This window comes from Mchenga conophoros, linkage group LG7 (genome assembly GCF_057382185.1).
Source record: "Mchenga conophoros isolate Kocher_MC1m ecotype Shallow Benthic linkage group LG7, M_conophoros_male_GT1.1, whole genome shotgun sequence".
Taxonomy (NCBI): domain Eukaryota; kingdom Metazoa; phylum Chordata; class Actinopteri; order Cichliformes; family Cichlidae; genus Mchenga; species Mchenga conophoros.
The window spans coordinates 40,676,696-40,793,268 of record NC_140532.1 but is presented as its reverse complement, the minus strand read 5'-3'; the positions used below and the strand labels follow the sequence as shown (position 1 = coordinate 40,793,268).

The 116,573-nt window shown below is 39.7% G+C and overlaps 3 protein-coding genes and 1 pseudogene across 8 annotated transcripts; all 4 read right to left on the bottom strand.

The window, feature by feature from the left end:
* Nucleotides 1-1,137: 1,137 nt before the first annotated feature.
* rabgap1 (RAB GTPase activating protein 1) lies at nt 1,138-77,787 on the bottom strand. 3 transcript variants are annotated; one of them, XM_085279257.1, is made up of 27 exons: nt 77,646-77,782; nt 63,132-63,367; nt 60,842-60,871; nt 59,538-59,799; nt 59,013-59,226; nt 58,713-58,887; nt 55,907-56,067; nt 54,855-54,965; nt 53,970-54,036; nt 53,781-53,883; nt 53,287-53,456; nt 52,777-52,945; nt 50,641-50,734; nt 49,030-49,180; nt 27,352-27,465; nt 24,225-24,299; nt 23,289-23,414; nt 22,858-23,001; nt 21,329-21,370; nt 20,343-20,471; nt 17,571-17,663; nt 15,408-15,518; nt 15,051-15,155; nt 12,762-12,845; nt 7,374-7,445; nt 4,462-4,662; nt 1,138-3,844 (listed from the first exon to the last, which is right to left on the bottom strand). In XM_085279257.1, exons 2-27 carry the CDS (start codon nt 63,282-63,284, stop codon nt 3,722-3,724), a joined length of 3,279 nt encoding a protein of 1,092 aa, XP_085135383.1. In that variant the 5' UTR covers nt 63,285-63,367; nt 77,646-77,782; the 3' UTR covers nt 1,138-3,721. The 3 variants fall into 3 exon arrangements, with proteins under 3 accessions (XP_085135383.1, XP_085135384.1, XP_085135385.1); XM_085279258.1 differs by lacking the exon at nt 60,842-60,871; XM_085279259.1 differs by lacking the exons at nt 60,842-60,871; nt 63,132-63,367 and having other exon boundaries at nt 77,646-77,787.
* Nucleotides 32,172-39,516, bottom strand: LOC146570675 (putative G protein-coupled receptor 21). The gene has a single exon (XM_085279260.1). The coding sequence runs from the start codon at nt 38,646-38,648 to the stop codon at nt 37,446-37,448; it is 1,203 nt and encodes a 400-aa protein (XP_085135386.1). The 5' UTR covers nt 38,649-39,516; the 3' UTR covers nt 32,172-37,445.
* A 2,434-nt stretch (nt 77,788-80,221) lies between the features above and the next one.
* rc3h2 (ring finger and CCCH-type domains 2) lies at nt 80,222-105,949 on the bottom strand. 4 transcript variants are annotated; one of them, XM_085279253.1, is made up of 20 exons: nt 105,520-105,949; nt 99,113-99,440; nt 98,875-98,992; nt 98,117-98,389; nt 97,205-97,380; nt 95,631-95,831; nt 94,061-94,193; nt 92,197-92,315; nt 91,763-91,875; nt 91,360-91,656; nt 90,931-91,133; nt 90,523-90,821; nt 90,294-90,440; nt 88,487-88,624; nt 86,770-86,934; nt 86,405-86,654; nt 86,105-86,189; nt 84,823-85,030; nt 84,486-84,640; nt 80,222-84,361 (listed from the first exon to the last, which is right to left on the bottom strand). In XM_085279253.1, exons 2-20 carry the CDS (start codon nt 99,341-99,343, stop codon nt 84,220-84,222), a joined length of 3,453 nt encoding a protein of 1,150 aa, XP_085135379.1. In that variant the 5' UTR covers nt 99,344-99,440; nt 105,520-105,949; the 3' UTR covers nt 80,222-84,219. The 4 variants fall into 4 exon arrangements, with proteins under 4 accessions (XP_085135379.1, XP_085135378.1, XP_085135381.1 ...); XM_085279252.1 differs by having other exon boundaries at nt 91,348-91,656; nt 105,520-105,948; XM_085279255.1 differs by having other exon boundaries at nt 91,348-91,656; nt 98,117-98,350; nt 105,520-105,948.
* Nucleotides 105,950-111,543: 5,594 nt separating this feature from the next.
* LOC146570672 (zinc finger and BTB domain-containing protein 26-like) lies at nt 111,544-113,769 on the bottom strand (annotated as a pseudogene).
* Nucleotides 113,770-116,573: the final 2,804 nt, after the last annotated feature.

The following is a 116,573-nucleotide window of genomic DNA, read 5'->3' as shown; positions in this document are numbered from 1 at the left end:
ATCAGCTAGATCTAAGTTATAAATACTCCAAAATGATATATGTGAGACCTCCAGTTCAACTAGTGCACATTGCACATATCATACACTGAGGCGAAGGCAGAAAATAGCTCATCCCTGACACAGATAACAATGCACCCATCATTTTGAGGCACGTTCTCTGAGGGAGAAGATGAGTGATAGAACCGGCGCCAAAGTGCGTACAAGCTACGAAGAGCTTTCCATGCATCTCGAGGGAAAAGGCTTGTTTAAGTGTCTGACAGATAGCCTGTTTTCACAAGACATAATTAGCTAGCAGAAACAGGTTTATTTTCATCTTTAAAACTCTCAGAACCTCCCAAGAGGACACAAAGAGAAGTCTCATTATATCACCATCATGGGCCTCTTTTATCTCTTTCTCAATTCCAACTCGAGACACTGAAGAGGATATTGACATGTAAGGCTTTTTTTGTGTTATTTTATAGATACTGCCTTCAAACTCAAGCGATATAAGAGTTAAAGGAGCAAAATACTAATAAGTTTTAGGTTTTAAGCTTTAATTCATTTTGTGGCTTCTCAATACTTTAATAGCTTTAAAAGTAACAGTGATTCCTTTCTCGTTGAAATTGGTGGAAAGAAGATATTGATGGGAGTGAGCAAGGTCACACACACTCAGAGGGTAAGGTGATGCTTTTACCTATCAAAGTTCACAGTTACCTAAAACAGAGAAGCAGCAGTTTCTCTCACTGGACTTCAAGTTGAGCAACAACACTTTTGCTTAACGATTATAATGGCTTACTTTAATGACTATCTTCTATCATCTTACTGTTTTGACTCCTCTTACTGTGCAAACATAATTAATCTGTAGCATCGTCATGATCACAGGGCGGTCTGCTCCCTTCTGTTTTTCTTTCCATCCCCGTTTCATCTTATTCCTCCATAATCATAAAAGGTCCCAGTATGCAAAATACTGAATGTGACAACCAGGATAAAGTTTTTTCACATCATAAACAGTTGGCATTTCAAACCACAATATCATATTGAGACTTTATCACTTTAGCCCTGTGCTCCTGTAAAGTTCCTTTTAACCTTTATTCGATTTTATATTGTTTGTCTTTTTTTTAATAAATAAAGATGCAAAATAACGGAAAGACACGCAGATATTCTTCTGTTGATATCTTTATATTGAAATTCATGAAGTATACACAGTGCATTCTACACTATTACAATTTGCACACGTTGATAATGTTTTTGTCGTTGGATGATAAAGCTACGTTTTGGCATTTAATTAACCAAACAGCAGTCTGACTGAAAAGCTTAGAGCCAAAAAAAAGAGCCCCAAATAAACAAACGAACATTAAAACATTGTTGTGAATCAAACTGTAGCACGGCAGCAGGTGGGTGGGTACAAGTAGGCATCATTAGTTATAGTTACAGAGTAGAAAATCATAAACAAAAACTCAATATTTAGGTTTTTTGTTTTTTTTTAATGTTTCTTATTTACAACCCAGTGCCTTTAGAGGGATGGCCCTTCATTTCTTTCAACTTCATGCGGACTCCTCCTCTGACATCACTAGAATACAAGCCAATCAGATTACACCTTTCATATCAGAATTTATACAATTTACAGTAAGTTTGAAAAATTGCGCTTTTTCTCATTTTTTTTTCAGTCTTGCAGTAAATTATGAATAGAAACTAGAATATTGATGAGCTCCCTTTTGAGTTGGCTAAATATGAAAACACACAAGCACTTTTTTTACATCAACCCCCACAGACGGATTATCCTGATCCACACTCCTGAGCTGCTCACAGGTGTCTTCACATGTGTGGCCTTTCTGTCCCTGCGTTCGCAGGAGTGTCGGTCGCCACCTTAATGTTTAAGTCTCCTCAGCACTGTGATCTGATTGAGCACGTCGAATGCTCCGAGGCACGGATTCATCGATCTGTTGGGGGGTGGGGTTAGCGGGGCTTTTGCTCTGCGTTGGAAGCCAGTAAAGCAATCTAATCCCTCGATGCTACCTCTGACTGGATACTGGACTTAATAGCATAGAGACACACAACAACGCAAACTTTAACTTGTTGCATCATCAAACACCCAGGTCTTGTGATGTCATGCGTTATCTGGTTATTCCCCGCTCTCGTCTGTGTCCTTCATGCTGGTGTTTTGGACTGACCTCTCGTTGACAGAGCACGGTTTTGCTGCTAACTGCATATCTTCTTTCAGATCTCATGTTATTATAACCTTCTGTGCAGGTGGACATGAGGGACTACTTTTAACTAGCTTTTTTTTAAAATATATATATTTACACACACATGTGTGTCTGCATTTTAGTTCAGTGTTTTTTAACAACCAAAAGTGTGACTGAAATGTGCCTGGCGTGCTGCACAACCAAGGATTAAATGGGACCTTGGTCAAAAGGTCAAAGATTGCAGTGCAGCTGGAGGCGTGGGTAGAGGGAGGCGGGGCTTAAAGGTGGGCTTCAGTGCAGTAGGAAATCAAACTTTCTGTCTGTGTGTGTTTTCCGATTCAGACTTCCTCTAAGCAGTGCATAAGCTTTCTGGCAAACGATGCATCGCTGTGTGTTTCAGCTATCCTCACACTCTCACAGTACGCTTGTGCAGCACACACAGAGGTTTGCGTGGTTTTGAGCTTTTCTTTGCGCCAAGTGACCCAAACCAAACAAACCCTGCGTGTGAAATTTGACACGAGGAAAGGTTAAGCTGTCGGTTAACATTACAGCAGCTTTTATCATAAATTACATAATTATACCAACCACTTTTTACCAACCTTCAGATCAAGGCTTTGTCATCAAACCTCTTGTTAGCATCGTTCATATACACGCTTGAACATTGAAGCAGACTAGACAAACAGCTTGCATGCAGGCGTACACTCACAACCTTAGTGCTTTTTCTTTCCCTAGGGCTTACGCACACTTTCCAGCTCTTTCTTTTGAACACACACAGTTTTGCACATTATTTTAGTCAAATATTTATCCACTCAAACATCACCTCACAGTCGAAAACAAAGCAAATTAACATGCGCTCTTACATTCACACATACGTTTCCCCTTTACGCAAGCATATTTGACAAGGTACAAGAAAAAAGCAAAACAAAACAGACAACAACAAAAGGTATTGTTCAACGTAAATTAGAAAATGCTCCGTTTCAAAAAGGCATCTATTAGCTCTCGTACCTAAAACAAAACATTTACAGGGACTGGTAGTTTTGTGCCAGTAGTTTAGAAGGGAAGTGCACACAGAGTGGCAAGGAAGGACGGAGTGTTTTCTTCTCTATCCCGTAAGGACAAAGACATTTCAGGTGTCCTTACCTTCCTTCTGTGGGTCTTTAATATCAGCAGTACAAAGACAGAAATAATTATGCTGTTTTTTTGTTATTTTCATTTTTAAACACTTGTCTTTATGTGACTGCTGGAAGCACACTGTCTCAGAGAGTGGTACTGCTGTAATTCATTCATCTCATGTTTGCAACCCCTTCTCATCAGTTGGCTGCAGTCATTTGGGATTTGTGCTGGGCAGATTAGATCAGGAATGAGGGAAACACGACGATATTGTTGTTAGGAGGAACACAGCCTGTAGCAAAGTGATCCTGGGATTTAACGGCTAATGTTCATGTCAAAGTTATGGCCCGGTGGGTTACGTTAGAGGTCCGGAGGTTTCGGCGTGATGAGTTGCGCCGATCTCCAGACATAATCCGGTCGAAACTGGGTGGATAGGGAATGTTAGGTTAGGTGGTCTCCTTGCCCTGGGTCCCAGTGACGGTTTTGATGGAGCTGAGTGTGCGGTTGAACCAGGTCTTCTTGGCGGCCTGCACCTCATTGAGAGCCAGACCCAGGTGGTGCTCCAGATCCTGGATGAAAGAGAGCAAGAAATTACAGCCCAAACAGGCAATATATCTTATTTACTGCTTTTACTTTGCAGCTTTGAGTCCAACACAAAATCCTCAACTTTCCTCATCATCACTCCAAGTAATCTCCACACAGAGCGCTTTGTTGCAGTCACTTTAATGCATTTTTCCCCCTTAAGCCTCTATTTAGAAACTAGACCTCAATTTTTTCACTCTGCTCACACGGGTTTTTAAAAAAAACACTTAACACAGCAATGTTTAAAAGCTCCCCGCTATAATAACAATGCTTCTTTTCTGATTCCATTACATGCTAACGTTGATTCAGAGCCTGTGATCACAGCAGTGTCCTCAATTAGTAAATTAAATCGAGCTGTCGCATAAAGCTGCAGGTTTCTTCAACTCTATCTTCTTAAAAGAAAATGTTCTGCTTTCATTTGTTGGGCCTGTGCTGCAGGTTACTGCTGCTGTGCCTGTTCGGGGGTGATAAAGTAATTAGAGCAGAAATGTGGCCTCCTTTTTTTCTCCTTTCAACACGAATGACACAATGTTTTACTTTCAACTTTAAGAAACATCCCATGTCAGAATAATGAATGACTCACACTCTGACCTCTGGACCCTACCTGGATTTTGCACTCGGCCTCCACCAGCTGCAGTTTGGTCTGAGCTAGTTCCAGCTCCATCTCCCTCAGCTGGTTTTTCAGAGCCTCCTTCTCTTCATCGGTCTCCTCGGCTCCCCCGGCAGATGCTGTGGTCACAGCGGCCCGTACCCGTCCCTCCTTGTTGAAAAGACTGCTGCATTTCTCGCAGCCTTCAACTTTCGCCTACATATGAGGGGGAGGAAGAAACAAACAGAAGAGGTAAGAGGACACTTTAAGCCTGAGCAAGGTTAGAGAAGAAAGAGACGGAGTGAGAAAAGGAAAACTTAAAATGGAACAGGAGAATGCCCCAAATGTTTTTCCTCTCACCAAACAACTGTTGTCTCAATTGAATGCAGATATTTATAGCTACCCAGCTGTCTTCTCGCTGTAAAGTTTTCATAATGATCACCACTTAGGCTGCGTCCAAAAACCCCATAGACTCATGTGTTAAAACAGATTTATAGCCTGGTGCTAAAAACAAAACAAAAAGAAAGATTTCTCTCTCACTCTTCTCATTTCTAAATAACTCATCAGGCCTGGAAGTCTGCTTCACCTTAAAGTCTGCTTCACCTCAGTGAATGGAACATCTCACCTGTGTAAAGTGTTGATGTCTACTGTAATTATCTGAGAAAATACATGCTGTGCTGTGTCACTGATTGTGATGTTCAGCCAGTCAAAAAGTGTGTATTAGTTTGTTACTTAGGATCGAATTGTTAGCCTAGGTTGACAGTGCGAGCTGATAACTCCACCTTCTCCTAAATCCAAAAAAAACAAACAAAAAAAGATGCTGACAGGTATGAAATTAAAGTCACCGCAAGAATCATAGTGTCAAAGTTCGAAGGGTTTTTGTCCGTTTTTGACCCATAAATCATGAAAGTGACCTTGAAGACTTTGTTGAATATGATCCTAATTTTAATGGATTGTTAACATGACCTCGCTCTACACCCCTACAGAGTTTTATCAGAATTCATTCAAAACTTTTTGAGCTATTTGTTAAATTCCATGTTTTTGCAGAAGGCATATGAAGTCTGTTTGAGCAGATGAGGTAAGTAAAAGTATTATTTACTTTCAGTTGCTCTTTCTAAGTTTGGCTCAGGATAACCAGACTAGTAGGGCGACTCCTCTGAGATTATTCTAGACAGATCAGTGCCTGAGTTGGCACCAACATGTAGGACTGTCGACAGGACTTTACATTCAGGGTTGCTTGCCACAGTAACAACAGCCGACTGAGGCAGCCGGTGGAGACGCTTCCTAAAAATGAATATTTTATGAGAATATTTAATTTGGATTAAATGTGGCCAGTTTTAAGCTGAATAGTAATTATATGTAAAGTTTCCAGTCTCATTGTTGCAGAAGTGGCCTTAATGAAGCAGCAGAGTACTTGAGCTGCAATTGGTGCTCTTGTCACTTCAAATTCAGTTTTAGTGAGTCGCTGTCAGTGTGTTTATTTAAATATCTAAAAAAAAAAAATGCATCTGTGAGCAGCTACAGCAGCTGCTGACAGTTAGGAGAATTTCTGCACCATTAGTAGTATAGAAAAAAACTGCACAGATTTACCTCCACACAGGCAGAGAGGACATGCTGCAACCTTTACATGACTTGACCTTGGTGCACTAAACATTTTGTGAGCTTCCTGCCAAAACTGCCCTTTTCTTACATCGCCTACTGTTTGAACTAATACTTCACGGGCCACAGGTAAAACTGCCATGGCCTCCTCGGTCATGCTCCTCACTCTTCCCCCCAAAAGATCTGATTTTAAACATTACATTTAACTACAGGTTTTACTTTAACCTGTAGGTTCAGTCAAACTTTCTTGTTCATGTAATCTTTGACTCAAAGCTTTCCAGACAGAGCTAAGAACCACTCTCTAGACAGCCAGTTATCTCTAGACTAAGTAGGCCCTCTGTGCTGGGATGCCAGAGTAACAAGAGTTGATGCTCATTTTTAATATAATTGGTCAAAAAGGCTCATTGGCTTCTTTTGCATGTATTGGGGGATGGGGGTTCATGTCATAGATTTTACAGTAAATGATCCGTCCATCGGCCTCTCAATGCGGTGAAGTCGTCCCGTATCCTTAGCAGAAAACAGCTCTTCAGCATGTTTCCACCTCCATGCTTGACTATGCAGGGGGTGTTCTTTGGGTCTGAGTCAGCATTTCTTGGCCTGTACATGTGTCTTCCTGAGCACGGGGACCTTGTGGGTGCTGAAAAACTTCACACCATTACTGCATGGTGTGCTACCAGTGGAGGTGCCTCTTGGCGACTGTGCTCCTAACTGCCTTCAGATCATTAACAAGCTCCTTCCATGTACTTTTGGGCTGCTCCAAGACTTTTCTCATGATCTTCCTCCTCCCATGAGCCAAAATCTTGCATTGACCTCTACATCTATAACAACTGGTTATTTTATATTTCACAACACCAACTTCTTGGTGATGGTCTTGAAGTCCATTCAGCCAATCTTGCCCCTGATGTCTTTTGATAGCTCTTTGGTCTTGCACATGGAGGTGGAGAGGTTGCAATGGAAGAAACTGATTCTATCGACAGGTATATGCTTAAGAACATAAGTTCAGATCAGGAGTATCCCACAGATTACAATTGATTGATAATCTGTGGGATCTAGAATTGTGGCTGGGTTGTAGGGGATCAAATACTTATTTCACTCACTGACAAGCAAATCAATGTATATGAGGCTGTGTCTCAGATGTTAAAACAGGTTATCTGTTCATCAGAAGTGTCTTTAAGCAATGAATTGAATCCTGCTGACAGAGGAGCACATTACATGGCAGCTCATGGAGTAATGAGAGGTAAAAATTGTAATACACTTTGTAAACTCATAAAGTGACAAAGTTAATCCTGGCGTCATGGTTACGTCATTTGGGTTGGTGTAAAACTCACCCTGATTTTCTCGAGTTCTCCTCGCGTAGCCGTCTGTTGTTTCTCTAGTCGTTCGCTCAGCTGGGAGCAGATCTGCAGAAAACAAAAACAGCTTGGTTTGTTCACCCACTTTTAGACAGAGCTCGTCAATTAAACCAGAGGAACGCTTTTCAATTAAAATGAATACTCAATACCAATAATCTGTACTTCAAGTCAAACTTTTTCCAGTCTCTGGTGCTTCAACACAGCTCCAACAAGCCACAAAAGCTTGCTTAGTTTTCGGCCAACAACAATCAAAGATTCAAATCATTAATTTACCTAAGCACCCAGCCACTGGGCTGTTTTAAAACAAAAAACCTAATAGTAAAACAAAGTATACACAGGAAAACAGGAGGGAAAAAACTCCCTTTCAGAAAAAGTTTGATGAATATTTATGAATGAAAACTGTTCATCCCCATAATATGGTAAAAACACAATACAGACAGAGTAATAAGAATAACATCAGCACTCAGAGAGCACCACTCCCCCCGTAGGGCAAGGGCTATACTGAAACTGCGATGTTTTATAATGTTTTTATTATAACATGCGCATGTTTTATTATCCTAGGATGACGTCAGTCAGTTATGGCATCATTGTGACCTTGTAAGGTGTTGAATTGAGGTGGTGTACAACTCTCTCCATCGCTTTTCGTATGACATATTTTTTGATATGGTTTCTTCTTCTGACCTTTTTATCGCTAACAATGAAGGTCAAGGTCAAGTGCTCATGCCCCCCCAAGGTCTAGGATATTGTTGAGAAGTTTGAAGATGAAAACAAATTGTGGGTAATATACAATTTTTACTGGTTTTCACAACTGGTGTGTCTTAAATCACCTCAAGGTGTTGTTGGCATCTACTGTCAATCAAAATTTGAAAATGATATATTGAAAACTGCTAACAAATAGACAGACAGTTGTGTTTCCCCTACTGTGTTTATAGGTTAATAAGTCTGTATGGACTTTATCCTCTTAGCTTTAAGTGCATTAGTGGCGTCATAGGCCTTATGTATATTCAAATCTCCTTTTCCCCTTCTCCTTCAAACAGCTACAAGCATCCTGAGAGTCAAACAAACACCCACAAACTTTTCCTGTAGCTTGCAGACGGACAGAGAAATCAGAGTGCAACGAGTTATCCTATAAGAGACATCAGGCCGTCTAGAGACAGTCCATCTATCTCGACATCTACTTTTGCTCTTATTCTCTGTGTTACATACATTATATTGGTGACCCTCATCTCTCTTTTTTTTACTATACTTATCATGCAGCTATCTTTCCATCCTGTCACATTCTCCCTCATATTGGCCGTTACTATACCCAGCTCCGTCACTACTGACCTCTTATCTCTTCTTTTTTGATCTTTTGTCTGTAGTCCTGCAGTTTTAATCTCCCTGCGTCCTTTTTAACTAGTGGAGCATCTGTTTCTTTTTTGCTTTTTTCTTACCCGAGCTGCTGAGCCTTAAGCCATTCAAGTCTTCAGTCAGTTTTTGTCCCCATTTCGGCAGCAGGGATTTTACTCTCCTTCAGTTTTTTTCTATAATTAGAAGGATGACTCTAACAGGGACATAGTGAGGAGGACAATATGTTCTGATGGGATTTCAAGCCTGTGAAAGATGGGGGTACTTGTCCATCCTAGGGCAAGGAATCGTTATCGCTGCACCATCTGCAAGCAAGCTGTAAATGATTATTTTGCTCATTTAAATTCAGGATGACCACGGTAGTCATTTTCTCCATCCTTGTTATGAGTTTCTTTTCTATACCACTGTTTCACAGTAATAATGGATTTTGCACTCGTTGCTGAAGGCTCAAGACCCAGAGGGCATTTAAAAAAAAAGTTTTTTATATTCAATTTATTCCTACAAAACAATCTCAGCCTTATTTATTTTAAATATTTTCATTTAATAATTTATCCGGCCCCACGGTAACTTCACTGCCTGAGGCACTTTTTGCTTTCTTTCTATTGAATGCAAACAGTATACTTATACTTACAATGCAGGAACTACAAGAACATGCAGTCTTAATTACTTCATCATATTTCCACAAGGAGCAGATAATTGTGCTGATGCACCCAAATTAACAAAAATATGTTGTCCAGAATGAAAATATCTTATTAAAACCATTAAAAGTAAATCAGATCAAATTTATTTATTTAGTCAAAACTGACCGAAAACACCGACAAGGAAAACAATCAGAATTAGAAAAGAGAAAACAACGCAATGCTAACAGAACCCAAGAGACACGAGCGCTGGCACGTGCTGCTTCACCTGGCTAGCACCCAGCTAGCCTGCATCTATCTACAAAAGCTCCAGTCCTAGAACGGGGATTGCAATGCACCACTTGACACCGTTTTTAGCTCCACCGTTAACAGACTTGTCTTTGTCCTCATGAGCTCGAGGAGCAATTAGCACACAAAGCTTTTTTGGGCTATATTTCCACAGGAAAATAAATAAATAAATAAAACCCCCAAAGAAACTCTTGGCATTCACACACATTGAAAGAGCAAATTGCTACGTGAATAATCATTCGCATTATCTATGTTGTAAACAACCCAGGCTATTTTAGGGAATCCCTCAATTTGTCAATCCCAGCGGATTGAATGCTCCCCCCTCCCCCTCCACACACTTTGTTCATTTTCCCCCGCTCTCCATCAATCACCCTCTTCCTTCCTGTCACACTTCAGTCTGCTCAACACAGCTCTCAACCGCAAGCTAGCAACCCATGATACACACAAAAACCATCAAATCCGGTCTCCTCTCATCGGTGGGACATTCGATAACCGGTTTTCACACTTGCCATCAAAGCCAGTCGACGGTTATTATTTTTAGACTCAGGTGAAGTTGAGGTCTGTTCCTAAATTAGTCTTCTTTCTATTTCTGTTTCCCTCCACAGAGAGGAATAGGAGGTGGATTGTTGCATAATGTCCCCGCGCTGATGGTAATAGCACTTGATCTGGGTGAGTTTATATTTAAGCACGAAGTGACAGGATGAGATCTGAGAGGAATTCAGACAGACGGAACTTTAAATATGCTTGCAGGCTAAGCCATCAAAAGCTCCGGGTTCAGTTAAGGAACAGCTCTGCTTCAGAAAATAGATAAATGAAGGAAAACAGAGCGCTCATAAAGAGTATATTATTTTTAAATATTTATGAGTGGTCCTGCCACGGTAATGGCTCGATCGAAGCTTAGATATGAAAAGACGGGCTAAGTAAGGAAAGATAAGTGGTGTAAAGCGTCTCAAAAGCTCACTTTCAAGGGAATCAGAGCTCCACATAATCTAATTCACAATTCAGTCACACACACAAAAACATAACTATAATCCAAAAACAAAAATACCATGATGGTGTTTCTGGTGAAGCTACTTGAGCTGAGTAAAAAGCAGAACTTATCAACAATGACAGCCAAGCGTACGAAAAAAGTCAACAAGAAACGAGTGGATTTAATTAGCATTATGCTTCGAGATATAAATGAACTAAAAAGTGACAAACATGCAAGCACTGGCTCAAAGTTATGTGAAGACTGCCAACTGCTGGCAGCTTATGCTCTCTGAATTTTTATCCCAACCTTCTGAATTATTCTTTCTGGGTCACTGTGAGACTTCAGTGGATTTCAGCCCGAAACCATTTCAGCAATAAATGCTTTGGTCAATTTTCTGACACTTTTCCATTCCTTGGTTTTTGATAAGATTAGACAATATTGCATATTGATAGATATATACTGTAGTCATTTTGGTTGGAATTATAGAAACGAAGAAACAGAAGCTGGCGACACCACCTCTGCTGGATTGTGTGTAAAAGGTGAATTTGCATTTTTAAAATTCAGCGTACTATGAACAATGAAACAACTCTGGATGACTTGAATTCAATGTGAAAAGTCTGTCCCTGCCAGAGTAACATACATACAACATGCTCCCACTATATGTGATTATGATGCTCCCATTTTTATCCTATTCTAAACTCTCACATTATTTCATTAATTAAATGTCCTATTACCTCATTCATTGCTTATTTTTGTATTTCCCTTCAGGTACACAGTCACCAGCCACTTTTTTGGTATACCTGGTATACTGCTTTTAAAAATAATGTAATCAGCCAATCACATGGCAATAACTCCGTGCATTTAGACATGGTCAAGACAATCTGCTGAAGTTCAAACCGAGGACTGGAATGAGAAAGAAATGTGATTTAAGTGACTCTGAATGATACATGGTTGTTGGTGCCACACAGGTTGGTCTGAGCATATCAGAAACTTCTGATCTACTGGAATTTTCCCAGACAACCATCTCTAGGTTTTTCAGAGAATGGTCTAAAAAAGAGAAATTACCCAGTGAGCAGCAGTTTTCTAGACCAATTTGCCTTGCTGATGTCAGAACAGCCAGACTACTTTCAGCTGATAGGAATGCAACAGTAACTCAGATAACCACTTGTTACAACCAAGGTATGCACATAACATCTCTGAATGCACATCACATTGTACCTTTAGGCTAATGGACTAAAGCAACAGCAGACCACACCAGGTGGCACCCCTGTCAGCTAAGAACAGGAAACTGAGGCATTTGCTAAGGCTCACCAAAACTGGACAACACATTAGAAGAAAAACATTGCCCAGTCTGATGAGTCTCCATTTCTGCTGCAACATTCGGATTCACAGTTTGGCATAAACAACTTAAGAAGAGGGATCCATTCTTCCTTGAATCAACAGTTCAGGCTGGTGCTGGTGGTGTAATGGTAAAGAGGATATTTTCTTGGCACCCATTAGTGCCAAATGATGCTGATTTGGGCCACCACAGCCTATCAGAGAATTCCATCAAATAACACACCATATCTGTTATTTTGGACATGACATATACTCAAATGGCCTACACAGCCACCAGATTTCAATCCAATAATGTACCTTTGGGATGTGGTGTAAGGGGTGATTCATATTATGGACATGCAGCTGAGAAATCTGCAGCAACTCTGTAATGTTATCGTGCCAATATGGATCAAAATCTCTGAGGACTGTTTCCAGCAACTATACAATGACGAATTACATTAGCTCGGAAGAGAAATGAGGGTCTAAGAGGAACTAGTAATATGTACCTATAATAATAAATAAAGGCCGGTGAGTGTATATGCACTATGATCCACCTGTCTGTGAGGGTGGGGAGTAAAGATGTGGTTTTGAAGCTTGAACTAAATGGAAAACACAAACTAAAATAAGTTTGTTTTTCCAAAATAAGCTTCAAGAGAACTGTGATAAAAACTGTTGTGTGACAGTTTCCACTTTTTAACTTACATCACATATATGAAAGTTATTAGACCTGCTAATGTAACTATTCAGTTGCACACAGTAAACTGAAAAGTGAAAGTAGGCATATAGTAGGCAGACAATACATACCTGCTTATATTCTCCAATAATGGACCCGTTCTTCTTAATTTCTGATTCTGACTTATCGAGCTCTCGTCTGCACATCTCCTTCAGCTGTAGATAAAACACAGAGACACAGTTAGGCTGTTACACGGCAGAGGCCAAGGACAGAAGTGGTGCCCCAGAGACTGTGTGACTGCCATGAAATGTAAAGGAGACATGGAAAGGTATTGGCAGACACTAAGTTCAGGGCAATGTCATGGCCTCTATGCAACCTCTGCTCGAGCACATGAATCAGTCACAGTTACACAAACTCAACAACACCACAGACACTTGGAGGACCACGTGAAACATGCACAGGATCAGAGGGCAGCAGGGTCTGTGCTCTCCATCAAAGAGAATCTTTACTTGAACTTGAAAAAATAACCATCAAAGACTGACAACCTTTGATATCTGAGGGTTGACTATACAGGAATGCGGTTTTAAAGTAAATGAGATTCTGTATCTTTTTCTCTCTCACTGGAACAATTATTGCATTTCTGTAGCAACAGTATATAACTTGAAGTAATAATTTTCTGTATGACTTTATCAGTCTTTGATATTGTTGTGGAGAAATACACTCTTCTTTATAATGGTCCTTTAGTTCATTGAGGTTTGTGGGCATTCATTCGGCTCTCTTTAAAATGTTAAAATAGACTTTGACTGGGCCATTGCAACAAACTTGACTATTTTCTTTTCCATTCTGATGCAGATTTGCTGTTGTGCTTGGGATCATTATCCTGTTGTATGATCCAATCCAGCCAAACTGTAGTCTCACATTTGACTCTAAAATACTTTGGTATACAGACGACTTCATAGTCGACTTAACGAGTGCAAGGTACGCAGGTCCTGTAAATGTCAAAACAAACCCAAATCATCACGCCTCTGCCACTGTGCTTGACAGCTGGTATGAGGTGCTTGTGCGGATATGTTTGTATACAGCGTTTGATTTTGCCAAAGTGCCACTGTGCATTATAGCCAACTAGCTCCACTGTGCTCTCATCTGTCCAAAGGGTACTGGTCTAGAAATCTTGCGGTTTGTTCAGAGGCAACTTTGTAAATCTAATCGAACCTAAAGTCTAAGATGTACTTCTTGGGTTTCTGTAGTGTATTGGATCATTAAACAGTCTAACCTTGCTGGGACTTCCACTAATGGGAAATTGTCAAAACCTCAGCTTTTTTTTACAGAGATGGCTAGATTTGTAGATCATCAGTTAATCAAGTGCATTTGATTAGCAACACCTGGTTGCTAATTACTCTCTTAATTCCTATGGAATAGTATATTTTGTTTTTTACTGTATGTAGGTCATCAACATATTAATGTAGGTATCATTAATAATCGAATTGCTTGTAACACCTTCAGAATGTAGCAATAGCAAGCACCCATCCGTTTTCTTTCTTCCACTTACTGTATCTAACTTTGGGTTGTGACTGGGCTGGAGTCTATCCCAGCTGCCATACGCCGAAAGGCAAGGTACACCCTGAACAGGTCGCCTGTCTCTGACAGGACTAACAGAGAGACAGACAACCATACAAACTCACATCCACACCTCTGGCCAATTTAGAATCACCAATTAACGTAACCCTGTTCATGTTTTTGGAATGTAGGAGGAAGTCAGCATATCCGGAGAGAACCCACACAAACACAGGGAGAACATTAAACTCCACACATGAAGTCTCAAGCGAGCCAGTGGTTTTATTTTTCTTAAAATATTTCTGTAATTGAAAGTATGTGGAAATGTGTCTCATGCAGAGAAACTGGCTGAGAGGCAAATATACAGCCAGAAGAACATGTACAAAAAGATGGCTGTGCTTAACATTTCCCAAGTCTGATGTAAGGCTTCAGGTATGACAGGGGTATATTCATCACATAACGGCTGTTTTGTAAAGACTTGAAGGTCAGAAAAAAATCTGGTCTCATGCTCACTATGAGCTGTGCTTCTAGCTCAGGAAAGTATAAAATGCGGTCTTGTTTCAAAGACAAGCAGTTCCACACAGGCTGTCATACCCTGCAAACGACAGAGACAAACAGAACTTCACTGATTGAGAGTAAATCAGCCGATGCAATATTTCTTGTGAATCCTGGACCTGTCCACAATAAAAACTGCTCAGTCATAGCAGGTCACCTTAATATTTCGACTTCTGTTTCAGCAGTTGCTTCCTGTAACCCTGTGTTTCTTATGACATTTTGAGGAAAAACAAACACATTAGGCATCAGCAGGAAACTTTTTTCCCCTGGCTCCGTTTCACTCTAGATGAGAGCGCGTTACATGCTCTAACCTGTGCAGACTCTTCCTCCAGCCGCCTCTTCTCATCCTCCGACTCAATCAGCTTCTGTTTGGTCAGCAGCAACTCTTTATTTAGGGCGTCCGCTTTCTCCTCGGCCTGACACACACATGCACAGACACACAAAAGACACCATAACCCAGTGCTCAGTAGGTCAATGAAAGTCAGAGTCGCCCTACTTTCTTCTTAGTTTTCTCTCTCTTTTCAAGGAATTGGGGAAAAAAAGTTTCTGTTCAAAAACACTTGCGCTTTCATCTTTGCTATAACCTTTTTTAGATGTTCTACCAGAAGTGACAAATGACAGTTTAACAGCCCCACCCAATCATACACAAATATTCTTCTTTGGCTTACATTGTCAAGGTCTTTGCGCAGGGCTATCTTGCTGCTAACTAGTTCATGTGCCAAGTCATCATTTTCTTGCTCCAGACGCATGTTGGCCTCTTGCAAACGCCGATTCTCCCGCTAGATGGTGAATGTAAGAGGAAAAAAAAAGCAGTGTTTAGAAAGAAGAAAAGAGAAAAACAACCACAAATCAACACAAAAATGTTAAGAATGAAATAATCAAAACGTTTAAGACAGACGACACTGAACACGGAGAAGTGACGATCCACCAAAGAGGAAGGAAAGCGCTGAGATAGCTGAGCAAGGAAATGGAGTTAAGTTTGATTGTGCAAACATGTCTTACTGGTTCAGCAGTTTCCAGAGCGATGCGACAACACACATATGAAACCGAGAGTATAAAAGTTCACTCTGATCAGCTGAAAACGTAGCCGCAAAGTAAGAGATGTCTGTAATGTTTAACAAGACATAACCGGTTTGTACATCATTAACAGCAATCTACAGCTGTAGTGGGAATAAAGTCGGAGCACTTAGCACAAATTCTAACACCTCTCCTTCTATTTCTAGGTCAACGTTTCCATCTTTGTTAAAACATTTCATGTCTGTGTCACTTTTCTTCTTTTTAAGCCGTCTGATCCTGATCCATTTGCACATGGATTTACATATCCTTGTATTAAAGTGTGGACTACACAACTCCAGCTTTTATTATCACTACTATGACTCAAACTGGCGTGAACATTTGACTTTAGCGTAGAGCGGATGAATCCCTCTTACATGGCAAAAATAGAAACACCCCAAGATCAAAACACTTCTTTGGACACGAACAAAAAAAAAGAAGTGATGGATGATCTTGTAGTGCACAAAACCATCTTGTTACCCTTGAAATGACATAATGTATAGTTAAAGGCTTTTCTATGGCCTTGTAGTTTTTATTTGCTGAACAAGGACTGTCAAGGTCCACAAGAAATATAGATTTACTTTGTTCAGCTATGAATGTCAGAATATAGTCGCTGCTTTACCACTATATGGTAATCGTGGGGATGACACATAATTCATGAATACTGAAATGGTTAAACCAACCAACCACTAAAATAATAATGTTACTATGTAAAAAGACAGAAAACAATATAAAGAAAAGTTAAGCGAGATCTGTATCATCCTAATTCTAATAATATACGTTTTCTGAAGAACTCTAATCTGAACAGATATAATTTTTAAAAAATATTTTTACTGCTGAAAAGTTTTGTAAATTGTAAGTCATTTAGTAACCCACCACAAAGGCATGTTTAAATATCAACAAAAACATGACATTATGAGCTATAAAAGCATGGAACAATATTTCATAATGTATTTTTAAATAATATGCACCTACAGCACTATATGAGAGCATGCCATCTTTTTAATTTCACAGCAATAACATCTAATTTATATCTATAAAAGTTGAATTATATAGACCTAGTAACTAGCCAGCAATGAGCTGAGACTGCCATATAAGCAACATCTAACACCCCTACACTTTTAAAACTTTTCTCAGTGTTAAGCATATCATTTTGCCAACAGAACAAACAAGCCAAACAATACTGAAGCATGGGTATGTATAGGTACTTTATGCCACACCCCTTTTCCCCAGGGGGTCGCCATGGCAGATTTGTCCAGGCCAGTCTATTAAACACTACACCACAGAGCAAGCAATGAATGCACAGAGCCAAAAGAAATAACGGTTCTGTGTATTTGGTAGTGGAGAAAGATCAAAACATTCTGGGGAAAGATTAGAGTGACACGTGAGAAGAACCAACATTAACAAAAATGATACAACATTTTTTGTTTTGTTTTTTTAAATGCCCTGCCCAGCAGATAAACAACAGACATAAGAGGAGGAGGAAGAGGAAGTCCAACAGAATAACGGTTTGTTATGAACCATGCAGTTTTTGTTCTGCCGTATTTTTATTGTTATTTTAAGTGATGCGCTGTGCCAGACATTTTGTTCCTGGAAAAGGAAGGATGAGACTGCTTTATGCTAAATAGGAGGAGCATATCATTCTTGTTTTGGCTGGTTTCTTTTTCCTTTTGCCATTATTTTTTTAAAGAAAAATATACTCATCATTTAACCTTCCTGTATTGAACATATCGAGACAAGAAAGGGGACTGAAATATTTTGTTAGAAAAACCACGTACCTCATATCTCTCGATGGGGGCCTCCTGTTGCTCTTGCTGCTCCCGTATGGTGTGGTACTCCTTTTCATATTTCTTCAGTTTCTTCTGGCTGATCTGTTGAGCAGAAAGAGTAAAACAACAAATGATGAAGAAAGGAAATACAACTAGCTTACTAAGTTTGGTTTAATGTGACGGCCAGTGGAGAGGTTTTCAAGTCTTTTGCAAACAAAGACAGAAGACTTTTAATCTTTGCTCGACTGCAGCTTTATTTATTCATGCATTTGAATAACATGTAACAACACACGGGGTGGTATTATTGGCCAATTTGCTACTGTTTGTAACATCTAATCTTACCAGTACCAATTTATAATGAGATGTGTGGATTTTCAATGCCCTTAGTTAAGGGTTCACAATCAATGCACTACAGTGTTTGCATACTTTGACTATATACTTTTCCCCATGTTGAAATCTCAACATTCATTACCTAATGATGTAGCATGACCTTCATGCTGTTCCGATTCATGTGTCTTTATGCATTCTCTCAGTGTGTTTGGTTGCACGTTCTCCTCCACAAAGTACAGAAGGTCATTCAGGGCAGCAGGTCTCTAATGCATCCATCCTTTTATTGTCTTTTTTCTCACATCTACGGCAAAACTTTGGTTCTCCAACAGCTCATAATTAAATTGCCAATGAAGTACAGAGAGTATCCACAAACCTCCCGAGTCCAAAGTTTTTTATAAACAGAGAATATTTTTCCACTTTGAAAGGTTTCAATCAACTGCAACTACTAATACTGTATGTAGGTGCACAAACATATCTGCACACGCATGCTCATGTGTAGTAGCTCAAAAACAGAACTATAAGGTATGAACACAAGCTAAAACTTTGACGCGCCAAACTTTTTTTTAAAAGTGTCCAAGAAAGAAATTCAAACTTTTATGGTTTTATTTAAATTTCTGGGGTAATTTGCATATATTAGCATTAGAAGTCATAAGGCTGGCAGATGAGAAGAGGAGGTTGGTGCAACAAAAGCACACTGAGACAACATAAATGACCTGGTTTGACCCTGAGATTATGTCTTGAATACAGTTTGTGAGCTGAATGCACAACACAAGTACTTCTCTCATACTGACTTTAAAAATCTAATAATGATAATGACCTCTCACTGCAGTTAAGTAAATAGTTTGCAGACTCCCAACCTGGAAAGATACTCAGCACTGCTTTAACACTGCTGTGAATATGATGTAAAGTTGATAAGATATATATCAGATAATATAATTTAGATGATACAAATGGCCTTGTTTAGGTTTTGTATCTCTTATAGTTCAATGACTTAGGAAGCAGGATGTTGAATTTTTATATATATGTTCATTTTCCAATAATGTTGGTTATTTTAAAAATATGAATTAGGGTACATTAAGAAACTAAAAAAGGGGAAGGGAATAAATTTGACATTCAACGAAGAAAGTTATGAAAGTTGAACTATGAGAATAAATTTGGAGACATTTTTTATAATTAATTTCAAGATTCCGTTTAAAAAAAAAAAAAGAAATACCAAAGTCACAGATGACCTCAGCCTGGGCTCAGATTTAAAGGAAGAAACAAAGCTGGGAAAACTTTGGACTTCCAAGGTTAAAGTCATACATTAAAAGAATAACTCTGAGTTTATGAGAAACACCTCAGAATAAAAGCCTGCTGTAAAAAAAAAAAAAAAAAATAAAAACTTTCAAGATTCCGGTCACCTTGAAGGAAGCGACCTAATTGTTGCTACTTTGACTTCCCGAAATGAAATTAATACATTTAAAAAAAAAGGGGTGTACCTGGAAAAAGATCACATAAAGTCAAATCTGAGATAAAGCTTCCAACACAGCTGCAACCCAGAACAATTTGTAGTCCAGTCAGCCAGTATCTTCAGTCGTTTCAGGTTAGTTACTGATACAGCCAGTCATCACCCCACATTGCTATCCAAGCTTCAAATTACTCTGCCTTGACTGAGATTTAATTCCCAGTGAAGTCATTACAGTAGTCAGTGACCTCAAATGAATTCTTGGAATTATTTTCTCTTGCCAGATAACATACTTGCTACGGGGAATCCCTAAAGAAAAAAAGCAGCACAGATAAGTGTAATACTCAAAGACAGCATATAGAAGAAGTCAAATAAGCCAAAAGGAGTATAAGCTAGAAAATCTGTGTTTTTCTGGTGGTTATGATTTAAATTCAAAAGCGATACCTCTGATTTATTTCCAGCAGATATTTCTTTGCTGAAGATCATTACATGATCTGCCTGCTGCCCAGCTGTCTAACTGCGAACCAAAAACTTCAAATCTCTCGGTCTCGGTCTGTGCAAATAAATATCTCTGCCCAAAGCTACCTTCAAAGTCAGGTCCCTTAAACTAGGCCAGACAGTTCAAAACGGGTCAGGATACAGGTGCGAGTGCGCCTGTTTGAGATACTGAAAAAGACACGTGTGTTTGATTTATCTGTTAAGGTTGGTGTAAAGCACGGCAGTGACCCCTAGTGGTATTTGAGAAATACTGCTTGAAAAAATCTTTTACTTTTGTGCATAATGATCTGCGAATGATCAACTAATGATCATATATCACATATTTGGTACCATATATTTTGTTTAATAATTTACTGTTCAGTTGGGTTTGAGGCTTTCTGAATATTTTAAGAAAATCATCTGTTTATTCTTATTTATACAAAATATGACAATAAGACACAAGTCTACTATCTTTAAGAAAAAGCCAGGTTGAGCAGGTATAAGTACTACATGCTCTGCTTTAAACTAACCTTCATGCTACAGGCCAGCTCCATCAGTTTCTTTGCGTTTTCCTCGGAGCGGTACCTCTTCGGAACAGGGACGCGAAAGAATTTGAGAGCACCCTCGAAGTCTGTTTGGATTAGATCATCTTTCGATGTCTGGGGAAAAGCAGATAAAAGGTAAATTAGACATAAATTTACATTACTCAAGCCTAAACAGCCTGTCAAGGAAAGACTCATTTCCTTTTTTGTTAAATGAAGAAACAATTCTTAAGGCAACATCCTGGGTTTGGTTAGGAACACGTGAGCACTAAGATAAAGACTGTGTTTGTGGCCAAGTCTATAAATCTATGGTAAAATAAAAGTTGTTCCACAGATTTATTTTATGTTGCCTGTTTATTTTATGGATGGAACTGTGTTCTTCAAGCACAACGTCCCCTTAAAAAAAAGCACGTGCACTGCTTTTAGCACAGAACAGAGGGGTGAGGCTGCACATGTCTCACATGCATAAACCTTTTAGAATTTGAGGTTCTGTTGGCACAACCTCTCCATTTCTGTTTCCACTCAAATCTTCTGGCCATCTTTGAATGCTCATTGGTTTGATGCTACAGTCACACTAAAGAAGACGGCGGTTGGAGCAGCACGACCAAATTTATTGCAATAAACTTGTGATCTCATTGACTTTTCAATGGTCACGTCGAAGACGGGGACCAGGTCAGTAAACCACTTGCAGTCAGCTGCTATGCTGAAAGCAACTTTTGTGTTTTAAAAATTAGACTGAACTTATTTGCAAACCTTCACCAATCTGCTTGAGTGACTGCAGTCTCAGGCTGCCTCCTGCCAGTCGACCTGCATAAATACCTTACCCAGATGTTAAGGGTGTTGCCAACAACACAATTGCAATCTACACACAATCATCAACCAATTTCCCCTCATCACAAGGAGGTTGCTGTCCCATTTTCACTTTGGTGTGGCTGAACAATAAAATAATTCGTTTTTTGTCTGGGCTTTCTTACCTTTAAAAGTGCCAAGGCCACATTGAAGATTACACTAATGCCCTGAGGGGAGAAAAAAACAAAATGAATTGATTAATTACTGTTGCTTAAAGTTTTAATGAAAAAAGCGACTGACAAAAATCACACATAAACGTTGTCATATGCTTATTCTTGAAAAAATAAAACATCTAAAGTGCTTTCATAATAAAACTCCATATTTAAGTGGTGTGCTTGTTTCTAGGGATATACTTTTACTAAGTATGTGGATAAGCACAGCGGCTGCTCCTTTTCTTCCCAGATGATTTGTTAAAGCGGTCTGACTTAATGGGGTAACTTCATATCTCTCCACAGGATCTGAAGACAGCTGCTCAGCTTGGACCGCTACACCGGAAGGTCAGACTTTACCCTGGTCTGAGTTATTGTGTGATCTGAAACAAGTCTCCCTGGGTCTGGTCATAAATTCCTAAATCTTGAACCACATCCCAAGTCCTGCTGCTTTCTTCCACCATCACTGGACTGACATCATTCAGCAGATTAATGAGACGAGGGTTTTCCTATATTCAGAGTTTCAATTCCCAGGGTAAAAAAAAAAAGATATCTATGGTACCTACGGTGCTGTGAAAAAGTTGTTGCGCCCTTCCTGATTTACTACAGTTTTTTATATTTGTCACACTTACATGTTTCAGAGCATTAAACAAAGTTTAATATCACACAAAGATAACCCAAATAAATTGTGTTTTTAAACAATGATTTCACTGATTAAGGAAGAAAACTTATCCAAACTTATCCAAACTTACCTGGTTCTGTGTGAAAAGCAATTGCCCATCTTGTTAAATCATGACTTAACTGTGATTAACCTAATTTTTGGAAAGCTGAGTTCAGCTTAAGTAAACAATATATTTGCATAATGACTGAAACTAGCAGATCATTCTTCACATGAATGATCAAGAAGCTGACCTCAGCTGAAAGTGAAGAAGTCACTTGGATGAGTGACGAAACATTTCTTCCACTAAAAACGCTACATCCAGATGAATCGAATCAACTTTTTGGGATTTCCTTACCTGGATGATTGAGCATCCATCAAGACATCTTTGTCTAATATCTGAATTTGATGATCTGAAACATTTTAGTGTGACAAGAGAAGAAAAATAAGGAAATCGGGAAGGGGAAAACCCTTTTTCACACCACTGTATAAAATTTATTTCAGAATCCAAGGCGATTTCCTTCTTGAGTTATCAATTCAAACAATTTTCAGAAGACTGGACCTCTGACCTTGAGCTGAAGGTTTAGGTCACAGAGATTCAAACTCCTTCAATATTTTTTGTAGACACACCTATGGTATGAATTTAAAACTCCTATGTCGCTTCATTCTCGAGTTACCCCACTCACAAACTTGGATCTCCATGTCACATCATGTCACCTGCCGGATTGGCAGGGTAACCACAACACCCCATCAGCCTTTAACAGCTGAGGGCATTTCTATGCCATGAGTTAATAAGTCATTACCTCTGTCGATTGAAGTCACTGAGGTTTGTGTTTAGATTACGAACCTCGCACAGCAGCAGGTCGATTATATGGAAGACCATGTAGAGGGGGAACTTGGCTGTGAAGAGAGTGAGGAACCACTGTGAGGCGTACATGTGAGCCTCCAGGCCCACATTCAGGAAATGGTTGTACAGGTCTGGTATATATTCCTGGAACAGACACGTTGAAAGCAAGAAAAGCAATAAAGACACAAAAGGACATGGGGTTAGAGAAGCAGATTGAAGAATGTGGAGGAGGAGAAAAGGAAGATGTAATAAAAAAAAAGATAGCAAATGGGGGGGAAAGGAAGGAGAGCAGCTAGAAATCACTTCAATTCTACTTAAATACTAAGTAATACACCTTGCTGGTCTTATGTATTACATTATATAATATAATAGTATATATCAGTGTACAGGTGCGCAGAGCATTCAGTTATACAAGTTTATATCATACAAACCTGCATAAGTCTCTCAAGCTGAAAGAACTTGCAATGAAGATCTTCAAAGTTTTGCTTGAAAAGATCCCTGAGCCCATAATCAAACATGATCTTCACCAGGACACTGAATGCTTGCTCCTCTGGCATCTAAAGAAAACCAAGAGATTTACTTATTAGTGCCTTAAGTCAGTTCAGTCATGCTGAAAACAAGGGTTTCACATGAAGTTAACTGCAAAGTGCCCCAAGAAATTCTAAAATGTCACTTTAAAAAATCCTCTGGTCGGATGCTTTATAAAAATGGCCATTGTTTCTACACTAGGTGGCACTGTTGGCATTTCTCCGGACCACAGAGGAGTTTTAAAACAAGCTACAGGTTTCAGATGATCACTGTGACCATATTGTACACACAAAAAAAATAAAAAATAAACCCCAACATTAAAGCCTTATGACTATGCAGAGTTCTGCGGTTAAAACCTTTGCTAGAGACACATGCGTGGGGGTTACTGCAACATATACTCCTGAACACAACAACAAGATTAGGAAGTTGGTCTGGACTCCAAACACCTTAGATCCCAATGAGCAATTGTAGGATATGCTTGGTCCCAGTCAACACAGCCCATCCCAAGAGGGGACCTGTTTATTCCCCAGAGAGTCTGAGCTGTTTTGGCAGTGCAAAGGGAGAACTACTCAATATTAGGCAGGTGGTTTAATGTTGCCGTCTACATTACATAAACAAATAAAACCTCTAAAATTTCCTTTTATAGGTACTTATTGACCAAGTTCTGAGAGACATTAAACATAGGATGGAGGATGTAATAAATTAAGCCAATCCTCCAGTGTTTCTGAAAGCTGGAAGGGTATCGATGTCAAGGGAAATAAAACAGCCCCGCTCAGCTATGACACTATATTTGAAATACTTTTTTTTTTTTCCCTGGACATGCTGGTATGTAAACTCACGTGCAACAGCAGCACTGCAGCCAAGAAGGACTGTCCCTGGCAGTACCCGATCTCCTCATCGTAAACAGAATAAGCCTAAAAAAAAGAATGCAGACAGAAAGAAAGGTAACAAACTAGTGTCACGATAAATAATAATAATAAAAAAAAAGAAATAAAGAAATTAATGTATTTGTATAGTATAGCATACATTTTTTTCTAAAGATTTGGGAAGTTACACCAAGGCTGCAAAGCAATGTGTAAATACTGATCTTGTGCTGCATTTAATTGATGGTGAGAACGTAATTAGTATACCATATATCTACATTTACAAGAAACATTAAACAAAACACATCAACAGAACAGGCAGTGACCGCCCACAATTACAGTAAGCCAAACAAAATGAAACAAATACCTTATTTTTTCACCCTCAGCACGCTGGTTTGGCTACAGAGAACTTAAATTATAATGAGTATGAGCTGTGTGGCAGTATAATAATGAAGAAAGACTGAATAGGACCTAAAGAAATCAAGTCTAACTGGATAGATTCAGAAACAAACAGAAAAGCAAGAAAAAAGGGGTCTGAAGGAAATGTTGGTACAAATGTTATGTATTAAATTGCTTTGGGAGCTAGGGAGAGAATCAGGCGAAAGGGCTGTAGTGGCCTACTGAGCTACAAACACAAATTATGAGCATGAATCAAACGGACAAAGTGTGGATCAATCCATACATGCAGGAGAGGGAGGGCCCGCTGAATTATTTAAACACACCTGAGGAGGTGGTTGTCTGGGAAGAGATGGATGTCCTCACCTGAGTTATACATAATAAATGACATGAAACTAAAAACTGAACGCACTGCAGTCGGGACATTCGTGACGAATTATGGAGGTATAGCTTCAGATGTATGTATGCATATTATTGACGCACGTGCTCGTTTTCATGAGAAAGAGAGCACAGATGCTCGATGATCAAAACGCCAACGTTTTGAATCAAACGCGCACACCAAACTACGCGTTCGATTTAAAAAAAACTTGTTTTGCTTTTCACTCTTATGAACTCACTGAACCACCCAGTAACCCGGTGAGAAAGTAAATTAATGAGCGGTTGATTTTAGCGTTGGCACCTTCAACTACTGCTCTACAGACCTACTGTGGAGCCAGTCATTTACATAGTAATTATATCGTATTCCAGAGAAATGTGATTCAATTTCACATGGAGATTATTTTTATTTCTGACAGGTTTCATCAAGAACGACGGCTGCAAGCTAACCAACTGCTTGTTTTTCACCTGTAATTACATGCAGTTTTATAAAAAAACAACTTCATGAGTGGGTGTGAGTTTACAAATCTATGTCAGGACACAAGCTGTCTATTACAGCTATTTATACTTCTTAATATTCAAAAGATTTATTAAATATTATGTGAATTTCAGTTTTGATTCAATTCCATTTAGTATGAAATTGAAATAGTGAGCCAAACCACAACAACAGGTGTGTCAAGGTGATTTATACCTTAGGTAAAGAACCTACAGTGTTAGAAAGACTACCCCAAAAATCAGACAATCCACAAAGAGCAGCACTAGGACTAGAAAAAAATCCATTTTAACAGGAAGAAACCTCCAGACGAGCATGGAGGGTCAGCTATCTGCTTCGAGTGGTTGCAGGTGAGGGGAAAGAGGAAAGAAGGAAGAGTTTATAGGGAGACGGGACAAAACAATCTATGGGAGGGAGAAAACAAAATTTAATGACCTGCAGTAGTGGTGCATAAACATCTGGCAGTGAAGTGAGTTGAGTGGGAAAGGAAAAAACTTCATGCATGCAAAGACCACAAAATGCTGCCTTTTATAAGCAGAAAAGTAAACTAGCAGTGCACATTAAAGGTACACTGTGAAAAATATCACTGCTAGACATCAGTAGATTGCAGATTGGCCGCCATTCATGAAGTAAGTACAGAATGTCAGTCCTCCAGTTATCTCAGCTGGAGTCCACGTCTATTCACACTGTAGGAGGCTGTAAAACTTTGTGAAAGGAGTCTGATAGGAGTCGACGAGTCAGTGAAACTCACTTCTGTCTCATACTGAGGTGAGTTGTCGGTAAGTGTTGCTGTTTTGGTCACCGTTAGCCGGCGTTATTGAAACTGTCTTTGAAGCGGATCTGACATTCTGACACTCACGATGTGAGACTGTAATAAACAGGGACGGTCGCATGTCTAATCTGCTGACAATATCAGGAAAAAAACAAGCATGTTTATGCACATTTTCATGTGTTCAGAGCATGAGGCTTGAGGTGAGGAGGAAGAGGATGAGCTGGAAATGAGGGAGCAGAGAGAGAAGAAATGGATGAGGCAGACATAATAAGAATGGGATAATTAAAATATCCATGTATAAATAAAGTTTAAAATACCTATTTGTGATCTTTAAATTAAAAGTAATTTATGAGGCGTACTACATATGCCGCCGGCCTCTAGCTTGAAACATAAAAAATAATTAGGCGGAACAGCGACGCCCATCTCAGCTCAGATGGTGGCGCAACATGGCAAACATGGCAGCCCCTGCTCCTATGTAGTTTAAATGGATTAATTCCCAATTTATGACAATGCACTGATTATTGGAAGATATAATTATACACTAATCAATGTCTATTTATGAGTACGATGTTCTTTTTTCTATTGAATAAACTAAAAAAAATGACTCATTGTAATCTTTAAATGCAAACATATCAGATTATCCTGGAGTGCCTCTTGAAAACCTTTAAACTGCTCACTAATAGTAAAGCTTAACATTTATAATAAGTGGGAGCGTCATTTTAATCATCTCTGCTTAAGCCACTGGCCCAATATCCTTGAAGAGCACTGCGAAGTATTACTACTATTGTTCTTGACCCAGTTTATTGCTCCCTGTTATTTCTTCATTATGTGTATTTTAAGCTGTAAATTTACACGCAGCAGAAGTTAATGTGGGGGAGAGTGGGGAAAAGAGTGCTGCTGACTTGTTTCTGCAGTTCTGCTACCAAATGGTTTACACCTCATTTGGCATACAGCTGTTGCAGTAGCTTTGTGCACTGTGTGAATCCATTTTAATGACTGCCTGGATAATGCCCTCTGCTGACTTCAGAGGAAAAATTAACCTCCTCCTTGTGTGTTAAGTGTCTCACCTTGCAGATCTTATAGAGGGAGTCTTGTCCATCTCCTCCAGTGTCTTTGAAGTAGTCGTGAGCTGGAAATGTCCGGTTAATGTCCCTGGTGATGGCGCTGTCCTGAGGGGACTCCTAAAAGTGAAAAGAGAAGAGAGAGAGAGAGGTTAAAGTGGATTGAAAGGAGGTGAAGAGGCAGAGGCAGGGTGAAATTCAGTAACTAAAACATTCAAAGCCATTTTTTATTATTCGGTCTCTGCAAAAAGAGAAAAATCAATCCGCAGAGACCCAGCAGTGGTCAGTGCTGTAGAGTATTTGCTGGCCTCACACATTGCTGAGATTTACAGTATGGGGCAGGAATAAAAAGTGGTAGGACAGAGTGTTCCCTTCCACCGTACAGATTGTCCACAGCTCAGTGCCTTTTTATTTGTCTGTATCTGCCCACCCCACTTTGACTCTAATAATGACCACTTCTTCTTATACGTAATATAAGCATTAGTTTCTGATGGTATAGTACGTATGCAAACAACAGGCACATAACACAAAACAGATATTGTTATTTACTTGGTAAAACATGTTCAGTGAAACAAATAATATACTAACAGCTTTGCTTTTACCAAAAGTGGAAACTAAATGGTAATTTAATTTGTGTAATGTTGTATGTAAGATTCAATTCTTGGTTTGGTGACCTACTTGATGTCAACTAGATGGTCATTTGGGAAGAAAATAAACTGAGACTGAAATACTTTACAGCAACTATAAACTGAATTTAACAACTGCATCAGGTTTAAGACATATTGTCTTTAGAGAGGGATAGATGGATGGCTTAAGCAGTTATTATCCAGACTGCTGTGTGCTCTTAAGGTTTTGCTATTGCACGCTTTTTTTTTTCTGTAAAATTGAAAGTACATGCCATCAAGGTTAATTATTTGCGCTACTGTAACACAATACAGTTCTATTTGGTCCCAACATCAATATTTTAGACAAATTCACATTTCTTTTCAAACTAATGACCCAATTTTGCTACTTGCACTTTATTATTATTATTATTATTATTATTATTATAGTAGTAATAACTTTCATAGCAAGTTTATATAACCGGTAAGATATTTCACTAGATGAAAATGCAAGGGAGAACAAGAAGATTCAAAAAATCATCTTCTTGGGAGTACACAAATGTTCCAAATCCATCTAGCAGCCCTGGTATATTTCAGTGTAGACCAACTAACTGACTTGGGCCATGCAGCAGGACAATGCAATGGCATGGCCGACTCAAAGTGCAGACCTCAACCCGACTGAAATACTGTGGACCTTTAGAGAGCTCAACATAAACAAATGCCCGCAAACCTCAATGAAGTAAAGCAATGTTGTAAAAAAGAGTGGGCCAAAGCTTCTCCACAACAATGTAAAAGCCTGATAAAGTCATAAAGAAAACTATTACTTCAAGTTATTGCTGTTAAAGGTGGTCCTACAAGCGACTAAATCCTTAAATGTGCTTAGTTTTTCACAGAACCGCATGGCTGTATGTGTGGAGATTGCACACAGTACATATACAAGCCTGGGGAAACGTATTTCTTTGGCATATCACTCCACAGAGTGGATATACTACACACACATAGATCAGTGAATAATATAATCTAAACTAGCCGTGCTTTGCAAAGATTAATCACCACTTAATTCATTATTCATCACAAGTGAATTTCAGAGACACGGCCTCTAAATAAAAAATCTTACTCTGTAACTCCCCATTTGTATACAACAAATCAAACCCACTTTTAAACATAGCTTTATGTAGCATTTGTGGGTAAAATAAGTATAAATTTGGGACTATGTATTGGGTGATGTTCACTGAACTTTGTAATCTGGTGCCGGGATCATTCTCTCAAGCAAAATGAGGGCGTTGGCGCGACAACAGAGGGAAACACTTTCAGTCATCGGTGTAAACCTATAATGTCTCAGCCAAAAATGTTAAATTAACTTTTTTTTTTTTTTTTTTTTTTTTAATTGTAAGACTCATTTCATACATGTAGGAAAATGTTTCCATTACATGCTGGAAATTCATAAATTACACCTAGAGTTATTTGCTTGTATGTTTTTTTAACCATTGCTGAAGAGCACTTTAGCATAACTAAACCTTTATTAATCCCTACAGGGGATCAAATTCTGTCCGAGAAAACAATCCTGCAAACCCATCCTCAAAGTAGATGTAAACTTAAAAGAGAACCCTTCATTTAAATCGTCAGTGTTTTCAAACCACTCGTGCTCCCTTTGTAGCTAATTATACCTTTTTGGTCACTCTGTTACTGTACCCATCAAGTCCCTCCTTTTTCCGAGGTTTCTGTTCCAACTTCCACAAAGGAAGAGAGTGTAACAAAAATAATGCAAGTATGAGAAGAAATGCAGGAAGAAAGGGATATTTAAACAAAGCAAGCTAATGGGGATAAGAGACCAACAACAGTGGTCCACTCCACGACTAACACCACACCCTAAAAAACACTGAGTGTGTATACATGTATGGTATTGTGTGAATTGTAGACCTTGGGAATATGGGATGAAGACTTTATGTTCTGTTCTGCCTTCAAACGACTGTTTTAGAGTAAATAATTGACTTTAAGGTTGAGGTTAAATGAGGTTATGTTGTGATAAAGGTTGGTGTAAGGCTCAGGCAGTTAGCTGTGACAGTTAAGAACAAGGGGAAGGTGTTAAGTCAGTGAGTGAAAGTGATTTAACTAGATGAAATTCAGAGTAATTTTGGTGACTATAGAGTTGGTTTTTTGGTTGTCACAGAGCTGGAGCTCTGAATTACACTGTAGCTCTCGTTCAATCGGACATACACAATAACAAATCTAATTATCTGAGATTAGTCATGTTCACTTTTAAACACGGTCACCTTGCTAGCAGCAAGTTGGATCCCCATTTTACTTTTCCACGGCATAGCTTCAACCAGCTGCTAGAAATATTCCTCACAACTTTTGGTCCACATTGACATGACAGCATCACACAGTTGCTACAGATTTGTCAGCTGCACATCCAAAAGTCCTCTATTGGGTTGAAATCGGGTGGCCTGGTACAGAACAGTGAACTCTTTGGCACCAGTTTGGGATGATTTGAGCTTGTGACATGATGCACTATCCTGAGGGAGAAGGCTATAAAAAGCTGGGCACACTGTGGTCATAAAGGGATAGACAAGGTCAGCAACACCACTAAGGGTCCCAAATTATGTCAAGAAAGTCTTCTTTGGTTCAGGCACCTGAACCATGGATCCATGCTTTCATGTTGTTTATGGCAAATTCTTGATGTCACAGCACAAATCAAAACTCATTAAAAAAGGCGATCCTGTGTGAAATTAAGCTACAGTTTTCTGTTCTTAGCTGACAGGAGTCCCACCTGGTGTGGTCATCTGCTGCTTTAGTCCTCTGCTTCAAGTTTCGATGTGCTGTGCCCTCAGAGACGCTCTTCTGGGATCAATAAAGCATTTCCCCCCCAGACAGCTGCTGCTCACTGGATATTTTCTCTTTTTCTGACCATTCACTGTAAACCCTTGAGAGGGTTGGGTTGTGTGGGAAAATCCAAGCGGATCAACAAGACTCAGACCAGCCTGTCTGGCACCAACAACCATGCCACATTCAAAGTCGCTTAAATCACTTCTGTTCCCCATTCCAGAGCAGAAGTGATTGAGACATTTAGCCTCAATGGTACTAAAAACTTGTGTCCCAGAAATCTATTTATTCAAAGAGAAAACCATTGCATCCAATGTGGCACATCCCACAGAGCTATAGTCTCTCTGTGAAAGATAACCATCCATGTTTATACAAGCACCACTTAGCCATACTTATCGTAAGTGTTTAGAGCATGCACAAAGACTTCTGACATAATGGCCAATTAGCTTCCTCCCTATCTGTCAGCTCAGTTAAAGAAAAGTTCAGAATTAGAGTAGCACGAGAGAGGAAGAAAATGCATTTAGTATCTCAACATAATGTACGGAAGCATGAGAGGAAGTGAGAAAAAGAAACACAGAGAAGCAGAAAGAGAGAAAACATGAAAGATAAAATACATCTGGAGCTAACTGGAAAATTATCAATGGAATTAGAGTACGAACAGAAAACAAACAAAAACAAGACCAAAAAAAAGATCTCAGAAAAAATTATATTGATTCATGTCAGAGCCTGACTAATATGGAACCAATATCACTACCAATTACCAATATTTGATGATTAAAAAAAAAAAACACTTTCTGCTCTTCTGATTCATCAGCTGATATTTTTCTATAATTTGATATATTTAGTTTTACGTTTACTTGTTCACGTGTTACCTGACTCTCCTTCATTCTGCTGCTTTTTGTATAATATGGACAGACTCGTAAATAGCCAATGTCAAACGGTAGTACAAGCTACCAGTTAGTCAGTCTCTACTTGAGACCACTATGCCCGTTAAAGAGGGTCTATTTTGCTCATTTACTGCTCTATATTGATATTCTATGACTCTACTAAATGAGCTCTCCACAATTCCCAACTTAAAATAATTCCTATTTATCTTACAGTGGGCAATTGCACAGCTCCCCTCCTTGGTGCATACTCTGTCTAAAAAAAACCCATTTTAGCTTCTTTTCCTCTCACTTTAAGCCAACTTGTTTTTCCTGATTGGAGCTGTGTGCCTGTGATGCCCTTATCAATGACAGCCATTTTACACTTTTGTAAAAGCATCGCAGAATATAAGAAAAATCATATTACTTCCCCTTTGAAGCAGCCATTTTCTCTAAAGTGGACTCGGCAGATATGTTGTTCTAAGATTCTCGGAGGACTTGCCACAATTATTTATTCATTTGCATTTAGGTTGTCTCAGATCGGCCTTTTCTGTAGTTCTCTCTATTCTCGAGCACACCAGCCTGTTTCTGTTTAAAAATCTGTACAAACATTACAGATGCATCAGAACACTTTTGGCTATCAGTAACAAGTACTGCTGAGACCCACAACACCCATAAACTGAGTGAAAGTCCAGGAACAAAACATTTTCTGACAGAACACCAATAAAATGTCTTCACTGGGGGTAAGCCAAAAATGGCTACGCTACAGTGCAAATGTGTGTGTGTGTGTGTGTGTGTGTGTGTGTGTGTGTGTGTGTGTGTGTGAGAATCTAAAGCTTGGAGTTAAGCACTAGACTAGAGCTTCCGTGAGAGGGCTGAATAGCTAGCTCTCTATTGTTTACGTCCCCGATTTTCTCTGACTCAACACAATAGCTGACATGTCACTCTGTTATTCTTTCTCTGCTCCTAAAGGACCCTACCAAGACACCAAGAGAACATGGGGTGATATTTATCAAGCTTGCCATAAACCTTTCACCCTGAACAAAATAATACAAAGTGCTGCATTTAGATTACTTAACTTGATTTAAATGTAAATGGAAGAATAAATGGTGAATGTTTTACTGTCCTGTTTTTAAAAAAAAACGTAAAAAAAAAACAACGTAAATATAACTGAGATGAATTCAGTGATTCCTTCTCTTTTCTTTAAAATGACTGGTAAATAACACTTGCTTAGGCTTCCCATAGTGCAGTTTCCTCACCTTAGCATCAGCCATAATTAAATCTTAATAGTCTGTCTCATGCCCTACTTTCTGTGCCATTTGTGCACTGGTTTCACTGCCTCAGCAAAAGGAGAGCAGACAAAATATGAATCTCATCAGAATAGAAATGACAAGTAATGTCAACTGCCACATATTTTACATCAGTTTCAGCAGCATTCAAATTCAGCTGAATAGCTGCAGGCAGAAATATGCTGCTTTTCGAGAGATCTGACATTTTGACTAGTGAAAACTTGGGAAATCAACAACAAAATTCAAAATTTAACCTCAGTTCTCCTTGTTTTAGTTCAGATTCAGTTGAATAGACTGAAATAACATCACATTTATTTGCCTAGTACAGATACACAATGCACAAAAATGCTACAAAAACAAGGCAACAAAGCATTGAGTAAATCAGAAGAATCTCACGTCCACCAGCAGCAAAAAAACCATTTAAATTATCCCCACATTCATGATTCACAAAAGCTAACATCTCACGCAAACCTCATCAGAAATTCAACACCGTTGGCAAATAAAATATTTTGCATTTTAGCATTATTTTAAAAATGGAGTGGCTCTATTTTCTCAATCTGAAACTTACATAGTTCCGACTGTTCATTACATGTATTATTCAGTGTTCAATGTGGGCAAGAGTAAAAATCTTGACTTTGGAAGCTTTCCAGAATACACCTCACTTACAGTGCTCAGGTTCCTCTTGTGTATTTAAAATAATCAGTTCCTTAAAACAGCTGCATCATAAGTCAGCCTTTAATGACACTGCCTGTTTTGACTAAAGCAGGACGATAAAATGATCTTGATAATTTTCCGGGGAAAGAAAACCCTCCATAACAATGATGATAACAGACGAGTAATTTACAAGAAAAACAAAACAAAACACAGTTTTGAATGTGGGTCAGCCCTAATTTGCTGATTACACTATCAGACTACAAGAGGGCAATGTAGATGACACGTGCAGGGCCAAGTCAAGGGTAAAAAATAATTTTTAAACTAAAAATACAAAGCCAGTCTCAAGGCGACACAAAGACTTCTAAGATTGGTAAATTGCGGTTAAGAGAGGCCCTAAAACAAATCAACAATATGTCTTCACCACCATTTTAACAGGTAGTTGTACTCCTCACTAACTATAGAAAGACCAACGTACTAACGCTATCTTTGCCTTTTCAGTCATAGTACCTGTGACGGGAATTGGACAAATCACTTTATCATTAACCTTTTCCATGACAAACGATTCGTTTATCCAAGTGAAAAAAATCCAATAAATGACACTTTTATCCATTAAAGTATGTGACTTCATTAGGACAAAAGACAAAGACGCTGTATGCTCATAAAGACATTTAAATTTATTCAAATGCGCTTTGATTACAGCCAAAGAAAAGGATATAAGCTTCTGGATGTTCAGAGTCATTTTAGTTTTCTTTCTTTGCATCTACTGAATACATTTTCATGACCTTTCTGAGTTTACTAATCAGTCTGTTGCAGGTGAACTATGTGCTCATTTACTATTGTGCCCACCAACAATTCTTTTCCTCTCTCTCACAGAAGAATGCTGCATTTAAGCTACAAATGACTTCCTAAACCAGCTGTAGCGGCCACATTTCCTCTTGTTCTTTAAAATCTTACCCAGCGTGCCATAGTTGTTCCTCATAGTCACCAGTGTCATGTCCTTGAGAACATGGAAGTGATTATTTTCCCACAAGACAGACTGAATGTGTACGCAAGATCAATGATGTGTCACCATTATACGCTACAATTTACAAAACTGTACCTTTAAGTTTTATAGTTTTAAATTAGTCAACTTTAAAAGCCATCAGTCTTTACAAATTGTGTTTACAGCAGAAAATTTAAACAGAAATATCTAAAAACAAACTTCAGTCTTTTTAATCAGTAAGCATGCTGCTAATCCTACCTAGATTGCGCAACATTTATCACTTTACAAGAACAAAAGGAAAAAAGTGAGTAGAAAAGAAATTTGTATAGTTTAACAATCAAACATTCAGTACGGCAATATTGTACAGTTGTTTAGAGACTGAAACAAAAATAGGAAAGATTACAATATTTGGCATTGCTACGCAGATTACAGTATTTAAAGACAACATGTGAATCTATCTACCACCACAATACTTCATACTCACATACACTCACAACGCACAGAGGGGAAACACTTGAGGGAAGTGCAGCTAATAAAGAAATGAGCAAAGGGGAAAGCTTCAGTAGCACCCTTGCTGGAAAATCTTAAACAGTCCAAATTCAACCAATGGTCGCATCCTGACATATCTGTAAACTCTCATACACAACAAGCACACATGAATGAATAAATGCAAAAGAAAAAAATAAATAAAATAAAAAATTGTTTAAATTGTTCTCAGTCATGTTTTCACTCCTGGTTAATTTTGATTGTACAGAACAGATAAACAATGACAAAAGTGAACTTGTGAAATATAAGTATAATTTGCAAATATATTTCACAACTCGTGTGGTTCAGGTTACTCCGCAGTGAATGTGGACCTGACATTTTCATTTCTGTACGTGCGTACAATTGACAGTTTGTGCCTTCCAAAAACAGCCAAGTGTTAATAAACAGAGCCCTCTCTAGCTGTTAGAGGAAATCATTTCCCAACAGTTTAAAATCGTGTTTCTATCAAGGCAACGATATATCTCAGTAGTCTGAGAAACAGTCATATTCATGCACACAAGGCATCGCCGACCCACCGCAAACTTTGAGTAAAATCCGCTAGCATTGATCTTTTATACACTAGAGAAAAGTGGAAAAATATCCACGAATACCTACTGAACTCTCTTTGGTAGTTTAAATAAAATGTATAAAGCTCGAATTTCTCTAGCTAACCAAACGCATAAAAGAAGACTCCATAGCTCATCGCAAAAGTAATTCCTCGCAAATTTAGAGCTTAGGACGGTATGCACACAACCAGTCCCTCTTCTTGTTGCCGCACAGAGGTAAGCCTGCTGGCAGAGTGAATGGGCTATTTGTCTGTTCTGATTGCATGTGATCCCTGTTTGTTTGCGTACACGTGTACTAGATCCCAAATGCAGGCACAGTAATGCAGTCACAACACAGCAAACATCTAAGATTGTACTAAACAAAACAAAAAAAAGGAATCATTTGAGATTGTTACAAATATCTGACTCAGGATGTCATAGGATTGTTTCTCCTACCAATCCAAAAGATAAGGGGTAAGGCTCACAGTTGAATGGTTATTCATATGAATGCTAATGTAAATGCTCTTGGGCAGTAACTGTGGGTGAGGCTCGGAGCACTGAAAATTTTTGACTGGTCAAGTACTTCTGGCATTTCAGTCAGACGGTCTCGCAATCATAAAAATCTTTAAAGAACAATAGTCATTAGGAACAGCCCAAAGAAAATGTTCAGTTCCTTAAAAAAAGTTAATAAGTTTAGGCTTTTGTGGTTGAAAATATAGTTGTGGTTTTTTTTCTTTGCTTCTTTGTTTTTCCTCTAACCAACAAGAAAAATCTCTTAAAAAATAAATAAAATTAGCCCAAAGATGTACCAATAATCAATATAAAATAAGTGCAATAATACATCCTTCCTCGGCCTTTCAGTGCCCCAGAAACACAAAATCACATTTGCTACATAATCATAACAAAGGTGCAATGACATATTACTTGAAAGAGATATTCACTAATCATTACATCTGCATTTTTCAGGTTAACAGTCATATGCCAAAGCTGGTTACCATACTATATTACAAAGAAAATGGATGTAGTGTGCAAACTCACAAATCATTTAAAGACATTTGTGAGCAACATCAATAAATAGGTTAATCTAAAATTCAAAGTCGGTAAATCTAGGTGGGTCTACACCTACCTACTCCTTCAGCGACAAGAGACAACAAATATTTAAAGAAAAAAAGTTGCATCATTTTTAATATTTAACACTGATTTATGGTATGAGGACTGAAAACCATAATTAACGAGCTGGTTGTTATCAGTTAGCTTCAGTACATCGATCCTTAATCACAGAAGTCACTTGTTCTGTTTGCATTCATCTATCCTGCGCTTCATTCAGTATTACTTATGTGACGATGATCTGGCAAATGAAGTGAAATCACTTTATTTCAGAAACGGCACATTTAGTTTTTCAACACAGTTTCGGTAAGGGTTTTTGTTATAACAATTTAAGGATTCACTTAAAAAAGGAACACTGGTAGATAAACCTTTTGTTCATCCTCAAGTTACTTTACGTCTACGGCTCTCATATACTTTTTTTTTCCTTATTTCAACCCCCCTCCACCTATCATGCCTGTCCTTGACCATTTTAAAACATCATGAAGAGCCACTTTTTTTTTTTCTCATAGATTTACTCTCGACTTATTCTACTTGCCAGCTGTGGCTTGTGCAGAGAGGATGCTTGTCTAACTTCCAAATGCAACAGAAACGGCATAGGCTATTCAACACCTTGTTCCATCTCTTTACAGCACATTTTAGCAGCATTTTAACAGCCATCACTTCAGCCGTTTCTTACGTGTCCAAATGCCAATTTGGCAAAAGTGTTTACCCTACACGTGACATGTTGTACCAGTTCTCATCTCCCCGTGACCATATCCCCACCCCTTTTCAGCAGAACCAAAAAAAGCCTTTTTGGTGTTCCTAACCCCATAGTTGCTGCCGCTGCGCTGCAAACAGAAAGAGCAGAGACGTTTGAGGCCCTTCCTGAAGGCAGAGTTGGAGAGGCTGTAAATGAGGCAGTTACAGAAGCTGTTACTAATAGCCAGCCATGTGGTAAGGAATGATGCTGCAGGGTGGTGGTAGATCCCTCCACTCTCCAACAGAAAGTAGAGGATATAGGGCAACCAAAGGATATAAAACACACTAGTAATGCGAAACAACACCATAGCATAACGTCTGTCTGGGTATGCTGATGTGGACTGCTGATACTGGGGTTGGGACAAGTGGGGTAACTGTCCTTGCTCTACTGTACTGTTGTCCTTGACCACAGAGCCAACTGCGATTCTTGGGCCCTGCAGTTGCTGAGGTCCATAACGTGCATGGCGCTCGCTGATCTCTCGGGTGTGCTGTCGGCAGATCTTGAAGATGTTTGCGTAAGTGAAACAGACAGTTAGAGCAGCTGGAGCGTAGAGCAGCGTAACAATGAAGGTTGTGAAAGCCCGACTTGTCCTCCATTCCACTGCGCACCACTCCACAACATCGCCATGATAACCAGGTTTCCCCCATCCAAGAAAAGATGGGAGAAACACCAGAGCAGAGTAAAGCCATATCAACACAATACAGCAGCGCACTCGACAAGGTGTCACTAGGGATGCATAAGTCAGAGGCCGTGTGATGGCGATGTAGCGGTCTACACTCACGCATGCTAAAGACACCATTGAAACTGACTTTAAAACAGATACCATGTACCCGAACACCTGACAGGTGAGTTTGGGATCGAAGCTCTGAAGATGATGGAGTAGGGACAGGGAGGGGAAAAGGCAGCTGACTCCCACCAGCAGATCGGCATATGCCATAGTCTGGATGAAAGCACTGGTGGTGTGCTGGCTGAGCAGAGGGGCACAGTGAAACACAAAAATCACCACTAGGTTACCAGAAATAATGAGAACAGTCAGGAGAAGTATGATCGAAACTTCAAGGAGGCAGGTCGTGAAAATCTGGGAATAGCCTATCTCAAGTAAGCAAAAGGGAGCAGATGAGTTTGAGAAGTCAGCAGAGCTCTGGTTCAGTGGATCCAGCGAGGAATTCATCATCTTGGGCAGAAATATCTGTCCGAAGGGCTCTTCAAGGATACAGTAAATCCTAGAAGCCACTACTTTGCCCGGTCGCTGGGTAGAGCTCAGAGAAGCTGTATGGTTTCAGTCCAAATGCAGTGCTCCATAATGAGACTGGTGGCGTTTATCATTTCAAATGAATGAAAGACTGAAAGACCATAAAAAGGTGAGAAAGTCCCCAGGAATTGTCTTCAGAGCAGGCTGTTAAGGTTTCCAAATGATGCAATACGGGTCCTTTTCTTTTTCCTGTTTCGGCACTGCAAAATTCCCAGTTGAAGGCACAAAGAAGAGCAAAGAGACAAAAATTTGACTTTTAAGGAATTCCAGTCCGACTTGCTTGAAATGCCTCCCTTCCCTATATAGTCTGAGATGTCATCAACATCTGCTGCAGCTGCAGAAATCCCAGACTGAATCTCTCTCTTTTCTGTCTACAGTCCACAGAGTCACAGACACAGCTTCCAGTGAGGAGACATTATTGTTTAATGTGCTGCATACATAATTTACATGAAAGATTAAGCATCATTTTTATTCAGTCCATTAACTTGCTTGTCTTTCCTCTTCCCCCCGTTTCTTATCCTCCAGCTCTGATTTCTTGCTGCCGTTTCCGCCTCTCTGCTTGCTCTTGCCTCAGTTTCTGTCTAGTCCTTCGCAGAAAGATCACAGCAGAATGCCTTGAGCTGTGAGGATGAAGAAGGTGTGCGAGGTGACCGGTATTCAAAATGCTCGCACGCCCACCTCAGCTGGGAAGGGCATCACCTTTGTCTGTAGTGGAAATCAGGCAGGCAGGCAGGCAGGCAGGCAGGCTGGCTGGGAGAACCCCCAGTGTTCATTTATTCTCCTTTGCTGTCTCTTTCTCACACTACTCGCTCTCTCTGCCTCTCTCTACAGAAACAGTGGCACTGAGGCACCACCCCCTTCCCAGTGGTTCCAACCAATGATCAACTGCAAAGACACGAGGCTGCCCTCCTTCCACCACCCTCCCACTCCTCCCCGTTCTTTTTTTTTTTCCTTGGTGCCAGTGTTTCTCATAATCACCCCAAGACTTAAACATGATGTTTCACACTGCTAAAATTAGAAACATTCATTGTAACACAGAACTTGTGAATTTGACTTTTAAAATCTCTCATCCCCCCACAAACACAGGCAATCAGGCAGCAAGAATCTGCCCAGTCTCTTTCTAGACCCCAGTACACAGCATTTGTAAGTAAAGCGCTGCTGAAAACAATAACCACATGTTTTAGTACAGCTTACAGGAAATATTTCTATTATTAATCTTGGAGCAATCCACACAGGGAAAAAACAAATAAAGAACCAACAGCCCCACTATAGCTTTAGATTTCAATAGGCCAATAGATGCACAACCCTGTACACAAGTTAAACCAGGTGTTAAATATATGGGTTTAAAATCTGCATGTAACACTACTCAACAGGGGACAACTCAAATTCAGAAAAGAAGGCCAAACTCAAATGTTATTGTCTCTCATCAAATGTTTATATCTGCATTATGCACAATAATATAATATTAATGCACAACACAAATAAATCACCTTCTCCCAAAAATCACATGATTCAACACAAGACTACCAAAGTGGTTGCAAAAACAAAGCAGACAAACAAAAAACTAATTTTAGTTTTAAACTTTTGTGAACTCTGTAACAACTAAGCTTCAAAATAAGCTTCAGCTGCCATACAGATGCAGTTCCTGCCTTTACAGCCAAGACGCAAACGTGGCTATAAAAGACACGTAATTATTTCCTTACACCAAACTAACAATAAGTCATGATGAAGAGGTTTCTAAAGAAATTTTGAGTTCCAAGAGACACAACTGGCAACATCATGTGGACATTAAAAATGGAATGGCAGTCAAATGGGAATTAGTATTAGCACTGGTTTTAACAAGTGGGGACTGCAATGATCCCCAATGGACCTCCAAGTCAACTAAAGCTCAGAAACTTTTCCACAGGAAGCCGAGGGCTCACAAGACACTCCTGATAACATGCTGAAATTAAAGGTCATCGGTCAAATCTAATCATTCTAAAATACTGACTTTCATAGCTAAATTATTCTGCTTCTGATGATTGTTAGAAATAATTAAGACTGAGTGTTATCAGTAAGCTTAACATTATATTATTACTTTTATTTCTGACTACAATCATTCTGATTAAAAAGGGAATCCTACGTAAGAAGGTTGTTTCAGATTTGATGTCCAAGTTTTACTGTCTCAAAAACAAGAAAAAGGGGGCTTATCAGTACATTGAAATTCAAATTTTACCGTTTTGTTTAACAATGATGTTCATTTGCACTAAATAACTGAACAATGACAGTGTAATGTTAAAATGTCATACAATTTCTATAAAAATAACACCTTTACAATATTGCTATGTTAGCAAAACAACATGTTCCTTTAAGTATTTATGTGACGTATATAATGGCAATGGCATTTTTTATAGAGCACATTTCATTATACTTCAATTCAATGCACTGAACGCAGAAGATTAAAACATCCGTGTAGGTTTATAATGATAACAGGTCAGCAGGCAGCTTGTTCCAATGAACAGGTCCACGGGAACTTAAAGCACCATCAGCACACTTAGATCTAATTCTGGGGACAGTTACAAGTTCTGCACCTGATGACCTGAGAGATCTGACTGGGTTACAGACACTGAGCAAGTCAAAGATTTTAAGGGTAATTCTGTAACAAACTGGGAATCTGTGCAGTGACTTCAGTACAGGAGTAATATGTTCAAATTTCCATGTAACTGTAAGGACACTGGGCTGATGCATTCTGAGTGAATTGTCCTACTGATAATTTGGATAATCCTTCAAATACAAATAATACAACAATAAAATAATCAAAAATAATGAGATCTAAATTGAGATCACTGTCTAAAATACTGTCAAGGTTTCAGAGACTCTATTCTGCTCTAAAAAGTTTCAAGACATCCAACAGTTTATGTCATCAATGCAACTTATCAGTTTATGAACAGAGGTAAGATCATCATGTTTGTGATCTGCATAAGGATGATTGGCTATACTATGATTGTTTAATTTCAAGAGTCAATCATTATCTGTGGCTATTAAGGCAGGGAGGAAGCGAAGGAAGTACTAAACATCTACACTGCTACATGGCACCAACTTAATTTCTCATGACATTCTCAGGTTGGTTTAATACCTTCCATATTTCTGAATGTTTGCACTTTTAGTAAAACTTTGTCAGTGAACTTGTTTGTGTCCTGATTCTGTATACATGAGCAGCGAGTTATTTTAAACCACATAATGTGAGGATTAAATTGAATTACTCAATATAGAGCACTAAATTTAGCAGCTTCATTAGGTAGTAATTACTGTCATATCTAGCCCAGCACTGTCAACATCCTACTCCTAATGACTGTCTGAAGACTGCAGAGTGTGCCTCGTGGTGGGCAATTTGGTGTAGCGTGATGGAGACCCAAACATACCCACACAGTCACACACACGCACACCAGCCTGCACCTTTCTCCCCCGCAATCCAGACACACTCCCATGCTTTCACGCACCTCTTCTGCTCAACACACGAGGAGCTAAAAATAGACGACAGTAGGACTAAGGGGCTGGAAGGAGGAGTGGAAGGGGAGGAAAAATGAGCATGGAAGTCAAAAGAAAAACAAAGCTTAATAAAGAGAGAGGAGGACGAGCTGGAGGAGAAAGATACGCAAAGCAGCAAGAAGCTAAGAGCTAAAATATGAGTACAGTGTGCTGTCCCGTGGTCTGCAAGCTCTGCACATGTTAGCCCTGTTAGCCGTCCATATGATGCTTCCCTGCTTAGCATCCGCTCAAGGTCAGGTGTTCAGCAGCTGACACACACCTGACAACAATAAAACACCAAAAAACTGCAGTACAGTCTGATACCTAAGGCCAGGGAAGGAAAAAATGGACAACAACAACAATCAACAATGATAAAAACGATAAAGAACACATTACTGATAGTATACTTTGCTTAGATGATCTCGTAATCATTTGTATTTGTTTGTATTGCAGGGTTTTCCTTCATATAGGAATTTTCCCACTTATAAATCATGATGAAGGAAAAAAACAACTGAAACAAATAGAGACCACACAACAATCAGCAATCCAAACTCAATATAAAATCCATCTTTACCCTGTTCTTTGTCCTCATCATTTCAGCAGGTGTTTGTGGGGGTCCAGTAAGTGCATTTCACTATTCTCAATGGTAGATTTTTAAAACCAACGGGGTTCGCATTAAATCTAAAAAAAAACAGTGCAGTCTGTCCAGATCAATTTGGCTGTCAACATTAAGCACCTCCAGCATCCAAAAAAAAAACAAAAACCAAAAACCCAAAACCAAAAAAACCAAGTTTTCCAGCCTCAGGTCATTCACTTGGCTCCCAGTCCAGACGTTTTTGCTGTAAAGCTTTCCTTGTGACACCCATTCAGAGCAGTCCCTTATCATCCTTCTCATCTCTGCTGCCCTGCCTCTCCAGGTTACAAAGAAACTCAGACTTACCATTAACTGCTTTGAGTATGATACCAATTTCTCCACTTTTATCGACCCCTGGGCTCTATTCTACGTTTTTGATGTAGTTGTTAACTCACTGAGCTACACTGTTAGCACCAGTGTTGGTCAAGTTACTTGAAAAAAGTAATCAGTAACTAATTACTGATTACTTCCCAAAAAAAGTAATCCCGTTACTTTACTGATTACTTATTTTCAAAAGTATTTAATTACTTAGTTACTTTTTAAAAACACGATTTACAACCTGTATAGGTGATAAAGCGATTCTCAGCCCAATTCTACTTTTTCTGCATAATCCATCATACAAAATGTAATCAAATGGAAAAGTCTCTTTTTAAAACTTGTTTTATTAGTTTTAATCTTTTAACTTTATGCATCAAGCAAAAATTAAATTATATGCAACATTCTCTGACTGGAAGAAATTAGTTTAACATTTAAACCTATTTTCTGCACATTCCAGCACATGAAATAAAATATTTTTTGTTTTTACACTCAGTCTTTCAAATAGATGCAAGTAAAACACAGCAGAAAATAAATAAAATCAAAGACTCAGCGGTCCTTTTGCTCTATTTTCACCTGTAAAGTAGGAGTGGGGTAGGTGGAGGTTTACCCTGGTGCAGGTGTGCTGCGGTCAGTTAAAGAATCCGCTAGTTTCTGTGTGAATTTCCCATTACGTCGTAGCGCACTCGGCGCTTGTTTTGGGGGGGGGGGTTCGGTGTAAAAATAAGTTTTCTTCCCACGCACAACGGACACTAATGTTTTTGTCACTTTTTATGGAATCAAACTTAAAGTAAGGTCAGTACTTCCACGCTTTAAACGCTGCACGCTCATACTCTCTCCCACAATCGATATATGATCCATTGTTGATCTCTGGTTAGCACCCAAGTTTGTTAGGTTTAACTACTTCATCGTTTTGTTTTGTTTTTTTCTTTCTTCTTGCTCATCTTGCCATGAGCCATTCCATACCAGACAAAACCCAGTATTGCTGTAGGAAGCTCGAGTTAATTGTGAAATTAACAGGTAATCATGCTAGTGCTTAGGGCAGCTTATTTCTTTAAAAGAAAGACCACCACTGCCATAGTCTTTGCTGGTAAGCACTTGTGTAGCCAGTAGATTTCAAGGCCAAGATGTTCATTTTTGTCCACTAGTCATTGTTCAGGAATCCAGATACATTAAACAGAAAAAACAAATAAAATCTAAATCGACAAGCTAAGGGTTTCAAGATTTCATTTCAGCAGATTTGGTATTTGGTATTTATTTATTTATTGTCATTGTCAAGAACAATGAAATTGCGTTTGGGGCTTCCATACAACCCCAAAAAAAGAAGAAAATAATAAATACCCCTTAAAACCCAAGTGTACATATTTAACCCAGTGTGACTCCAATGCAATAAGACAATCCTTAGCAAGCCCAGCTTTTTGTAATCTCTGCACAGAATCTTCACCTACACGTAGCCAAAGCCTGCTCAAACATGACTGGCCAACAGCACTAGGAATATAAACTGACTAGAGACAAAAAGTTTCTGGTACCAAACATTGTGAGCTGTGATACATATTCATATGCAAAATCTGTTTACAGAGATTATCTAACTATCTAACCAAAAGGTGTCCAAAGGGAAAAGAGCTAACTGATAAAAGCACAAGGCAAGAGAAGAATATCTACACATTAGTGCAAAAACAAAAATAGATTCAACAAAAACCAGAACAGCACTGAAATGCTTTAATCTGACTTTCTTAACCTTCTGGGATTGGCTATGTAAGTATTTCAGTTTCTGCCTTCAAGAAGTCTGAACAGCATAAACCTATGGCACGGATGTGTATACAGTCACACAGAAAAAAGGAGAAAGATATGCTAGGATGACAAGACAGCAGGAGAGGAAAGAGAAAAAGGCATGATGACAATGTGATGAATCACAAACGAGCACCCAGACAAAGAAAAGCAATGAGATGCACGACTTGACATGAACAGAAATGGGCGCAGGTAGAAGCCAGAGAGTGTCAGAGTCAGGTGTAAACAAATACAAATAATTATAAAGACACAAAGACAAAGAGGCAGGGAGACAGGTCATTATGTGGGTCAAGCAGACACATTCAGGCAGACAGGTAGTTAGAAGTGATTGCTTGGCTCCCCACAGGAGGCTGGTGCGGCAGGTCTGAGGATCACTTTGAGTCTACACTGCACACATAATTGTGTCACACAAAGTGTGCCCTTTTGCTTGGAGCAAACTTTCAACTATTTTGCCCACCTAGCCTAGGCAAATGAGACTGAAACATGCTTAAATACAATCCAGTAACACCATTATGAACCATGCATGCACTAGTCATATATGCTGGGCAGCCACTTTGTTGGCACATGTACACGGCTAAAAATGCTAACGCAAGCAAAGTTATGCCTATTTCTCTTTACGACCTTTCCTCCAAATTCCATTCACAACAACATAATAAACTGCTACTTATAACCCATTTAGTCAACGTATCTGCTTGTGCTGCATTCCAATTTATTGTTGCAATATTAAATAGTTTCTTGCGATCTAAAATAAACAAATACTTATAACTTATGTTATCCCTTGTTGTGATCTGATGTCCACATTACTGTTATCAAGATAAATAGTCTTTGAAAAAAATGCTAAAACCACTATTTCACTATTTAAACTGAAATAGATTATTTACCATAAGGTCTTTTACTTACTATATGAAATGAAAAATACAATAAAAACACGTCACGCTATAATACGGTGACACTGTTTCTGTGACGCGCTGTAACAACAACTCGTTGTCTGCCAGTATACGTCACGTTGCCTTTCGTAACATCCTCCTGATTAAAATCATCTGCCAGTGAACCTGAGTGCTGCTAAACCCAATTATTTGTTTTCCAAACGTAGTTAACTCCATCAGTGATTGGATTCTACTCACTATAATTTATGGAACTAATGCAAAATATGATGAGTTTATTGGGCCCTTGTGGAGTGCTAACCAACCCTCATATGGAGGAAATTCATTGGACCTCATTGTGAAAGTAACAGGGTAAATTTCTAACTATAATTTCTCCTTCCGTCAATACCCCGCTTTCAGTTAACGTGGATGAACACCAAGTACAGATAGGGTTAGAGAACAAAAGATGGAACCAGCAAGGACACGCAACAAAGCACAAAGAGATACACATAAACATAGGCTGGAAAGTGAACACACTGAGAAAATTAAGAGCTGGCACATAGTATGTGTAAATGTCAAATCATGTGCCAAAAAAAGGCAAAGAATAAATGAGCCTCAGCAGTACATAAGAGAATAAGAAAATTAACACAATGGGAACAATAAGTCCTTCCTAATTTTTACATACTATATTTAGAGTCCCATTATGCAGCACATTTCAAAACCTGCATATTTTTTATATTATATTAATAACAATGTATTTTCTTTTTTAAGCTATCTATAATCTTTCCATTCTTAAACTGTTCTTGTCTAATTCACTGAGTTTTAACAAGTCTAAATAAAATATAAATCCTCTGCATGTGTTTCCCTCCCTTTCAGTGGGCTCCAGTACAATCCTGGAATGCTGTCCTGCTTGTGTAATGAATTCCCACCCAACATCCAGTCCAAAAGCTATCAATATGTTGGCACAAGGATCCGTTGCTCAGATTCCACTCATGCCATTCATTTTAACGGAACTACAGCATGGCTAATGCATTATTTTGCAAGAGCTCTTTTTGAGCAGGCACTCTTTTCCAACTATTTACCTAGCAAGTGCAGGAACACAGAAAATGCTTACAGGCAACACTAGAGATAATAGAAAGGGAAAAGGTGGGTGACAAAAAAGAAGGTCAGAGGGGAAAAGAGGAAGGCAGGGAAGGGCAAGGTTAACATCTTGTCACCACCTGAGACCAAGTTTGCTGCCCTGCAGGTCCTTGCCTTTATATAAGAACAGCAGACAGAGTTGTGGTCAAAAAATAATAAATAAAATTACATAAGCTAATACACTGCTCTCAGCGCACAAGAAGGGTAGTCATGTACAAATAAGGCCACTTAAAAATGCCACCCCCACCCAGCTAATAGGTTCTAGGAGTACCCCCCACCCCCTTCTCCTGGGGTGCATCTGCTTTCCAGTATTCCTGTGTTCGTTTATCTCAGAAGTCAGAGGTGGGAGTGATATCACTCCCAAGTTGAGCATATTCCAGCCGTAAAGTCGATAAAAGCAAGGCGAAAATTGGATTTCTTTTGCTCCTTATCAAGTTAGAGACATTCATGCATGACTAGCAATAGAGCACAGTGCTTATTTTTTTGCACCACTGCAGCATGCTGACAGACAGAGCCTGCTCAATGCTCTGTGTGTGGTTTATTTAGCCAGTGACGGATAGACAACAAAGGCAGCACAGACTACAAGTTTTACAGTTTTACTATCGTTTACATGAGCAGCCGCCATATTGGATTGTTAAGCATTGCTAAGTCAGGACTGGTGGGACTGCTCTGACTTTTCAAGTTGGAAGTCAAACTTGAGGGGGCTTTCCAGTTAAGAATTCCATCTGGAAACTCTGAAATACTGACTTCCAAGTTCAGTTGCAATTTTTTGGTACAAACCTTTTGTTATTTCTTGCTGAACCCCTCATTTCTTTATATTTTGCTTTCAAGGAGCCAGACTTTCTTCTAATTTTCTTTGAAGGTGGTGTTGAGCACAAGTTCTCAAGGCTTTTTTAAGGACTTTCAAAGTTTTGTTTGGACAATGGCTATTTTTTCCACTAGTTTTCAGACTAGTACTTGTACCTGATCATTTTACCATGATTTCTTTTTGTGGGGCTCAGGGGGTAGAGCAGGTTGTCGGAAGGTCTGTGGTTCACTTCCCGGTTCCTGTAGTGTGCATTAACCCCAAAACTCAAGTTTGATCAGAATGATTGTGCGTGTGTGACGCTAGACAAGACACAAGTCACCCCTGAAGCTTCCACACAAGCTCACACAGATGGACTACCACAAACACATCATGGTGCTCTGACAACCTGAAACTTAAATGCAAGCTGAATATATATATCAGAGCAGATGTCCAGATCTACACACTAGCAGAAGTCCTAAAAACTCAAATAAAAAGCTCGCAAATCAAACAGTCTATGTCGTTTAATATAATACATTTCTGGCTGTATATAGGCACAAAACATAATCATGTTTTCCTCGTCTTAATGTTTTTGATCTTTTCAGTCATTTTTGAAAACAACACAGCTAATATCTTAAAGGATTATTCCCTTTTCAAAATGACTGATATGTAGTTACAGGCTCTAGACACTATGCTTCTCTGTTACTGAAGGCATCTAATGGGGCCATTAACAAACCACTAATTTGTTCTGAAAAAAGATAGGTGTGTACACACACATAACACAGAGTGTTATCATCTTGTGCGATCTACATGGCAACAGTGGTTATTATCACAAGTTTGAAGCACATGAGAGAAAAACTTATGACACAAGGCCACTGCTGGCCTCTGGGGTGTACTTTGAGTTGCTAAAATTTAACCAGGACTGAAGCAAAAAAGAAGAAAACAGTAACACATATTGTCTGGAAGTACAAACCAAAACCAAAAAAACACATAACGTCTATGAACTAAATGTTTCCGATCTGAAGATATAATCTCTTGTATTGCATTATGAAATCTAAAGTGACACCAATGAAAGGACAAAACTGTTAAAAGTTAACAGTCTATCTCAGTAACTGTATAAGAAATCCTCAGAGGGGATATCTCACTGATGAGCCAAAATAATACAGGTGCTTCAGACTGAGTGACTGTGTTTAAGGACTGCTTTTCTAATCACTGAACAACCTGAACTGAAAGTGTTTTCTACTCATCAGTAATATGTTTGCGAGGCATTACCTTTGTAATGAGTGTGCGGTACTCTTCTACCAGGTGGTCATTGTTATGACAGCCTGCCAGGAGCTGCCAAACCTCCCCACGGAGTGCCTCAGGAATGCCGCTCCGCACCAAAGCTGGCAGCTGTCTGGGACGCACTGATAAGTTCATGTGCCTACAATGGGGAAAGAAAAGATCAGTTTACCAAATATATACTAAAATAAAATGATGTTTATTTAATTATAATGTTTTTAATGAGCCATTATCATCCCTATTGATGACTGGCAGAGCCAAGACCAAGATGACAAGTGGGGCTTGATACCACAAGAAAAATGATTTATATGCAATCACACCTCGCCTAATCAATCAATACACTCGACCAAGAACTCAACAATCACTCTTTCAGAATGCAACATATGAGCACCTTTTGTACAGCAAACGCATGACAACTTATTTATCTATTAAATTTTTTTGTAATGTGTTTTATTTTATCCCCATCTTACTTTCAGCAGCAACAAAACAACAGCTAATAAAAAGCAATAGCCCAACAGGAAAAAGCAAGAAAAACACATAAAAACTAATTTCAATGTTTTCTTTCCTTCTTTCCTTTCACTTTTAAATCTTAAGCCTGCTGAGAGTGTTATACCCTGCACGCAGATTTAAATGAACTCAGGGATCTGCAAGCCCATTAGTGTTAAGAGATACAGAGGAGAGGTAGACACGCGCGCACATGCACACGCAAAAGAAGGAGAAGGCAAACTGGAGGTACCTTGGCACTAACTATCGCCTGACTGAAGCAGACAGAAAAATCCCTGAATCTCTCACCCCCCCCCCCCCCCCCCTTTTCTTAATTCATGCCCCCTCTATTTTTCTGGGTTTGTTTTGTTTATCTGTCCCGGGCGTCAGGTTATGCAATACGTGGCATTTCTACCGAGACCAAGATGGGAAACTGCGTACATGTGTGTGCATGCATGTGAGAGTGCATGTGATGTAAGTAATGCCAGGCCTGGTCCTCAGGGCATAAGATTGTAAAGGGCTTTCTGTGATTTGCTTCTCTGTGCCCCATTCAACAATGCCACAATACATACACACAAAAAAATCACAGAAGCACACAAAGAAAGCCTAGTGTTATGACTTGCTAGTCTTATGATTCCTTTCTTTATTTAGCCATTGTTATTATTAGCAAAGAGAGATAAACATTAAAAAAAAAAAAAGAAAGAATTAATCGCTTTAATGATCATATCATCATTGGGTCCTTCTCTGAAGGTGTTTTAAAAGCCAAATCTAGTACAATAGGATAACATCATCATACTATGTATATACTGTAACAATTTAAAGTATATTTCAGCGTTGCACTGAAAAACAAACAACAACAGACAGGGACAAAGACAGCTGAATATTAGAGCTTGTTTGCGTGTTAATTTACAGCTAATTAAAGCTCGTGCAGTTTCTATTCTGCTCATCACAAGCTTTTGATTAAAAACTAATTCCACACTGGAAGAAGGAAATCATCTTAATAAGCTGCTTATCAACAACTGCTACCTGCTGTTCTTTCCTTCACATGGATTACACTGCATCTGTGTACAATGACTTCAATGGCGACGGAAGTGGAGCACGAAGAGGAAAACACCTTACCACTTGGATAACAAATCTCCCCACGTCTCCAGGATCTTCTCTGCACACTCCTTTGAAACATCACCGGAACCGCTAAGTAAGGGCTCGTCATTATCTGTGAAGAGGGGCGGGGGGCAATCAATTTTTTTCAAAGCAACAATCCATGACCATACCTTTTTAAACATTTAACTCTGTCAACAGTTAATCTTTACTCCTGCATGTACAAATGAAATCATAAAAAAACAAACAGCAAAAATTTGATATTTGTTTAAACCCTACTTTGATGTTAATATGCAGCAACTGAGAAATGGGATGTGCTCATTTTAAACTTAATCTCAGTAAGACTGTTCATAAAAAAATAAAAAAATAAATAAATGGGGATGCATGCATTTTACCACTCGTTGCATCATCTCTTCTTTTAAAAGGCAGTTTGATGAACAATGCATAATGTTCCCCATTCTTACTAAGTGTATGACTTCAGTGGCTCAACACTTCAGAGCCTCCTTTTTCAACTTTTCTTTGAGTAATGATGTCAAAAAAGGTTTCTATGTGTGACAGATCTGGACTGCATGCAGATCAGTTTATCACCAGATGGGAGCACATGTTACTCCAAACCTGTACGTTTAGTTCAACATTAATGGTACCATAACAGAGGCTACCCTTAGTACTGTGTGCTAATAACAAGGCAAAAGATCCCTCTCCTCTTTAGTTTGGAGGAAAATGTGTCCACGACTGCCAAGAAGTATTTCAAATTTTGACATGATAGACAATTTTTCACTTTGCAAAACTGCATATTGCAGTAAACAAGGCCCAAAGAAAGCAGCAGCAGTATTTTAACTAAGATGTTACTTTTACAATATTTTTGCAACATGTAGCTGGTATCAAGATCAAAAAAAGGATAAATTGAAAAATGTAACAAATGAACCAGTGCTAAGTTGTGTTAATGAGCTTTTTCAAGATTGCACCAAAACGTGTATAGCTTCTAAACAAAAAGCACTTTGTTTAAAAGGGTAAATGTTACAATTATGTCTCCTTCGCAATCACTATTTCAAGGGGCCACGCCTTTGCTGTTTTGGTACAATAGGACTAGTAATAGGAATGATCTCCCAAGGACCTTAGACAAGAATCAACTATGGCTGTCTTTAAATTTAAGCTGAAGACACAAAATTCTTGTCAAACTTTTGGAAACTGCTAACCTCTGGCAGGGATGGGTACCAGTATGGCACCGGTTCTGACATAAACGGTAGTAACCAGACCGAAAAGTAGCGCACATGTCGGTGCTTTATTTTCCTGAGATGTCTTACACTTTGGATTCTAGCCAATCATTTTACCTTCCCAAGGATAGTAGGCGGGCCCAGGTACGTACGTTCTTTTAGAGCAGAGCTACAGATTAAAAATGCCCAAGGCGAAGCGGTCAAAAGCGGGGGGTTTTTTAAAGCAGAGAAATGCACCGTATTTGATAGCTTTCTGCAAGACCTCACGCTGTGCACATCTACTGCGGGTGTGGTGCCTGTTATCGGACCCGGAGTTAGCAACATCCCCCAAAAACACGAAGAGGAGAGTCCTGGCCCCTAGCCCTGCCAGTGTAGCAGAAATGATGACGGATGATGATGCAGCAGCAGCTGTTCTTCTCTGCGTGAGTAGTTTGATGTTGTTCGTGTGTAATTTATGTTGAGTAGGCTAACCACGTTATTACATTAATGCATGTAAGGTGAACTAGCAAACACCTCGTAGTTACATGCGGCTGTCTTCTTGTTTGATGGCAGATACTCCCTTCACCCTGGCCAAAAAGGCTAAAATGACCAAAGAAAAAGTGGAAAACAGCTGAACATGAGAGGTTTTGGACAAAGTTTGTGTTCTCCATTCTTTAAGCACCGGTTTGAGCACCGTTTAAGCACCGGCACCGTTTCAAAAGTACCGGTTTGGCACCGGTATCGGATAAAACCTAGACGATACCCATCCCTAATCTCTGGACATTTGGTTGAAACACGGGTTGTTGCTGTGTTGTTTTATGTAAATTTGAGGAACCCCTCTTTTAGCTATTTTTGAATTGTAAAGCATTTTCAATGTGCTGTATAAATAAAATGTACTTACTTTTAGACTACAAAAGTGAATAACAAAAAAGTAGCTGAAAAAGTACGGCAGCATTACAAGTACCTTCCTCTTCATCGTCCTCGGGTGGGGAAGGGACCATCCCGCCAGGCCCAGTTGGCAGGATACTGGGACTGGCTGTGGTCTTCCTTTTTTCTCTCTCGGTTTCACTTTCCAAACTCACCACCTCATACAGTGTGTCAGAGGCAGGGCTCTTACGCTCTTTACGCTCCATCTGAAAAGAGAAGATGTGTTTGACCACAGGAAAAAGTCCTAAGGTTTACCTTTCCCTTAAATCCAAACGTCTGACTCTAACAACTATCATTAACAAATTAAAACTTTCACAAAAAGTTTTCAAGGGCGTATGTGTGAGTTTTCAACATGGAGTAAAAATGTGAGGATATCATCCCCTGAATAGCTGATAAAACATTTGTTACTTCTTTTCTTTGTTCATATACCACTTAGTAAAAGGCACAAAATATTGCATTCTACCACTGCAGGTCACAGCTAATATCTGGTCACAGAGACCATCGGCTGAATTAATTTAAATGCAGATTGCTTCATGATTTGACAAACCTGTCGCAGTTTAAGGTAGAAAGTCTCGGTGTAGCTGCGCTTGCTGAAGGGCCAGAACAGCCTGTCGTTTGGGGAGCACACTCTGACCCTCGTCTCCAGAAGAAAACGAACGGGCTCTTCCACCTCTGTAATCACCAGGTCCACTGCTGTTGTCATGTACATGAATTTATCTGAAGGGGGGAAAAAAAGACAGAAGTTACAATATTATCTGTACTTACTGACCGAATTTTCCATCTACAAGTAATTAATATATTAAAAACAACTGTTATCGTTATCATTCCTTTTTACAATGTCCATTTATTATATCCTTTATTTCTCTACAGCTTGGCTTGGGCAAAGTTCTGTTAATAACCACCACACTCAAATACTTCTGTCACATACTGCCGTGAAATATGAGTGAATAACCAGCCAGCAATCCAATAAACTAAGGAAATAATCACTAATGAAAACTATTTATGTCTTATACAAATCTTAAATTGATTCTTGGCTCCTACCTTTAGGCGTTTCCTCATTCACAGCCTGGAACTGAGGCGTGTTGGGGTTCCAACTTCCTGTGATGATGTAAGACTTCCCGTCTGAGCTCTTTCCCATTGACTCCTGAGGAGGTACAAGTCTCAAGAAGTTAGCAAACACAGAACAACAAACGCATAGATACACATAGAAAAGTGAAAAAAGGGGCCCACCAGGTCTAGCAAGTGCATGTCACTGTTCTTCACATTTTTCCCAGGGCTGAGCAGGAGTCCAAAACACCTAAGGAAAGCACATATAGAGAAAGAAAAATGTGCTAGGAATATGATTACATAAGGGGGAAAGAAACGCGAGGCATACGACTATGAATCTCTCAAAAAAAAATAAAATAAAAAAATCGTTAAAAAAAAAAAAAGGTCACACATGTTACCAATAATAGCTTCCTGAAATGATCCTCTAACACAGACCAGAGCACGGAGAACGTTAAACACTCCACTAAAATCGTCACCTTCTCTAGGTTCACAAATCAAGAACAAATCATGGCGAGGATGAAAGTCTGCAAAAAAGGTAAAGAAATGTTTAAATTTCCACTGATTTATTAAAGTGTGGAAAATGAGACTAACCTCGATCACCACCTAACAACGGTTCTTGACATGGACTGACATACGGATGTGAAGGTGTTTATTACAGAGTGACTTACTTCTTAAGAATGTCTGGTCAACTTTATGGACATTTATGGCCGTTTACATGAACTTAGATTGTTTCCACATTCTTTTATCAAGTTAAGAGCCACCTCGTGTGGTTTTTTCTCCTCTTTTCTTTCTTCTTTCTTTTTTTTAAAATAACTCATCTGAAACCACTCCACTTCTCTCAGTTAATTAGAAACAACTTAAAAAGAACTCTGAACAAAAAGACCTTCAATGCCTCTGAGCACGACCATCATTTATGAGAAATTTAGACATATTTGATCACTGCATGAAACTAAAATTCACAAAAACACTTAATCATGAGGACTCCAGGGCACTGCTTAGTAAAATGCTGACCTATATTCTGAAGATGTGTGTGCATGAGAGTATAAGTGTTTTAACTCTTTATCTTACCTCTCAATAGCCAGTTCTTTATTTGAGGTTTGCTGAACATAGATGACAATTTTCTTGTCCAGTCCTGCACGCAGCTTGAAGCTTTGCTTGTCCTTGTCTTTTGCCACAGCGCTGGAAAGAGAAGAAATATTTTTACAGTCTAATTAGAGTGTCTACATGCTGGAATTTCTCACTTTTCATCCCAACCAACCCCTCCCCCCCCCCCCCCCCCCCCCCCCCACTAAAAAAAACCAAAACAGAAGCCCCACTATCATCAATTTATATTGTAAATCTGCTGTATGACTTCAGATTGATGGGATTATTTACACTGTAGAGAAGGAAAAACTATTTCAAAATGTGAAATGTTATTGTTACAGAATATATGTCAACATTTAAAGTGTCTTCAGAGGCTTGCTAATTTAATTTTATCAAAGAAAAAACAAAAGCAGGCCATGAGTTCCTGCATGTAGAAGCCGCTTGCTTGGAAGTTGGAACACTAAAAATAACCCAATGCTAATAAGGAGGAAATACGAGTCGGCTAAAAATATCCACGGGCATATTTTTGCTTGTTTTATTTTGTTTTCCAAATAACCTGACCCTTTGGGCTGCTTGTCATCACATAGAAGTAAGTCGGGACTATGGGAAAATAAAATAAAAACAACCTGTGAAGAAGGATTGATGAAAAAAAAAAAAAAAAAACACAGGAACTTTGTTGTTATATCTTTTGGTAAAAAGTGTGTTTGATTGGTTAACATCAGAGACCAAAGAATACTTTTTTCTTTTTTTTAAATAAATCAGTGCAAAGTTCCTTTCATCATTTTTACCCAAACCAATTAGGGGATGCTTCCCCTCATGGGCAGCACCCATCCCAGAAAGGTTTGGGACTTTAGTAGTAAAAAACAACAACAACAAAAAAAAGTTGATTCTTAAAATTAAGGATGTATGCTCCCGTATTTATATGTGTAATATGTTGACTAAAACATTTTACACTCCAATAGACAGCTAAAATTGCACTTTTGAATTCAATGATGGATTAAAAATTAGAATGCATGATGAGTGAATGTGACTCCCACCTGAAAGTACCCTTGCCATCGTCCTCCCTAATCTCCAGGCTGACAGTAAATGTAAACAAGTCACTGTCAGGGGTGAGAGGGGGAGCCTGCTGAGACGACAGAACTGCCCTCTTAGCTGACCGCCGAAAGGCTGTGGCAAAGCTGTACAGTATCCTACTAACCTGCAGGAGCAAAGTAAATGCGCACAATGAATATCTATCCCAAAAGACAATATAAATTTAAAGGTCTTCTAACACAGACATATAATTTAAGAGTGTCAAAGAAAAAACACAGGCAAACTCAACAAAACATCGTATAAACACAAGATAACAGTTGCAAAGTAAAAAAACTGAAAGTGTTAAAGAGGAAGAATACTAACAAGCTAAAGCTTTCCAGCCAAATGATTTAGGTTTCCTGTGCTGTAACCATAGACAAGGATAGTGCAAGTGGTCGAAGTGGAATTTGTCTGGTCATAATTATGAGGAACAGAAGAGACCTTCAGCAGATTAACCATTTTGAATTGTATTTAATTTTGAACTTTGAGTGTGGGGGTGTTGTTCCTGCGTAACATAAAGCAAGCTGTACCAGAGGTTTGCCAAGTCTCAAGAGGAGCAAGAGCTAGAGACAGAGCTTGAGTCTGCCAAGTGTGAAAACACAAGGTGGTAATAATTTATTTACATCGTCTCCACTGAGGGGACTTTAAATGCACAGGTTTCACAGCGAGCAAAGTTTTTTTTTCTGTCCACTTACTACTAAAGAGACATATGTGGCTGATAATAAACAGAGCTATCCCCCCAACTAGAGGACCACTGCAGAGTGGTTTTGGATCATTTCTAATTCCGGTAAACAGCACCGCTCATGGGGGGGGTCAGTGACTAGAGGGGTGGGGTGGGGGAAAGTGCGGTTATCAATAAATAACAATGCTCTTCGGCTCTTTCACGAGACCAGAGTACAAAGCAGCTTCTAACCTCTGCTACAGAAAGTCTTTGTTTTATCTCTGGTACAGTACAGGGATGTTAGGAGATCGCAGGAGGTCTATTTATTGAGAAACAACACTGGACAGGATGTAAGAGATGGGGGATAAGTAGAGCTAGATGGGGGGGGGGGGGAATTACCCCCTGTATTGGTACATGTAATACAATGGGACTGTTGTTCTGTGCTGCTTAAAACTGATCAGCTGTCAACATCTTCATTTTTCACGAAGGAACTCTCTGTAGGCAGTTGTACGCCAGAACTAATCAGGGCAGGCAGAACTTAGTTTGATACAGAGTGCTTTTCAAATAGCCCACACAAGCCAAAATAGCATTAAGGTCTTATCAACTAATACCAGGTTTTCTCTGCAAAAGAGGCTGTCAAAAACAAAAGGGCAACTATTTCATCCTTTACTCCCAACAACTGGAGTTTCATTCAAAGAGTCCGTCCCTGATCTCAACTCAAACTTGTGAAATCGATTACATAAGAAGTTTGGATTTGATCCGTATCTAAAAAATGCAGCCTTTAAGGATCTGGTGCGTGTTAAATGTCTTGTTACACTGTTTTTATTTCCACCCGGGATGTTTTTTCACACTTGCCAGCTTTTTCTTTCTTCATGTACTTTCCGTGCACACGAAGCTTTGAGACATTCTTAAATGATGTCACGGTAAAAATCAGCTTCAGCTGCCAATTTGTGTTTCACTTGCATCAGCTTCTTAGGATCCTAGAATACTTCTGTAAAACCCATCTACTGGAGCTGAACTGATGTGAATTACATAGAAATAGATACACATCTCTGGATGAGAGAGGCAAGTTTTTGTCAACTGTTTATTGTGAAGTTGAAGCTGATGTGATGCATATGACAAGAGCAGCTTTCTCCCCAAACGAACGGGTAACCAATGGGCTGACTCGCTACAGTCTAATAATCTGAAAGGGAGGCCCAAAAAAGCAGGAGATGCTGTGGACTGGTTTGTTGCTATGGCACTTGAAGGAAGAGAAGGGTGGGTGCAAGATGAAGAGTGCCAAGAAGAGAACAGAGATGTCCAGAATATTTTTTAATTTGAGTGAGAGTATTTGCATCAGTGTTTTAGTGAGTATGTGTATTACAGATCGGAGTCTCGGAAACTGGATAACAGGATGAAGTGTCTGGGGGCTCACTGTGACACTGAAGGAGACGGCTTTCATGATGAAGAAATCAGGTCACTGAACACTGAAAGCAGAGCTTTAACCCAGTTTCATGAGCGGGTACCTTCTTCTCTTCCTTTACATTTCTGCTGAACCTACTGCATACACAGCATTACAATAATCGGCAGATACACCAATCATCTCATTACAGGCTAGGAAATTGTTTTGGGACATTTATGTGAATGTTAATTTAACACACATCACCAACCTAAGCCATGCTGCCTAAGAGCTGTGTCCTACCCCAGACTTCCTTCTTGAATTATCGCAATCATAAAAGGTTCAGAAAACTTGACTTTGACTGAATCCACAAACTCTCCACTGATTGAGTGCCCGTGGCCCACAAGACCCAAAGAAACCAACACCGGCGTCCTAATGCCACATCAGGTCACCCCCAGAGCTGCCGTGTCCACAACTCAAGTGTGTGCACATGTATTTGTACTTGAGGGGTGCAATAGTGTGAAAAGAAGAGACGGCAGTGCCATATATAAAATCAAGAAGCTTTCACTCCCCCTTTTGTTCACTAACTGAATAGCAACTACATTGCTTGCAAACTTTTTGGGGTTGGCTACTCTAGTTGTTGTTGTGACCTTAGCTTGGAAAAGAGTGCCTTATATATCACATAGTGGTATTAAGTTAGACAAAGACAGTTGCATAATCAGTGAATGCTTACCGCCTCTTGGATTTGGCAGCGAAAAACATGGATCCTGAAGATCTCAGCATTGTAGTGGCTCTCAGTGAAGGCAAAGCAGTCACTCTCCGGTGTGCCATCATGGCCTCGTACGCAGAACAAAATCTTATAGATCGGATAGTTGGCAATCTCAGTGTTGTTGTGTGGATCCAACAACCTGTTAAAACACCAATAAAATTACTGTTGTTTAAATTCTTAAAAGAAACAAGAGTGTACCAAGTTTGGACATCTGCACTAGAACTAATCCACACAACTGACCGAAAATCTATATTTTCGCCCTACCTGACAGTCCCTTCAGACACGCCTGGCACAGACAGTGTAACATCCAGGGGGAGTTGGCACTGCCCTCTGAGGATACTCATCATACGGAGGGCCTCTACCTCACTCCGGGGGGCATTGACTGAGGCACATCCTAGATATGTCAGCTGGCTGAACACGACGCTGTCCTCATCTGGGATGGGGCTGCCAGGACTACATTCTGATGATGATTCATCAGCTGCAGTTATGAGAAAAGACAGGCAGTGAAAGAAAGAAAAGGATAATATTATGACATCTATTATAATCTTTCAGCTGTACAGTTTCATGCGAGAGGAGGTTAGAAAGAAGGAATGGAAAAGTAAGAGAAGCTTAAGGAAAAAATATAACATCAATTGGCAAAATTCATGAAATTCAAGGAAACCAAGAACAAAATGACAACAGTCCTCATCCTTTAGGAAACAAAACGAATGAGGAAACAGGATGGTTTAAAACATGTGATGTAAAATTGTCGGTATAAATATGATTCAACTTCATCTCATCCTGACTTGCCTCTGTATGACCTCTCATTCAGCTCACTCTCTTGGGCTGTCTGAACAGGAAGCACCATTTCCAGCTTGGGTGGCGGTGGGGGTGCGCTCAGAGGGTCAGTGCCTGGGGCTACAGGTGACGCTGTGGTATAAAGGGCATGATCGCCCCTACCGAGATCATCCATCCTTGCTTCTGACGCAAGGCCAGCGTCAGCCATTGATGGGTCCATGAGGACATCTTCTAGCTCCCTTTGAAGCTGCTGCTCACTTCCATTGCCTACAATCTGATGCACACACATAGGTGCACACACACACACACACACACACACACACACACACACACACACACAGAAATAATCATGCACCCAACCACAAAAAAAGCACAAAACAAACAAACAATTTAACCAGAATTAAGAATTATTATTGAGTTTTGCAGTTTGCAGAAACATGCAGTTGCCTTGCCCATAACAGTGACATGGAAATGTATTTTGAGCGACTGCAGCGTGTTTAAGGTATGAATCACTTGTTTCAGTTTGGCCATTAAAGATGTATCTTAGGTATATTTCAATATTAGTACATTGTATTGAGATCACTTTGGGTGGACGTATCAAGACTTTAGAGTTATGCCAACACTGATTATAAATGAAAGTATCAACTGAAACCTTGAGCTTGGCCAAACAGCACAAAGTGAGGTAAATGCCTGTTCCCTGCCTGCTGCAGCAGCATCCAAAAGCTGTATAAGAAAAGGAGATCAGCCGGTAGGGGTCACTGTTGTATTGATCATTTAAGGATAACAAAAATGATGTAAAAATATAGAACATTTTTCCAAACAGATAGAGTAAAACCTAATTTATGTCTTTGGCAGAAAAGAATGAGGTCATTTGTCCATTGCTGCTGGACTTAATTATCTTAATATATTTGCAGGATGGATACTACCACTGCCAATTATCTTAGTGATACAGGACTATTAACATGATAAAAAAAAGAAAAAGCATTCTAAACAAGCGTAAGTGTGCTATCAATTCTATATTGACGTTCACACTTCTGACGTTTTGTAACTGTGTAGCTGTAGAGGGCCTTTACAGGAAGTGCTACAAGCCTGGGCGACTGTTGCATAACTACAGCCTACAGTCTAATTCTAACATCATCAAATCCAAAGTATTAAAGAGCTGAGGCCATCGCTGGACAGACGGCAAAATTACAGAAAGCACAAATAATCACAGACAGAATCACCACTGAATCACATCACAGGAAGAATAAGGTGAATAATATTCACAAGCAAGAGAGAAGCTGAGGAAAGGAAAGAGAGCGAGAGAAGAGACTGACCTTAAAGCTGACCCCTTCCTCAGAAATCACCTGCATAACAAACAACAAGTTTAGACACTGACTCCTCTGCTGACTGGATGGGCTGACTGGAGGGAGATGTGCACAAGAGTGTGTCGGCAAAAACCAAAACATGATGTCAGGATGACCGCGTGCCAGTGGATGGAGTGATTTCGCCATTACATTGTGAGAACAGAGGATGTGTGTCACGTTCTGCTTTTTAACCATCTGACAGCAGGCAGACGATGGCAAAATACGCAGCGCAAAAACTTGATTTTATTGTCCATAAAAAAAGAGCTGTGATGCTTTTACAGACACTGGTCTTATGAATGAAATATGAAAACTCAAAAGACAGAACACGACAGAAGGTCAAAGCAGAGCAACTTTCTAGCGAATGGATATTGAACATCTATGCTCTGCTGGCGCCATCTTCTGGGAACTTTACAGAATAACTTTTCTTTACAAACAAACAGGTATCGTACATGAGTGACATACAGTAATGAAAATAGTCCGAACGTGTGAGGCCGCTTCTTAAGGCAACTCAATAAAAAGAAACATGATAACAACTAAACTGAGAGACACGTGGACAAAATGCATCCTGTGAAGAGATCGAGCAGAAGAGGCGAAGAGAGGTAATCTGAACCCATTAGGGACACACACAGGATAGTGGCTGGCAGTCACAATTATTTCCTAGAAAGTCTTTATATTGTGAAAAGAGCTACGCCCGCATCACAAAGCACCGATATTTTCCCCAGCAATGGGTCAAAGCAAGGTTATATCACCACAATACCTGGATATCTTTCAAAGTTGAGCAGTGAATTCAACCATAGAAAACAAGCTGTAAGTCAGCCTCGCTATCGCACAATATCATATTACGCATTTAAACACAAGCACCTGACTGACACAGCAGTTGGGAAACGGTCTCCCAAAGTTAAATAGCATCCAACTTAATCACACTCAGTGGCAACAATATCTGGCGGTGGATGCATGAATGACATCCTTCATTTGCAGCCTAAACAGCACAGGGAAACTTAACCAGACAATTTACCCTCAGTTTATGTGGATGTGCACAAATCACCAAGGGCTTCGTCATTAAAAGTAGCAAATACAAACACCAACTATGACCAACTACGGCAAAAAAGGCAAAGTGAGAATGAGGAAGCAAAACAATAAATGCTGGTTTATGGTTAAGAGTGTGAAATTAACAAACCCTGCTAGATGTTAAAAAAAAAGAAAAAAAAGATGGTTGTTAGTAATGAAAACAGTATGTTAGCAACATGAATCTGTATAAACTGTAATTCCTAATTTGCTTTTTTATGAGTTCTATTTCTAACAAATAAATAAAGATGAATAAACATTGAGATGTTTTGATATATCATGGTCCATCAGATTTAATTAACACACAAGGTAATAATAGTCACACCATTTAGTGTGCTGGACATTCTCGTTTGGTTTCCTACTTTATACTGTACAGTTTATTCTACTTATCTGATCAGGCCATCTTAACTGTTATTATTAATGAGTCTATTCAAAGTAAAAACACCTCTGGAATTTAATGGTAAGGCCATATAAAAAAATCTATCTATTAAAAAATTAGCCTAATCTAAAACAAAGTTCCCACCTGACCCTCTGTGACCCTTATGCAGAACACGTTTCACCAATGTTTCTCCATTTTACATAACCTATGTGTTGTGTTAAAATAGGACTATATTAGCAAATGAATGACCCTCAAGAAATTGCAGCTGGAAGATGAGTGTGAATTCAGATAAAGAAAAAAAGTGTAAATAAAGACAGGACCTCTTATATCACGCACTCACTATGTTTTGATAAAGGTTTCTTCAGTAAAATTAAAAAAGAAAAACAAACACACACACACCTCGGGTGCCAATGCTTGTTTCTGCTACTCTATGTCGTAGACATAAATATGGTGCAGTTTTGCTGTTGAAACTACAACATACTCCGTCATCTTGATGCTCAAATGCTGGAAAAAACATGCATTAAATTTTTTTTGAACCCCTCTAACCACTTTGAGACCCTCTAACTTGTAATAAATGTTAGAAATATGAAAGTAAACTTGCAACTACTTATGTAAAATTGTAAATTTATCTTAAAAAAAAAAAAAAAAAAAAAAGCTGATTCCTGGGGTGTCAGGTGGAAGGCTTTTCATGGAAGTTTTTTAATGGGAAGACCCTTATGCCATTGTGCCTAAGTGACTATTAGTGCACCTAATCTCCAACAAGTCCCCCTTTTCTACCTTGCACTTCCATCCGTACCTACACCCAGCCAACCTTACCTTCAGTCCTGTCTTTTCGTCATCACTACCATTATTAGTAGAGGAGGGTGTCTCGTCCCCCAGCCGGGACACAAGGACAAAGTCCTCACTGTTGAGAGTGGACACTGAGTCTGAAGACACGCTAATCTTCCCCACCGAGCCCTTGTCATCCATGGCTGCCGCTGTTAAATTCAGCCACGCTGCTCATGAATGGAAGACGGAAGGCGGAAGTGGTGGGAGATGATGAGCAAAATCCCCTAGAAAAAAATAAATAAAAAGAAAGAAGCAGAAAACAGTCATGATGAGATGAGATCCATGAAAAGCATCTTATAGAAAGGCAAGTGGCTCTAAAAATGGTGAAAGTACTTGTGATTCACTTTTAGAGGTCTTTTGAACACCCCAAAGAAAGAGGTCATTACCCAGAGAAAGGCAAAAAAACAAAAGAGCGCAAAACGAAGCTTAGTTCAAGTGAAGGTGATAGACAAGAGAATAAAATGATGAAGCAATGAAACCAGAAAAATCAAAGAAAAAGCATCTGTGGGTCATTTAAAGCAATTTTATATGCTTCAGAAGAATAAAGTAGACTAGTTTGCAAAAACAGCTTGATTTTACATGCATTGCAAAGCTATGGTGATGCGAATGACAGTGAGGAAGTAAGGAAAAAGACAACTTTTTACAACCATCTATTTGACCCATGTTCCGTCTACAAAGTCTCAGCTGTGGTTTCACACTAATGAATCACAAGTTCACAAAAATACATTGAACAATGTAAAAGCACACACTAAATAATCTAACTGCAGTACATGCACTCCTAAATGCATCCCTGCAACACCAACCAGCCACCCCAACTGCAAATAACAACTTTTGACTCTGCTGGTAAATTACGACTGTGGGATGCCACTGTGTAGTTCACACTGAGATAAGAATTAGCATTAAGGTAGGGAAATCCAGGCAAAGCTCTATTATTAGTATTGAGGCATGAGGTAACTTCTAAACAAGAGAGGTGGCAGGAAACACCCATAAGCATTTCTGGCCGTTTCCTCTCGCTGCTCCTCCCTTTCCCTCTTTCACTTCTCTTTTTGCCTCATCACTCACCCTGCAATCTATTTTTCTCAGTGTCCACCTTTGCCCTTGCCCTTCTTGCTTTGGGGAAAAAAACCCACCCAAAGCAAGCAGGTTTAACAATGAGAAAGTATCAGGACAAAAGGTCAATCTGGATTATTAGAGATAACACAAACACAGTCACACTGACCCAAAATAAACGTCTATATTAGAGGTTACGTGATTTTGCTGGTGATATGATTGTTATTTTTAGGCTGCAATTTATTATTGACAGCTTAAGGTTTATCCTCTCGGTGTACGTCTCTGGATACTGTGGCTCTCGCTAAATTTTTAAAGGATAAACTACGGTTTCAAAGCAAATGAATTCATTTTCAAAATATAAAATTCAATTTCAATTCAGTGATGATCATTTTCAAACCAATAAATTGAATTTCAAATTAGGCTAATTCATATTCAGTTTGTAAAAGCATTTATTCAAGTTACAATTCAGATTCAATCCGAGCAATTTAACTTATTCAAATTCAGTTTCTGATGGCACAGATTTCTGCCCATACTAGCGTTTCACCTTTATTTGACTTGGAAAAATAATTTGTCGCTCTATTTAAAAAAAAAAAAAGTCCCTTGTAAAGATGCAACATTAATTCACTTACTATTAGAAGAAAACAGGAATAACCTCAGGTTTCCTTTCAGCACTCTAGCCAGGCTGAGAAAGAGTCCGAGCTTTGTTGAACTTAATTAGTAATGACTTCATGAATTTCTTCACAATTAAAATTTTCACCATTAGAGAAGAAAATTTTTCACAGCAGTCCCACAGATGTATCATTATGTACAGCACCTATAACACTGCTCTTATTTATTTTAAACTTTAACTCTCCAATTGATCTTTCAAAGTTAGCTTCAGTAAATACTTCCTCAAAACCATCAACCGTATTCACTTTATTATCTTTATCTTTATTCGCGGGTTATGTACCACAGGCCTTTAATGTGGCAGTAATTAAACCATTACTTAAAAAGCCTCTAGTTGACCCAGCTGTCTTAGCTAATTATAGGATAATCTTCAGTGTTCCTTTTCTTTCAAAAATTCTTGAAAGAGTAGTTGTAAGCAGCTAACTGATCACCTGTAGATGAATGGTTGATTTTAAGAATTTCAGGTTTCAGAGATCATCACAGTACACAAGCAACATTAGTGAAGGACTCGATACTGTAGACCACAATACTTTATTACAGAGATTCGGTATTAAAGATACTGCGCTACAGTGGTTTGAGTCATATTCTCACATTCTCTGACTTCAGAGCATGTTGATCAGCTCCTTTTTCTGAGCAAGAATCCTGACATTTCTTCACTGTCCAAATGTGTTTAACTTGTTTTTTGGCAGCAATAAACATGACAGTTTACTTATTTTAATTTAAGACATGTTTTATTTTAATTAAGTTCAAAACTTTTTTTATTTAATGTAAAATTATATTTTGTTTTAATTTACTTTCAAATTCTTCAGTTGCTGAAGGGGCTGCATAGTTTTCATAAATTGCATAGTTCAGAATAGCTATAATTGTACCAGATGGTTGCATTCAGTTAAGTTGGACTAGACTGTAATACAAACAGTTCAGTTTGTCAACAATAAAACTGACTGAAATGAGAGAAAGACTGAGTGTAAGACTTTGATATTAGATAAAATGAATATTGATAAAGTTTACCTTTATGTACAGAATTTGAATATCGCAAAATATTTTTAAAAATTGCAATAATATCGTATCGTGCGTTAAATATTGTGATAATATCGTATCGTGAGTTGTATGGTGATTCCCACCTCTAATAATTAACAACAATAGGTTAATTGTATAGGTTAATTATGGAGTTCCACAGGTCTCTGTGCTGGGACCAATACTTTTTAAGAGCTTCTCTTAGGCAGTATCATTCGAAGGAACATTTTCACAGCTATGCAGATGATGTCAGGCATGTGTAAAGGCATGTGTGGCGGAGTGTAGTCGGCAGTGCCACGGCAGGGAAGGCGGACACACCTGCACGGCATCACAATCCTGCCTCACCAGCTTAAAATTGGTGTAGGGTCCTGTGTTTGGTTGTTAGTGTGTTCAGCTGCAAGCTGGAAAGCTGCAGCAGTGTGTGTGTGTGACTGTGGACAGCAATCGAGAGTCAATAAAGAATGCTGGAAAGCATGTATGTCTCGTCGGGTCTGCCGTGGTTTGTCACAGTAGTGCCAAAACCCAGGATGGGAGGCATGACGGACCCACAACCAGGCCAGCAAGTGGATGAGCTGGCCCGAATGGTGGCCGAAATGGTGGGCACACAGTGGGAACAGGTGGTGGCATCACGCCGCCTGCAGGAAGAATCTGGCCGCTCGGGCCTGGTCCTGGCCGGCACCGCCGCCACTGCCACCAGCGTTCCCCAACGGTGTTAGTGTGGTCCTGGTTTGGTTGTTGTCAGTGTGTTCAGCTGCGAGCTGGAAAGCTGCAGCTGTGTGTGCGTGTGACTGTGAACAGCAACCGAGAGTCGATAAAAAATGCTGAAAAGCGTATGGATGCGTCGCCGGGTCTGCCGTGGTTTGTTACAGAATCTCTTACAGTTTTGTACAGCCGCTAGGACACATTTCTCAATACTTAGGTCACTTTTGCAAAACTCTTCACACAATTCTCCTAACTGACCTTCAGCTTGGCAAAGCAGTTCATTTCACATTCAAAATGCACTACAACTACCAAAACACTTTATTCAGGTCTCAAATAAACTCATTCTTCCAGAACACTAGCAAAGGTTGACAGTCGACAAACACACTTTGTCACCCACAAAACAATGACCTAAAAAACACTAACAACATGTAGCATTACACAGCGTTTTCTTGTGTAAAACAAGGACACATCTCTGTTTATAATTTCAATATATGTTACTGGAATGAATCAGACATCATGCAGAATTCGTTAATATTTGTTTATGTATTTTTAGTTTTTTGCACTAAGTAATCCCAAAATACAAGAATTTGTATACACACCATCCACTGATACACATACAATAGTAATGCTAATCTACTCGGTCTTCTCCATTTGGCCGCAGGTTCTCATCCACATCACATCTTATGTCATCTAGGCCAATACACCTAGGAAATAATCTTCTGGCATGCCAGAATTGAAGGAGTTGAAAAATTGAAGGAGTAACACCAGTGTAGATGTTCATCTACAATGAGAATAAGCTGTGGCTGGTTAAACTGCATTTTTAGATTTAAAATATGTTTCAATAAAATATTGCTGTTGAATTTTGCTGTCTTTTTAAGTTTTGCATTGTGTTATTGTTTTGGCCATAAGTTTAACAGTTTTGAAAACAGTATGTAAGCACATGCAAAATGTCCTGTATGTACAAAGATTTTTGGCAGTTGTTGTGTCTGAGTGAGAAAATAATTCATGAAATTTGAGAGATGTAGTCATTGAATGCATTTTGTGCCAAAACAATGATAACTGATCCTCAGTTTAGCCCACATAGACTTCTGTTGTGCTCACTGTGTGAGGAGTTTTGCAAAAGGACCTAAGTATTGAGAAATGTGTCCTAGCGTCTGTAAAAAACTGTAAGGACAAATGCCTAGATGACCTCTAATATTCTGCCTCAAAACTCGTACAAAACTGAGGTTATTGTACTCGGTCCTAAAAATCTTAGAAACACAGCATCTCAACAGATGCTTACATTGGATGACATTGCCATTGGCCTCCAGTAACACTTAGAGGAATCTTGGAATCATGACCAGGATGTGCCTTTCAATGTGAGTATTACATGGATTTGTAGCACTGCTCACATTTGTGCAATATCACTAATTCTAGAAACATCCTGTCTCAAAGTGATGCTGAAATACTAACTGATACATTTATCACTTCTAGGCTGAACTATTGTAATGCATTATTTTCAGGTTGCAAAAATGCTACAACGACAGTACAAACAGGACAAGAAAGAGAGCATGTTTCTACCATATTATCTTCTTTTTACCCGTTTAATCCAGAACTGAAATTAGAATCTTTCTTCTCCCTTACAAGGTCTTGAGTAATCAGACCCCGTGTCCTTAAAGACCTCATAGTATCATATTGTCCCAACAGAGCTCTTGGATCTCAGGATCTTACTTGTGGTTGCTAGAGTTTCTAAAGGCAGAATGGAAGGCAGAACTACCAGTTTGGATTTGGGAGACAGACACTATCTCTACTTTCAAGAGTAGGCTCAAACCTTTCCTTTTTGATAAGCTTATAATTAGGACTGCATCAGGTGACTCTGAACTATCCCTTAGTTATGCTGCAATATGCTTAGACAGCTGTGGGTTTCCCCTGGTGGACTAAGTGTTTATTCTTCATTAAAGTCTTTTTCACTCTCGATATAATTATACAGCACTAGTGCATTTATTCATTCATATAGTAAATAATTTTAAACTGGTTCTCTCGCATGTGTATTTTGCCCCGTTTCCCTCTGCTTGCCTTTGTTTCTCCTAACCCCCACCTGGTCGGGGCAGACTGCCCTTGTGAGAGTTTGGTTCTGCCACAGGATCCTTCCTGTTAAAAGAGAGATTTTCCTTCCCACTGTTGCCAAGTCTTTGCTCATAAAGAGCCATCTGATTGAGATTTTTTTTATGTTATAGGTCTTTACCCTACAATTTAAAAGCACCTTGAGGGCACACCTGTTGTGAATTGGCACTATATAAATTAAAGTGCTCTCTTTATCATTTCAAACCACTCTGAGGAAATTAAAATCTGATTACTCCTCTAAATATTCTGGGGTTTTTTTTTTGTTTCTTATGCTTTTTTCTTCTTAAATTTGTGTTGCAAAACAAGGTACAATTATCAAGTGAGGCTAGAACTAGTGTGCCAACTTCCCTGTTGGCAACATCTATTTGGAAAGGCACAAACACAACAACCCGCTGATCTGAGCAGAGTCGGGTAAAACAAGTAATGTGCGACCTGTTGTGGCAATAAAGCAAGATCATGTTTAAACTGAAATGTCATATTTTCCTAGTAAAGAATTATAAATAACCACATATAAATAGATTTATTTAACATTTGTTATGTTTCATGTGTATGAAAAGCAAAAAAAAAAAAAAAATCAGCATGGCCAACTTCTTGGCAACCAGTTGGTAGCTGCAACTACTTGCAATCAGTTGCCAAATATGACAAAGTTAAACACAATCACCAGGCAACCTTTGACCTTTCCTGGTTGCAAGAAGGTTGTCTTATTTCGACTCTAGTCTGAATGAGCTATAACACAATCATAACACAAAGACCATTCAGCTGACAGCCAATTATGCTAACCTTTACTGGATAAATATCATAATTAATGCCAAGGAGTTAGAAACTATGTTTCACCCACTTTGTAATGAGGGACTGTGCACACAAATTACACACACACACCTCTATTTACCTTCTCCACCTGTTTCACTTTCTAATCAAAAAAGGTGCTCCCATGCATACCTGTTATAATCTATTCTGCCTTTTCTGAATATTAATGACCAACAAAAATATGCAGTGCTACTTTAACATCCCACACTAGCATAAACACTATAAAGCAAATGGACGAACACACCACAACTTGCTTAGACCCTACCTTACAGGTTAGTTGTGCAACAATAATTTGATACACTGTGTACAATGTAGGTACAAAGTAACACAAATATATCGTTAAAACTAGTATATACTGAGAATATTTAATGATAACTCTCATTCTGCATGGGCGTTGTTACTTATGTTGCAACAGACAACACGGTTGCATGCGTGTCTATGGACTGTGCTTCTTTGGCAGCTTATTTACTCTGCTGATAGCTTTGCTGAGCAGATCATTTTAAAACATTGTCATTGCTGTTATTTCATACATAGTTTGGTGATTTTCTAATCCCAGTATACTTTATAGACACCTCAATAAGACTAATTAACTGTAACTACTAACTGTAGCTATTAATAAGCCAAATCTATACTGGTTTCTGCGATATGACGGTTTACTCTCATTTTGTGCTCTTGGATGTTTGGTCTGGCAACTGTCTTGTTCCATATGAAATAATATTAATTGAAGAGAATATCTGACAAAGTAAAGCAAATACCAGTCCAAAAGAAAACTAAGCATCAGACTCAGTAGCATTCAGACACGGTCCTTTGCATCAATCCCCAGTCTCTTTCATCCCTGCAGGCTTTCAGTCTTGAGGATACTTTGCAGATGTTTACACTACTCTTGGCTCAAAGACAGCTGCTGTCCATTTTTAGCACAGTTGGCTTTTGTGTGTGTGTGTGTGTGTGTGTGTGTGTGTGTGTGTGTGTGTGTGTGTGTGTGTGTGTGTGTGAGAGAGAGAGAGAGAGAGAGAGAGAAAGAGCAAAAGTGCCTAGCATAATTCGAAAGTAGTGCATATTAAAGCAAACAGGTAAAATAATATTAAATTACAGTGGCATGAAGAAGTACTTGCCCCTTTCTTGCTTTCTTAGTGTTTTGTTGCATTTAAATGTTTCAGATCTAACAAAATACAGTTTTTAAATGAACCTATGTTTGAATAAATAAATAAACAAAATACATTTTATTTTAACCATTCAGAGGTGGCCTTGCTCGTATGTTCAGAATTCAGCTGTATAATCCTAAAGCACTTGAGCTTCAGGGGATAAACTGATGGCCAGACATTCTCCTTCAGGATTTTCTGGTAAAGAGCAGCATTCATGGATCCATTAATTATGCCAAGTCACCCAGGCCCTGAAGCAACACAGCAGCCCCAGACTGATATGATGTTCTTTTTATGAAATGCTGTGTTAGTTTGTTACAAGTTGCAGTGGGATTCAAATCTTCCAAAAAAGTCCAACTTTTGACTGTCAATCCACAGAAATTTCCCCAAAAGTCTTGGGGATCATTATGGTGAGGCAAAGGTGAGATGAGCCTTTGTGTTGTTTTTTTGGACACCTAAGAACGCTCAGATGTCAATGACTGAGAGCATTCTATGAGCCTACCTTACATTGTCAGACAGGTTCTATTTAACTGATCCAGCAGGTCTGGTAGCAACCAGGGCTGAAAGATTTGAGAAAGGGCCAGAAAGGTTTGGGTGGCCGTTTCCTCTTATTAAATTAAATTATATATTTTTTTTAAAAATAATTTTTATGGGTTATCTTAGACTAACATTAAACTCTTTTCAATGATCTGAAATATTCAAGTGTTGTAAAAACAGGCAAAACCTAAGAAATCAGGACAGGGACAATTACTTTTTCACATACAGCAACATATTTCATTCGTCCAGATCTTTATTCCTGTTTTAACTGTTTATATTTTTTTTCCAAATTGTTTAACTACTTTTGGAAAGATGGCTAAAATAAACTTTAGGGATAGCTATAGTGCCATCACTCGCTGATTTCTGAAGTCCCATTGTGAAGCGATTTCCCATTGCTCATCTTAGCATTTTGAAACTGGATGTGAGAAGTGAGAGGTGGATTTATGAAACTGCATGCTCACTGGCTAAACACTTGCCCATTACAAGTCATAAGCTGGATATTATAAGTCATATCCTGAAACTTATTTCTGAAACCAAGCCCACAAACTCGTCAGCACAAGCCCGGAGGCAGTTTTCTCACGTCTTTCAGACCCCAAAACCATGTCCACCTTTTTTATAATGTCTAATAGTCAGGCCTTCTGCCTGCTGGTCCAGAGAGCATGTTGTTTGCTTTTCTTAAGGTAAATACTAAGACTTGCACTTTGATTTGAGAAAGCCAGGCGAAACTTGATTTTATGCACATACAACAGTCAATACTATATACACCCATACATACATAAAATACATTTTTAAAAATACCCACTTGTGCTGGATGTCACATACCCTACAAAACACACAGACAGCTGTATTATGAACACAAATAGGCACTCACTGAGAAACACGTGCATGCACACACACAAACCTAATACTTTGACTAGCAGGAGGCTCCAAAAGACTTATAATGCTTCCCTTGTCACCCCAGTTTCCTTTCTAGCCTCACCAACAGAGCTCTGCCTGCTCCTGCCAAGATACACTGTTCCTTATCAACCTTTTCACTGCCTTGGTACACTTCCAAGAAGATCGACAATCGCTGCCAGTCAGTCAGGATACTGACCATTAAAATTATCTGGGTTCTAAAATGCCTTAAATTGGAGGTCATTTCCAATACCTTGAGTGTTTTTAGCAAATTTAAACTAATTTGTTCAGTCAACTTTAATTTGACTTTTTATGTCTCATCACTATATGATTCTTTGTTTTGAGTAGCAGGTTGAAGAGAAGAGAAGAGAAGAGAAGAGAAGAGAAGAGAAGAGAAGAGAAGAGAAGAGAAGAGAAGAGAAGAGAAGAGAAGAGAAGAGAAGAGAAGAGCCCACACCCGGATGAATCCAATAACTCAACTGTTCAGCATATTTCATAGGTTCATATGGATATGAAGCAGCAATAGTTCTTCCAAAGCTTGTTTCCCAAAATGTTCTCTGACTTCAACATGAATACTCTGCATGTCTATGAGATGCTACAAATGTGAAAACCAATATAAGTTACATTTACTCTGTCAAGGAGGAAAATAAAGTAAGCTCACGTTTAGCCTTAAAATGCAGCCAGGTTCATTTTGAGTATCTTCTTTCAGGACTACAACCTACATCGTCTACTCATTTATCAACTATAAATCAACACAAAGCGATAACAGTAGTAAAGTGGTGAGGTCTGTGTATCCCTTAAAGTGGCTCACACACTTTAGTTTATTTTAAGTTGAAAACAGGAGGATACCATGTTAACCCATGTGTAAAAATACACACACTAGAAACACATGCCTGCTTCTTCTTTCTTTTTTTTTGCTTCCCACTGCTATCCAGCTGAACGGGCTGTTCTGGGCTGCCAGCTGGGCTGCCAGCTGGGCCCTGTGTGCACCTCACGAGGGAGAGGAAGACACAGCCAGACACAGGCAGAGCATTCAGGCTTGCACCACAGTCCTTTTCAACCCGCCTCACAGCACTGATTTCAGCCAGGCGGAGATAGCAGGGGGGAAAAAGGAGGAAAGAGGAAAAGAGGAAAAGTGACAGAACAGCTCATCTACTACAATGGGAGTGTAACAGTACAAAGCAAAATCAAAGAAACACACACATAAACAGTATTTTATTTGTACTGTGTGAGCATCTAATTATAATCTTCATTCAGATTGACTGCAGGTCAGAGGCCCCTGGTTTAATAAAGTGGCATGAATGCTCTCGAAAGACTCGCGCTCAACAATAAAATGATCTCACGTGACTAAATAAAATACGGCAGGCCTGCCTTTAATTTCACAAACACAGAACTGATTGCAACAAACCTGTTCACTGTAAAATACTGAGCTACAGCCATGGACTGGCTATTCACAGCTACTTACTTAGTGGTGTTGTCTCTGAAAAATAGAGGTATGGCTTTTAAAGTAAAGCTGACACTTAGATGTGTGTTAACATGCATGCAACAATAGTTATGTGTGATGAACATACAGAAAATGGAACTGAAAGTGAATATGAATTCTCACTTTTGCATTTGTCCCTACCTCAGTGATAAATATGTATGTCAAAGTTTCTGTCGTTTAGTGAATTAACAATAAAAATTGAGCAATTTCTTATCAAAGCCAAAGCCCAGATGCAGGAAAACAAAGCAGGGCTGCAAGAAAGAAAAAGGAAGAAATAAAGCGTACAGCATCTATAACTCAAAAGAAGTGTGCAAATGGTCTGTGAGTAAAAATAGAGAGGTAGGTACAACCCTTATAAGATGAGCAGCTGAAATGACATGATCTAACCCTGCTTTTAACATGCAACCAAAGTTTCTGTTTCAGGTGACTTAACATTGAGTGCTATTTTTGGATCACACATCTAAAAATGTGGGTGGGTTTGTGTGTGTATGTATTTAACCTTAAAATAGCTCTTCTATTTACTGAGTATCAAGGAAAAAACACAGAAGACAACTCTCGTGAGCAGTGCATACAATGTTGTCTTGCAAGAGGCGCAGATCTGCATAGTGATCTGAGCTCTCGGCCTGTGGTTGTTGATGAGATGCTATCTCTAGCTACAGAGTATGAGGGCGTGGAAGTGGACTGAACAGTATGTGGATTCTAATTTATTCAGTCGGTCCCTGCTGGGCAGCTAATACTAACCAGCTGTCTGCGGATATCAGGCTAATGTCTTCTCAACACAAACAGTCCAGATGATTGAGTGAGCCCACTTTTAGTTTCTGCTCGGTCTGTGTTCAGTGTTTTTGTGTGCACCTAGGTGATGACACAGATTTTAATGGAGTATCACAAGTGTTTCATGCAACGTGGGTATTCATCTAATGCAACTGAATGATTAAGAATCAAATACAAATCAGCTGCATCCATACAAGGTACAGTACAGCTAGCTAGATATAGCTTTACAACAGTCTGCAGACATTTATTTACCAATAAACTGCTTCCCCCTACCGTTAATAAGAAGCCACATAAACTGAGGACGGAAATACGTCTAATCCACCAAGTCATAACATTTAAAATCCAGAAGGTAATCAGGTCTTTTCTATACATTTTTTTTAATTATTAATTAAATTTGATTAACACTGAACATGAGGATAGCTGTTACTTGGGAAGAAGAGCAGGTAATTCACTAACCACAGAAACACTTGCTCAGTATCTTTGGGGACGATACTGAACCCTTAATTGCCCCTGATGCATCCATCAGTGTGACACAAATGAGCTTAATAACTCCATAAAGCTCCAAAGAAGCAGTACATGCAACAAAATCCAGTTGTGCAAAGTTGAGGCCGATGCAGACTTGTCCAATTCGTTGGTTATTTGGCGGAAACATTATTTCCCCCAAAAGTAAACCGTTATCAAACGCCCGGGAACTTTTGAACTCTAATGTAACTAATGTATGAATTAGAGTCATCTCACCCACAGCACATGCACTGAAACACTAATCCACAACAGTTGGTGCCCTCGCCATTCAGTCTACATCAGTTGTCCAAAAACAGGTGTGTATGAGGGGTGTTACTCGCATCTCAGTCCAGATATGGAAAAAAACATCTGAACAGTAGTGATAGAGGGAGGTGCTAAAATCTATTCAGTTTGACATCTTTATTCTGCTTTATTGTCTTTAGTGGTTGATATTTATTATTATGGTGTAAGGGCCTAATAATAATATAATGTAATGTCATATACTTATATTAGCTGAGCTATGTGCATGGTAAATGGTAAATGGCCTGTATTTATATAGCGCTTTACTAGTCCCTAAGGACCCCAAAGCGCTTTACATATCCAGTCATCCACCCATTCACACACACATTCACACACTGGTGATGGCAGCTACATTGTAGCCACAGCCACCCTGGGGCACACTGACAGAGGCGAGGCTGCCGGACACTGGCGCCACCGGGCCCTCTGACCACCACCAGTAGGCAACGGGTGAAGCGTCTTGCCCAAGGACACAACGACCGAGACTGTCCAAGCCGGGGCTCGAACCGGCAACCTTCTGATTACAAGGCGAACGCCCAACTCTTGAGCCACGATCGCCCCCTGTGCATGTCATTTATGTGTTTGTATTTGGGGGAGTGGGTTTGGTATTTGTTTATTGGTCACTTTTTTGTGATCGCTGTTTACTTTTTTGATTGTTAAGTGCACTTTACAGTAAGTCGCTTCTTTCTTTGCTGATACAGGAAAGAAAGAATCTCTGTGAGACATTTTCCAGATAACATATCAGAGAAGTGGCACGGCCCAATCTTAGCCTCTCAGCAGCTTTTTAAGTTGTCCCTAAAGCCACAAAAGTATTAATGTTAAACAGATAACATAAGTTTTAATTACCATAAGTGATGAATGAAGTGGTTCCTGATATTATCAACACCACATAAATTAACAATCATAGCAATCTCCATATAGCGGTCTGTTTATCAGACAAATAAAGTACTTTATTGTGCATAAGCATCTGTAGTAAAACCAGCATTATGTATGTTATTGTGTAATGTGGAAGAAAACACATGCATAACATAATGCTTCCATAAAGTATAGCTGTGAATGTGCTGGCTTTCCTCCTCTTCTAATATAGCTGCTGATGGTTAATAGAACAAATATTTACATAAAGTCTAATCTTTTTTTTTGGCTTTGTTTTGTTCTTATCGAGCGCATGCACCGAATGCATTATATGCAACGAGCGTTGCTTCGTAATACTGGAGTTTCAGGAAATACAACAGGAACAATCAGCTGACTGATGGAAACTGTTCAAGCTCACAGACAGATAGACAGACAGTAGTCGTCAGCATTAAGTGAGAGGAATATGGCATATAACTTCTGGTCAGTTTGTGTTGACACAACTTGTCTCATTAAAGAACTGACAATGTGCAATGTTAACAGTGTAAAACAGAGCATAGAGGAAGCTGTAACACAGCACACACTCATTCTGATATATTGAAATCAGGGTCAGCGAAGTTAGTTTAAAAGGTTGAAGGGGACTACCCTGGAAAATGAGGCCTTTTGCGAAATGTTATTAATGTATTTAAACAGCTAGTTTTGTTCCAAGGTTGTGTTTTGGTAGTTAATGGGTCCTGCAGGGCAGACTGCCTATGATTTAAAAAATAATAATAATAAAGTTATTCCAGGAAAGAACTTCATAACCTCCCTGGTTATTCCCTTGGCACGTGACTATAACAGTACAGCAAATACCTGCAGGGCATTTTGTAATAGCACTATAAGTTTCCGTCTTCTTGAAACAATGACAGCATGAAAGGCTCGTTAAAAGCACCGACAGCCTAATTCTAATATCTGCTGCTGATCTTATGAAGTTATTGACTTGTATATTAATATCACATATGCCTTCAGTACATGCTTGGCTATTTGACCTTTTATTCATGAGGTCCCCATCGCACTGCATAACATACGGAAGGACCGATCCGATCTGATAATGAGTGCATTGATAAGTATTAATATATGTCCATATTCTGCACTACAGTGACAACTGCAACATCTACACACAATCTGGCATGCTTAGCATTCACATTCATTTCCATGTGGATATAGGCAAAACTGCTACCTGTCAGCCTATTAAACCACACCTGTCCCTGAGCAGGCACTAATCTATTTCTCTCGATTAAAACGTGCGAAGCTCGCTAGCTCCAGTGTTCACTTACTGCTTCAGTTAGCCCTCACCAACCTGCCTAACGTTAGCTAATACAGCTATAGCAGTTATAGCCTCAAAGTCAGACCAAAATGTTTAATCGCACAGTGAACATTTCCCCAGACACTTCCGTCAACACGACACAATCAATGCAAACTCTTAGGTAAATGGGTTGCAAATAACTTTAAGATAAATCCGCTGCCTGGCCCCGCGATGGACAGAGTGTTCATACAGGCCATTACAGTATTATGGCTGGATAGCTAACGCCTGCTAGCCATGCTACTCTGGCACTTCCAACCAACAAACAGGTATATTTCCTCCTGACCAGGGAGACAGTCACGCTTAACCTCGAGTATAAATGCGTGCGCAAGTGCAAAACAGCTTACCTTGGTTCCCACTTTTATTTTTATTCCAACGGCGGCTGGCACAACATTGCACTTCCCAAATAACATCAGCAGACAACAGCATCCAGCCGAGCTGTAAACACAAACCCAACCAACCCGCTGACAACCACACCGCGCATGCGTCTGTCACTGCTCCTCAGTCTATGCAGAAAGGAGGCGCTGGCTGGTGTGCAGCTTTGACTGATAACACGAGTCTGTTTTGTTTTGTTTTTTAAGTCAGGGCTCATCTTAAATGAGAAGTGTCAAACACACTGGGCCAAGTAGGAGTCTGTTCTCCATTTTTCAAAATAAATGCAGTTGCAAGTGGCGTGAATGTCTGTGCTTGGCTCTGGAGGTTTTTATGGTATAGATGGAGGTTTCCATATCTATTTCATAGATTTTCTTATCTATTTCATATCTATATCATATACAGTTGCTGCTGTCAGGTGAGAAAGTAGGTGTAATCATGAAATATTCAGGGTGTGCAACTACACATAGACTTCCTGTTGCTTTATTCTTGGATTTCAGCAGCTTCAAACACTAATGTTTCATTCTTTCATGACAAGGCAGACTGGGGTTTCACAGAAGTCCCAAGTTCTTACCTTTGAGTGCTCATTCCTTTTCTTAGTGTTGTAAACATATGTGGTGCTGATGCTGACCATATAACTCCTTGGCTTAATAGTACAATAGTTGGTACAGTCATAAAATAATGATATGTTCTCCTCTTGTATTAATTCATGCACTTCTACATAGAAGAACCTTTGTTTCCATATCTCCAAAAGTTGAGTCTGTTCATCTGGACGTAGCGTTTTCAGTGGGAGAAACGTTTCAACACATCCAAGTGACTTCTTCAGTCTCTTCAGTCTTTGTTTCCATAGTTCACACTCAAGTTAATCAAATGTAAACCCAGAATTTTGCAGTACTTCAGTGTAGATGGTGCCCAGGGGTATGTATAGAAGGGATGAATCGGTTGTACATGGTCCCTCTGAAACATGGTTCTCCTTCTCTAGTTGCCTGCACCCCAAATGCATTGGACTAGAGTACAATCCCACCACTGGATGAGAGCACAGATAGGACCATTAACGCAAGTACTTTACTCAGGTTTTATGTAGTTATACTTCATTTAACTATTTCCATGCACTTTATATTTTGAGTGCAATTATAGATCAAGTTACAGAGCAATATATCTGTAATTAAAATCATCAACAGCTGCAATGTTAAAGATACATACACATAAATATTTCTAAAATAATCGAAAAATATCATACATATGATTCTAACAGTGCCATTTCACGTGAGTACATTTTGTTCAAGAACTTAAATATATTTAAATATACATCCTGTGAACTACTAAGCTATTTAAAAATGATTCTTTTACTTAGGTAAAAAGTCTCTAATACCTTTTTTTCACTTTGCAAAAAACTATCCATTAGAAGTTTCTGTTTAAATTCATATGCAGCTCCAGTTTTCACATAATAAATCTGTAAAAAAGGACTGCGTAGTTTGAAATTGTTTTTTGATCACCAGCTTTATACACTTATTAAATATATCTGGTCCTTGTGTTGCACCTCATTAAAAAAAAACCCAAAACAAAACAGTCTTGATGGCGCCCTTCTGTTTACAACATATCTTGGGTTTAAAAAAAACAACAACTATGTCCCGCTGCAGTCAGTTATGAGAAACACACCTACGGTTCTCATTGTGTCGGTGCCATGCTGGCCCTTCCTGTCCAGCCTGTTGTTTCATAAGGGACGTACGTGGGAACACAAAGCACAATACTCCATTTAAATATATTGAAAACCAGGTCACCACATCACAGCAGGCTCACACACATACTTAGCCTGTTAGGAAATAAGAGATTTCTAATGAACGCTTCACAATAACACTGACCACCTCATGTTTAAGTCCACACTTTTAACAGCCACTTTGATTTGATTAGTTTAAATGCACTGCAACAATCACGCAGGAAGGAATGTATAGTCCTGCTGCATTTTGAAGCAATGTGGGTGCATCATTGTGATATTCTACTTAAAAAAAGATCCTAGGAAATCACATTGAAAAGAAAAATCATTAACACAGTGGTGTAGCAGTTAGCATTGTCACCTTGGCGCGCAAAGGTCTCAGGTTTGAATCCAGCCTGGTGGCCTTTGTATGTGGATTTTTAATGTTCCCCTCATATCTGGGTGGGCTTTCTCTCAGTTCTCCAGCCTGGATGCATGGGTGGATCTAGAGGTCATTTTTTTGTCTACGTTCACACTGCAGGTCTTAATGCTCAATTCCGATTTTTTGATCAAATCCGATTTTTTTTGTCTGCTTGTTCACACTACAAATAAAATGTGACAGCAAACGTGCTCTAGTGTGAACCCTCAAAGCGGCCCGCATGCGCAAAAGAAGAAGTCGCACACAACGCGCTCTGTTTAGACCCAGAGCAAACAGTATTGTTTGACTGATGGCCGTTATTATACAGACTTGTATGGATTCGACCTTTTTTGGTGGATTTTACCTCTTGTTGTTAATTGTTGTAAATGTGCTCCAGCATCTAATCCTATAACAAGACAAATCAAGACAAGAATCACACACACAGTACTATTGTTGGTTTATTATAGCATGCAATTTCATGTGCTAAAATCTTCTTTTTCATAACTTAACGTCTCAGTGCAACCCCGAAGCAGTATGCCGCTGGGCCAAGCTGTCTGCAAGTCATTGTAATACATTTGAACAAGCCAGAAAATGCACCAGAAGAATCAGTCAGTAAAACAAAACTCAAACAGTTTCATACATTATTAAGAGCACATAAATCATCACCACCATAGGTTAGACTTTACTCCAGCCCTGCATTACTGCACAATTAGTAAAAGGGAAACCTTTCACAACGTGATATTTCCAAGGAAATAAATGGAATACATAACAGTATTATTCATCTTGGGGACCTTTTGGATATACCGTCTCTTAAGGATTGTAGTTTCCTCATTCTGAAACATTACACAACTGCCCCAATGACTTAAACATTTAACTATATCTGATTATCACAGGTTGTATAAATGAGCGTCTATACTAAAAGTCCATCTAATGATGGTGTCAGACTGTATACAATGACGGATGTGTACCATCTCTTAATAGTTTACATTTCAATCGAACAATAGATTTGCAAATAAAATGTCTAATACAGACATGAATAGTCAGAAAACATCAGTTCATATGTTTCACAATCAACAAACAGGCTTTCCCCCCATATAATATAGAATAATGCGACACTTTTTTTCTAATAAAAAACATTTTTAGCAAACTTTCATATCCAAAAGAAGCAGACTTCGAATATACCAAGAAAAAAAAATACCACAACAACCAAATGTGGTTATAACAATAATAATATAATCTCTATTAAACAATAATTGATTTTCATGAGCAAGCAATTAAAATGCTGCAAGCAAACTTCAGCACTTGACGTGGCCACACAGTGGGCATGTGCAGAACTCTTACAGCGCTGGGTGTGTTGTATCACAACTACAGAATTGTCATTACTCCTCCGCCATCACAAGAGGGATTAGATCGCATGCATGACGCAGGATGCAGGGAGGGCCAAGGTTTAGGAGGTGGGTTGAAGGGAAGTGGGAAGGGGCACTCGCTGGGTGCGATGGGAGAATCAGTGCAGTGCAGTGCAGTGCAGTTAGCCACTACAGCAGTGCTCCAGACACTTTATAGGAAACAGGGAGTATCACTTTGACATTACTTCAATACTCACAATACTGTTTTTACATACAGTAGTGCCCAGCCCTTTCTCATGTGAACACAAATAGCAAAGCCAATACTTAATACCGAGAGGCAAAGAAAACACTGGCAAATAACATAATCAGTGCTAACACTTTAACCCACGCATGGTTGGGGTGAAAGGGTCAGTTATCAGCAAAGTGAAATTCAGGCAAATACTTCCACATAATATTCAAAGTGATGGATATAGAAAAAGCCAAAGTAGCTGAGCAAATTAAGACTTCCCTGAGCAATTCAAAACAGACATGGGTCCGCTAGCCCCCTCTAATGGAACAAAGCACAACTACAAGAGAAGTATCTCACTCCTCGACTTGACAGAGCCTCTCCCTCCTCGCACAGTTTACAGGGGAAGGAAAATTAAAAGCTGTGGGACGGGGCGCGGATTTCAGAGACTGATTGTACTGTACCCAACATGGCACTTGACATTATTATGTTGTACTTCAAAGGTGAAGCTGTAAACAGATGCAGAGTGATAGTATAGGTAGCTGAGCTGATTTAATAACCGTCTGGAAGCAGCTAAATCCCTGTGCCTGCCCTTGGCTTTCACGGTCACACAAAACAAAAAATAAAGAAATAATTTTTTTTTTAAATTCTAAAGAGTATCACATCAAGTTATAATGAAATGCTCAGACCAATTTATCCAATTCCCTTCTCTCTCTTTCTCTCTCCTTTTACTTTTATAAAATAATGAGAGAAAAGATGTTAATGCTTATGTTTCTGAGTTTGTTTTTTAAATAGGTACAGTAGCGGGGATAAGAGGAAATTAAGGGAGCTTGAAAGACTTGAAAATCAGTTAGCTTTCGACCTCAAGATTTAGAATTGGATGTAAACAAACCTCATAACTTTATATCCCATATATGTATGTATGTATGTATGTATGTATGTATGTATATATATATATATATATATATGGGTTCATGTTTTGTATTTATTAAAGTCACTAAGAAAAATTCACTCATGACAAGAAGCCTCATATTTATAAAAGGAGTGAGGCACAGCAGGGCTGTATGGAAATCACCCATATTGAAACAAAGCCACGGTGAAGTAGCACACGGCAATGTAACACAGACAAACATTAGAAAGCAAGTCTACCACAATGTAACACACAACTAACAACAAAAGAGTGGCAAAAAACCTATACAGAAATACCCAAACAAACAACTTCACAGAAGTTAGTTAAATGAAACTAACCAAAACTTTTCAAAAAGTAAAACAAAGGTTTATAGATGAACAGATGCACGAAGTGGCGTCCCTCTCTTGGGTAGGCTTGACCTTTAAATATCACGCACAGCTGGTAAATATTGTTTACACAACACACACACATACACAAACAAACAAAAAATGACGGGACCGGAAATAATAGACGGTGGACTTTTTAAAATGCAGTTCCGTTTTAAGATCACATTTGTGTTTGTTAACACCTTTGAAATGGTAAACAAACAGAGCTTGTGTGTGAGCGGGGGGACTGTAGAGCACATGCTTCGTTTTAGACCACGCTAAGGAGAGAAAGGCCACTGTATTGCATGTTTGTGTGAATGGCAGTCACATGACGGCGTGAAACTCTTTAACTTAATAAGAGTAGCTGATTAGTGCCACTACAGGCACAAAGAGATAAAACTGACTTGTAGAGAAATTCATTACATTTTCTCTAGCTGCTGCTTGAACTACAAAGTCTGTTCCTAAATAAAATACATTTATGTTAAAAGTATTGTATCATTCATTTAAAAAAAAAAAAAAAAGTAGAAAACTGACCTTAGGTGATCAGTGATCTTTTGAAAATTTAGGTCTGTATGTTTGTGCCTCTGATCCCATGACAGGACTGGAATCCAGAGCCCAACGTTTAAAAGATCATATGACTCAAAAGACAGAGGCTTGATTCACTATCAGCACTTTTTAAAGACCTCTGCTGCTCTTTTTTTTATTTTCTCAGAAGGGTGCCGTGCCCTTTATATTTTTGGTCTCAGTATAAGTAACATCTATGTCTTAATCTTTTCAGAGACGTAAAATGAAATGTCAATATGAAACATAAGGCTGCTCAGAGAAGGCATTTGTTATAGCCTAATAAGACATGGAAAAAATTTTGTCCGCCTAAAAAAAGGGATAAATAATCCCACTGTTTACCCTTTAAAAAGCTATGTGGGCCTTGACCATAAACCAGCACCTGCTTTGAAACTTTTGGAAATGCATGTTTTCCAAGGCACAAGCTAAACGCAAATTACACACAGCGAATTAATGTCAAAGCATTCAATGTTTGGGACAGGCGTAAGTAATTGGAGGGTCTGCTGCTGCAAATGACTTCTGTTTAATTTCCTGTGTACCTCAATGCTATACTGGGAGAAAGGATCTCAGTAAACTTGGTAAAACTGAAGAACATTCACTTATCATATTGTCACCCATAAACTTTATCTGACAGCTTATGCAGAACGACAAGAAAACCCCCCCAAAAAAAACGAAACAAATGAATTCAATCCTATGTGACCGATCGGATGGTTTAAGAGCTCTCCAACCCTCCTTGTAAATATGACCAGATTTGGCACGGCAAACACAGACAAGTTCAGCATCTACTATATGGGAAAACTGGCTATTTACCTTCCTAGCCATAAACAGCAAAGTTGGAAAATTAGTAAAATGTGTATAACTCTTGACCTTGCAGCGTGGCACAGCACAGGCTGTTGACCATTATCTGTCAAGTTTCAGTTAGGCATGTGATCAACATATATGAAGGCTGGAATTAAAAGGTTTTCCATTCAACCAGGATGTGGAACTCAGGTGTAGCTCTTTGTAGGTCAGTGATTGACTTTGTGTCCTCTTAGCTTCCATTGAGCAGCATCTCTGGCCCAGATGTTTCGGGACAAGCCCGGGTAGAAGTGTCACCCAGTCGAGGGGGTCCAACCTGGAGCTTCGCAATGCCCAGACCTCCTGAGACTAACCCTCCTGGAGACAGAGACTTCCTGCAAAACAGGAGAGAGCAAAGATGTGAGACAGGAAGACAGCGAGAGATTGTGCGTCACTTAAGTCAAAAATGACTCAAGACTCGGGGCAATCCTGTGAACAGTGATTACCATGGTAATTCACCTGAAGGCCATTTTTTTCAACAGGTGAGCATCCATCTTTTCTGACTCTGTTTGTGGGTGCTCTGCTGCAGGAGATGAGATGAGGGTAGAGGAGCACGGAGGTGAAAGGAGAAGGGAAGCATCCTGAGACTGTGGGGTGACCAGGTCTAACGACTCCTGTGAGGCAAAATTGTAACACAAGACAAAGGATAAAGAGGTCTGGTCGATAATTAAACCTTTTTTTTTCTCAACTTGTTTTTTTACTGAGACTGTTCCCAGTTCAGAGTTGGGCAAATTCAACATCAATCTTCAGAACATGAAACTACATATAGCGTCAGCATATACAAAATCATACTGACCTGAGACTTTATTTCCTGCTGGTCCGAATCCTCCATGTCTAGAGCACAGAGTTCGAGCTCAATGTCTCGATCTGGGTCTGACTCGCTCTCAGCTCGGTCCTGATCCTGGCTAAAGGCGGTCCGGTGAGCTTTCAGATCAGACACAATTTTCTCTCCGCTCCCTATTGAAGTTCGTCTGGCATGTAGCTCTGAAGCACAGAGCTGCTCACTAAAGCAAGCACAGACCGGCACAGATCAGTTTTTTTAAACAAAGATTACTGTGTGGTCATGTACAATCATGTGAAAAAATAACATTTCCACAGGCCTTTAGGAGCTATAACTTGAAGTAATAGTCTTCTATATGACTTTATCAGTCTCTCACATCGTTCGAGAGGAATTTGCTGCAATTCATAGAGGTTAGCACACATTTGTTTTTGCACAGCTCTCTATGGCCCAGCATCAGAGAGCATTTCAGTCAGGTTTAGGTCTGGACTTTGACTGGACTATTGTGACACCTTGATTCCTTCATAGCCAATGTGTTGAAGAGTTGCTGCTGTGATTGATATCACTGTAATGCTGCATGACACAATTAGGTCTGAGTTTAAGTGGTCCAGCATATGACCTCACATTTCACTTTACAATATGTTGGTATCCACAGGAGTTTATTGTTAACTCAAGATGCTCAGATCCTTGGGCTCGTAAAATGAGCCTAATTCATCGACCCTCCACCACCGTGCTTTAGAGTTAGTGTGAGATGTCTGTGCTGATATGCTGTGCTTGATTTTCTTCAAAGATGGAACAGTGCATTATGGCCAAACATCTCTACTTTGGTCTCATCTGTTCCAAGGACAGGTTTGTATAGATGAAACTTTGCAAGCCTAAGCCGTGCTGATATGTCACTTTTTGAAAGAAGAGGCTTTCTCCTGGTAGCCCTTCCAAACAAACCATACTTGCTCGGTCTTCTTCTAATTGTTCCGTCCTGAACTTTAAAATCCTAACTGAGGCTTCTAGTGTCTGATTTCTAGCTCTGACTGTTGCACAATGTGATGGGGGTAAATGTGATGGGATGCCCACTGCTGGGTATGCTCCCGAAATTTAACCAAACTTCTGCATTTATCTCAGTGGTCTCTCTTGGTGATGATAAGTTAATCGTGTGCATTTGATTAGCAGCATCTGGCTGCTACTTACCCTCTTAATTCCTATGGAGGCAGTAATGGTGTGCGTAGCCCTGTGAAAACCTCCTTTTCACATGACAGCAATGAAAAAAAACTAGAAGGACAGAGTCTGAATGTAAATGCTGTACCTCTCCAGGAAACTGGAGTGGCTGGAAGAGTCTGATCCTCTGGAGCTCCACCTGTAGTCACTGTGATCCAAGTGAGCATTGTAATCTATGAATGAATGAAGAGTTGTAAAGTAAAACATTTGTAAAAACAACTGAATCACACCAAATAAAGCAATATAAGAAAAAACATCAGATTGTGCTTTAACTCTTTTCAAAGAAGGTACTGATCTACTTTTAAACATTTCTTATCTTTTCTCTTCTCTTTCGGTCCCTTTTGAGTTTTTCGTACGATATCTTGTTTCGTTTTTTATCCCTGCTCACCTTTGAAGTTGATGGGAGTGGTACTGGCGCTCCCTTGGCAGGCTGTTGCTTGGACAGGGTCAGTGGTGTGGTAGCCTGTGCGGGACGCCCTGGAAATGGCCCCCCACTTCGAGATAATGGGCCCCTCACTAAAGGGAATGATCGGGTCTTCGTCTTTCAAGCGACGGTAGTTATCCAGCGAATGCAGCCATCGCTTCCCGACGCCGCTATCTCCGACGCCACCACCTCTACTTTCGTTACTGTCCAACTCCTGCATGGGGAAAACACGTGCACATTTTAAAGCGATCGCACACATTTGTACACAGCCAAAAATTCTGTGTTTTGCAATAAACAATTGATCCTTTTGTATATATGAAGAGCCTTACCGAGTGCTCAGAGCAGGCGTGAGATGAGGTGTGCGCAAGCGTTTCAGGCTCAAATGAGCTGAGGCAGGGCCCGATGGTACCACAGGACCAAGGGGAGTAGTGAGCCAAGCCTTCATCACCTCTGAACCTGCATCCCACACACTGACCTCCACTATTTTCCACATGCTGAAAGAGAGAGATAGAAAAACAGTAAAAAAAAAATGACTTGTGCTTGCTGTTCATTGCTCTAGATTTACTTGCCCAAAGGTCAAGGACATTTATTTATTTATTTAATTTAAGATTTATTTTTCAATTTTTCAGGCACCCGAGGAGAATAGCTACACCTTTTTTTTCCTCCGCTGATCTTCGGCCAGGAATATGCCATGAAATATTCAGCTGTGTGAATGGCATGCTGGTTCAACATTTCATATTTTGCATTTGATAAATCATGCAGAAAAGCTAACATATTTTTAAGGTGCCCATTCTCTTTCCCAGTTCATTAAATACTGTCACCTTGCCTGGTTTCCTTTGGCACCTGTGCTGTGTGACACCTGGTTACAGCAACAAGAAGCTGGTCTTAACTCACCACGTATGGACACCTTTAAAGGACCACCTTAAAGGCATTAAGTATCCTTTAGCATAATTTGCAAATGATCCTGAACTTGACAACCAAGAGCAAAATTAAAGTGTAGATCAAAACAAAGTGTTAAACACAAAGAACAGAAACCACTGTTCCCAAGCTTAAGAATTGGTAACTGAAAACCACACCCACCCTTTTTTGCTTCCCTATATGGACTTTGTCACTCTTTAAAACAGAACAGTTATCTCCCAGCATACAATATTGCTGCAGCCGGTGAGTCAAAGGACACTTTGTTCATATCTCAGCAATCTGACAGAAAGGCGGTATTTGACACCCTGAGATGAGAGCGTGTTGGTCATCCCTGTGACAGATTGGCAGCCTGTGTGTGGGTTTAGATGGGATTCAATTCCTCCAAGACCATGCAAAAAGCAAAGTAACGTCCTTAAAATATAGCAGCCACATGTACTCACTAAGTTGAATTTCTGCACTTGCTGCCAGTGCTGACACTTTGCAAAAATCACTGCGCCGACAGCCAGTCTCCTTGGTCTTATTTGCTTATTCTTGTTATGCAGAGTCTTTCAAATTTTACTGAACGTGTTAAGCAAACAATTAAAAAAGTTGTGCACCTAATAAGTGGTCGATTTAATCGTGGATGTTTTCACAAACAGACATCTGCCAAACTGTTAAACAAAGCTTTACTCCGCTGAAAGCCTGAGTCACTGCTTGGTGAAGTCTTGCCTTCTCTTTTTCTCTCTCACTTTCTCCCGCACAAACACACACACACACACACACCCACACACGCCACAATTGTGCATTGCTATGGTATCTTCCTCCACAGTTGCTAGGCAACTATCTCCCACTTAAATAGCATTGGACACAGCTGAAGCATAAGCTTTTGGGATAGGAATTAAAAAACAACATAATTTAAAACCGTTAAAACACATAACCAATTCACCCCTTCGTAGCTTCATCCGCCTGCAGTGAGCACGTTAATAAATATTTAATAAAAAGAAGGGCAGTTTTACTTGTCATGGCAATAAATCCCCTTAAAAGTGTTGTGTGTGTGTGTGTGTGTGTGTGTGTGTGTGTGTGTGTGTGTGTGTGTGTGTGTGTGTGTAAATAAGGAGAAATGGGCATCTCTTTTATTTGCTTTGATACCTCTGTCCCAAAATCGATGGTGAAGATGGGAGAAGACTGGGAGGGTCTGTTGGCACTGTGATGATGGTGATGATGAGCCCACTGTTCCTGCTTCCTTCTGAACAGATCCTCATAGCCTAGAGCAACACGTCCGTAGTCCTGAAGAGGGAAGCGATGGGCAGGGGAGGAAACATCAACAGAGATATTACAGCATATATAAGAATAATATGAATAATAATATATCTGAACCCAAAATGGTAGTATTGATACAGCCTTTGCAGTCTTCTGCACTTGTGTGGCCTAGGTCTGAAACTGGTAGCAGCCAGGGTGGAAACTGTAAATAACTATGCAAGATAATGTAATGTCCTTTATGTGTCAGAGAAATGTTCACGGTGGTTATTTTTTCTATTAGTTTTCCTCATCACGTGTACATGCAAGTGGGGGGGATACTGAGTTGCATTGCACTTAGTGGATTCATTTTCTTTTCTTGGCTTTTAGTAACGCATAATAATGCCAGATGGGATCATGTTTGTTTGCTCTTTGCAGATTTTTTTTACACTGCATCTCCTCATTTTCACTTTTATCTCCACAAATACACCCTACAAAACGAGTCTTGTTATGTACGACAGGTAATGTAGCTCTGTCGGTGAAGTGCGCTTTAGCACTGCAGCAGTATAGCTGCTAATGCTATACGACGATATGAGAAGGAGACAAGTGAGTGGGAGAGGCAGAGACATATTCGGGTGAGAAGTGGGAGGACTATAAAGGAGGTTGAAGCTCCATGCTGCAGCTCTGTGACTGAAGGGGAAGGTAGAGGTGAGGCGATATGTGGGTGTAAAAAGAGTAAGAGAAGGAGAGGAGATGTTGCTGTAAAGAAGCAATAAATCTGTTCAGTGTAACACAGACCACCACCAATTAAAAATTGATAAGGTAATGTGATATATTGGGATGTTAGCATTATTTCCCTCAGTAGGGACCACTATTTTTTAATTACAGCATAACTCAGTCACTTATCTCTCTCTGTATGCCCACTGATCAATAATTCAAATATATATATTTTTATTTTATTTTAAAGACTTCTGCTCTTCAAATGAGCCATGGGGGAAATTACAATATCACCACTGAATTAAATGTCTAAGCGAGATGTTACTGATAAGAGGAAAGTTTATTTTTCCAGCCAATTAGTAGTGAGTGTTGCCCTCGGCAATGGTGAAGATATGTTGGAAGATAAAGGGCCAAAAGCTGCAGTTCTTCAATAGACCACTTGGGGCTGGCTCTAAAAGTGTGCCAATTCCTGTACACCCCCACGCTACATATGCCCACTTAACTGAAGAGATGAAATGTATTTACAGCTTTGTTCTATCATTTATTTACCCCCTCTCTGACAGCTACAGTCCCCTCCATAATATCTGAGCTTTTTCCCAGCAAAGATTTTAATGGTGATTACAGTAGCAGTGTTGCTGTTTTGGATGCTAGAAAAACATTTTCTTTTCACTCACTGTGAGCTCACTGTGCCGGTAACAGCTCTGCCTCTTTGCTCTGAGTGTGTATAAATTATGACATCATCGTCTTTGCTGCTGCTGCTGCTGCATTATCAGTCTTTCTGTTTAAAAAGTGGGGGCCGTGTGGGCTGTTGTCATACTTTTTATTCACATGCCTGCTCCGAGAGACGTTTCTATTGCAGGTCTATTTTTAGTCGCAAATGTGGGTGAAACGTTCACGTTTACATGGTGACAACTGCGCTCTACAGACTCATAGATTAAACAAAGCTTCGATGCAAACACAAAAAGTATGTCTTTTATATACAGTCTATGGTTGTTTCCCCTACCCTGTGTAGCCCTGCACGATGTTCAGCTCCAGAACAGTAGTTGCTGTCTAGAGAGTTGAACCTCTCCCTGAGTGGAGGTTGGTAGACAGAGGAATGCAGCACCTCTGGAGGCAGCGAGTTACTCCTGGCGTCCTCTCTGTGGTACAGCTGCAAATGTAATCATCAACATTACAAATAAAGTCGCAGAATTACCACACTTTATGGTAGTATGATAGTCGAGATTGCTCACCTGAGGCCTCCATACTCTCCTGCTGTCATAGAGGGGAGCGTAAACTCCATGAGCAGGGCCCATTGGGTGCCCTGGGTGGGCATGGAACGTGTGAGGTCCCATTCGATCTCTAGGCGGGTGTGATGGGTACCCCGAGGAAGACGAAGAAGGTGGGTGTGGAGTTTGAGGTTCATTTGGGTAAGAAGATGGAGGACCAATGGAAGGTGGCAGAGAGGATTCTGGGACGTTGGAGGATCGCAGGAACCGAGCCATACAAGGTTTGTGAGGGGGATGAAGACTTGATGGGTAATAGGAACCTGCTGGAGAGTAGGAGGGAAAGAAGAAAAACAGAAGCTATGAGCACTTTCCGCCTATCGCACAACAGTGAAGTATTTCTGCACATCCAACTTCGTGTAAAAACAAACTCACAGGCTGGCTGATAGTGGGCAGTGTCATATGTGGAGTGAGGCTCCTGGTAGTATACCTCGGACGCCTGAGAAGGATGCGATGGACGCAGAATAAACTGACCATGTTTGGGTATAGGAGCACCACCATCAGACCGTCCGACTGTGGTCAAGGGAGACATCACTGATGAGTGGCTGACTGGAGTCCTGGGAGGAGAGAGAGGCTTCCTAATGAACCGAATGACAACACACAGAGAAAGAGTTAGTACAAGATTAGGACTGAGTTGGAAATTCATATGGTGCTAGAGTTTTCACCTGTAGTTATTCTCTTAGACATATAAACAGCAGTGCTACGCTTAAAGCAAAATTAACATTGATCACAGGGTTAAATACCAACAACAGAAGATGTAAACATCAGCAAACAGGTGGAAACAACTCTTACTGTTCTGCTGACCCAGATGTGGTTTTGTTGGAGCCAGACACATTGGGCCCACTAGTTCCATTTGGCACAGCTCGCTTAGATTCCTCCATCACATCGAGCCCTCTGGAGATCAGCTGAGGGTGATTTAGGCTGGGTACTCCCTCCGCCATGGTGGCTGTGCTGTCTCCATTGCCTTTGAGCCCCTGTCCTACTCCTCCAGACACATCAGAGTGAATGCTGCCCTCCATGGTGAAAGTTTTATTCATTCCCCCCTGCGCTAAAGGGAACCCACGGCCCACACTGCTGCTCTTCTTGTTCCTCAATCTAAATCTATCGAGTAAAGGATGCACAACAGGAGCATTCAGTATAATGGACATGTATTAGATGCTATTTTTTTTAATCATAGAAAATGGAAGTTATGTAGTTGCACACTCACTTCTCCAACTCATCCTGTGTGTGCGCAAATGTGCAGCTGGTTCCTCGGGGACAGCCTCCCTGCTGACGAAGATCTCGGCACATGCTGGTCTTATACTTGCTGTTTGCCTGAGGCTGCAAAATGCACAGACCCAACTATTAAACTACTACGTTTATCTCATAGGTAAACCTACTATAATGAACATATCTCCCTACAACAACAATTTCAGTGCTTTTCCAGGCGCATGAGACTCACACGGCAATTTCAGTCTCTATTCGCTTGGCTATACTTTTAAAGACGAGGTTCAGTCCTCTCAACTAAATCTGTTAGCTGTTAACAGCTCTACCAGCTCTTTAAAACATATATTATGTTAATGGTCTTTTACAAACTTGCAGCACATCCCACCTTATACCTGGTTATCTGTTTTGCGACTATAATTGTTAGCCTCAGGGTACCTGTGGAGTTTCATGGCTCTTCTTGCTGAAGTTCTGTATGAATTCCACTAGACCATGAACCACCAGCTTTACAGCCAGCATCACACTTTCGAGCTCCTCCCATGATGGTGCGGAAGCATCTGCACACAGAACGACAACATACAGTTTGTTAAGCAGAGGTTTTTATTACTAGAAATCCACAAAATTTAATCTACTGTTCTGTGTAAAGGGTGGAATTACTAGCCCTAACCCATATTTCTCAACCTGTTGCTTCCTAAACCCAATAGTGGGATTAAAACAGTTCCACCCAAAAGTGGAACTGTAATTTTGGTAGGCCAGCCAATCCTGAGAAGGTCCACTAGTCTTCTGGGTTTTCTCCGTTTGTGGATAATGACTCTGGCTGTGGTTCACTGAAGTTCCAAAGCCTTGGACATTATTTGTGATGCTTTCCAGAATGACAGATGTCGACAGGGCAGGGCAGGGTGAATTACTTTTCACACAGGTAGGTTTGGATAGCTTTTTTCCACTGATAAATGAAATCATCATTTAAAAATGCCCTTTGTGATTACTTAGGTTATCTTTGGCTAATTGTTAAATTTGTCTGATGATCCGAAACATGTAAGTGTGAGCTATTCACAGAACTAAATTACAGAAAGCCCAAGTAGAATTCAACCAAGAAATTTGTAGTGTAGCCCACTGAAAATATAGAATAAACAACTGAGACCCTGTTACCATTAAGTCAAATTAATACTCTCCCCATCTGGAGCGTTATTTCTATCTTTTTGGACGTTCCTACACAGTCTAATAACTAAAGAAGATATGAAAGCAGGAATGCTAAAGCTAAATACTATCATAATGAAATGTCACAGTAATATTTACAGCATTCAGATCTTGGCTTCGTGCATTAAGAAGTCAAGATTTGATAATTAACACAAAATACATTGTACAGCTGAAGGTCACATGACTATTTTGTTTGAAAAGCACAAGCTTCCAGTTTTTTGCTGGCTGTAGCACAGCAGCAGCACTGCAGAGGGATAATATCCCACATGACACCAAAGAAAATATAGCCACTTGCAGTAATGCAGCATGTATAATATATTGTCTAATGATTTGAGAGGCACAGTGCAGAATACATTTCTGAGTGCTGAGGGTGTATGTAAAAGACAAATAGACATCAAACACTTAGTCATTATGTTTTGATTAGTAAATGTTTAGCACACATGATGAATCATAACTTTCCCTCTGTCTTGCACTCGCAATTTGCCTTTTGGCATGTAAGCAGCACTTTTTTCACTCAACAATCCTTCTGAAACCCTAATAATTAGAACCATATGGATACTGTTACCCTGCCTCCCACCCTACAGCAGCTGGAATAGGCTCCAGCCCTCCTGCGACCCTCATAAGGATAAGTGCAAGAAATTGGATGGATTGATGGATGAATACTGTTCTCTATGTGGCAGTCCACACCAGTGGCGTGTTGAAGCTACTGTAGGTGGAGTCACTGGGGATATCCAGGGGTAGAAATATGGAGTGAACTAATAAAAAAAAATATATAAAAGAAAATAAAAAAATTGAATAAGGTGGGCAATATAAACAGAGTTAGAGAGGCAAAGCTGAGATGGTTTGGACATGTGCAAATGGGGGGAGTGGAGATATTAGACAGAGATTTTGAACGAGGATAAGCAATGGGTTGATGTGACAGAGGAGGATGCTAGGGAAGCAAATGAACAAACAAACCTGATGCTATTGTCCCACCGTTTATTTCACAAAAATCTGACTTGGGTCTTATTTTCTTGTTAATAAATGATACAAACTGTGGAGTGTGGGGCATGTGAAGAAAACCAAAAAAAGCTTGAGATCCATGGTGTTAAATGAAGGGATGTACCTGGGTTGTGGTCTATGTTGGCTAGCAGTTCTAGGTGTGGTCTAAGGCTTGTGAGGTTGGCAGGATCTCCTGTCCTCTGCAAGACGATCGTCAGCTCCTGAACACTCTTTGCAAACGACTCTGGAGACTGCAACTAGAGCAGATGAAAGAAGATGATGGTCGTTTTTCAAAGAATTAATAAACAGATGATTGCATTATTCCTCTGCTTCCGCTCTCCAGACGCTTGTTATAAATAGAGATGGACCGATCCGATATTACGTATTGGTCCGACACTGACATAAATTACTGGATCGGATATCGGAGAGAAATAAAAAATGTAATCGATCCATTAAATATCAAAAAAGCACCTCACAAAACTTGCAACATGGCATAACTCGGCTCATAACCGTGGCACGTAGCAGCAGTATGCATCACGTGATAGAGCGGCTGTGTGTATTTGTAGCCTCGCTACCAATCCGGCATTTCATCTCCGAGGAAGTTATCCCAGAGAGAAGTAAAGCAAATGTGTAAGTTCATCTCTGAATGTTTGTAAAGCATTCCCGCGTTAAGCTTAACAACTGATATATGGAGCCACCTTTGCCCAGAAAGAGGAAACCAGCAGCTGAACAGCAGCAGCATGTTTAAGCTTGTTAAGCTGTTGTTAGAATTTATTTAATATTACTTTCTACTCGAGGATCTTTTTCTATGTACCTGATGGCTGGTAACTGTGCAGGGGCGGATCTAGCAAAGTTTAGCCAGGGGGGCCGATAGGGCATGAACAGGGAAAAGGGGGCACAAAGAAATACTTTTCTTTCTTATTCTCATTTAAAATGTCGAGCTTTTAATCAATAATTATCCGAATCTTACACCCAAAGTTTTAATTTGATGTAAAATGTATAGAAGCCCATTACTGTATATAGCAACTATTAAGTCTAATATACCCTAGTAAGCTATAGTACTTTTTCCTTTGGGAAGGTACCATCTGTGCAGTCTGCAGTTCTGTTGAAGATGTTGAATCTATTTAATTATTTTTGAAAAATAATTTATTTCTGAGCATTTTTTCAAACTGCATCAAATTAAAGTTGATTACGTCAATTAAGCATCATGAGGTGGAGGGTGGTTCCCTATTTTTTTTTTTTTTTTTTTTTTTTGCTGGGAGTTTTAGAACACTATTAGTTAGGTTGCTTAATATTTAAAATACCAGAATAGGAAGGATGGTGTAGGTTTAAGTTTATCAGATTGATCAGTGTTGCTGAACTATGAAATATTTTGGGTGCAGTGTATTTTTTGCATACAGGTATAACAGATTAGCTTTAGTGTTTGTTTGTTTTTTTTAACTTGAGTATGAACTTATACAAAAAGCAGCAAGATATTTAAAAAACAGTTTTATTGATTAAAAAACACTATATCGGATTCATATCGGTATCGGCCGATATCCAAATTTATGATATCAGTATCGGTATCGGACATAAAAAAGTGGTATCGTGCCATCTCTAGTTATAAACACTGCTTGAAATTTTAAAAAGCAAATTCAAGCTGTCACAACCTTGCACACGGTCACCAGAGGTGAGGACACGAAGCCTAATGGTACCTTGTCAATGATGGACTGCATATGTGACTTGTGGACCAGGTCTCCATACAACAGAGAGGACCACTGCTCAGGTGAGATTCGCAGGCCCGCTTCCATTGCGATGTGGACGATCTGCGCGTCATGTTCCCTCCTCAGTGCCTCATATGTGCGAAACTCCTCCTTGAGCTGCATCAGGGAGGAGTCCTCATCACGCTTTGTCACCTGATGATGAAGATGGATGAGCGAGAGAGGGGATGAGAGACAGGGGAGTGAGAAGAAGAGACAAGGACACAAATGACCTTTGTCTCCAATACGATTAGACAGACAAAAAAAAAAGAAAAATCAAACTTTAACACGATTTCAAAATAAAGCTTCATGTACTCTTGTGTATATTATAAATAGTGCACTTAAAACTGAGGCACAATTTTAGGTTATCAACACCATTGACGTTTTGTGGGGTCAGAAAATTGAATGATTAAGGCTACTATGGTAATTTTGTACCAGCAATGAAATCATGTTGTTATAATGCACACCTGCATGGCTTCTTTGGAAAAATGTGTGCCTGTTTTAAATTCCTGTTAACTCTCCTTGTCCTTAAATTACAATACATTTCTATCTGTGAAACCTCAAATGCTGAGTGTCGTGTTTGCAATTAGTCTCGTAAATCAAACAGAGCCGTCACTTTGTCAACATGTGGTGTCTTCAGACTCAAACACTCAAATTCAGATCACACAAAGGGACTCTCCCCTTCTCAGAATCTGCCCTATGAGTAATCATCATAAGACACCAACTGTCAGCTGTTTACAAATATAAAAACACAATCAAATTTCACGATCAGGTTTTGTCTTTACTCCTTTATCTATCTTTGCATCGTTTATCTTTCTGTGTATCTCTGTGATGTCTCTGTCTGTCCTGCGAGGCGGGGCAACAGGTGCAAATATAAACTGCCGTTGCATCACAAGCAGATAGCTGGCATTTCTGCCCTGCCAGCGATGTCTGTCATCAGATAACAGGCATAAAAATACACACGCGCGCACACAGATGCGCACACACACGAAAATATATTTAAAGAAGCCCATCTTCTTAATAAAGAAGTGGCCTTTTATGAATTATTAGTACCAGTATTTAAGTGGAGAGGATTCACACTGTAATCCACTGGATTGTGCTCATTTTCATATCCATCCACAGCTGAAAGGGAGTTTTGCAAAGCTTTCTCAGACACTATGACTAATTTTAAACGAATCGTTATTTTACTTTTTTTTTTTTTGGAAAACATTGTACTGACGAGAATGTAAGTTCTGGAAAGTACCTACAAAACCAATGCCAAAAAGGGGATATTAATCTGAAGCACCGCCTCATCAGAAAAGAAACCTGTAGTCGTACCCGACAATCTATTTAGGTCCCCTCCATTAATGAGGCCATTTATCGTGGCTTGGGTTCTTAGGACAGCACCAAATGGTGATGGTTTTGTAACGTTTGACATAGAACAAATTCAATGATCTGTGGTTTGCTTGTTCAGTTCACTGAAATGTAGAACCTGTCATTTCAGCATGTTTACACATTCCTGTAAGTGTGCATACATCTACTGCCTGTACCTTGAAGCAGGAAGCCCTGTAGAGCAGCTGCACGACGTGGCCTATGCTGGTTTTGGAGGCCTGGGGGAATCGAGCTTCAAGCTTTTGGACTACAAACAAAACCAGCACCTTCCTGGACAGAGCTGAACCGTCCTCCAGAGCCAGTAAGACAAGCTTCAGTGCATCTTCTTGCATAGCTGATGGAGGACGAGTTGGAGGGTTGTACAAGGATTGAGAGATTGACAGGATAGGAAAAAGGTGGTAATGAAGGGGGAAGTCAGAATGAAAGTAGCAGTATATGAAGAGGAAGTGGGGAGAAAAGAGAGAACTTTTTAGCACAAACACACTCAGTGACATGGGCAGCATGCACATGCTATACATATTCGAATATTCAACACTGGTTACATAAAGACTAAACAAAGGCAAGTGTATATCTAGTAAACAAAGGGTTTTGGAGGTGTCCTCAGATTTAAATGAACTCATTGTGTTATCATGACGAGAAAATCTTTCCCAGTCAGAATCTGCCCTATGAGTAATCATCACAGGACACCAGGTTCCAGCACCAGCAGGCGGTTTGATGAAGCAATTTAAACAGTTCTGGACACAATGAGTCCACTGACTTGATAAAAGATGACAGGGTGACACAAATCTAGTCTAACAGCATGAATCGTTAATGTTAAGGAAAACTCTTTAACTGCACTGCTTCCACATTTAAAACTTCAGAGTGTCAAATGTTTAATAAGTGATAGTTTTTAAGACAACATGTTTTACATGTTTACATCTTTAGCATACCTTACAGCACTCCAGTGATGATGCATATACATTATGCAAATGGTTGGAATTTAGCTGTGATTAGAAAGTGCTTTGCCTCACAGGCATGAGTATAGAGGCACTATGTGATATAGCTAATATGTTTCTGTCATGCACACTTACCGGGTCCCAGAAACTGGCAGCCCCGTGCCCTCACTGCAGCCCAGAGGTTTGCAGAGAGCTGCTGGGGGTTCTGGTGCTGAAGGATGAGCTCGGTGACTGTCCTTTCCCCCAGAGACCGGCCTGCCCGAACCGCCCGCACGCGACCCTCCTCCTCCACCAGCTGGCAGTTCACCAAGGTCACCAGCTTCCTCTGCATGGGCCTACTGAGCACACTCGGGCTCAGGTTTGCCACACCTGTATTAAGCGACAGCTCCGGAGTTAAACCCACTGTTTCTAAAACCAAATAACAATGAAAGCATTCACTTTAGTCATCAGATATTTAGTCTCAATTAAATAATAGCTGAAGAAAAACAAATTAAGAAGAACTTTATCCTCCTACACAAAAACAACAGCTGAGCAGTCAGTGTTCTTATGCATGTAATAACCTCCAACCAAACCCTTGCTTTTCCTTCTTAACCAGATATGATCACCATTGAGCAAAATGATGAACACTGCCCCAATCCCATAAACCGGAAGTCTATGAACAAAGAACCAGTCTTTTTCAGTAATAAAATCTTCTTTTTATATAGTCCGGAGAGAGATGAATGTTCCTTCAGCCTTATAAAAGCACACAAGCTTCCAGCATCGTGAGAAGTGTGAGAATCATCAATGCCAAGTTACACAGGCAGCCCAACTGCAGTCCCCACGCACTGAATATAAGGAGCTTAATTCTTTTTCACAACTGCCCAAATGTACCACACAAAGCACACATACAGTACCTTTTGAGCCACTGATGGGCTTTAGGTAGAGAGCCAGCTCTTCTACACACATCCTGCAGACCTCATAGTGTTTAACCTCTGCTGCACTGCTCAGACTCACGGGTTGAACATCTGGGACCTGATATCATACCAGGGATGAACACAGAAGATATATAAACACATAAAGCTTCAGGCTTTTCTCACTGTGACAGTGTCACAATCGCTCACATAAACAGGAGTTCTCTCTTTTTTGCCTCACCTGAGCGCCAACCAGCTGCAGCAGGGCGCAGTTGACAGGCAGCAGGTCGATGTCGGTGCTGATCGGCGTCTGATCAAAGGGACAGGCCTTGCGGTGCAGTTTGTGTAGGCAGGTCTTACACACCGTGTGGGAGCATCCCAGACTGATGGGCTGGTGGCCGCTGCTGTCAAACTCATTGTAGCAGATGGGACAGGACAGGAATTCTGTCCACTGGGCCGCCTGCACTGGCATCCTGCCACCACACCACCGAGACAGGCGATGCCGAGCTCAGGTGGAACGCATGTCAACGACCCCGACAACAGCACCTGCTTGCCAGTGCCAACGATGACTGTAAGGAACAGGATGTAAAGATGTGAATTAGCTATTTAGGGATCAATTAATATATCTCATTTGAACTCAAATATCATTTGGACCGATGTGCATGAAGCCCAGCAAGTGTGAACACTGGATAGGTATTTCAGTTCCACGCATTTTGCAAAGTACAAAGGCAGCCCCTCACATGTCATAAAAGTTATACGTTTATTATTTGCAATGAGGGCAATAAAACCGTTTAACTTCCTAAAAGAAGTAGCTGCCACTGGGTAGGTGTGTGTTCCCCAAACACACACCGCAATAAATGGCACCTCCTCAGCGAGAACACAGTTTCAAGTCCAGGTCTATATTTCACCGATCTCATTACAAAAGCAACAACAAGTGGGAACAGACGATGACAACAACAGCAAGTAGGAAAGAGAATTTAACAGCATTATTTGTGAACCTGTTATGAGAGTGCAAAAGTTCAGAATGTATATTAGTAGAGAAGCCAAAAGAAAAGTTTTACATGATTGTGAGACTGAAATTAGTCATGCTGAGTCTTCCTGGTTTGCTTTTTATAACATACCGTACCTTCTCTTGAGTGTGCATGAGTGTGGACATAACTGATAAGCACTGACAGTTGTGCACAGACAGCTATGCACATAGAGCTGAATAGTACCAGAATCTTTTTTTTTTTTATTGTGAGGACAATTTCAAAGCCCAACACTGCACCAACACACACAGAGTATCATGAAAAGTTAACCCAAAGCAATTCTAGATCATTAATACTGGTTTTAATATCCATTGTTTTGTATTTTTACAAAACGTAATTATACATTTTCCAATATATTTTAAATCATGTGCACAGATAATCGGAAATAAGCCAAAAGCCGCTTTCAAGATTTGAGTCGCTTTGGCACAATGTGCAGGATATAATGCCGGGATACTCTATTTTACTACATTAACATCCAGATTACATTAGTGCTTTAATAAAATACTGCTGTGATTTACTAGAAGAGTCAGGCTTAGCCACTCACTGTGTACAGCATGAGAGAGGAGGAAAAGTATCAGGTATATTTTTGAATTTATAATGGATGTTTGTTTATGGGATAAAGTAATGCTGTGGTTTTATTTTTGTTTTGTTTTTTCTGTATTATATTGCATGTTATTTATATATGAAATACTTAGTATATTATAGAGATGTTATGACTAATCTGAAAGTATGATTAAAAACATCTTGTCAGTAGATGATTCAGTTGACCAAACCCATTCATTCATATATTTTCTCAGCTGCATTTTGAACTCAGGGTCAGCAGAGCCAAGCTGTCTTGGAAGTAGAGTTGGGCTACACCCTGGACAGGTGGCCAGTCAATCACAGGGCTGACACAGAGAGAATCAACTGACAAGCACACATGCAAATGTGCTAATATTCTGTGTAAAAGCCTCATGACTAAGCTTCTATACATAGCTGGTTATTGACCAAACGCAAAACCTTTCATAAAATATAACCACAAAAAGGAAAAAATCAAACACAACATGATCCTTCCGTCTCCACTATACAAAATGTTTAACACTGCCTTCAAATGGTGAGCGCCTGTTGCATTCATAGTCTGTTGCATCTGCTCAAAGTACAATATTCACTAAAATAACAACAGCTGGTGCCCTCACTCAAACGGATTTAGAGATACAATAAAATAACTTTATCACGCACACGCCAACTGAAAAAAAGACGACGATTAGAGGGAGCTGTTAATCGGCTGGACCGGTTTTTGTTTACATGTGTAGGTACTGCATGTATCAAACTAATGGAGAACTATTATCCAAAACCAGAAAAAGACACCATTTCTAATTTTATTTTAAATACTATTTTTGGAAGCTTTATGAAAACCAAGTCTGTTAACAATGGCAACTTTGCAGCAGGAGGTCAAAAAAAAGAGGAACTGTGCGCATTACGCACGTGCTGTACTCCGCGTTAAACAGCAAATATGCCCAAAAAGTCCTGCAAATCCATATGCAGCCATAATCACATAAATGGCAGCCTGCCAGATTTACTGCAAAACAAGACATACGCACCTTCGGAACGACCCACGACTCGCCTCGGCAGCGCTCTCTGCTTGGCCGCGTGGATAGCCCCGCTCTGTCCTCGCGCGTCATATTTCCTTCCGCGAGAAGCCCAAATATAACACCGGTTACAGCTTTTGTAGCCCACAACCTGCTAAAGAGTGAGGTAACACTCATGTGATGAACCGGCTTCTGGGGGCTTTTTGGAAAACCAAGAAGGTGGGGAGTTTTACCACGGCGCGTGAGCCGGATAATGTCTTTCTGTGAGTCCTTGCAGATTAAGGGGGGTGTAGCCTCTGGGGGCAACTGTTTAACCGTGATTCACTGTCTGTAGTCACGTTGACAGCCACCTGTTCCTGTTCTGACAAACTGCTATCCCGTCATTTTTTTTTTCACAAATAAGCCCCAGCTACAACTGTGCCTGAGTGCTCGAGGTACAGCAGTACTTCCCGGGTTGCTCGATGCAAGCCTACGCTATCACACCACTATTAAAATAAAAAGCATGAGTACCTCACATCACATGAGTGGCAAAAAAAAAAAAAGTCATAATAGACACAAGATTTTTATTTCTTGCATGAGTGCATCACTGCTGCATTTAGGCAGAGCATGCACATACAAACAGACACAAAGCCCACACAGTCATGAATACTTCCAGTCTTGTGACAGAAAGAAGTGGGTGTGCATTACTGCAGACCACAACTTCCTCATCGAGGTCCTCTCCTTTTCTGATTACACTAAAAAAGGGAAATTAACCTATGAGCAATGATTTTTTTAATTTTTATTCTTTCGGGGATGCCTGTGGCAGAAGCGCCTCGAGTTCTCACTTGAGAATGAGACATTCTGAAGAGCATGAACAAAGAAGAGGGTCAATATAAGCGAGCTTGGTGAAATTTAAAACACACAAGGCCAAAGCAGTTTTTTGCTTTCCTCGCATGGTGCTGCTGAGCTACCCACTCTACTCAGTTGACGATGAGAAGTACATTGTGTCTTTACAGCCAACAGTTGGCGAGCTATCATCTGGCTGTGAGGCCTTGCTTGGCCCCCTCTGGGTGTGTGTGTGTGTGTGTGTGGGGGGGGGGCATCTGGAGTTTCCTTTGGCATGTCTCACAGAGAGACACACACACAGACAAAGATTGTTAGGGAGTGTTCTACAGGACTTGAAGTAATACTCTACATCGGGGTGACATTTAGCTCATCACATGGGTATCACTTATGCTTGGACTAAGACTGAGTTAACACAGTTGAAGCTCTTAGAAAATATCATGCCACAGCTCAAGTCCTTGTTACAGTTACAGGTTTTCGCTACACACTGAAACCTAATTTCTGCTACTGAAAATGGCAGCACATTTGAAAGGAATAGCGGAAGTAAGGATCATCCAGCAGACAGCCAATGAGGCTTCAGTCCAAGCAGAACACACCCACTAGCCACCAGGATTAGGTCATAGCTGGAGTGAGAGCTAACAGACATGTAGTAACAATGGATGGGTGAATTTTGATATGCGGCCCTTACACCTTACGTGTGCGTCTGTTGCCGCCACCAATTCCTGAATGTGTTGGGTCATGATGTTTTAACTCTGACTCCCGCTTAAGTATTTCTGTAGGCCCAGCGGAGCGATGTGGCACAGTTACCTCTATTCCACCCCCCCAGTATCTGCAGAGAGACCCTTCAGGGGCAGCACTACTTTTTCATACACTTCTGTGTATGAAGAAAGCAAAGAACAAAGGGAAATATTTGTATTTCTAAACAATTTTAAAGCCAACATCGCATAGTAAAAGTGAAATAGGAAAACATGTTTTAAGCAGTTATGCAGTGCTTAGACAATACAATCTTAAATTGGCTGTGACAGCTATAAGTTTAGGGCCTCCTTGTGGCTTTGCAGTCCAAGACGTTCAGACTGTAACTGTCTCTAAGCCAAATTCTGACGTAATGTATTTGGATGCCTGACATTCCCTTTTATTGTCAATCCACATTTCCTGTATCGAGGATTCACAATACAATACCAGCATGACAAGACCCCCCCTGTGATTCATCACAATATCTGTGTAAACAGAGAAGAAGAAAAAAACACAGAAGAGGCACAAAGCACTAATTATGTATTGATACACTATGCTGCGGGTGTGTGTTATGACTGCTACTGAATAAGGCACCACAGTCGCTCAAGGTCAAAGGTTCAAAACCCAACGCCTTTTTTTTGTGTGGAGTTTGCATGTTTTCTCCGTACACAGTTTCCTCTGGGACCTCCGGTTCCTCCTGCCATTGAAAAACATGCTTAGTTAATGCTGCTCATGAAGGCCAAGGACATTTTCGCAAAACATATCAATGCTTTCAAGAGTTTTACAATAAAGTGCAGTTGGTGGGTGGGGGGTTTGTTGGGTTCTCCTACTTTTTCCACCGAAACGTAATTTACTTGTAATGAACACATCACAGCTCCAGTTTATTCATATTTAATGCCTCTGAAATATGTCTACACATTATATTAAAAAAGGCTGAAATATTTCTAAATACTCGTGTCTTTTAACATTTTTCGCCAACGTGCCAATGACCTGTTAAATTCAACCTCACAAATATCACAGCCATAATTTTACCATAATTTTACCATCCAAGCCTCGTGGGAACATCGAAGCACAACAAGGCTGAAACTTTACGCGCACAACACTGCTGCCAATAACATTTTAATAACATCTTTCAGTGTTTACATTTTAAAGTTTAATGGATACTTCAAAATCGCAAATCGGAAAACCTCATTTCACAGTGACAGTTTTTATATGAATGAAAACTTTCTATTTGAGTAGGTAGCAGCACCTCTGTGAAGTGGAAACAATAAATGCAAATGACAGTCAGCAGCAGATAAAGGATGAAGGGAAAGTTAGACTTTAACACTGAGAAATGATGGCGCCAGGTAATTGTTTGCAAGACTCTCAAAGGGCACAGAAAATCCAATCTGCTGCACAGGGAGCACAGAACGCTGATGCACTTCGAGCCTGCGATATAAAACCATAACATAAAGTCGCACCAATACACTGGAATTACCACACAGCTCGTTTTAAATGTTGTCAAAGCTTAGCAACTCTAAGTCATAACAGTGCCAAGATAACCCTGATAAGACAATGGTACTCGTGAGTTCATTACATTTCATATCACTTGTTTCACCATGTCATGTCACTTGTTTTTTTCAGTGTACTGTGGGGGTATGTGGGCTTGTGTGATTATTTATTCATTATGTCTGTCATCACAGTGTGTGGGGGTAGTGTCTAAATGGGAGGCAGGGCACTCATACATCTCACAAAGCTGCTGCTGGTTGTTTTATACAGTATATATTATATACACACTGCACCATAGTCTGTTTCACTTTGCCTGTGATTTGTGTCTGCAGCAAAGTGGAGGGAGGGCTGCTGCACCTTTGGTTAATAATGCTAGAACACAAGGTTGCTTCCAGTTGCAAATCAGCAGGTTATACAGTAACCTTCCCTGCAGGGCGGCCATGCTGCATGCTTAAACTTTAAGATGACAGCGGCGGTAAATAATATGCAACACCTGAACTTGGAAACTGCTCTGCTACGGCTCAAGAAGTCACTCTCTCAGCAACAGCGATGTTACTCCATAAATTTCACATTGTCTTGGAAGCGATCTCCGCGCACTGGAGCCAACATTAAGCAGTCTCCACCATTACAGCAGCACATCTACTTTCATATCGCTTCACATATTGCCACTGAGTGCCTCAACTCTTTCCAGAAAAACCCCTCGTTTGTATTCCCAGCTCACTTAAGTGCTGTCACTTCATTTCAACTACAGCCCACCTTCTTTTAATATAACACCAGTGCCAATTCAATTCTAGAAATTAATGCGGTAGGAGCATGATGGTTATTATAGACATTGCTTCTTTTTTTTTTTTTTAGATCATGAGCCACGATACAAGCTCTTATTTGCAAACGATGGGGGAATAAAAAAAACCCTAAACAAAAACATGTAAACAACCCCAAGATGTCAAAGCTCTGCAGAAAAATCTGAGCAGTGGGAGAAAGTAGCGCGCACCTCTGGATAAGTCACTTACCTCACGCGTTACACCAGAACACCGGAATAAACATATTCATAGCCATCCACGTGAACATGCCTTCAAAATTATTCTTCATCAGTTGCAAAACAAGCGCAGGGGAAACATTATTTCTAATGCGACACTGACACGGCACGGCATCCCAGAGCAGTAGAGACAGGTGCCTTGGTCCGCTTTTAATCCTCTGCCCCCCTTTCGCAGAATACGTGACAAGAGACGCTCGCTCCTCTCAGGTACGGCGAGCCACACGCCCTCTGCTTGACAAACCGAAGCTGAAACGAGGAGATGGTGGTATTGCTCCGCCAGTGATGGTTCCCGATCTGGCCCTCATCATCGGACTCAGCACCGAGCTGCACGGACAGAGAGGGGCACGCTCCTCCCCAGATATGATTTACTAACTGCACCGCGGTTCGGCTTCAAAGGCTGGTGCGTAAGGGTCAGGGGAGCGGTGTAATGAGGATGGCACTAGTTTAATGTTGTGAGCAAGGATAAAAAGATGTAAAGGGGCAAGCCGGAACAAGCCGCTTTTCGAGGCGTGGGCTGTGAGCATTTAAAGGAACAGACCGAGAAGCAGGGTGGTAGAGGATGCGCATCGACAAGTGCGTCTGCGAAGAGGAAGTTCACACACGAAAACACAAGCAGTTCCCGCATGCTGTTGCAACCATGTTCGAAGCTGTGGAGTAGCGGAAAAATGTTTAAACTTAATTGCCTTTACCACTTTATGAAATGTTTTCAAGCCCACAGCCGTGTTTAACAACGCTGAAAAGCTTCTCTTAGACATTTGGATAATACCTGTAGGTCTGGGTGAATATATTTCTATATTATTATATATATTATGTATATATTTAATGATCCATTCATTCTACATTTTTGCTGTTTACGAAATAGCAGTCATGTGTGAGCGCATTTACAGACTTTAGTGATCAGTAAAACAAGTTACTAGTGACAAAAGTCATGATGACTGTAATCCTGGTCTTTAATGAGTTTAACCTTGATTTTTAGTCGAAATTTGCACGCTTGTCACATTATTGTCATTGTTTATATCTGAATCACACTTTTGTAATAACTCAGGCTTTTCCCTCAGTGAGCTGCTGTTCACTGCAGGAGACGTGAGCCTACTCATTATGATTCATACTGGAAGGCTAAATCTGTTCCAAAACACTTTTTGAGCTGTAAACATGTTATCTTACATACAGAATCAAATTTTCTTCTTGTGCCCCAAAAGCCCTTGATGTATGAATTTCTGTAAGCTAAAACCTTTTACAGTAAATATTACAATCATGCTGTTATGAGAAGCAAAAATCTTTCCAGCACGTGTTACATGTTTGATGTCTAACAATATAAGTGGTGCACTGAGGCTATGGATGTTTCCTCAAGGACGTCTTTGGACCTGTTCAAATCTACCTTGAACAGTAATATTTTTTTATATAAACCACAATAAAGGAACAACATAATGTTTAACACCTTACATTCAATTTGAACCATAATAAAACAAACAGTAACTGCCACAGTTTTCAGGATAATAGTAACATGATAGTTTTGAATGTATTCTACAGTTTAAGTCTCAGTTAGGGTTCTTTCAACTATAAGAAGATAAAATTCGGCTGTTTTTTTATTTTGAGATTTGCAGGACTTTGCATGACCACAAAGACTTCAGAAAGTGAAAGGTAAAATAAAAAATGGCTTTATATCCACTCAGGCCAGTTGAGAGATGTAATCTCTCCAGCATGTCATGGGTCTGCCATGGGGCTTCCTCACAGTGGGACATGTCTGCAACACCCCACCCAGGAGGTGCCCAGGGGGCATCGTGGTCAGATGCCTAAACCATCTCAAGTGGCCCTTCGATGTAAAGGAGAGGGGGTCTACTTTTTGCCCTTCGCAAATGACTCAACTCCTCATGCTATTTCTAATAGAAGAACCAGCCACCCTTCGGTCATGTTATTGACTTGTTGCCAATTTACCTTATTTTTATAGCACGAGTTCACAGAAACAGCCTTCTCAGAGTTCATCATACTGTAAGGTAAGGATCCTACAGAATTAGAGAAAAACCTCTGTGAGCAACCACTTGGGGGCAGTGTGGAGGAAGAACTCCCTTTCAACAGGATGCTGCTGCAGGCATCAGACTTTTGTAGGGGTAACCACAGAGCAACAATAAAGAAGACAACCATTCATAATATGTAATAATGGCATCTGTGTTACCTGTTGCAATCATAACTACACAATTTATCAATAAGGAAAGTTTTAAACCTAATCTAGAGAGTAGATTAGTAGAGAGGATGTCTGCGCCCTGAACCCAAACTGGGAGCTGGTTTCATAGTAAAGGGTCCTGATAGCTGAAGGCTCTGCTTCTCATTCTGCATTTAGAAACTTTAGGAACCACAAGTAAGTCTGTAGTCTGAGAGTGAAGAGCTCTGTTGGGATAATATATTACTAGGACGTGTTTAGGATTTCACTCAAGACTTTTGTTTATGAGAAGGTTTTCTAATTCAATTCTGAATTTAACAGGGAGCCAATAAAGATAATCTAACAAAGAAGAAATATTATCTCACACAAGTCTGTGTTAGTACTCTCACTGTGGCATTTTGGGTCAACTGAAGGCTTTTTAGAAAACTTTCAAAACAGCCTGATAATAACTTACAATAGTCCAGCAGAGGTAACAAATGTTTTCCAGCATCACAAACAGGATGGTTATAATCTTAGTGTTATTGCGCAGATGAAGGAAGCTACCTGAATATTTGTGTAATGGATGAGTTAAAGGACATATCTTGGTCAAAAATTCCCCACAGTGTTGCTGGAGGCAAGAATAAGTATCTTATAATACAAAATATTTTTGAGATTTCGGTCCAAAACTGAAATTAGAAGTACAAAATTTCACATCAAAGCTTTTATAGCTACAATTTTATTTGAATTGTGTCATTTGAAGCCACAGAAGGCACAATTGTATAAATAAAGTTTGGTGTCACTGACATAGAAATGAAAATGTATGCAGTGTTCTTTAATAATAATACTTAAGGGAAGAAAATACAACTGAAAAGCTGTCAGTCAAAGCATGGCAGACTTTTATGTGTGAGAAAGACACATAGTTTACATGAACAAACTAGAGTCTATCAGACAAAGCACACATTTCCTTGGTCTCTGCAGTAAAATAACGAATGCGATATCACATGCCTCACCGAGCAGCACAGAGGCGAGTCCAAGTCTGATGAAAGCAATATCTACTTATTTCTCCCAGTTTTCTGTTGACACACACAAAACAGCTCCTCCGTATTGAAACTGTGTTCACAGTGAGGTCAGTTTTGATACAGCTGTAATCAAATGCACTTAAGCCATAATCCTACCTCAGAATACGGTGAACATTCTATCTCTTCCTCTCGGCTCTTTCTCCCCAGTTCTGTCACAGCACAATGCCACCTTATTCAGTACTACATGAAAACAAAGCTTCATATAAGCATGTTCAAACTCATATGAAGCTTTAGAAAAAGGGTAAAGTTTTGTTAAAGGTGTATTTTAGTGCAAAGTACACCATTCACAGGGTGCTGCTACACAGTAGCTTACTTGACTAGGCAGGTGACCCACATGCTGAAAGGCCACTGGGTTCAACTATTTTCTGCATGTCATTCCCCCTTGCTCTTTCTCTGCTTTCTTGGCTACGGTCCTGCCAATTACTCCAACAACATAATCTCATTCAGATATTATATTAAATATTTATTTAATATAATATTTTCCTATGCAAAAATCAACCCTATTAACTCTAGGAATGGTCCATAATCAAATACACAAGCAAACATTTATTGTCTCCAGGATATGGAATCCAAATCCAGTTTTCATGATCCTCTGGCATGATCATGATCCTTTGAGTTTGTTGTGAATTTTTTTGACATCTATTGAATCTGCATCTAATTCATCGTGGTACAAATATCCAAATCATCCCCAGATGATGAATTATATCCAGAAATCATATTTTTCTGTAATCTGCAACAGATTTTCCAAGTATGTAAGTAACTGCAAAAACAGTTAACATGGTAAACATTGCCATTGCCATTCTAAAGTGCTAGACGCTTCCTCGATGCTTTTTATTGCTCTTTCCTTGTAGCTTAACTTGACATCTGGTCATAATGTGGGCACAGGAATATAAAAACCATTTTTTCCCAAGTCAGTCTTGGATATGTAAATGGCCTATATTTGTATAGTGCTTTACTAGTCCTAAGGACCCCAAAGCGCTTTACATATCCAGTCATCCACCCATTCCCACACTGGTGATGGCAAGCTACATTGTAGCCACAGCCACCCTGGGGCGCACTGACAGAGGCGAGGCTGCTGGACACTGGTGCCACCGGGCCCTCTGACCACTACCAGTAGGCAACGAGTGAAGTGTCTTGCCCAAGGACGGGGCTCGAACGGGCAACCTTCCGATTACAAGGCAAACTCCCAACTCTTGAGCCACATATGGATCCTGTATAATTTTAATTATAAGACCAAAGAAGCTACTTTTCCTTAATATAATTACTCTCCATCAATATCTCTGCCACTACTCATCCATCTTCCTCGTTGTCTTCATCCTCCCTGCTGTTTCTCTCTTAGCATCTCATCCATAATGGATGTGCTCCAAAACCTTACATACATGGATTTTATTTATGTGTGCAGTGGTGTGTGCAAACACACATGCCTGTATAAATTCTGACCTAGTTCATGGAAGCAGCACTGATTGCTGTTGAAGAGAATTTCAATCCCTTCTCAGTGAAACAATCACATGACTATTCATGTTATTACACTTTAAGATGTTTTCCTTATGTTCGCTTTCTGTTTTTGACCTATAACTCACAAGATTACTTCTTTATGTTGATGTTTTTTCGGACTAAGTTGCTTTATGCAAGTGCAAATAGGCAGATCAATGCTTGCTTAATTTTATCTTCAGCTATATTTATGTACATTCTCTGTCTTCCTTGGTCACACACAAACGCACATTTGCATGAATTTCTAAACTGAATACCTACACCAAAGCCATGCATTCACTGTTTGTCTGCACACAGTGCCAGTGGCATCTGAGGCGCCCACTGGCTAGTGTTCCATTCAGTAAGATGAGTGACAATGACATTTCTGGGCCAAAAGGATAGCTGAGGGATAAAAGCAGACATGTGTAGGGAAGGGATGGAGTGAGAGAGCATGGAAACCCACTTGCCGAGTCATGCTCAGTGAGCTGTACACAATTTCTAGAGGGTCAAATGGTGAAGCAGTTGCTTTTCTGTGAGCTCACTCTACTCATGTTTTTCAGAACAGTAAAGACTTTTATTTGCTCCAAGTTTGCTCTTCAGTTTGTTGCAATTGAATAATTTTGTTGCAATAAAAGGCAGAATGCAATGATTTGCATTTTCCAGAAACCCACATTGTATTCACCATAGAATGCAGAAAACATATCATATCATAATGTTTAAACTGAGAAAATGCCCGAGGACATTTTGAATTGGATGGCAGTGAATTCATCTCAAAACAGTTAGGGAGAGGGTCATATTTACTGCTGTGTAGAGCCCCCTCTTCTTTTTAAAAACAGCCCATAAACATTTGGGAACTGAGGAAACTAGTTGATTAACTTTTAAGAGAGAGATGCTACCCCATTGTTGTCTAATTGGCTTCTAGCTACTTGACAGTCCTGGGCCTTCTTTGTGTTTCTACAAACAAAAAACCTGTTTTGTTTTTTAAATAATTGCATTCTGCTTTTGGTTGCATTTTCCACAGCATTCTAACTTTTTTGGAATTGGGGTTGTAAATGAGCAGGGAAGATAATAATAATGGACAGAGATAAAAAATAAATAAATAAAAACATAATAACAATAACAATGAAAAATATAAGTAACTATAATTTGTGCAACCGTGCAATTAGTTTCAATTGTATTTTTGTGCATTTAACAACATTTTCTATTGTGATGTATGTATTTCTTCATTTAATTTTTGGACCTCCAGGTCGTAAGCAATAATTAAATAACTATGCTAAATCTTCTATTTTAATGGCAAACTCACATTTTGCAGCTAACTGTTGCCATAACTCTCCCTTAGGTGGCACCAGAGGCCTGGCATTTGGTGCTGTAAGCACAACAATGTATACTCAAGGGGCTTCCTCCCATGTATGGAGATTGAAGTGGTGTTGCAGCATGGCCTTCTGGGTAAATGTCATGTGGCACAGAGGGCATCTGAAAGGCTTAAAACCAGTGTGGATACCAATGTGAGTCAGATTATTCTTCTGAGAAAAGACTTTTCCACAGACCAAACAGAAATACTGTCTGTGTTCCTTCAGGTGGCCCACATAGCTCTCAAAGTGCTGAAAGACTTTGTCACACTTTCTGCATAGGTATGGCTTTTGGAACACTACTGTATCCGAGTTATCTGCAGCAAAATGAATCTTGGACAGAGGTGTTTTAGGGTGGCAAAAAAGACTAGAGTTCCCTAGCTTTCCACTTTGTTGCAGTTGATTTGCCTTTGGCATGTACTTCTTTTCCTCTTTTGGTGAATCTTTAACATCTTGTTCGTGTTGGTTTTTGGAACTATTTACCAGTTCTGTGTCAGCTGCAGAACTGATCATGGTGGCTGTGGAAGACATTAGGTCATGTAAAACTGCAGAAGGGTGTGGATTACCTGCAGTGTGAGGAGCATGAGATAATGGGTTGCTTGTGTAACATGGCAGAGCATCTCCTTCTTTGCCCAACTTCAGCATGTCAAGGCAACATTCTGCATCTTGAGATAAGTCGATTTTGGCTTCTCTGGGTTCTCTCAGTCCTATAGTATCCACCTTGGCTTCTTGGCCGGCTGTCAACCTGGGGTTTACCACGACTGTTCCAACTTCCTTGCTATTTGTTTTGTGGATGATAGCGTCGGGCAGGGCTGCATCCCTTTCCTTCGGATTATCAAAGCTGGAACCAAGCCACCTGCTGCTGAGCTGCTGGGTTTCCTTCTCCTCTGAGAGTCTAGTCAGATTCAAGAAAGGCGTGGTGGGACTGAGGTACTGTGAAATAGCCTGGACACACTTCTCCACCACCTGGCTCATCTGGAGTACACTGGCTGCAGTCAAGTAGCTCACAAGTTCTCTCTGAGGGACCTGCATACCAGCAATGGATGAAGCAACAATGAATATTAAAGAAACAGCACCAACCGTAAGAAAAAGAGGACTTATTATACTTCTTTGTGAGCTTCTGAGACCGTGAGTCATGCAGAGCTACTATAATAGAATGTAAGAATAAAAATATGGATTGAAAAATTTGTACAATAGGTTCCCCTTTAAAATAATATTCCTCTTGTTCACTTTAAATATGGATCTATTATAAAACTATATCTAGAACCTTTCATTATAGTACAGAAATGAATGATTATACAGTAAAACAAACACCTCAGCTCAAAAGACTTTTGATATATGGCCATATTCAGCTCTGTGATTACAGAAACACTAGATCTTGCACCTCTAGGAACCCTGTGTAGCAGGACAGGAGTAGTGTCTTGGCAACCTTCACGTTGGAAACAACAGCCACACTCAGCTCTGATCGGCCTTTGTGAAGCAGGAACTGATCACGCAGGAAGTCTGAGGATGCTGCAAGCACCACTCTGTGACCTTGGAACTGGAGAGGATGGACAGTAGAGTCCTGTGGCCTGCCCAAGATGAGCGTGATGTCACAAAAGCGATGTTCTTCTCTAAGATCATTCATTTTGCTGAGGATGGAGTCCCCGTGGTTGGGCAAACTAAACTGCAGAGTCTCAGAACAGCCTGGCATGATGGTCTGTCTATAGTAAGAGCATAGTTCTGTTATCATATGGATGCAAGTGTGAGCTGCATAGATTACCCTAATTTTTCATGTTTATTAAAAGGCTCCAAAATGTGGATAACAACCATGTTTTCATTTTCATTTTTCAAATAGGTTTTGGGCCCTGTGTAGGAGTGAGTATACTGCATGTGTGACATTTAAACACTGTAAAGGTTTTGGCATTGTTGGAGATACCATAACATTAGCCCTAAATAACATGATTTACTGGCAAATTCAAACATGTCATAATCAGTCAAATCAATATCTAGCGATCCAGCCCCACCTTGTACTGCAGCCTCATGCCGTGGTAACGGTTCCTGGGTGAGGAATGGATGAGAACCCCAAATAACTTTGAGGAAACACTGGCCTCTCTATTCACCTGATCTCCTTACGGGTTCTGGCGTTCCTGAGGTTTAATTAACGCTCTGCAGATGTGGAAGGATTTATTTCGGTAAAGAAACAGGCATCCTGACTTGCAGTGGCTCTTTGCTGAGGAGGCTTGTGGCAGCAGTGTGTGTGTGGGTGCCTGCGTGCGTATCCACGTTATGCAAGAGGGCATGAAGTAATTAACCCCTTCAGTGCTTTTAGTTCAGCCTTTATATATATATATATATATATGTATATATGTATGTGTGTGTGTGTGCGTGCATGTCTATATATATATATATATATATATATATATATATATATATATATATATATACATATATATATACATACACACACATATGTGTGTGTGTATATATATGAAGAATTTGTTGTTCTGCAATGATGCTCAAAGCAAAACACAAACACACTTGGTTCATGTCCTCCTTGACTTCTCAGTGTACATACCTATAAGTAAGAGCTTTACATGGTCGGGACCTTGAAATTAAACACATTTGGTTTACTTAAAAAAACAAAACAGTTTTAATGGGCTGTGTTGGTATTCACTGGTATTCACTGTCCCACCACTTGCAGCCTTGGAGCAAATTGAACAGGTGGACTCAAATTGTAATGTGCAGCAGACTTATCATGCTTTTTTTATTTTCTGTAATATTTTCTCAGTTTGGTCACCTCAAACGTAGAGCTCTGGCCTTGTGCACGGAAGACCCTCCCACCTTCTGCACGTCAAAGAACTATTCTTTGCCTTTGAAAAACATGAAGCAATGATTTAGAGTAAACTGCAACTGAAATACACACTATCAAGGGTTTATGTATTTCAATAATCAATCATAAAGAGAAATATGGTTGGTATAAACTGAATGCATTTTAATCAAGTATTATTCAATTTCATTCGATCAAATTCCATTAAATTTTACATTTTAAATTGTACTTATGTTACGAAATTACATGGAAAATTAACATGTAATTAATTTATGTAAAGTCAGATATTAAATTTTTTTTGTGTGTATTCAAACCTTCTTTTTGCCCGGGTTAGGCAATTAGAAGAAAATCTGTCTTAAAGGGAGGGTGGCCTTAAAGTAAAAGGTGCTAAAACACCTTGTTTCAAACAGTGTAAGATAAACTTTGAGCAGAGATTAACTTGATAATTAGCACAATAGAAACCCTTTAAGGCAGAAAACTTCACTAATATAAATGAAGAGCTTTTACAGTCATAGTACATAAACATGTTCTATCATCATCATCTGTTTGTATAATGCACAAGCTTGAAGACCCAATATGATGATTGTCTTGTTTGTCTTGTTTGTTTTGCAAGTTTATTTTAGCACAAAATGTATCTCTATATATCTTGAAAAATATAGATAAATTGTGTGGTCAGCTGTGAAATGCATTTGACTTTTTTTTAATAATGTGTGGACAGAGTTTTGCATTCCAGTGGTCATATGATGGAAATAGATTGAAGTTGCTGATCTATGCGAACCACCTCAAGGCGTGGATTTGGGGCTGCACACAAAATGTGTATTTATTGAGTTAACTCAAAGAAAAAGCATGTGAGGATCATCAGTGGCAGGGTCAGGTCTAAAGAGCTAATAAATCTGAATGGTTGCTACACTGCTCCAATTTGTGCCAGAGGATAATATTTTGGAACTTTTAAAGTGTTCCAAAGGAAATGAGAAAAAGAAAGGATTTAATCCAAAACAGAATCTTGGAGAGACATCTCTCTTTTTTTGGTAACAGAATGTCTTTGTAATATCAACCATTCATCACAGAACATTTTATTCAATCAGGTAGAATTTGAATTTTACGTATACATATGTTTCCCTGTTGCAAATGGGCCAAAAAGTGAGACGCAACAAGGTTATTGCTTTCTGTTTGACCAAATCTTCCCAAAGTTCCTGTCACCTGTGGTTTTTAGGTCACCACTCATCCCGTGGTTATTTCAGTCAACTTTGTGGTGTAGAGAAATATTTCCTTGCACTTTTATTTATGTAACCATGTTGATTTAGACATAGACATGGACTTTATTTAAACTCACACTGGGGAAATGAACTTGTTGCAGCAGCACAAGTGACAGGAAAAAAAAAGGCGAATTAGACATGGATTAGAAAACAATGTGTCATTTAGCTAAAAAAATAATGTGACTATGTGAGCTTTTGTAGCTGAAGTCTCTCTCTTATATCACTGCCCCCAGTATACTGAATAAAATTTAGCAAAATTTGCAGTGCCAATAAATCTAATAAAGCAGTGGTTCTCAAACTGTGGTATGTGTACCACATGGGTTCCCTCTAATGGTACGTGGGAGGACTCCCCCCAAATTTTTTAAGATTAAATAATATACCATGTTCTTTTAAGGGATTTCTGAAAATTTTAAATGTACAGCTCTGCTATCACTTCCGAAATAAATGAAGACAGGAAACTAAACAGCAGTGGCGTTTGTAGGGCTATGTGGTGGCAACACAGTCATTAACATACTGCTGCATGGGCTGAGCTGTAGTTACATCGTAAGGTTTTAAAAACTGAGCTTTAAAAAAAACAGTGGTAATGAAAACCGAGAGAGGCCGACAGTGATCACCGACTGTTTTTAGGGGCTTGTTCAGATTAAATAGAAGAAGATACAAAGCTTTAAAACATGTTAAAAACACAACAGCCTTAATAAACGAAGAGTAGTTTGGACTCAGAAGCAGGGTTCATAAGTCATCATTTAAAGACCGGATTAAAGACCGGTGAATGTTTTAATGCAGTGCAGTTGTTATTATTATCACTTGTCACATCCTGTTTATGACAGTTAAAATAAATAACATTAATTTAAGAAATAAATAAAACATAATAAAAAATAATTATTTTTAATTAATTAAAAATATACAGATACATATTTTCTATAGTTGT

Bases quoted from the DNA above. Each gene is read 5' to 3' on its own strand.
- LOC146570675 (XM_085279260.1), bottom strand. From the start codon at position 38,648: ATGATGAATTCCTCGCTGGATCCACTGAACCAGAGCTCTGCTGACTTC.
- rabgap1 (XM_085279257.1), bottom strand. From the start codon at position 63,284: ATGGATGACAAGGGCTCGGTGGGGAAGATTAGCGTGTCTTCAGACTCA. The intron at 54,037-54,854 runs GTAAGATAAAGA...TGCTTTCCTTAG, and splicing joins AAAGAACTGGCTATTGAGAG to GTGTTTTGGACTCCTGCTCA. The intron at 49,181-50,640 runs GTAAGGTGTTTT...TCCCCATTGTAG, and splicing joins GGAGATTTGTTATCCAAGTG to GCACATGAACTTATCAGTGC.
- rc3h2 (XM_085279252.1), bottom strand. From the start codon at position 99,343: ATGCCAGTGCAGGCGGCCCAGTGGACAGAATTCCTGTCCTGTCCCATC. The intron at 91,134-91,347 runs GTAAGAGTTGTT...TCGGTTCATTAG, and splicing joins ACATCTGGGTCAGCAGAACA to GAAGCCTCTCTCTCCTCCCA. The intron at 84,362-84,485 runs GTGAATTACCAT...CCTGTTTTGCAG, and splicing joins TTGAAAAAAATGGCCTTCAG to GAAGTCTCTGTCTCCAGGAG.